The 141706-nt window shown below is 38.1% G+C and overlaps 11 protein-coding genes, 2 long non-coding RNA genes and 2 other non-coding genes across 22 annotated transcripts in view; 6 read left to right on the top strand and 9 right to left on the bottom strand.

The window, feature by feature from the left end:
• The window catches only part of LOC145224984 (transient receptor potential cation channel subfamily A member 1 homolog), a 20255-nt gene extending 1806 nt beyond the window's left edge, over positions 1-18449 (top strand). Inside the window, exons 3-22 of one of the 2 annotated variants that reach the window (XM_080091624.1) lie at positions 1855-1910; positions 2048-2099; positions 3759-3930; positions 4065-4288; positions 4762-4918; positions 5267-5370; positions 5768-5877; positions 6272-6426; positions 14486-14610; positions 14731-14805; positions 15043-15123; positions 15213-15384; positions 15566-15708; positions 16043-16183; positions 16242-16442; positions 16731-16871; positions 16952-17029; positions 17191-17259; positions 17470-17649; positions 17789-18449. In XM_080091624.1, the coding sequence (XP_079947750.1) occupies positions 1873-1910; positions 2048-2099; positions 3759-3930; positions 4065-4288; positions 4762-4918; positions 5267-5370; positions 5768-5877; positions 6272-6426; positions 14486-14610; positions 14731-14805; positions 15043-15123; positions 15213-15384; positions 15566-15708; positions 16043-16183; positions 16242-16442; positions 16731-16871; positions 16952-17029; positions 17191-17259; positions 17470-17649; positions 17789-17980 (2610 nt within the window). In that variant the 5' untranslated portion in view covers positions 1855-1872 and the 3' untranslated portion in view covers positions 17981-18449. Of the gene's footprint in view, positions 1-1844; positions 1911-2047; positions 2100-3758; positions 3931-4064; positions 4289-4761; positions 4919-5266; positions 5371-5767; positions 5878-6271; positions 6427-14485; positions 14611-14730; positions 14806-15042; positions 15124-15212; positions 15385-15565; positions 15709-16042; positions 16184-16241; positions 16443-16730; positions 16872-16951; positions 17030-17190; positions 17260-17469; positions 17650-17788 lie in introns of those variants that run through there. The other variant, XM_080091625.1, reaches the window with a different exon arrangement.
• LOC145222279 (uncharacterized) lies at positions 6515-14248 on the top strand. The gene is made up of 3 exons (XM_080088376.1): positions 6515-6733; positions 6899-14097; positions 14160-14248. The coding sequence occupies exon 2, from the start codon at positions 7572-7574 to the stop codon at positions 13422-13424; it is 5853 nt and encodes a 1950-aa protein (XP_079944502.1). The 5' UTR covers positions 6515-6733; positions 6899-7571; the 3' UTR covers positions 13425-14097; positions 14160-14248.
• On the bottom strand, positions 18391-18464 carry Trnas-gga (transfer RNA serine (anticodon GGA)). Its single transcript has one exon. It is a non-coding gene; the product is annotated as a tRNA-Ser (tRNA).
• Positions 18465-18581: 117 nt separating this feature from the next.
• Trnas-gga (transfer RNA serine (anticodon GGA)) lies at positions 18582-18655 on the top strand. The gene has a single exon. It is a non-coding gene; the product is annotated as a tRNA-Ser (tRNA).
• Positions 18656-24938: 6283 nt separating this feature from the next.
• On the bottom strand, positions 24939-27478 carry LOC145222674 (uncharacterized). Its single transcript, XM_080088851.1, has 3 exons — positions 27459-27478; positions 26819-27367; positions 24939-25934 (listed from the first exon to the last, which is right to left on the bottom strand). The coding sequence occupies exons 1-3, from the start codon at positions 27476-27478 to the stop codon at positions 25145-25147; spliced, it is 1359 nt and encodes a 452-aa protein (XP_079944977.1). The 3' UTR covers positions 24939-25144.
• A 5691-nt stretch (positions 27479-33169) lies between these two features.
• On the bottom strand, positions 33170-33974 carry LOC145224603 (uncharacterized). The gene is made up of 2 exons (XR_013859703.1): positions 33722-33974; positions 33170-33357 (listed from the first exon to the last, which is right to left on the bottom strand). It is a non-coding gene; the product is annotated as an uncharacterized LOC145224603 (long non-coding RNA).
• Positions 33975-34710: 736 nt separating this feature from the next.
• LOC145223193 (uncharacterized) lies at positions 34711-50817 on the bottom strand. Its single transcript, XM_080089565.1, has 3 exons — positions 50302-50817; positions 36665-37098; positions 34711-35779 (listed from the first exon to the last, which is right to left on the bottom strand). The coding sequence occupies exons 1-3, from the start codon at positions 50725-50727 to the stop codon at positions 34990-34992; spliced, it is 1650 nt and encodes a 549-aa protein (XP_079945691.1). The 5' UTR covers positions 50728-50817; the 3' UTR covers positions 34711-34989.
• Positions 50818-58249: 7432 nt separating this feature from the next.
• On the bottom strand, positions 58250-76509 carry LOC145224371 (sushi, von Willebrand factor type A, EGF and pentraxin domain-containing protein 1-like). Of its 4 annotated transcripts, none has more exons than XM_080090859.1 (38): positions 76409-76509; positions 75957-76009; positions 75716-75838; positions 75179-75358; positions 74534-74761; positions 73666-73794; positions 73207-73380; positions 72646-72846; positions 71666-71890; positions 71347-71475; positions 70927-71100; positions 70505-70705; positions 69929-70129; positions 69569-69757; positions 69107-69340; positions 68549-68740; positions 68061-68291; positions 67476-67667; positions 67134-67367; positions 66567-66785; positions 65915-66094; positions 65505-65655; positions 65089-65232; positions 64699-64817; positions 64150-64294; positions 63794-63891; positions 63177-63353; positions 62450-62752; positions 61945-62109; positions 61637-61798; positions 61324-61443; positions 60940-61099; positions 60464-60575; positions 60211-60323; positions 59615-59914; positions 59045-59177; positions 58667-58796; positions 58250-58473 (listed from the first exon to the last, which is right to left on the bottom strand). In XM_080090859.1, exons 1-38 carry the CDS (start codon positions 76420-76422, stop codon positions 58316-58318), a joined length of 6393 nt encoding a protein of 2130 aa, XP_079946985.1. In that variant the 5' UTR covers positions 76423-76509; the 3' UTR covers positions 58250-58315. The 4 variants fall into 4 exon arrangements, with proteins under 4 accessions (XP_079946985.1, XP_079946986.1, XP_079946987.1 ...); XM_080090860.1 differs by having other exon boundaries at positions 58676-58796; XM_080090861.1 differs by having other exon boundaries at positions 61945-62043.
• A 697-nt stretch (positions 76510-77206) lies between these two features.
• Positions 77207-79228, top strand: LOC145224375 (integumentary mucin A.1-like). Its single transcript, XM_080090868.1, has 5 exons — positions 77207-77387; positions 77827-77982; positions 78523-78681; positions 78872-78986; positions 79060-79228. The coding sequence occupies exons 1-5, from the start codon at positions 77282-77284 to the stop codon at positions 79136-79138; spliced, it is 615 nt and encodes a 204-aa protein (XP_079946994.1). The 5' UTR covers positions 77207-77281; the 3' UTR covers positions 79139-79228.
• Positions 79229-79473: 245 nt separating this feature from the next.
• Positions 79474-106553, bottom strand: LOC145224373 (polypyrimidine tract-binding protein 1-like). Of its 2 annotated transcripts, XM_080090866.1 has the most exons (17): positions 106403-106553; positions 105911-105955; positions 91454-91513; positions 90940-91077; positions 87341-87499; positions 85887-86058; positions 85755-85813; positions 85123-85300; positions 84250-84339; positions 83737-83864; positions 82917-82950; positions 82524-82616; positions 82160-82275; positions 81827-81927; positions 81541-81615; positions 81247-81310; positions 79474-80960 (listed from the first exon to the last, which is right to left on the bottom strand). In XM_080090866.1, exons 2-17 carry the CDS (start codon positions 105950-105952, stop codon positions 80892-80894), a joined length of 1578 nt encoding a protein of 525 aa, XP_079946992.1. In that variant the 5' UTR covers positions 105953-105955; positions 106403-106553; the 3' UTR covers positions 79474-80891. The 2 variants fall into 2 exon arrangements, with proteins under 2 accessions (XP_079946992.1, XP_079946991.1); XM_080090865.1 differs by lacking the exons at positions 105911-105955; positions 106403-106553 and adding an exon at positions 91642-91919.
• A 190-nt stretch (positions 106554-106743) lies between these two features.
• LOC145224374 (serine/threonine-protein phosphatase 2A 56 kDa regulatory subunit alpha isoform-like) lies at positions 106744-108845 on the top strand. Its single transcript, XM_080090867.1, has 2 exons — positions 106744-107783; positions 108150-108845. The coding sequence occupies exons 1-2, from the start codon at positions 106800-106802 to the stop codon at positions 108498-108500; spliced, it is 1335 nt and encodes a 444-aa protein (XP_079946993.1). The 5' UTR covers positions 106744-106799; the 3' UTR covers positions 108501-108845.
• Positions 108846-108848: 3 nt separating this feature from the next.
• Positions 108849-125601, bottom strand: LOC145224372 (lysine-specific demethylase 4C-like). Its single transcript, XM_080090864.1, has 19 exons — positions 125347-125601; positions 120710-120823; positions 119576-119752; positions 118997-119190; positions 118364-118517; positions 117152-117349; positions 116244-116371; positions 115816-115890; positions 115219-115748; positions 114533-114655; positions 114080-114234; positions 113573-113744; positions 112935-113071; positions 112169-112336; positions 111394-111591; positions 110823-110987; positions 110244-110363; positions 110070-110162; positions 108849-109471 (listed from the first exon to the last, which is right to left on the bottom strand). The coding sequence occupies exons 1-19, from the start codon at positions 125476-125478 to the stop codon at positions 109418-109420; spliced, it is 3087 nt and encodes a 1028-aa protein (XP_079946990.1). The 5' UTR covers positions 125479-125601; the 3' UTR covers positions 108849-109417.
• Positions 125602-127521: 1920 nt separating this feature from the next.
• Positions 127522-134627, bottom strand: LOC145224478 (uncharacterized). Of its 3 annotated transcripts, XM_080090985.1 has the most exons (7): positions 133882-133948; positions 133348-133452; positions 132747-132852; positions 131201-131368; positions 130440-130575; positions 129956-130070; positions 127522-129091 (listed from the first exon to the last, which is right to left on the bottom strand). In XM_080090985.1, exons 2-7 carry the CDS (start codon positions 133408-133410, stop codon positions 128618-128620), a joined length of 1062 nt encoding a protein of 353 aa, XP_079947111.1. In that variant the 5' UTR covers positions 133411-133452; positions 133882-133948; the 3' UTR covers positions 127522-128617. The 3 variants fall into 3 exon arrangements, with proteins under 3 accessions (XP_079947111.1, XP_079947110.1, XP_079947112.1); XM_080090984.1 differs by lacking the exon at positions 133348-133452 and having other exon boundaries at positions 133882-134627; XM_080090986.1 differs by lacking the exon at positions 133882-133948 and having other exon boundaries at positions 133348-133865.
• Positions 134628-134674: 47 nt separating this feature from the next.
• Positions 134675-136777, top strand: LOC145224479 (uncharacterized). Its single transcript, XR_013859664.1, has 2 exons — positions 134675-135786; positions 136003-136777. It is a non-coding gene; the product is annotated as an uncharacterized LOC145224479 (long non-coding RNA).
• Positions 136778-137793: 1016 nt separating this feature from the next.
• LOC145223116 (signal peptidase complex catalytic subunit SEC11A-like) lies at positions 137794-141099 on the bottom strand. The gene is made up of 6 exons (XM_080089454.1): positions 141019-141099; positions 140746-140812; positions 140555-140664; positions 140289-140438; positions 139965-140142; positions 137794-139598 (listed from the first exon to the last, which is right to left on the bottom strand). The coding sequence occupies exons 2-6, from the start codon at positions 140785-140787 to the stop codon at positions 139548-139550; spliced, it is 531 nt and encodes a 176-aa protein (XP_079945580.1). The 5' UTR covers positions 140788-140812; positions 141019-141099; the 3' UTR covers positions 137794-139547.
• Positions 141100-141706: the final 607 nt, after the last annotated feature.

Genomic DNA, 141706 nt, shown 5'->3' with positions numbered 1-141706 from the left:
AGAAAAGAAGCGATCATAAAAACGAGAGCAAAGCAATCATAATAGTGTACAACAAATAAGTGAATAGTGCGCAGTAAAAACACGTATATGGCCAAAAAGTGAAAATATGAGTGACAAAAAAAATAAATACAACAATTACAAAGTGAAAATGTCGTAGGTAAAGATACATAACATTACAAACAAAACAATGAACGCGGTAAGATTATAAGTGCACGTAGGTGTGTGAAATCAAAGTAATCGAATAATGCATAATTAACAAAAGGTCAACGTGCTTACAATTCGCCACAGCAGCATACCAGGCAACGCGATTTATGCTTCGTCGTACTGGCATAACACAACCACAATATATGCTCCCAAACGACTTGACCATCCAGCCATGTCAGAAAAATCGACTGGAGGCTAGTCTGCAAGAGCAAGTAAACAATTCCTCATTACAATACAAAACGTCATCGCAATTAAACCCAACTCATACCAAAGTTTGCAATAACAAATTATTTCAGATTGTCTTTCTAATTTTTAATTAAAAAAAAGTTCATCCAATTCCACACTAAATACAATATAGCATTGACAAATATTTTATGCATACCCGTTTAGGAAAGATTTTAGTTGACAGATAATTTCAAGCAGTGGATTCAAGCAAATAGATAAACCAACATCTATTTATAAACACGCGATATAAGTAGGAAAGTTGTTTTCAATTGCGGGAAAGTTTTAATCAGTCACGTGTATCCCAGGTAACAATGTAATCCCACCCAGATTATGAGCGCGCTTCGGCTTTAGTAGTTGGCATAACAAATTTACATTTCACTTAACCGGCCCATAAACGCACACTGACAAAGATACTCTAAGTCCACTTGGCAAGTAATGTTAAAGTCATGTAGCTTGTTTGACCAAATAAGTCACTTCATACCAGTTTCTAAAACCAGCAAAGTGGCTATCAATTCATCTCCAGTAAGTAGGTATGTCGCTGCACAAATTAGTGTTCGCCATCGCCTTATGACTGCAGGATGTCCACCTCTTACAGTTGTGTGTTTTCGCAATTATAAAGAGCTTAATAAAAGTAAAGCTTGTAGAGAATGTGGTTTTCGCTGATCTATGGTTTGTGCATTACCCTGTAATGCATCACGTTTGTGCCCAATCTTCGTTTTTGCAGTGCTAGACATTATTAGCTACGTTACAAAAAGGCAAACCGCACTTAAGAGCATAAAACATAAACAGACGGTCGCGCGATATTCTGCCATGTGTATTGTGCGTATCAGTACGCTTCCTGAGTAAGTGAGTCATTCATGTACGCAGGTACGATTAGGAAAAGCATTACAGTTACTGTTTGTTTTGAAAAGGATTAAAAGATATCCACTATTCACTTTATTTACATTAAGACATCAAAACATAAAGCTCGTGTTTAATCCCAGACCTCTGATTGTGTTCGAGTGCGTTTAGTCGCCAAGTGTTTGGAAAACCATGAATAGCTGTAATGCGAGACAGGAAGATATTGAAAGTATGGTAGTTCAATTGGAAACTTATGAAGACCCACATAGTTCGAACCATGTGAGTTTCTTTGCGTTAAGCCCAAGCTGTTTGGATGTTAATTGCACAGTTATAATGTACCATACAAGGCAATATGACAGAACCAGAAGTTATTGAACATGAGGATATTGCAGTAACTAACAAATTTGCGTGTGCTCATCTGGGTTAACAACATACTTTTAACCACATTGCCTCATTACAATTTCGTATGTAACTTAGTAACCATCATGACATATTTTCTCTCAGGACCTTTCGGAACTCATGTTCTAACTTATGAAAGGGAACTTTAAAGAAGCCGCGTATGTTGTAATACAAATATATTTTTAGGCTCAAGGTAAAGCTGAAATGATATCGCTTGACGGCATTTCACCTTCGCCAAGTAGGTGTGTAAACCTGTGAAGCTTAGCGATAAAGCAAAACAAACTTAAATATGGTAAACATATACTCGTAGATGTGTTATTTTCCTATTTCTACCTGGTGTTGACTGAATTCTTTTCATGTGCTTTGATATCTGTTTCAGATCAATTGACACAACGTCCAGTGATAATGCTGATATTGCTGACCTCAATGAAGTAAGTTTTACATTGTTGTACTTGATTCAAACAACTTTCACGTTGTATAAAACAGAGTTGTAAGAGGAAAATTTGGGCACGCACCCAAACGTACAAATCCGAAACCCGACATGAACCCACTTTTAATTAAAGTTTACAAATAATGTGATGCGATGCACAAGTTTCAACCCGACCCGAAACGCCATACGTATATTGTAAAATGCGTTTCAAAAATGCGAGTGTCATAAATAAGCTAATCTACATTAATAACAAAAAGCTCAGTCTAAAACAGCTATTAAAAAGGGGAATTTAGGCCTGATTTGGACTTCCGGCCGAATACTAGGTTTCGGTCCAATCCTTTTGAGGTCGGGTTCGGCAGACTTTAGCGGGCCCGGAATTTTAGCCGGAACCCAGCCCGAAGCCCAATTCATATCCGAATCGTTACTGATAAAATTTATGCCCGAAAGTATGATTGATACATGAAAGCCTACAAAATGACTGCTGTATATAAAATAATACAGAATGAATATACATAATATGAAACATACAGAATATAAAAGACAGACAACATGGACAATAACAGACCATGGCCTAAACAAGTTTTACGGTGTTGGACAGTAGGTTAGACCAGAGACTAGCTGTTTGACTGGGTAATTACGCCTAAAATAATACGGTCACAGGATGTAAAATCAGGCCCGAATCAAGCCCGGCTCGACTTGGGTTCGTTGCATCACTATGAAATACTTTGGATTCAGGAGTACAACGTTTCTAGCTAGTCTGTTAAATCTATAGTAATTATTTGAGTTATAATATAACGACACTTCATTTAAGTATAATATTACGTTTAATGTAGATTATGTTATCTATCTTATTATACTATTGTGTGTGTTCACGATTATTGCATTTTGTGTAAGAGCTAACTTTCAGCTAAAGTTAAATTACATTAAGAAGATAACACTTGTCTACAAACAAAACCTAATTCCACCCCACCATTAATTCCACCAAGTGATTTTAATAAAAGTAACACACAAACAATTCTGACACACAAAACACAATGCTAAAACATTCAACTGCCAAAACAACAGTAATCTGGCACTCAGATCATAACTGCATTCAATAAGCTTACTTTACAACTGCGCGGTAATTAACACTCAGCCTAGCATATCAGCCTAGCATACACACTGGACGACTGCCCAGAGGATAACACTCTCCCCTTTTGTGACGAAACGGAACCGTATAAATACTATGTCGTAGGTATGCGAACGCAAGAATGGGCGATTACGTGTAAAACGCCAATACAAGTAAAAAAATAAGAAATTAGTGGGCAATCGTTCATTTGAGACACGACAGTTTGTAGCTTACTTTGGTAATGTTTACGTCACAGAGATCTCTTTTCCAAATACTGCGTTGGTCGGTGAATTGACCTGTCCTGAGAGCAAATGCATGACGTCTTGTTTCAGATTGTTAAGAAACCGATTACAGTTTGTTATGAACAAACATGTTGGTTTAAAGGCAACAAGGAGTCTATATCTGACATGCCAATTTGATACCTCTACGTTTGTCATTACAACAGTATAACAGATGACAAGTCATGTTTTGCCCCCTATGACACAAACCCTTATATCGGTGGAAGATTTTGCACTGTTGCTGCATTATTGGATTGACTGATTCTTTGTGCAGATAGCATGGAGTGAAGACGTAGAAATGATGCGATCAGCAATTAGCCGACTTGATGCCTCACTCGTTAAAGAACATCTAAACATGCAAGATGATGATGGGTATACACCCTTGCACTGGGCGGCTCGATTTGAAAAACTTGAAATGTGCCAATTTCTCGTAGATCAAGGAGCTGGTGAGAAGATGTCGCAATTTAAGGGGTTGTAAGTTCGAAATACAATTTGTGGGGCAAAAAAGCACTTTTTGTGACAAGGAGTAAGAAGGGAACCAAAACAAAACTCATAAAAATTGAAGTGTTATCGTTTACAGATGTCAACTTTCAGAGCGAGATTGGCCAAACCGCCCTCAACCTCGTGTTGAATGATAGTTATACTCCTTGGTTATATGACCCAAACATCAAAATTTTGAAATTGTTGTTGGACAAAGGGGCTCTCGTTAATATAACGGATGCAGAAGGTTGTACACCACTTTACTATGCATCGCGTGATGGTTTTGTCGAATGTATGGAACTTTTGCTTAAGGCATCAATTGGTGTAAGTATTGTTATATTGTAGCAAACATGACGTTACATTATTTGAACTGAATCTGTATATGTAGGCAAACAAATTGTGGTAGGGTTAGTGATAGTTCAAACACCAAGGTCCAGAAATATCAGGTTGGTCGTAATAATCAGGGGTTTAGCCACAGAAAAAAAATATACTATTTAGAGATGTTCTAGAATGCTTGTTTCATAATGTTCGTTCACTTAAATGTCCTTTGTTGGTCTTTATGTTCGGGGCAATTGTTTTAAACTTAGCATTATTTTGATGTGTGACATACTGCAAGTTCTATACTAATGTCATTACCGAGTATTTAAGACCTGGTTAACCATCGTGTTTGAGGTTGAGTGCTTGCTGGTAGAGTAAGTTTATTTTGCCCTTAACACATTTTTACAGAAAATAAATTGTAATTATCTAACTTTACTTTGCATATTTCACTTATCAAACGTATTAAACACTTTTTTCAGCTTGTTGGTGCTGCAGAAACCACTTTCGACAAGTTTGATATGTTGCTTGTTAACGAACAATTCTGCATACATGACAAGAATGGCTTAACTTTCCTATACTACGCGGCAGCGCACAAAGATATTGAGATGTTCAAATTAATTGTGGAGAAAGTAGAAAGTGAGACCTTGTCGCGTTATAAATTTAATCCCGACTTACTCGGTGCAAAAACATTTATGACAAGTACTCTGGAAGGCAAGTAGACCAAAAAAAGAACGATGAAAAGGACTTTTCATCCCCAAAAAATACAAAATGCTTTTCAGATAAAGATTTACCCAAATGTTGATGCATATCTGATCAAACATACATAAATCTTAATTTAAATTAATCTAAATCGGTCTTCAGTTGTATGGTAAATTTAATATCATTCTACCCGGGGGCAATAATTGGATAGACATTACAGCAACCTAGATGTGCAAGTACAGCAACTTTGGAGAATATAGTTTATAATTTATTTATTTGTAACAGATATTAACGTTCGTGATGACAACTACAGATCTGCTCTCTACTTTGTGGTTAGTTGGTCATTCCGAAAGAGCAAAGACATCGATTTTTTGAAAAAACTTTTGGAAGTAAGTAACTGGTTCCAATTTGCATAGCAACATAGTGAGCAAATGCGTACACGATTCTAATGATAGATGTTGATCAAGTTTGTGCTATACTTGTTTTTAACATTTTTAAGGTATTCACACTAAAGAAAACACACTAAAGAATAATAAAAGCATTATCTGGGAAACAAGTTAGAAACATATGTTTTTTTATTAAATGAAAGTGAAGACAGTTTACAATGAAAATCTTGCAAAAACGCTCATACACAGGAATCGAATTATAACCCAACCGTTGTGTTTTTGTTTTAAACCATAAAAAATCTTTCAACGATTTGTCTGATACTGATAACATATTATTAGGCATAAGAAATTTGGGACACCTAATTTGTGATGTATTATTTGCATTGATCGTGTTCTGCAGGTAATGTTAGATTCGGGAGCTAATGTCGATGCGAAAGAAACATGGGTCGCCAATCCACTCCATTTAGCTTGTGAGGCTGGTCACCCTGAGATAGTTCAAGTTCTTCTACAGTGAGTGTAGTACAAATTAAAGGCACAAAATTAAGTTTTTAAGATGCATGGTACACCATGTTTGGTATTTCATGTGGGGAAAATTGTCAACTGACATTAATGAACTGATGGCTTCTCAACAGGCGAAAAATTTCGTAAGGGGGAAAATAAGAACTATGTAGCTATAAGTGGTTCACGCATCCAATGACTAAAATAAGCTTATCTTTTTACAAAAAAACATATTTACTCATCTATGGGCTACAATTAATTTTGCAATCACAAAACTTTTTTAGCCACAAACTGGTGACTGAAGAAGACATTGACCGTATAACCTAGTCTGACCAAAACATTGTGTTTTTGCTCAACGACTTTAAAACAAAGAGTCATTGCTCAAGTCCATGATTGTTTTTAACAGATGGAAAGCTGATGTATCTCTTCGTTCCGGGCGCAAAGGATGGAATGCGTTGGATTTTGCGATTGAGTTTAGAAATGAATCATGTGCTCGTCTGATAATAGAGAAAGAAAAACAAAAAGCTTTAAGAAACAGAAGTAGCAAAGATAAATATAATTGTAGGTGAACGTTTTCGTCGGTGTATATAGAGAAGTAATTTCTTCATTGTTTTCAGTAACGTCCCAGGTTGGCAAACAATGCCTGTTACATCTTATTTGCCAGTAATTGCAGATTTCTATTGATTCCCGCATTTCCTCAGTACAACTTGTGTTGTAATCTATGGCGTTGTGTGACGTAATAATCGGCTGCCAGTTTTGTGTGATAACGCAACGTGGTTCAGTTCTTTTCGTTGCTGACTTCCGTGGAGCACGGTGCTGCGTCGGTTGAATTAGAAAAGGCTATTTATTGTCGTGTTGACGATTATTGGTGAGTCACTTTGTACATATGTGTTTAATGACTCCAAAATGTGAATTATTGTAATGAATGTAATCTTAACCGCAATGACCTAATATGTCATTCGCTTTGTAATAGTTGTACTGTACGTGTAATTGGGTTTAGACAAGGTGCTTAAGTTGCATTTTGTTTACGCAGTATTTCTGTTTTATCTTCACGTGAAGCGTGACTTATTCTGTACTGTCGCCCAACATAGCTTGGTAAGAACTGTGTGTGACGTCATAAAGGCGCAGTGTGGTGATATATGTTATTGTACGTTTAGGTGTGTACCAGTAATTGATGCGAGTTGAATACCCGTGCTATTTACTCTCTCCGGTTACCACAACAGTTGGTAAGATTTGTGCTATATTTCTGCATTTAAAGCGCAGTGTGTTAATGTCATGCTTTATGCAGAAACCGTTTCCTATACGTTTCCTATTCGTTTTCATCGTCCTACATTCAAAGAATTCGCCTAATAAGATCAGCAAAACATCTATCTGTGTGGACTGGTTGTTGGAGGCTATTAGGAATCGCGTTTCAATTCTCTCCTCGTGTGACGTTCCGCGCTATAACCGGGGCGCGTTCACGGGACGTTACATGAAAGTTTCAACTGTGTGTTGAAGACAATTGCAGTTGAAATCAAGTTTCAACTGCTTCCTGAAAGAAAGTTTCAACTGTTAGTTGAACAGAACAATACAGTTGAAATCAAGTTTCAACTGGGTGTTGAACACAATCTGCAGTTGAAATCAAGTTTCAACTGCTTTTTGAAATAAGCTTCAACTGTGTGTTGAAGACAAGTTTAACCGTTTGTTGAATATTTAAGCCGTCCAAGATGAGCCAATCAAACGTTACAACTCCTGAAGCGGTCGCTGATTGTCGTCGACGCCTAAGTGAACAATACCTAGTCGCCGAGTGTCTGATGAAGGACCACCGCAACAAGCAGGTGCTCGAGACGGTTTTGGTTGCGCTTGAACATCTTTTTATCGATGCTGTTGCTGCCTACGAGGCGCATCCCGATCTTGCCGACGAACTAGCAAGCATAAGGAAAAACAAGGCCGAATTCGATGACCGAGTCTCTCACTGGGTTCTCGAGGTAAATTCTCCATCTACCAGTGTTTTACCTGTTAACATGGCTAGTCCGAGTGGAAGCGGTGATAAGAGTCCAAAGGACAACGACTCGTTCTGCGGACGAAGTAGGCGCTCTAGTTCTTCGACTAATAGTAGAACTAGAGTTAAAGTAACGACACAGCTCGCGCGTCTTGCCATTCAGCAGACTGCGCAGAAGCAGGAGCTGGCCAGACAGCAGCAAGAAATGAAAAGGCGACGTGCCGAGGAAGAAATCCGTCGTGCTGAAGAAGAACAGCGCCAAAAGGACAGCATGGAAATGCTAGAACTGCAGCACCAGCTACAAGCCGCAGAGGTCGAGGAGAAAGTTTGGGATGAGATGTCAGGAAACACGGAGTACGTGACGGTGAAGGAAGGTTCTGGTGAATCGACCACGCCTCCCCTGGAGGAGCCGCTCGGGGATCAACGCCGCGTATTGTTCACGTCACCGCCTGTCACGTCGCAGCGAAGCCCTCCTGATCAGCGGTATGTGGTTGACTATGTTGCTCCGTCAGAGCCCCTGTCCCAATATGTGCCCAAAATTAAATCTTCGTTTGACGAAAGAGGTTCGTTCACAGCAACAAACCCAATTGTAAATAGTATTTGTACATATGATTCGGTCAAGCCAACTGGCGTGCATGACAATGAGATTGCATCACTTGTAAAGCACATAAACAGACCGAAGCCTAAAGTTCTCGTTTTTGATGGCAATCCAATGGACTATTGGAAGTTTGTCCGCAATTTTGATTCTCGTATCGACGACAAGGTCGACGACGATGGTGCCAAATTGTCGTATTTGGCGCAGCATTGTGATGGCAAGGCCCGTAAATTGATTGAACACTGCTTTAGACTAAAGGAAAACGGGTACCAACAAGCGAGGCAGTTACTGTACGACCACTTTGGCAAGTCACATATAATCGCTCATGCATGTGTAAGGTGTGTTGTCAACGGTCCAGAATTGCGACCGAACGATGCTGCTGGTTTAAGCGAGCTTGCGCAGTCGCTGCGCGATTGTTTACTTACGCTTTCAGACATTGACGAGCATTCCGAGATGAATAATTACCCTACGTTGATTGCTGTTGTGAATCGTCTACCGTTCAAGATGCAAGAGGCTTGGAAACGGCGTGTTGAGAAAATTCTCAGAGATACTGGCCGTGAACCTTTGTTTGAGCATCTTGTCGACTTTGTGGAAACTGAGGATCGGATTGCAAATTCGTTGTTCAGCCGCATGCTCGATGAGCATCGCAACGAAGCTAAGAAGGCGAAAGGTAAAAGTGGTCATGTAAAGGCTTCCAGTCATGTTGTTGTAAGCGAACAAGAATCTAGACCTAAGGCTCGTGCCGGACCTTCTCATTTTCCCACTGCCCCGCTCTGTCAGTGCTGTTCGGGAAATCACGTGCTTGCTAAATGCGAGGAATTTAAATCCCGGTGTTACCGTGATCGTCTGCGCGTCACCCGGCGCCGCAGACTCTGTGATAATTGTTTCAGATTTGGGCACTTTGCTACTAAGTGCAACAGCCCCAAAGCGTGTACCGTCAGGGACTGCAATGAAGCCCATCACACCTTATTGCATCCGCCAGAGAAGAGAGAGGACGAGTCTCCTGTCAAAGGACCTGCGCCGGAACGGACAGTTTGTTCGGTTGTGTCGGCGATTGGAAAGGACTGTCATGCTTCCTCTGGTAGACAGAGCGTCAACTTGATGATGGTTGCGGTCAAAGTCCGTGCTAACGGTAGGACTGTAGATACTTACGCTCTTTTAGATACTGGCTCGGGCATTACTTTGTGCGACAAAAAACTGACAGACAAGCTTGGTCTACGAGGTGAAGCGAGCAACGTGACGCTTAAAACGGTCAACGGGGACAGTCGCAGGCGCAAGGGCAAAAGAGTAAATTTATCTGTTGCTTCGCTTGATGGCTCCACAACTGTTGAACTCCCCGAGGTGTTCGCTGTTGATTGTCTGCCTATTACCGCCAACAAGTTTCCGAGAAACGCGGAATTAGATGCGCTTCCACATATCAGAGACCTGTCATTCCCACAGGTAGATTGCAGTGAAGCTTTGCTGCTCATCGGGCTGGACGTTCCAGAGGCCTTTCTCGTGCAAGAGGTACGAAAGGGAAAACCGAAGCAACCTGTTGCATTTAAAGTTCCACTGGGATGGGCATTGGCAGGACCTGTCTCTAACAAGTCAACTGGTTTGTTTTCCGTCAACTTTACTCAAGTTGCCAATGATTCGCTGCACGAGAAGTTAGAGCGAATGTGGAAGACCGACTTTCAAGATACTAACGCCGACGCGATGCCTATGTCGCGTGAAGACCGGTACGTCTTAGATAAAATGAAAACCAGTGTGCAATTCAAGCAAGGTCATTACGAGTTGCCGTTGCCATGGCGCCCGAACGCACAACCGCTTCGGTGCAACCGGGACATGGCGCTAAATCGTTTGGGTTCTTTGGAACGTCGCATGAGACGCGACGCCGTGCTACGCGATGCGTATACAAAGACGGTACAGGGTTACATAGCTAAGGGCTATGCCGAAGAAGTTCCAGATGAGAAACAGTCTGCAGAGGTAGTATGGTACCTGCCGCATCACCCTGTTACAAATCCACACAAGCCCGGGAAAGTACGGGTAGTTTTTGACTGTGCTGCCAAATACCGCGACCAGTCGTTGAATGATGCTTTACTCCAGGGTCCGGATCTGACCAATTCCTTAGTAGGAGTTCTTTCAAGATTTCGGATGGAAAAGGTAGCTCTTGTCGCCGACGTCGAGGCCATGTTTCATCAGATACGTGTGAAGCCGACAGACTGCGATGCGCTTCGGTTCTTGTGGTGGCCTGATGGCGATGTGTCGAAGAAGCCCACCGCGCACAGGATGCTCGTTCATTTGTTTGGAGCAACTTCTTCCCCTTCCTGCGCGAGTTTTTGTCTTAAACAAGCCGCTAATGATTTGCGAAGCGAATTTCCAAAGGAAGTCGTCGAGACGGTAGAAAGGAATTTCTACGTTGACGACTGTTTAAAATCCGTGTCGACTGAAGCAGAAGCAGTTCAGTTGGTCAAAGGTATTTGTGCACTTCTCAAGAAGAAGGGATTTCGGCTAACCAAGTGGCTTAGCAACAGCGAGCGAGTTCTCGCGTCTATTGATGAAGAGGAACGGGCTAAATCGGTGAAGGAGCTGGACGTGGATGGTTCCTCCTGCGAGAGGGTACTTGGTGTTCGATGGAACGTTTCGTCGGACGAGTTCGGTTTCAATGTCGATGTAAAGCAGCCTACAGCCTACACCAGAAGGACAATCCTGTCGGTGGTAAGTTCCTTATACGATCCTCTTGGCTTTGCAGCGCCTGTGATCGTGGTGGCCAAGACTATGCAAAGAGATCTCTGCAGAAAGCAGCTGGGATGGGATGACGTTCTTTCCGATGAAGACTCCGAATCGTGGGCAAAATGGTTGCAGCAACTACCGCGGTTAGGAGACGTCGTTCTACCAAGATGCGTGAAGCCCCACGATTTTGGTAAGGTGCGAAAAACGGAATTGCACCATTTTGCAGATGCGTCATCTACAGCTTACGGTGCGGTGACCTATCTGAGGCTGGTAGACGAGCGAGGACGCATTCACTGCTCGTTTGTAATAGGCAAGGCACGCGTTGCCCCCCTGAAGACATGTTCGATTCCCCGCTTGGAGTTGACGGCGGCCGTTGTTGCAGCGAAGTTGGATCAACTTGTAAGAAAGGAGCTGCAACTAGACGAATGCCAATCCGTGTTCTGGACGGATTCGACTGCGGTTCTTCAAAGTATTCGCAACTGCAATAAGCGCTTTCCAGTGTTTGTTGCAAATCGCTTGGCCAAAATCGAGGATGTTTCCCGGCCTAGTCAATGGAGACACGTCAGCACCAAGGTAAATCCAGCGGACGAGGCGTCTCGTGGACTCAGTGTGAATAAATTCCTTAGGTCCAGCCGATGGCTTACTGGACCCCAGTTTCTCTGGGAGCAAGAAGATGGATGGCCTACCTGTCCGGACTTGTCGTCATTGCCAATCGAATTTCTTTTGTTAAAGAAAGAAACTCAAACCGTTTGTCTGGTCGCCAGCGAATCCGCTACGGATCGACTCATTGCCAGATATTCATCACTCAATCGGCTGAAAAGGGCTGTAAGCTGGTTGCTCAGATTCAAATCGATGTTGATGTCAAGGAGGTTTCCTGCCAAGTATCAAGCACCTACTGGGCAACTGACCGTTGTTGAACTCAAGGCTGCCGAGCTTGAGATTGTAAAGTATGTGCAGAGACGAAGTTTCCCAGACGTTATGGCTGCGATGTCAAAGGCCAAAGGCGAACCTGTTCGTTTACCAAAGAAAAAGAGGGTTCTTGGAAAGCTTAACCCAATTCTTGTCAATGGAGTTATGAGAGTTGGTGGAAGGCTCGAGCGTGCATGTGTCGAGTTTGATGTGAAGCATCCGATGATTCTTCCATACGACCATCGATTTACAGACCTGGTGATTATGCAGCAGCATGACGAGGTTGGCCATTCTGGAATGGGACACACATGGTCGTCTCTCAGGCAACGCTACTGGATCATCAAAGGAGGGGTAGCGGTTCGTCGTGTTCTCGGCAAGTGTGTTTCCTGTCGACGAAGAAATGGCTCTCTGGGCAAACAGATGATGGCAGACCTTCCTGCTGCGAGACTGCAGGCCAATAAGCCGCCGTTCTCAGTGGTCGGTGTCGACTACTTTGGACCTTTCCTTGTGAAGCAAGGACGAAGTGAGGTAAAGAGGTACGGGTGCATCTTTAGCTGTTTCTCCACCAGGGCCGCGCACATCGAGATAGCGCATTCACTGTCTACGGACTCCTTTATCGGAGCTCTCCGACGTTTCATCGGTCGTCGAGGACGACCAGACCAGATCTACAGCGACAACGGCACAAACTTCGTTGGAGCTGAGCGCATCCTGCGCGAAGAGCTGAACAGGTGGAATCAAAGGCAGATCTACAAATATCTGCAACAACGTGATATTGCGTGGAGCTTCAATCCTCCCACTGCCAGCCACATGGGTGGGGTTTGGGAGCGAATGATACGCTCTGTGCGCAAAATTCTCAACGCTCTGCTTTCGGAGCAGACATTGTCCGATGAGAAATTGATGACGCTGATGGTGGAGGTCGAGGCCATCCTGAACTCTCGTCCCTTGGTTCCGGTGACGTTCGATTCGAAGGATGAGGAGCCCCTTACACCAAATCACCTACTGCTGCAACGTGCAGCGCCGAATATGTCCCCTGGACTGTTTACGGGGAAGGACTGTTTCCATCGTAACCGTTGGCGCCAAGTACAATACTTGGCCGACCAATTTTGGCGGCGATGGTCGCGCGAGTACCTGCCGACGCTAATGCCCAGATCGAAGTGGGCAAATGGACATTCTAATTTCACGGTCGGCGACATTGTGCTTGTAGCGGATGATAATCAGCCTAGGAGCAAATGGCTTCTGGGTCGCGTGACCGATGTGCTTCCTGATCGGAAGGGAGTAGTGCGTCAGGTGATCGTCAAGACTCACACTGGAGCACTCAGACGCCCAATTGCAAAATTGTGCTTGCTATGCCGCGATGCGTGATTAGTTGTGTGTTTATTGTGTTCGCAATTACTGCCGATGTTTGTGTTGTGTTGTAAATGTACTCCTTGGATTCGTACATTGTGGGGGGGTATGTTACATCTTATTTGCCAGTAATTGCAGATTTCTATTGATTCCCGCATTTCCTCAGTACAACTTGTGTTGTAATCTATGGCGTTGTGTGACGTAATAATCGGCTGCCAGTTTTGTGTGATAACGCAACGTGGTTCAGTTCTTTTCGTTGCTGACTTCCGTGGAGCACGGTGCTGCGTCGGTTGAATTAGAAAAGGCTATTTATTGTCGTGTTGACGATTATTGGTGAGTCACTTTGTACATATGTGTTTAATGACTCCAAAATGTGAATTATTGTAATGAATGTAATCTTAACCGCAATGACCTAATATGTCATTCGCTTTGTAATAGTTGTACTGTACGTGTAATTGGGTTTAGACAAGGTGCTTAAGTTGCATTTTGTTTACGCAGTATTTCTGTTTTATCTTCACGTGAAGCGTGACTTATTCTGTACTGTCGCCCAACATAGCTTGGTAAGAACTGTGTGTGACGTCATAAAGGCGCAGTGTGGTGATATATGTTATTGTACGTTTAGGTGTGTACCAGTAATTGATGCGAGTTGAATACCCGTGCTATTTACTCTCTCCGGTTACCACAACAGTTGGTAAGATTTGTGCTATATTTCTGCATTTAAAGCGCAGTGTGTTAATGTCATGCTTTATGCAGAAACCGTTTCCTATACGTTTCCTATACGTTTCCTATTCGTTTTCATCGTCCTACATTCAAAGAATTCGCCTAATAAGATCAGCAAAACATCTATCTGTGTGGACTGGTTGTTGGAGGCTATTAGGAATCGCGTTTCAATTCTCTCCTCGTGTGACGTTCCGCGCTATAACCGGGGCGCGTTCACGGGACGTTACAATGCCATTATAGATGATAAAACACTTGCTTTAAAGAGCTAACTTTGCTAATATTTTGTATCATCTGTGTTCCTGTTTATGTACCTGGGCAAACATACTTTCTCTGCAATCATTTTCATTATTTTTTGACAGTTGATGATGAGTTTAATGACACCCCAATGAGAAAGTTGATCAGGAAGATGCCGATGATTGCTGAAGAAGTTTTTGCAAAATTCATTAAAATTGAAGATATTCCTGTTGAAGATGAATTATACGAGGTAAAAACAAATATTTCGGTCTTAGTTTCAAAATTTTAAGTTTTAATTTTAAGTTGCCGAAAATTACTGCTTGCGTTTATTCTCTTATGGGTTGTCTCTTGAATTTGTTTATCTATACAGGTTACATTTGATTACGAATTTTTGGATGATGAATTTTTCAGTACGAGTTGGTCTGGAGACAATGAAGATGACAAGGTTCTAGTTTAATTTTCAAACAAATTCACAGCAACATTTTACTTTTTATTTAAACCCATATTTTTTTCTGACATTTAAAATTTTACTATACAGTTGCCCTTTGACATGATTTTCGAGGTTGAGCTGTTCCGGTTAAACTTCTCCTGTGGTGCTTCAAATTTGTATCTTTTAAATACTCGAAATTGAATTTACTAGTAACATATATAGGAAACACTAAAAAATATATTGTTTTAACAGGAAGATGTGAACGACAAAGGTGCAGTTCCATACTCTAATGATTCAAACTTTCTCAAGAAAAACCATCCATTAAACATTATGGTAAATATAATTTGATGCGCTAGTTATGACCTACAGCTTCTTGCTGATTTTAAGTTATGTAAGACATGTATGGTAATTTCTGTACACAGGTTGAAGCAAAACGAAAGAATCTCTTGCGCCACCCACTGGTTGTCAGTATGTTAAATTACAAGTGGAAAAAGTTTGTGAGGCTTGTGTATTGTCTCAATTTGTCGCTCTACTTGATGTTCATGGTATTTTTTAACATGTACATGTTGTCGATGCCTCCCCCATATTCTATTGGTAAGTTTAGTGTCTCGACACACACAAAGTTGCGTTGACGCATAACTTTATTCAAATAACTATAAACCCTTAAACTATAACCATATTGAGGCAGTTGCAGGGCTGCTAGCAATTTTAACGAAAGTTTTTTGCACTCTAAGAATAAACGCGATCCAAAAAAGAACAGCTAATTTCCACACAGATTCGGGCAACGTGACATCATCATGCGTGGCAATAATCACTGAAGCGCAACCGACATTTGGACATTGTTATGACTACAACTCATTTGGAATTGTTGCCAAATATTTTGTCATTGTCCTTTCAGCAATTAGTTTATTAAAAGAGGTGATAAAATGTATATGTTAATCTATGGACAATTAACATTACATATTACATAACACAACAATGATCTCAACCAACAACCGTTTAAATTCACAATCGAGTTAAACAGATAGTATATACTGTGCTCCATATACCTGGTAATATTGTCATATTTAAAACAGTAACTTTTTTAAAAATCTTGACATAAATAACAAAAAAATGACATATTCCTTACATCAACCAGATGTGTTATCCAACTAAGTTTTATATGATAAGTATGCTCCTTTTGCTTGTTTGGAATCATAAGCCTAATAACCTATGGATTTCTGTAATTAAAAAACATAAACATCTTTTTCAGTTATATCAGGTTTACTCGCAAAGGATTACTTATTTTCAAAACTTCACAAACCTTCTCGAAGTTTCGCTTTACGTTCTTGCGATTCTCACTGTTTATTCAGACACAAGTTCAGCTGGACCAAACTACTTAGGTGTCAGAGAGGTGGGTTATAAATATCTGCAAGCTAGACGTTCACCTTTAAATCTTTTGTTGCTGACAGGATTGGCAGTGGCAGGTTGGAGCAGTCAGCATTTTACTATCGTGGATGGTTTTGATCATGTTTATACGAAATCTGCCAACGTTTGGTATTTATGTTCTTATGTTTACCGAAGTTCTTCAGACATTTACGAAATTTTTTGTCGTCTTCCTTCTGTTCATAGTGGGCTTTGCGTTCAGTTTTCATTGTTTGCTACAAAACCAGGTGAGTCACATGCCATTTTTGCATATCGTTCCAGTTTAGTTTGATTGAAAACAAACTTCCAAACCTAAAGACAATGTTGTAGACTGAAACGCAGACATTTTGTTGCACAACGTTTCCTCAGAGGCCTTTTCTCATGTAAATGTTCTGGTGTTTCGAAATTCGGAAGTAATAAAATGTCTACTTTATTTCAACATCATTCGTAATTTTGTAAAGCTACTGGTAAATAAATCTATACTTAGAGTTTAGTGCCTCTTTTAATTTTTTGGAAAAATTTTGTTTGTGGCATAGTATGCGTTTCGAGAATGGTGGAACGCGTTGATCAAGACTTCACTCATGATGACCGGGGATCTTGGATTTGAAGACATTTTTGTGGCTGAAGCTGAGGCGATTGAGACTGGAGCAGACAGTCACACAATAAGTGTTTCCACTGTAAGTTTGCAAAAGCCGTCCTTGCGTCGTAGGTTGTTGTTGTTGTTTTATTATTTACAACTTTACATTTTATTCCACAGGTGAAATACCGACCTGTATCTTATATTCTCTTCGTGGTCTTTGTCATTATAATGAGCATCATTCTTATGAACTTGCTGGTAAACGCGTAGGCACAAAGCTGTTGTACAGTAACTAACTAATAGGCTACACGATAACCTGTTTAGGTTAAGTAGTGTGAAAAATTTTAAGTGCAAACTTTGCATTCGATTAGTACAAGTCAATTCCAGAGAACGATACATGAATGTTATGGTGTTTACAGGTCGGTCTTGCAGTCGACGATATTCAAGGCGTGCAAGAAAATGCAGAACTTGAAGGTTTGACAATGCAGGTAAGTGGTGTGATAACATAAGTCTACACTTTCCACAGGCTAGTAATACTTCTCCAAACGTATTATCCAATTTGTTCAGCCGAAACAAAGATAAGGTAACATAATGATAAGGATGTTTATTACTCGTCTAATTTTTACTTCAGTATGTGCGTTTACCCGAAAGTGACTTTTGGTCGTTGCTATGGTATATCTTGACGATGTGTTTTGCAGGTAAAATTAACCCTGGATGTCCAGTACTCATTGCCTCTGTTTATTCGACGTATGGTTTTACATGAGTATCGACGATATTACCCAAATTATTACCGCAAAATGCCTGCTTTTATACATTGGTGGCATTCGGAGAAAAATTTGAACCACTTAACCATCAAAGAAGCTCTTAACCCTGAAAAGGTGGAAAACAACTTTTCTGAAAAGTGTAGCTAAATACAAAGGCCTTATTATATGTTGGAACTCATTTTTAATGTATTGATGAGTTTTGGGGACTGCACATGATTTTTATTCAGTTTTTTTGTATTGTCCAAATTTCCAGAACGAGCGCGACAAGCTCGAAGATCAAGATGTCTCCCTTAAAGAGAAAGTGGGATCTCTGGATGAAAAAGTCGAGTCCTTAATGGTAGCCCTTGACAACCGTTTAAGGTCAATGGAAGGTATAATGTCAACGATCATGTCACATTTTGATGTCGGTGGGAACAAACTTGACGACAATGACGCCACCAACTAGTGACGTCATTATCTGTTTACTAAATGCGTACATTTAAACCTTGATATCAGTTCACTTTGTTTTATGATACCCTGAATATTGTAACAAATACCTTAGTTTTGACTTAAAACGTTTTAATTTTATTTGTGCACATGTGTGTGTTTTTACTTGTATCTGTCGAAGCGTATGAAGTGTAATTCTTTCCTATGTATCCATTGTATTACTCCCTAACGATATTTTGTAAGTAGTGATTATCACAAAACTCTGTTTATGTACAAAGCAAATTATGGGAAAAAGTGAAGATTGTGTTTCAATAAATGTTACAAAGTTCCAACAATCACAGTACGCCAGGCCCATTGAAGGCGCTATACCGAATCAGCCGGTCACCAAGCATTCACCACCATATGGCAAGGCGTAGGCTAGAAAAATCTAGCCTGCGGTGGGATTCGAACCCACGACAGGAGTCTTTCCGGGACTCGCGCTCTACCAACTGAGCTACACATGCCCAGTGGAGAATCCGCCGAAAGTCGAATCACAAGATCCCTACTACGAAGCTGACATGTGCAGCATACGAGGCAGGCAACGGTGCTTGTGATTCGACTTTCGGCGGATTCCCCACTGGGCCTGTGTAGCTCAGTTGGTAGAGCGCGAGTCCCGGAAAGACTCCTGTCGTGGGTTCGAATCCCACCGCAGGCTAGATTTTTCTAGCCTACGCCTTGCCATATGGTGGTGAATGCTTGGTGACCGGCTGATTCGGTATAGCGCCTTCAATGGGCCTGACGTACTGTGATTTATATATGAGTGTGCCGTGATCGCTGGTCTGCATAGACGCTTCAGGGCTGATCCCAGTTATGAATTTATGTTCATCTTAAAAGTTCCAACAAGTTACAATTTAATTCGACAATTACACAACTGCACAAGTCCACTGTGACACAGCGACAACATGTCACCACAATCAGCCCGAAGATCAAGCTAGGACTATCGGCCGAAAACGTGAATATCGTACAATATTCACCTGCCACACACGCTGTGTTAACATCAAAACAAAGCCGTATTTACATGCATAGAAAATAAAAGGAAATGTACAACAATTACAAAACATTTTTGGGGTATAAGGCAGAGTTGTATGTGGACCCGAAGTTAAAGTATCAACCCGAAAGTAGAAGCCCAAAGCCAGACCCGGACCCGAATCGCTTTTGAACAGACGATTTTGGCCGGAAACTTTGATTGACCATAGCCCAGTGGTTCTCAACCTTTTTTCTTTCGTGGCCCATTTTCATTGCACAAAAATTCTGTGGCCCAGTAAATTTTTATGAAAGAAAGAAACAACTAAAAAGTAGATTCAGAACAAAAAAAACTGCAGGCCATATTTCAAACAGATAATATAGTTCGAAATAAATTCATGCAAAAAATCATAAAACAGCACTTCCCTTGTTCAAGCATTTTCAGTTATGACCGAATAATTGGACAATTGATATGCTGCTATTATCTGGCTTTATTGTAATCACAAAGTAGTTTATTACATCATAAACATACGCCGTTGCAGAAAGTCAAAGTAACTTTATACCGTAAATAGAATAATTCAAATTAATTCACATTCCTTCTCAATTCCTCCCCAAGCCATTATTCTTGTAAAATTGAGTGTAGTGACACAAATGAAAATTCTTAAAAAAAGCTTTCTATTTGATTGGTCGGCGGCCTAGTCAAAATGCTTCCATGGCCCACCAGTTCCATGGCCCACCAAAGACAATGACTTAAACAAGGCACTTAAGGGCTGTTCGCATAAGGTTAAGTTTAACAACTAACTACTTAGCTAGACAATTTACTTGACTTAAATTTTAGCATGTTAAAAGATTGGTGATAAATTTTGTCATCGCATATTTCAATGAAAATAAAAGTCGTGACAATTAAACAATCTTGAATATGATTTAGTTGCATTACATTCTTTGAATTTGAAACCAACAAACAGTTTTGGAAAAGCGTACATAAAATGTACAATAATGTGCAACATGCAAAAATAAAAAAATAGTGGGTCACAAACAAACAAATTAAACCAACGCTTTTCGACAAAGACATTTTGTTACATAATGAAAAACACGAAAGTATTCTATTTAAAAAGTCGCACAAAAAACGTTTTTAGCAAAAACAGGTTTCAAAAATTTTTTGTGCACGTGTAAGGCACATTAGCAAAAGAAGGTGCATCAGCCGCATATTTGAGGCCAAGCAGGGCGACTAACATATCCACGATAACGTCGGATTGCTTCAAATAAACCGGCTAAGTCGTTGCTGAGTTGCATGAGACGAATCACTTCAAGTTGCTCCACAACCGCGGGTCTCCAACGGGGGTCTATGTAACGCAGAAAGAAGCTATCCCGTCCGATACGTAAGTATTCTTTAAAAAGGTGTCCGACCTGTTGAATTTAATCTTTTGCTGGTTATCTTTACAAATTTAAGTTTTACAAGAATGAACAACAATATTTCCTAATATTTGTGGCACTTTTTAATATCAAAGAACAACATGTAGATTAGGCCCTAATTTAGAAGCATGATTGCTATTATACCATTCTTGTTTCTACCATTCGTCCTTATTTTAACAGACGGCGTCTTAGACACATTCTTTCACTGGTTGATTAGACCAATCTATATTTTAACTTAGCGCTCTTTCTTTCTTTTTTTCTTAGTTTTAACAACTTTAGTAGTTTTACTTTAACCCAAACGTTCGCCAGCACGATTTGTAACGCAAACAAGGAAAGGCCATAGAATAAATTTTAGTACGACATTTAGTTTGTACAACTAATTTTATTGAGAAGATTTTGGATTTCTTTTAGTGTAAGTCTTTAACCCGGGTATGTTTAGATTGAAGACATCAAAAAACATTTTAAATCGTAACGCTGTTTAGTAGAATATACTATGCAGCAGTTGTTGTATTTACTTGCCTTAGAGTTCTTTCACCGATGTCTCAATCAGTAAATACTGTTACAATCACAGCAAAATGCGTTAGAAGATTTAAAATTTTCCACAAATTGGTCAAATCTAAATCAAATGCATTTAACATTTATTTTTGAACACAAAACAACCAAAATACAAAAAGCAAAACGATTTATTCCTCTTATTCTTCATAACACATCATTTATTAGTTTTTTTTTTAGTTTTTTTTTAATGTTCGAAATTTCCAGATTGTTTTATGAAACGATAAACAAATTAATTTGTAGCCGCCAGGCACAGCAACAAGGTTCAAAAGAAAAACTTCATTTCCGGAAAATATTTTAAAAATCTTCAATACATCTCCGCGCCATGAACCATGTTGCAACATTGTTCAATATTTGCAGTGTGGGCGAGTCAGCGCTTAAATATTGCGCACTGAGAAACGGAAGAGAAACAAATTGTTACTCATTGACGCTAAAAAACAGATTTGCGGAGCTTGATTTGTACTACATCGCCACATTTCACAAACAAAGCATAAGTTTTGCTTGGACCTCAGCAAACACCAATAAGCTACGAAGGCAAACACAATATATGAGCATGATGAAAAGTAAATGACCACGTCGGTAAAGTTTTACTTTTATTTTTGACAAGAGGACGCAACCCTTAAAATATAATTGCTGTTGTAGTGGGTTTCCCACACTCAAATGGAAACATAGAAAATGCAGTTCAAAAACCTGATTGTGCAAACTTGATTTTCTGTTGTCTTTTGCGAAGTGATCAGGTCGATCATGCACAACGCGAATGGACAAAAAAAAATTAAATCCTTTGTTTGGGTGAAATGTTGATGTTACACTGAATACTATGTTCTACGTGGTCGCAAAATAGCTTTTTATCCGTCAAGAATGTTTCAAGAAACGGTAAACAACTGCACTTTTAATCGCAAGACACAGTAACAATGTTTAAAGTTTCTTCGAGCAAAGTCACCACTCACCATGAGAAAGAACAAAATATCAATCATTTATGGGCAAATAGAGGACATTATGGATCTCGGTTTAAATTGCACCACTGCTCTAAAAAACAAGTCTTATTCGTCCCTCAATGAATACCAAATTCATCAGATAAATATTTTTGTTTTTAGCCGTTTTATTCCAACCAAATTTTAAACTGTTGCGCGCTATGTTGATTGTTGGAAATATTTTTTTTTTCTGTTGCAAATTATTTCGGCAGTTTAAACGAATTTTCAGCGAGATCGTTTACCCTACTCGCCTCCCATAAACCTATAGCTTTTTATTTTACCAAAACTACATCCCTAACCGAAAAAGAACCTAACTGCACAAAAAGCGGTTAACCTCGAAAGCCAAAGAGAGGCCACAAGCTGGTTTTAATAAAAGGCGTCTTGTTTGACCAAACAGATATAAAATACACAAACCAACTGCACCTTACAATTCAACCAAAAGCTACACACAACAGGACACGATTTACCATAGGACACCCAGAGAAGGCTAACTGTACTTTCCATCCAACGAAACTGGTTAATGTGTATCAACGAATGGTGTAACGACAAACAATGTACATCCGGGTTATTACGTGGGCAATCAGGCATGGCCAACTCGATACAAAACTTGCCATAGGGGAATAAATAATGAATACAGCATAGCGAAAAAAGAAAACAACAATTAGACAGATAACACTGAGTAAGTGACTCGTAAGTGTACAAAGATAAAACTAAATTTAAATTAATCGACAAAAAAGTTCAAATTAGTAAACATAGTTTAAAAATATCAAAACATTACCCATTAAACATAACTAGTTAGATAAATCACAGTACGCCAGGCCTTTGTCTAGCCTACGCTTTGCCATATGGTGGTGCATGCCGGCTGGTTCGGTATGGCGCCTTCAAAGGGCCTGGCGTACTGTGATTTGTATATGAGTGTGCCGTGATCGCTGGTCTGCATAGACGCTTCAGGGCTCATCCCAGTTATGAATTAATGTTCATCCTAACTAGTTAGGTAACGTTTTAGTGTTTTTGAACTATGTTTACTTAAAATTTTCACTTTATCATCTTTTAGTTTTATAATCCAAATTGATTGCCGGTTTAACACCGAAAAACGGGGATATGGATGGACATGACACATTTTATTCCTATGCAACTCTTTCCTTTCGTGTGCCCAGCTGAATATTGCATCAAGCTGCGAAAGGCGCAATCCCCAAATCAGGAACCTCACATTTTGGTGCAGTTTAAACCACATCCCGATTACAAATCTGAATTTTTGTAAATACGACACACCCGAAAATGGATAAAGTCATCTTATCTAACAGACGTCAAAAAGCTTTCAAAAATTTTAGGTAACTTCATTTTGCGTCATGTGTTCCTAGAGTTCGGCTTAACAAATCATATTCAGGTGTTCGTACAATATAAATGGAAGCTTTCACTTGTAAATTTACAATTTAATCAAAAAAAGTTCTGATAATTATTTGTCTAACTTTTTTGACAGCCGTCTTTCGTAAGTGATAGTTGATAACGAGAGGTTATACATTTAAATCTAATGAAGTTTTTTTGTTTGTAATGGTATTTGTAGACACCTCAAAGAGTGGTAGCAAATAAAAACCAGAAACATATATTATTGGTGTCCTAGTTTTAAAACCCTGAGGTTAGATTTATGTTCTTTTATTGGTGAAAACCCGATCCATGAATTTTTTTTCGCAAATGCTAACGTTCCTTTAACAGAACCACGCAGTTGAGTACAAATAATGTAACATTCCGGACAATGCTTTCAAAGGTTCATCGTCATGATACTATAGAAACATCAAATTAGTGTTGTTTAAATCAACACTTGACTCGACTCGACTCGACTTGACTCTACAAAGGCTATACTGTTATATAAGTGTATTTAGGCAGTTTATTGATCCTGGGCAAATAATGTATGCAAATTATACTCCCGGAATAGAGTATTTAATTTTGGAAGTTTAAAAATGTAGGTATTACACAGCAACTATGCTTGTTTATTCTCTCATGTCACGGTTTTGGCACTCTACATTAAGATAAGAATTGCATTACATTTAGATCAGTGGTAGGATTCAGTTGGTTCGCACCGGTTCTATAGAACCGTTTCACGAAATTTTATGAGATCTGCGAACCGGTTAGCATTATTGGTTACTGTCAAAAACAGAAATAGCAAATAATGGCCTTCTGACTGCAACTGATCTTTGTGTATATTTGAAACATTGACTTTTATGAACAGCAATGACATCCCCTCAGCTGTGTTACTCTTTCCATCTTTAATCTTTTTCAACCATGCTATATGACATAACCAATACTCAGAAATCTAGCCTATAAGGGTTATTTTGTGTTTTAGTCTTGTGCTAAATATTCTACTTGAAACATTTTACCTCCGTTATTTATAAAACACTCTTTATTTTCGACATTATTCCCTTTTTAGATTCTTTTGCATCAAAAATCGTAGAAAATCTGGCTTTGGGTTCAGTCTATTTTGCCGTAGATCCCATATTTAGATTGTAGCATAATTTACATCTGGTCCTAGAAAATCTTTGTAGTATATATAATTGCTTTCGGAGAGAAACGCATGGGCAACAGATGCAAAGCTTTTGAACGTGTTTCTGTTGTGAGGGGAGACAAAACAAGCTGTATGGTGGAAAGTCCAAATAATAGGGCCAAATAATTGGGCGTTGGTGACGAATTATAAGCTGATTTTTACAGGAGATTGTTGGGGTAATTGGAGTAGATTCCTAGTCCTACGTAGCAAGTCATTACCTGCAATATGAAGTGTCCAAATGGTATGCAATTTGGACAAAAGTATTTTACAACTATAGCCAGCCGAAAAAGTATCATTAAGATACATTAAACTATTTCACCAGGTGCATAAGCTACGACGGAGAAAAAACACAGGGCAAAATAGGTCATATTCAGAATGGGCCCCTAGTGACTATTCCACACACTTATATACAACCGGACCTATAACACTCAAATATGTCAAGATTTATTCCTTACATAAAAGACAAGGAGAAAATACAATGCATTGGTAGATGTTATGTATATTATATGGCGGTACGGTACTTGGATGTGCTTGCATTGCGCGGTGCCAAGCAAGATTAAGAACAATGACAATGATGACATAAAGACGATAAATAAGCCGAGCACTGGCAAACGAAAAAAAAACGAACGAAGTGACAATAACAAAAGAAGGCTTAATTCGTGGATACGCGTAAACGTGGAGGCAAAAAAGTGACAGTGACGTCATGTTACAAATACGTGACGTCATCTTGACTCTGGATCCAACTATAGACAGAGTCGTTTGCGGTCGTGCGCTTATATGACACCGTGATGACGTTTTGGTCACGTGGAATCATAACGTCATTACCGCGCCGCGAGAGACTTGTCCTCTTCTGCTGTTGTGTGACAAGACTTTGTGGCGGCGCCATAGGCTTGGCTTCAACTACAGGCTGTGGCGCTTTACTAGCCTTGCCCAAGCCAAAGCGCGCCCACTTGTGGCTGCTGCTACGCGCCACAGAGGGCCGCGTGGGAGAGCGAAGTGATGACGCAGATGAGTTGGACGAAGCAGATGACGCAATAGATGACGTAGAGGTTCGCGAACCTGGCACATTCATCTGAGGTCTTTGCGGCTGCTGATGCTGCGGATGACCACCACCTGATTGGTTCGATCCTCTGACACGTGACAAGTCAATCAGATTCTGGTAATCTCGTTGCTTTTGAAAGTCCGACACTCGCCTGACGAGAACACGGTCGCCCCTCGGGTTTGAGTCACGTGATGTCGTGGCCGAATCACGTGACTGCTGATTGCTTCTGATTGGTCGAAACGCCGAGTCTCGGCCAGATGATTGGAACGATACAGCGCGAGTGGCGTATTTCTTGTTAGCGTTGGACGCCGAGGCTGGCCGCTGGTTTGGAACAACACGCTGGTGCTGGTGATAGGGCTGGTAGTTAGTCTGCTGCACTGGATGTTGCTGTTGCTGTTTTTGGTAGGTGGTGTAGGCCACCTGGCTTGCAGAGGTCGGCCTGAGTGGTTTGGTTCTACAAGTAAAAAACATTGGGAAAATGTTACTATGTGCTGCACAGATTTTAAAACTTGACATTTAGGCTAAGCCCAACATCGCATGTAGCTGCGTTTATCCATGCAAAAACAATAGCAACCAAGAAGCTACTATTTCGAAAACAGTTAAAGTTTGGAAGACTGTCAAGTATATCAAAAGCTTTAGTTGTTTTTCAGAAAACATAGCATGACACCAAACACATGGTCCAAATGCTACAAGCTGCATAATGAAACAGAAAGTTTCCTCTAAGGGCTACACAATATGATACATTTCGTGAAATGGAAGTAGCGTGCGAAACGTCATTTACTCAACCTGGCTCACTACGAGCTGTACATTACAAGGCCTGTGTAAGATTCCCACAACTGTCACTTCAACAAGAGTTTTAAACCACCAGCGCCATATTAAGGCACACCTTCTCACGAACCGCAAAAAGCAGAGCGAAGTTCGTCACGCTCAATTGACTTTACCAACGTCACGTGGTGTGGATAACAGTGGGCTGAACATACAAGCGAGCCTAGTTTACAAGGTTTTGTCTTAACTTACGTTGCGTTCAGTTGCATGAAAAAAGTCTAAAAGGCGAAATATGAAATCCTTGTGTGCACATGCAATGCACGGTTGTAAATATTCTGAGCAAATCAGTTGAAACCTAGTCATGTTTAACACGCAAATACTGGCTTTGATTTTTTTGCTTAAAATAGTCCACTACCAAAAGACAAAACAAAACTGCTCACAGACGCGTATTTTAACTTTGAAATGTGGTGATTGTGGCCTTGCGACACATTTTGGTCAGTTTGCTCTTATACTTTATCAAGATTTAATTCTGCAACTGCCTTAAACCAAATTGTCAAGAAGAGTTAAACTTACCTATAAAAATCTTGCCGACTGTGTTCCTGTTGATCTTTCGATCTGTCTGTAGTCATTGTTCCTTTTTCATCCACATGCCCATACGTGGGTTTGGCATACGACTTATTCGTCACGCCTGGCTTGCTGCTACGAACTGACGTCAACGTGGCGTATGACGTGGTTGCCTTGGTAACCGGAGCTACAAACTTCATGTCGTCATCCTCTTCGATGTTGTCGTTTTCGTCTTCGGACAACCGTTTTAAATCCTCCTCCCATGGATTTGGACGTCCCGCATCGTTCATGACGTCATCCTGGATGGTGATGACGTCATCTTGTTCCATGCTGCGTTTAAGATCAGCTTCACGCTGCTCGAGTTGCCAGCGCATGTCGTCGATGCAGTCGTTCAGGCGCACGAATTTTCGCAAGATGTCGCTATCGAGCTCACAAAGTTGTTTCTGCAAAGAAAAATTACAGTCGTGAATTCCATTGTTGTCGAGGTCGATTAAAGTCAACTCTCGCCGTGGCACTTGTCCCGTTTGTGTAGGCGCCGTTACTGTAATTACGGCGTAGCTGTAATTACCAAGTTCTAGTGATTATATTTTTTGATCGACCAGACAGAATCAAGTCGATAACGTATAATTATATTTCACATCGGAAATACATTGTCTGTAGCATTACCATTTTGGAATGCTTTAGTTACACATGGTGGTATGTCCAAGTACAATTTGCGAAGCTAGTTTAAAATGCTAATATTTGAAGGAGATTTGTAATCTGAACCACATAACAAGGCAAGGCAATTATTAAGTCAATTGCAGTAAAACATAAAATGTTTGCTAAAATGTATCGCAATAAAAACTTTGGTAATGCCCCACGTTGCAACTTATACAGAAACATCCTCAACAAGGCTATTGTCCAATACAAAAAGAAAAACTTCTGGCTAATAACAATAACAACTCTGGTAGGACATGGCAAATGATTAATGACTTGATAAATATCAAACGACGAAAACACAACACCATTTCATGTATCGAAACTGACAGAAACAAAAACTCAAGACTCGAAAGAAATTGTGGAAACTTTTAATGATTTTTTTTCCAACTTTGGCCAGAAGCTTGCGGAGAAAATACCAACAGCAAATATCCTACACACTTTGCATTTTAAAAGCATTTTCCAGTCTCTGTTCATAACACCTTCCACACCACATGAAAGTTTATCAATTATTGCCTCATTAGACTGAAAAAAGCTTTACGCCACAATGGCATTTCAGTCAAATTTATTAAAATGTCAAAGGAAGTCACCGCGTATCCTTTAAGCAGTGTTTCATACCGGAACGTAACGGAACGTTATACCGGAACGAAATAAATAATTTTTGGCTCAAATACCGGAACGAAATACCGAAATAAAAAATTCAAAATACCGAAACGGAACGAAATACCGTTATTTTTCATTCCGGTATTTCGTTCTGAACACTTGACATCAAACAATTGCTGAAAATTTTGCGCCGTTAAGCTCTTACAATTTACATTCGTTTGACCATCATTGACAAATGTTATGTGACGTAACAACTCCCGACAATAATTTTTGTGTGTTGTAACTTTCTTCTTTTCTCGCTTAATAGCTGTAAAGACCATAAAGAAATGTTCTTTTGTTAAGGCCGAATTACAAAAAAATACCGTTATAAATTTATTTCGGTCAGACCGGAAAAAAATGAAAATATCGGTCCAGAACGAAATAACAAAATAAATAATTTGCTCAGAACGAATAACGTTATTTCGTTTCGTTCCGTTCCGGTATGAAACACTGCCTTTAAGCACCATCTTTAACAACTGCGTGCAACAGGGAATCTATCCAGATACGTTAAACATTGCTGAACTAATCCCAATTTAGAAATCAGGACCATACCAATAAATGCACAAACTACAGGCCAATATCACTCCTATCCACATTCAGCAAAATATTTGAACATATAATACATTGCCGACTTTATCTATACCTCGAAAAATATAAATTATTGTATGAACAACAGTTTCATTTAGAAGAGATCACTCCGCTATGCTAGCCCTCCATGTTATACATGACCAACTTATGCATAATGCTGATAAGGGGACTCGCATCATGCTGCATCTCACTAGATTTAACCAAGGCATTCGACACCATAAACCACAAAATTTTACTGTCCAAAATGCAACGTTTTTTGCTATACGTGGCGTAGTTTTAAATTTATTTGAGTCACATTTAACCAACCGGTACCAATACACATGGATCAATGGGGTTCCACAAGCCTCGAAGCTTGGTTTTCTTCTATTGTTAATGTATAAAAATGACCTCCCACTTGCGAGCAACCTGCAAACTACGCTGTTCGCACATGACAATAATCTCATTATGACTGATAGGAGTTTAAGCAATCTGCAAATCAAAACAAACCACCAAATAGTCCTTTGGTCGAGAGTAAACAAACTGACCCTAAACATTAGCAAAACATCCTACATGCTTGTGACAAAATGCCCACAAAACATTAACTTTACTTCATCTCGGCAACAACTAAAAATGAAATATTTAGGTGTTATAATGGATGACAAATTAAACTGATCACAGCATATAACTCAACTTCAAACACAACTTGCTAAATATTCTGGTCTAATGTATAAGCTAAGAAAATATGTCGATTTAAAAACCCACAAAAGTTTAGATCATAGCCCTGTATACTCAAAACTGCAATATGCCATCAGCTTCTGGGGTAGTGGGAGTGCACCTGTACTTCACCAATTAAAAGGGCTGCAAAATAATATCTTGCGAATCATAACCTATAACAAAAGAAACTGCCACATGACACTCATTCACACAAAACTAAACCATTAAAACTAGCCGATATTAACAAACTTTAAATAGCTCAAATTATGCACAAATTCCACCACCATCAACTCCCCTCAACATTCGATGAGTTTTTTGCCAAAATTTCACAGGTTCATTTTCCCACTCCACGAGACATACTGATGGCGAAAACCTCTTCATCCCTAGATTTCAGACAACCCTCGGCCAAAAGTCTTTACATTACTGTGGTCCAGTAATTTGGAACGATATTTCTACTAAAATTAGAAACCTTGTTTTACACTCATTCAAAGTGCAATTTAAAGCCACCTTATTGCAGCCTACAACTATAAATGTTGACGGTCAAACCACTTTTGTTTACAAATGCGTGTATCCTCGCATCCCTTGTTGGTAATTGTATGCACGACGGTTCGTGTTTACTAAGTTTATGAGTTTCATAGTGTGGTGCATAGTTTAGATTTTTTGTCTCGTGTTTATTATTTATATATATATTTTTCATTTTTATCTTTTGTTATACATTTGCTTCTTGTTGTTGTCATTGTTTAATCAACTCTACGTCTCTAATGTTGTGTTACTTTGCGGTTCCATTGTTTAACACCAAACTTTAAATTCTACTGTTTTGTCTTGCATTTGTTGTCTTCTTCAGTTTATTTCCATTATTTTAACCAAAAGTTTAATCGATGTCTTCTACCATCACTTTTCTGTTCAATTTAATATTCGCAGGTAAAAATAAACGATTGAATAATGGCTGATTGGAAAAGTGTGTTAGTCAGTGGACATTGTCATAACCTTTCTGGTTTTTTCTCTTTCCGATCTTCTTTTTTAATCAATGTTTTTCTTCATTATTTTTGTTTCGCGTATTTGCAACCGCTACTACGTTTCGAGGCTGTGTGGCGTGTGTTTTCGTGCTACATTATCACTTCGTGTTGATATATAATGATAACGTCACATTGGATGAAAATAGAATAACAAGTTGCCACCTAGGAAGTTGGCTTTTCTAGGTATTGGCAGTTTTTGTTTTATTAAGGCAAAAACTAGGATCAGCACCCCCAGTATTTTTAAACACTAGCCATCACCGAAGGGACGTCAAGGAAATATGCAGAATTGTTACCTTAATCATTGTCATCGTTTCAAACTATCAACACTAAACCAATGTAAATTATTTTTCAATAAAGTCATAATGCTTTGTTAAAACGTTAGAGCGCCAATGTTCAAATTTTTGCACAAAAGTCTTGTCCGAATTGTAACTAGTGCTTTGAAGGCAACTAAATGTTAACATTTTTAGCACTGTTTTCATATTATTTGCGCTTGAACAAGAACGGTAAAAATGCACATATCCATCTGGAGAAGAAGATGATAAAAATGATTTTTACAGAAAACAATAACGACCACCAAACGCGTAACCACATCCTCTTCTCTGATTGAATTGTTGGGCAGCTTGGAACAAATGTTAGCAAGAAAGATGTGCACATTTCCTGATTAGGTTAGCACGAAAAAATTTTAATCACAACAATTTGCTGTTTCCCTGGATAAAAAATTATAGACAACAATGAATGTTTTGTGCATATGGTGGGACCAAAACCTTCAGACTTAAAAAACGGAGCAAATTAGTCGTAAAACATGTAATTTGTTTTTAGGTAGTGATGTGAGTGGAAGTAAACCAACAGGTTTGTTTTGCGCCTATTTGGAAATTTAAATACTTTTTGTCTGAATTTCGAATAATACACTTTGCAGGCCCTTGCTTGTTGGGATTAAACAGTGGTGCCATACTAGACAAAGCCATTACTGCTTCGTCGTACTTCAATTCTCACAGCTTTTATGCTCCTCAAAACGCACGACTCGGTAGTCTAGGAGGGTGGTCTAGCGGAAAAGGTAATTCTTAATTGCAAAACATTTTCGTATTTAACTTCAACTCATGCTAAACTTTGAAACAAAAGATTTTAAATCGTCTCTCAAATCTTTTTGTGATTGTTTTAAAAAGATTTGCAGTCCTGTAAGACAGAGGATAGGCTTTTTGTGGTTGGTCTGGGTGTGTGCGTTTTTTGTATTTTTTGCTTTTATCCCGCTTTTTATTTTGTTTTTAGACACTGATGATGCTTTTTATAGCGAAATGCATTTGTTTTGATAAAACAAATAAAACATAGCGACAGATTTAGTGGTTTTTCACACTGAATTTTCTTGTTTTAAAAAGATTCAACAAATTCCACCCCAAACATAATAAAAGTTGTGAAATAGCATTTGACTGTTATACCTTAGGTTTAAGAGATTCGTCTGTTGTCAGCTGAAGTGGGTCAATGGATTCAAGTAAGTTTGGAAAAGGCAACATCTATCTTCGGAGTGGTAACACAAGGACGGCTTGACAAAAGTGCAGCCCAACGGGTGACAGGAAAGCGGTGGTGTGTTTTGACTGAGGCTGCAATGTTTACAGTAGATTGTTTTTTATCGTTAGCTCGTAACAGCACACGTAAGTATTGTGAACGAAAATATTGCTATAATTACTACGTTTACAGATGTCAACATTCAGAACGAGAAAGGACAAACTGCCCTCAACCTTGTAATGTTTGATTCTTGGTTTCCTGGGCTGAGTGACTCAGACATGGACTCTGGGTAATATCAAAGAAGATTGTATACGTACCTCTTTACTATGCATCACTTGATGGTTTAGTTCAGGGGTCACCAAACTACGGCCCGCGAGGTCATTTCATCCGCCACGCGACCACATTTTTTGGTTCGTCAAATCGTATTGATAACTTTGTAACATTCAAAAATTAATCTACTCCTTACGAAAGTTTTTCTGTCGCGATATGTAGAATTGATATTACCTAGTTTCATAGGATTACAACGCTCAAGATTGATCCAAAGCCAGTTTGTTACGTCACAAACAAGACTACAATTGTTAATTGTGTGCAAAAATTGCCTTATTTTGTTGCTTGTGACATTGTATACAAGCATTGTTCGTACAGTTTAACAGTCGCATTACCAGATTTTGAATGGGATTGTGGAAAGACCATATCTTTGGGTCCCTATAAAAATCCCCTCGAGGGCTAAGATTTGAAAGACGGCGCTGGGGCATGTGAACTATGCGGCCCGCGCGAATCATTATTCAACTTATCCGGCCCGCAGTGAAAAAAGTTTGGTGACCCCTGGTTTAATTGAAGACATGGAACTATTGTTTGACGCATCAATACATGTGAGTATAGTTATATTGTAGCAAACATGACGTTACATTATTTAAGCTGAATGTGTACCTGTAGGCAAACAAATTGTGGCAGAAATATCAGGTTGACCGTAGCAAGGGTTTAGCCACAGAAAATATAATCTAAAAAAAATGAGCGAAATTTGAGCGAAAAATTCTGCGAGTGAAACAAAAGCTCACTTTAAACGAGCGAACAACTTCACTCACTGATTTGAGTGAATAAAAGACTAAATTTGCAGGGTTTTTGGTCTTTATTTCACTCATTGGTTTGAGCTATTGAAAGAAGCAGGTGCTGTGTGTTTGGTTCTTGTTTTGCTCACCTTTCAATCAAAATACACATTAAAACATCACAATATGTTCACTGGTTTATTTTTCTGGGCACAAATGAACACACCAACACAGTTGTTACATCACAGCACTAAGAGAATGGAAACTGGTCTGGATCTTATTATATTCGTCCAACGGCGACCAAAAGTTGCTGACTGAGATTGACTTTTGACTTGTTCAGGGCATATTCAGCAATGTTGTTGCCGGCCTGTAAAAACATCAGAGCTAGTGGGGATGTTTTATACTGTACAACTATATTTTAACCACAGCAAATGATAATCCAGAAAATATCAGGGTTTGGGAACTTACTGAAAAATAAACTTTGAACAAGATTTGGTTTTGCTTAAAAACAATTATACTTGCATCACGGGCTAATCTTTACCACTTACAGTCTTTGCAAGTAAATCCACATTTGAAAGGACAATTAGAACTGTCAATGTTCATTAACTTTATTGTTTTGTTTTATGAATATTGTACATTTATGCAGGAAATTTTTGAATGAAAACAAGACCACAAAATAAATAAAAAAAAACATACACAATATATAAGTACAAGATAATAAAATGACTTACTTCTCATTTTCTCCTCAATACTATCGTCAATTAACTGTTTATCCTTTAGAAACGCGGCTCTTCAATGCCAAACTGTGAAATATCTGCTTTGGACACTTTGCATGCAACGCAGCCAACGCTAGCCGATGGTAATATCTAAGCCCAACTTGGCCTCGTTTGGTAATTCGCGCCATCCAAACCCTATCCCGCAGTTTTGCGCAATAGATGTGACTGTGGCGTAATTCAATTTCATTCCTCTCGCTTGCGCCAGCCAATCACGTTGTCCACTGCGGAACGCGCGATTTCGAAAATAGAGAAAGGTTCTCTCGTTTCGCCGCGAAAAAAGGTTTGAGCGAAAATTTCACTTCTCTCCAGACGAAAGACGGGAATTTCGCTCGCCGTCTCCCGCCGGGGAGAAGAAATGAGCGAAGTTTTTTTAGAGTGTACGTATTTTACTATCATGGATGGTTTTGATCATGTTCATACGAAAATTGCCAACATTTGGAATTTATGTTCTAATGTTTACCGAAGTTCTTCAAACATTTACGAAATTTTTTGTCGTCTTCCTTCTCTTCATATTGGGCTTTGCGTTCAGTTTTCATTGTTTGCTGCAAAATCAGGTGAGTCGCATGCCATTTTGCATATCGTTCCAGTTTAGCTTAATTATAAACAAAATAAGAATAACTAAAAAAACGATGTTGTAGAGTTGTTTTTGTATTTAGAAAATTATCATAAAGCTGTTATGTCATTGGGACGTTGGTGGCGTAATATAATCTGACTCTTTACAAAAAACTGTTCAGGCAGTTGCAGTGAATCTATAGTCTGACAGTCTTACCCCCAACATGAAGTTCCCAAGCGTTATATAATTTTGACAAAGTTATTTTGCAACCACATCTGAAGAGGTTTCATCAAACGTATCAACCAGATGAGTAATCACAGAGCAAGACGTGCCCCCTTCATAATGGTGCCCCAGTGACGTTTCCTTACACATCCAAACTGACTCGCAACACTCGAGTATGACAAGATTTATTCCTTACATAAAAGACAAGGAGAAAGGACAATGCATCGGTAGATGTTATGTATATTATATGGCGGTACGGTACTTGGATGTGCTTGCATTGCGCGGTGCCAAGCAAGAATAAGAACAATGACAATGATGACATAAAGACGATAAATAAGCTGAGCACTGGCAAACGAAAAAAAAACGAACGAAAGTGACAATAGCAAAAGAAGGCTTAATTCGTGGATACGCGTAAACGTGGAGGCAAAAAAGTGACAGTGACGTCATGTTACAAATACGTGACGTCATCTTGACTCTGGATCCAACTATAGACAGAGTCGTTTGCGGTCGTGCGCTTATATGACACCGTGATCACGTTTTGGTCACGTGGAATCATAACGTCATTACCGCGCCGCGAGAGACTTGTCCTCTTCTGCTGTTGTGTGACAAGACTTTGTGGCGGCGCCATAGGCTTGGCTTCAACTACAGGCTGTGGCGCTTTACTAGACTTGCCCAAGCCAAAGCGCGCCCACTTGTGGCTGCTGCTACGCGCCACAGAGGGCCGCGTGGGAGAGCGAAGTGATGACGCAGATGAGTTGGACGAAGCAGATGACGCAATAGATGACGTAGAGGTTCGCGAACCTGGCACATTCATCTGAGGTCTTTGCGGCTGCTGATGCTGCGGATGACCACCACCTGATTGGTTCGATCCTCTGACACGTGACAAGTCAATCAGATTCTGGTAATCTCGTTGCTTTTGAAAGTCCGACACTCGTCTGACGAGAACACGGTCGCCCCTCGGGTTTGAGTCACGTGATGTCGTGGCCGAATCACGTGACTGCTGATTGCTTCTGATTGGTCGAAACGCCGAGTCTCGGCCAGATGATTGGAACGATACAGCGCGAGTGGCGTATTTCTTGTTAGCGTTGGACGCCGAGGCTGGCCGCTGGTTTGGAACAACACGCTGGTGCTGGTGATAGGGCTGGTAGTTAGTCTGCTGCACTGGATGTTGCTGTTGCTGTTTTTGGTAGGTGGTGTAGGCCACCTGGCTTGCAGAGGTCGGCCTGAGTGGTTTGGTTCTACAAGTAAAAGACATTGGGAAAATGTTACTATGTGCTGCACAGATTTTAAAACTTGACATTTAGGCTAAGCCGGACATCGCATGTAGCTGCGTTTATCCATGCAAAAACAATAGCAACCAAGAAGCTACTATTTCGAAAACAGTTAAAGTTTGGAAGACTGTCAAGTATAAAAAAAGCTTTAGTTGTTTTTTAGAAAACATAGCATGACACCAAACATATGGTCCAAATGCTACAAGCTGCATAATGAAACAGAAAGTTTCCTCTAAGGGCTACACAATATGATACATTTCGTGAAATGGAAGTAGCGTGCGAAACGTCATTTACTCAACCTGGCTCACTACGAGCTGTATATTACAAGGCCTGTGTGAGATTCCCACAACTGTCACTTCAACAAGAGTTTTAAACCACCAGCGCCATATTAAGGCACACCTTCTCACGAACCGCAAAAAGCAGAGCGAAGTTCGTCACGCTCAATTGACTTTACCAACGTCACGTGGTGTGGATAACAGTGGGCTGAACATACAAGCGAGCCTAGTTTACAAGGTTTTGTCTTATCTTACGTTGCGTTCAGTTGCATGTAAAAAGTCTAAAAGGCGAAATATAACATCCTTGTGTGCACATGCAATGCACGGTTGTAAATATTCTGAGCAAATCAGTTGAAACCTAGTCATGTTTAACACGCAAATACAGGCTATGATTTTTTTGCTTAAAATATTCCAGTTACCAAAAGACAAAACAAAACTGCTCACAGACGCGTATTTTAACTTTGAAATGTGGTGATTGTGGCCTTGCGACACATTTTGGTCAGTTTGCTCTTATACTTTATCAAGGTTTAATTCTGCAACTGCCTTAAACCAAATTGTCAAGAAGAGTTAAACTTACCTATAAAAATCTTGCCGACTGTGTTCCTGTTGATCTTTCGTTCTGTCTGCAGTCATTGTTCCTTTTTCATCCACATGCCCATGCGTGGGATTGGCATACGACTTATTCGTCACGCCTGGCTTGCTGCTACGAACTGACGTCAACGTGGCGTATGACGTGGTTGCCTTGGTAACCGGAGCTACAAACTTCATGTCGTCATCCTCTTCGATGTTGTCGTTTTCGTCTTCGGACAACCGTTTTAAATCCTCCTCCCATGGATTTGGACGTCCCGCATCGTTCATGACGTCATCCTGGATGGTGATGACGTCATCTTGTTCCATGCTGCGTTTAAGATCAGCTTCACGCTGCTCGAGTTGCCAGCGCATGTCGTCGATGCAGTCATTCAGACGCACGAATTTTCGCAAGATGTCGCTGTCGAGCTCACGTAGTTGTTTCTGCAAAGAAAAATTGCGGTTGTGAATTCCATTGTTGCCGAGGTCGATTAAAGCCAAATCTCGCCGTAGCGATTGTCTCGTTTGTGTATGCGCCGTTACTGTAATTACGGCGTGGCTGTAATTACCAACTTCTACTGATACTATTTTTTGATCGACCAGACAGAATCAAGTCGATAATGTATAATTATAATCCACATTGGAAATACATTGTCTGTAGCATTACCATTTTTGGAACGCTTTAGTTACACATGATGGTATGTCCAAGTTCATTTTGCGAAGCTAGTTTAAAATGCTAATTTTTGAAGGAGATTTGTAATCTGAACCACACAACACCAGATGTAAGCTTTAAAGCAGTGGTTTTCAACCTTGTAAGAATCGTGTGTCACGGGTTGAGGACCACTGCTTCAAAAGGGTGAAAAAATACAATAGGTGCAAAAATGCACCCATGCTAAACATAATAGAATAACTGTAATCCAACAAAAACGCCTCTTGGTACATCAAGAATCACTGTCAACACATTAACTTGGCACACCTACGTAAATTGACGCCCACCACAAACTTATTCTTCAATTTGCAGAGGCCTATGCCTCAGCGGTGTACCTTATCTCCCTATGCGACCTTATATGACGAACGATGCATGAATAATTTAGCACATCTACTTGCAGAGGCTGGATAAGTTGAGCCAGGTTTGCGACTAGCCTTTAGGTTATGTAGGTTTGCTATGTTTGGTGTTTAGCCAGAAACCTGATTATGGCTCTGCTGGCATAGCGATGAAATTTGTTTTTAGTCTGTAGTTGGCTATTCAATTTCTTGGTCGGCGAACACTATTCAATGTTAAATGAAAGTTTGAAACGCACTTTACTTAAGAATTTTTTTGTATTAGAGCCTTATCCGAAAATAACCTTAATGCTCTAATATTAAAACGAAACAAATTTCTCATATATCCCATTCATTCGTTTTGCCGTTGACCATCAGCTACATCATTCTTTATCATTAATCATTGACAGTAGCAAACATGCCATAAAAGGCTTTTACAGATCAAATACACCATTCTCAGTGAGGTATGCAACCAATCCGTCCTTCATACGTTTGTGCAAAAAATATATTAAAAACATGTAACAAGGTAACAATTATGCAATCTTATTGTGAAAGTTTGGAACCAGTGAAGCTGTACCTTACAAAGCAGGTTCTGATAAAAAGCATAAAATATTAAGTATTTTTATATTAAAGAAACAAAGGCGTAGTAGTTGGAAGGTGAAAGGCATATTTTAAAGTGTAAGCATGTGTAATAGAAAAAGATAAAACATTGTAAATGGCGAGTATTTTGAGGGTTAATTGAATTGCAACAACAAAGAATTTGAACCAAACCAAGCAACGTACCGTAAGGACGGCTGTTTTACAAAACAAAAAAGAGAGAAAAATTAACCCGAACTACATTTATGGGTGTAAGTCATAAGAAAGTTAACAATTATACATTTTAACGTACAAATTGTTGATTACCGTATCCCAGTGTGAACATAGATCATAAAACAAACCACTATTTCATACAAAAGCTGAAGCAAGCTTGCTGCATTGAAAGTAAAGGGGCCAGCAGTATTTGCATACAAGCCCAACACAATCCAACTCTTCCGGCTTAAGCACTTGCGATTCTGTGCAGCGCAATTGGAGCAGCGAAGGATTAGGTTCAGAGCCAATTATGTGCGTTGACTTTGATTGAAACTAGCAAGTGGGACGAGTTTAATTGCGACTTGCCTGACGATTACCATGCAAACCGTGAAAGGCAATGAATGTAAGTAGTAATTTGCCTCACCAAGGGCCGATGCGTGCAGCATTGAGGTAAAGACAAATCACGGACTTGATTGCACACATCAAAGACGGTTTTGTGGTGCAACAAAAACGAAATATTAGGTCACATACAAAATTTCAAAATCAAAAAACCTTGGTGCAAATGCTAACGCCTGTCCAGCCGTTCTGAAGTGTGTAACTTCAGTTGGACTGTGTTTAATTCGAAAAATATCATTACCTACAATCCACTCTGCAGTATTCATAGCAAAAGCAAATACTTTAGCAAGGAATAAAGTTGTTCTGGAATTAATTCTGCAATGTATTGGCATCTGTATAACCACATAAAATAGGATGTCAATATTCATGTAAAATCCCATATACCGTAATTCATTACCAAACGCTTGAAACTAAAATTATTGAATAGAGCCTATACCGAAACACATTTTGCCAGTCAATAAACTGCATTCATGGTGGGCTTTCGATTCGTTTCAAGGGTTTTAGAAAGTCCACAAAGCGTGACAAGGGATCGATAGACCGCATCAAAGGCACACCGGAAGCCTGGCGTTACGTTTTTATGACGCCACAATGCAAAAGAATAGAAGTTTTATGACGATTTGACTTCGTCGAGAGCTATTCGCGAAAGTGCTCCGTATCATGGCGCCAAGATAACGGGTAAAATTCCGAAAGAAAACAGACGCTTTTCTGGTGTATGGTGATTTGAATTCAATTTTGTGGGTAGACTCTAAAACTGCAAACCGATGTTGCAAAATCGGTAAATTGGCAGCGTGGTTTAAAGTTGTCAACAAACCTATTTCACACCTCTAGAGTAAATAGTAAGGTCAACGTAGATGTAGGTGTAATATGCATTGCCTACGTCTGGTACCGTTCGTTGTTGTTACAGTAATGCTAATGTCATGTAAACGCAGCAAAAGTACATAGCTTCCAACCTTGTACGTTTCATTAAATAAAGACCAAAACCATGGATTTTGTGGCACTTGTCAATCCATTACATCCCTGTATGCTGCAACATACAATGCAGCAATACTAGATAAGGGGATGCTACCGGGTTTTTGTGTGACCAAAGACGCGGCGAAAGTAAAACATCACAAAATGCGGTTGTTGACAGCCAACTTTGTTGATCAGCTAAAGCGGAAAAAGGAATGAACAGTTTTCGGTGGGATATTGATTAGGAATATGTGATATATCTCGTATAAACCCCGCAAAGCAGAAAATGTTTCAAGAGTGAAAAAACAAGACTACTGAATCATCTCGCAAGAATGGCAATAAAGACTTATAGCCACCCCAAGTGGTCTGACAACAGAAAGCTTTAAACACAGCAAACGAAGCCTGACACACTTCGCGACAACGCGTTTTACTGTTCAAACGAACTGGTAGTGGGTGGGGTCTTGTATACAGGAATGAGGTGATGTCTCTAACTCGGGTGGGCGAAAGTGGCCTTTCTCTGACGCCGCTTGCGTCACAATTATGTGTTTGTTTACACTAAGGGAGTCCGGACAGTGGGAGTGCACTTAACGGTCCACTCGGGCAGGATGAGCGCGAAAAATATCTACGTTTACGGTACGAGGGCGGGAACTTCGACAGTTTAAAGAAGAAAACTTGATTGATTATGTTGAGAGGGATTTTAACACATTTTTTTAACTGAAGTACTCGGATTTACCAAGACTGGACAACCAAATTTGGGGGCAATTTACGTTCAGGCGGTGCTTCCCACGTTACATTAGGTAACCAACGCACATTTTACATTACAGTCAGATGATTGTCTTTGCATGTATCTGTGTAAGTTTTTGTTTTGTATAAAGCACAGTAAACAACGTGACTTGTGGAAAAAGTAGATTACTGCAAAACCACTGCCATAAAGATGCGATTAATTAGACAGTAAAGTTGTGATATATGGCAATTAGTTTATTGGTAAACAACGCACTTTTCATTCACCCATCAATGATGGAGATTCTTATACAAACCTGAAAAGCGCATAAACCTATACATACCAAACCAATGAAGAAATACTTAAAAATTTGCAATTGGGTTAATTGAGAGGACAAACATTACAGCGCACAACTTAAGGTATAAATCCTATCCCCCAATACAAAAAACTTTGAACCAACGTTTTAACATAGCGTGGGAACAAAATCATCTTGACAGTGAATATATGTTTACTGATCCAAATTTACGCTGCGTGGCAGACGGTCACTGTTTTTTTCGAAACTGAAATGTATCTTTTCGCCTAGTTTAGAACAGTGTGGTCCAACTTTATTTTGTTGCGGGCCATTTAAAATCGTTAACTGACTACGCGGGCCAAGGTTTACATTTTTGCAGGAAAAACTTTTTTCTGAATCAAACTCTAGGGTAACTATACACCTTTTTTACCTATAGATAAGTTTATTTTTATACTTTATAGTTATTTACTTAGTAGAAGCTGTCAAAAACATTCAGTTTCCACTCTAGCGCAGAAATGCCCCTGAACGGTTTGGAGAAGCAGAACCCTTTCTTACATAACAATGCCTTGTCAGGCGTCACAATAGGAGATTTTACAGTATTTAGTGTGCGTTAATCCTCACATATTAAAAACATTGAATTATTGAAGACAAAACTTATAGTTGTCATTAAAATGTTGGGACTTTCGCGGGCCAACAAAATTATCTCGCGGGCCACAATTGGCCCGCGGGCCTGCAGTTGGACCACGCTGGTTTAGAAGATATCGTCAGTTTCTGGCTGATTCATATAGAATCTTGAATAATTTTGGATATAGGCAATTAACAAATAAGTAGGTCAGCATCTTGTTACACAGGCTGATTCCTGTATTCTGTTTTGACATTCAACTTATACGTGCCCCGTTTAGAAAAGTGTTTGTTAATTACCAAATGAACGACATTTAAACCAAATGTTACAATGTCGTCCAACGGTAACAAAATATCATCAAACGGTAGTGAACTATATTAATCGGACACAAATTCGCCACATTTCAGAAACAATTGGTACCGAGAGCAGAAAACCACTAGAGTGGAGGAAATTGGCATTTTAATAGGCCGGCTGAGAAATGCAAGGAGTCTGAATTTGACATGTGTGGCCTGTTTTTGCTGTCTGACACGCGTGGTGTCCAGACAACTTGGAAACCAAAAAGACGCAAGTAATCATTATGTCGTCCTGGCCAAATTGCGCTTCCAGATTTAATTCAAAATCACGCTTTGGATAATTTTACTAATCCTTGACTTCTGCAATGTCAAACTCCTGACGTTTAAAAGTTTGTAAATATTAGTTTCAAAAAGCGGAAACATAGTTAAATCTGTGGATTTAGCGGGGTCAAATGAAATAGTTTAGGGCCAAAGCTATAAAGGGGATTCAATTCTTCTAGTTTACGGTCAAAACATGTATACCGACACGCATTCGTTTGTAACAAGCTTCTGAAACAACCATTAAAATTCAACACATTAATCGATTCAATACCCTTGTGTTAAAAGCTTCAAAAAAATCTTTGTCATTATGTTAAAAACCGGGCCACATGCTAAAGGTCTGTTTAAAGAATCAGATCAACACACATACTAGTTGCTTAGTATCAGCTGTTCTTAAATAATCAAGTCGCTTATTTGTTTGGTACACTCTCAATGTTACACCATGCATACAATACAATGTGCAAAGGTTTATGGGTGAACTGCAGCATGTTTGACTTCCAAGAACAGCGATGCAGACACGATACTGGTTTAGTGCTTTATGAGCGTGATAGATTGCCCCAATATACTTGTCGATCGTGGAATTGCCTCGTGACCCGTCAAAACGGGGTGAAAATTGTAAAGGCTGTCTGGGATTTCGAACAATTCGCAACATAAGTCAACACACTCAACACATAACACGTTCGCTAGACAGAACATCATTAGAGCAAAGTATAACTATAATATAATTTGTAGACTAAATTCGAAAAAGACAATACTTAAAGAATTGTTATCTTGAGAAACCTCGTTTGGATTGTAATCGGAGACATAAAGCGAGTTATAATGGAGATTCGACAACGTTGTAAGTATTAAGCTCAACGCCATTAAACCACGACCAAATAAAAACCAGTCTCATTGATACTAGAAAAGGGATGATTAATTATGCCTAAAAAAATAAATTTTGTTCGTTAAAGCCTTTTGGAGTAAAACGCACTACATTCACAACAAGGTAGAATTCCAAAATGCTGAAAATCACTGTGCGTTGTTGAAACAAGCACATATTACATTACAAAACCTTTATTGCAATGGCTATCCACCATTTCGTTGTTGCCCACATTGTAGGCAATTTGTTACAAGGTGTTAAGTTAACACTCATGTTAACAGCAATATCAGATACATTTCAGCAATCAATCAATCTCAATCACCGAATCCAATACCTCAGGGGGGAAAGGGGCAGTCGATAGGTCAACTGAGTGAACCTCACAAAACCAACCCAAAAGAACAAATACCCAAGGCTTGAAAACGTCCGTAATTGACAAATTGATTTTATCACCAAAAGTAAACACGCAAGTCCAATAATCCCAGTTTAAACTGAAAAGGGTCCGTGCCTTATCAGTTTTCACATCCATAAAGCTGTGATAATTGGCCCTGGTTAAGTTTGAGGCTATCACTGGATTGGCCAGATAAACATCACATGGTAAATGTACCTGGGCCCGCCTGGGAAGTCCATGGACTAATGATAGGCGTTGTGAGGAACGGACAAAGTTTGAAACTAAAGTCAATATTGATTCAGGCGACACGCAAGGACTTCAGCGTATAGTTGCAAATCGATTAACAATCAGGTGCTTTTTGATTAATGTAGTTGGAATTTAACTATCGCGTGTTTTTGATTAATGCTGTTGGAATTTATATCGCTGGATGCAGTCTATTTCTTCCTCGCCATAAATCGTGTGTGGTATTTTATAGCTGTTTTGGAATTTATTACCCGAAAGTCATTTGTCACTGCCAACCTGAATAATACTTCGGACTGTTGTAAATAATTGACGGTAATTCGAGCCTAAAGCTTCTTTTCTTGTTTGTTCGTTGTTGTTGTTTTTGAAAAATAGGTGCAGCTTAGATACAAACTACACTCATTACAACCAAAGGTAGAAGAGCTTTTCAAATGTGAGCCAAAACCCATTTCACTTTGCGATATTGAATTGCAACCTAAAATTTTCATATGCCAGTAACATTTGTATAATTTGCCTAATGATAATTAATCACGGCATGATAGTAAGATAATCCGCACAAATTCCAGTACACTTGTTGAGTTCGAAACCAAGGAGCACACAAAAACTCAGATACGGATAAGACCACACCACAGTCGGCCTGGCGACGTTCAAAAAACCCCATCACATCGACAAAACGAGACCTGCTAGTCAACAGCCCGAAGGAAGGCACAACACCGACGTTGTTGAGAGCTCTTCAAGCACAGCTCTGGGCCGAGTCGTGTTGGAGTCTCAGTCGAGGATCCTCTTCTGCAGCCACTTCCAACACCAGACCGGGACGCCAGTGCTTGTGGTTGCCTTGCGCCGGAATTATACCGAGTCAACACCAATGTACATATTAGCAGCGCGGTCTGGGAGGGTTGTTCAACGGTCTCGGTTCTTGTGAGACAAGGTATGTTTTGCAAGGCATAATGCGGCCTGTATCACTGCGTGTTGTATATCAGAAATCACATATCATGGTACATGTTTTCTATAGGAGCAATGCTCAATAAACATTGTTTTGCAAATGGTACAAAAACCTCACGTTCTTGTAACACTTCTAGTTGTTGCAGTTCGAAAAGTCCGTCAATCGTTTTTTTCCTTCATTGGTGTATTGTCTGCGATTTGACCATGATTTGCCAATTCGTACAAACTTACACTTGTAGATAGCTAAAACTTTAAAAGTTCTTTGCAACAAAAATGGTAATAAGTATTTCCATCACGACTTACAGTCCCAAATACAGCGCAGCAAATTGAAGTCAAAGCGCTTCGACCTTTTCTTGGAACGGAAACAACGCAAATGTCGAAGTGGCCTTCTCTGAGAATAGGGCACGGGTCATTATAACAACGAGCCACCCAATTGGCTGCATTCGGACCAGTGTATGGGAGAAAATGTCTCACATTTGAAACTTAATGACTCTTCGAAACGGATAATTTAAAAGATATTGATGGCGGTTTGATACGTGGAAGTTTGAGGGTTAAAGGGAAAGAGGAGCCACGTTCAAGTTGAATGTTGAATGGTGCTTAATAAGCGTGGTAATTGAGAACAATCGATGGTAGAGCTGGCGGTTTGTTATAACAGTTCAATAGTGCAGAGCGTGGTAACCGAATATAAAACCGCACACTTGATTTTTTGTTGCCTTGGGCAGGATAAACGGAACAATACATAACTAAAACACGGCTATACAGATAACCGACACATTTTAGAGGTCCTTCTACATCTGTGCATGCGGAAATCAAAATTAACATGTTGTTTTGTCATCCCTCGTCATCAAGTGACAAATATCAGCTTTGATGGAGGAAATACCAAGTAGTAGTAACGTGTGTGGTTTGTTTATATTCCTGTAGGGAAGGGTGTAACGTTTTCGACTTGGTACGACACAAGTAATCTGCCTGCAAGGTCATGCGTCTGACGTGGATGCATGACGCCAAATCAATATTGCACCAAGCCAGGCAAACCACTTTATAAAGATTCTGTCGGATTAGATACAGCAAGGACTTGAGAAATATTTCTTGATCCGTGGGTTTATATCGGCTTATTTTATGATTCGTTTTCGGAACCATTGCAATATTTGGATGTTATATGACCAGGAACGCGCCTATACTATGTTTGTAGCCGGGCAACTGCTCTGGTAAAGGTCTCTTTAGTTAATCATTGCACTGGACCAAGTCACAAGCGTGTTTAAAGTTCATTTTATGACACGTTCATTGCAGGATAACTTCACAAAACCTTTGCACCGCAATACGAATTACTTGGGACTGATAAAGTTTCTTTTACAAACGTTCAACGCTTTGACATCCATCGCTCTATACAGGACAACAGGGCTGTTAAAAACACCACATCAACAACATCAAAGAGCCACAACAAGAGTACAGTATGGACAGAGAGGTTCACTGAAACAAAAGTTTCTACATACAATATTAAAGGTGATTGGAACAACCAGGTGCAATACATTTCCCCAGTAACCAAGTATCTCATTCGAAGTGGTTATCCTGGAACGCAAAATCTTATCAATGTAGAGTTTACCCAGCTGATAATACTTGATTACCGCCCACTCCTTGTATGCATTTTAGGGGCATTCCTCTGTGTGGTATATACATATGACAGAAGGCCAGACAAATAGAAACAATGTGCCGTTCACACAAGAGGATTTGTTTCTGGACTGAGATTCTTTGAATTGTGTTTTCGACGAAAAATTGACGAAAGCAAATAACAGGTTTCATATGGTGACGTCAGTGCTTGGGGTAAGGCGAAATTGTGAAAGGAAATGACAGGTTTTTATGTATTATACGATGTGGTTTTAGAGACAGAGAGATAGTAATAAGCTCTGGGTGGGAACACCACACCTCAACATATACAGGACAATTAGGGCAAGTCACATGTATTTTGAAAATACTACCCTTTAATTCAAAAACTCCGACTGAGCTATACGTTTAACCTAATGGATTTACACGAGCAAAACTAATAGTACTTTTACTGATACTAAAACAAAACAATATTAATTTTATAAACACAAAAAACTCTGTATTCAAACAGCAATAAGATCGAGGACTAACAAATAGTCGCACCTAAGATTTACCAACACAGACACAAAACTGTTTATCTTTAGTTTCTGAAGTTTGTTTAGTGTGAGCGACGTGAACTTGTAGATTTTAAAACATTCGCGCTTACATTTTAAAGGTAGAAATCAAAGGTTGTTCGAATGTTTTTACAAGCAGTAAAGCCCGGGTAGAATAATTAAGTAAAGGTTGGAATGTTGCTTGATTACGTAATCCCTAAATCTCGACCCAGTTTACAATCGACCAGAACGACTCAGGTCGGTCATAAAAAGCTCGAGTCGCGCCGTGTGTCGTAACGTATTCATTCCAGCACGTCTGGGCAAACCTGTTTGCATTGCACAACTACACGGACTTTTCGTCAGTGAATTGACGGGAATGTTATGATAGGACAGATATTAGGACGATAGTGCACAGAACAGCTTGCCTCGGTAATCCAGTTTACCAGGTCAAGGGTAAAATTGCGTGGGGACGGTCTATCGCAATGGTGCTGAAAAAAAAAAACTCTTGTAATACCCAGCGCAACAACTGCGGATCAATTTACACACAAAGCTGTGCAAATATAACAGATGTCATGAAACTCTTTCTGTCCGGTTGTGGGTTTAATTCGAATGGGACGCTGTCGATGTGGTATAGTTTCGTATCTGCTGTATCAAGTAACAAGCCAATATAAAAAGACAAAGTGAATGGTATCATTTCAAGCTTTTAAAGATTTGTGTGCGTGCTTCCAAAAGAGGACAAACGGCTCAATTTAGAAATCAAGTTGTACAATACAAGTTTCTTGTGACCAGTTTGTAAACCACACACAGTCAAAAGGCTGGGCATTAAACATAAAACTTACAACTCGTGCAATCGGTGACTAAGCAGTGGTGATGCAAGACCACAAAAACTGCACGAATGCCTATCACAGCTTCAGTTGCAGTCGATTTCTCAATGAACCTTTGCTTATTGTTTTAAGCAGATGAGGAACGGCGCCACAGAGACGCCACTTTAGGGGGTGACAAGCTATTTTCCAGGCTTGTGTGTAGTTCCATGTCACCAGCGCAAGGCGTAGGAACGATTACCTTCGCTGGTACATTGAAAGTGCGTTGCGACGTATTAGTGGTCCTTGCACTAAGGGATTACAAAACGCTGGATGTAAAAACGATTAGAGAAGCGTAAACATGCGGACATGGCCTGTGACATGGAAAGTCACTTCGGTGAGGGTTAGTGACTCAATTACATCGCCATGTCAAGGACCTTTGGTGGTCCATGTACCATTTTTTGTCTTACACGTATTTAAGTACAATGGAAATGCAGAACTTTTTTGTCACAAGTTCACGATACCCTTAGGGTAAGAGCCAAAAATACATTGCAACATCCTGATTTCTGTGATTAAGTTCATCTGTTACAACACACACAATCTTCTTCGAAATTTGTTTGGTACACAGTTAACACCCATTTCGTGCAAAGGCTTATGCGTACCCGGTAAAACTATGGTCGGAGTGCGACGTTTGGGCTGCCACAGCAAATAATTGCTTTTACATTGCCGAGACTACATCAACACACAAGTGTGCTGTTCTGAACATCAGACAGATACCAAGAAACGCCAGACGCCGTAGCTCCTGTTACCAGTTCAATATGGTTCAGGTTATTGCCCTAACTGATGACAAACGTTCCTTTAGTGTGGGATTGTATGTTTTGCCCAGGTGTGGCTGGGGCAAAACCGCGTCCCTGAAACACCGCGTCCGCACGCAAGCGTCGCGGTTCGAATTCAGGCCGGATTGCGTTTCCATTGTGACGTCACAGACAAGCGGTTCCAAATCAACGATTCGGCGCCTTTTAAACGTTAAACAGCGTGAAACCGATCGGGACGGTTTTGTAAGCGACTGGCCATGGGCACTCGGTCGTGACGACAGATTTTTTTATCACAGAAGGCCTGTGGGGGCGTTGGGAGATTTTATGGGCGTTTTGCGTTCAGGAAATTGGGTTCGTTTTGAGATGTATGAACAATCATGAAGTCATTTGCAACGTCATTCAATATAGTTAAATATAGATTGATTCCGAAGATATGTAAACTATCTGTCACAAACTGTGTTTTAGTCCGCTGCTTTTTTTTCACCTACTTGAGTCTTTTGTTTATCAGAAGTGAAATATTATGATTTCGCAAAACATATGATTTATTATAACCTTATAGAATTTAAAATTTAGCATTTTTTGTACAATGCTGAAATAAATGTATCCAAGCATCATGGTTAATATATCAAAGGACACCACAAATTAATTCAAACATATTATTATAGAAAACCTTCCTGTGTTTAAAATTGCCAGTGTTATATGAAGCCCCACAAGTCATTTATAGGTACATGACCTCACTGAGTATACTTCCAACAATGACTGGCACTCCAACAAAACCAAAGAATGTTGTCAACCAGATCACAACTATTGTAAGGAACAATGATTGCAGGAAGACCAATGGATACATAACATTACAGTTCAGGAAAGGTGCTTCAACAGGTAACAATGCCATCTGTTTGATTCCCTCAAAAGCTCATTGTTTTGATTTGGGTAGGGTTACCAATTATTGCCAATAGGTTGCATATTCTTAGTATAAAGGCAATATAGACTAATCCTTTTATATCTTACATAGATATGCTTTTGTATTGATATATGAGCAAATGCATTGAGTAAAAAATAGAAATGCTCTATACGATTAAGTTAACAAGAAATCACTAAATCTATTCCATCGTTATCTGTAGTTAGAAGTAATGTTTTCTATCCAAGCACTTTTAATATCATTCTGTAAAATGAAAAGCCCATCTGACTCTTTTTTGGTGAGAGTTTCATTGTATAAAGCTAATGACACTTTGTTGGATGTAGAGATAAAAATGTGAAAAAAAACTTGTAATCAATTTATAACATATCTAAAACTACTGGGCAAAAGATAAGCTTCAAATCAACTACATCATGACTCTGAGACAACTCCAGTCAAAGACACCACATATTTCATCCCCAACGTTGTGTATATTAAGCCTTTGTATAGTTTTTGATGTAGGCTTCACCCTTATATCTTCAACAAATTAAAGAAGTGGGTCAAACAAGGAACAGATTGACAGATCGATTAATCATGTTAACAGCCAAAGAAAGCAAATAAGAGTAAGGCCCTTATCGGGCGACGACCCCGCAAAAGAGTGTTCGACGTTCCTTTTCACAACAGTTCGTCAAGAACGGCACCGGCGCATTGCCATGGTTTCAAGCTTGTAGCCCGGCGTCTTAACTTCAATTATTCAAAACCAGTACACGAGAAAGCCTTTGTTTGCAGAAATCCAATGAAACCAATGTGCAAATGTGTTACATGACCTGTCCAATACAGACGGGTGCAATATTGATCTTAGGGACACCAAACAAGCGAATAAGAATACGTGGGCCACACGAAGTGTGAAAAGCGTGGCCAAACACTAAAGCACACTTTATAAAACTGGTAAATTGCCTGCTTATACACAACAAGATAGGATCAAACGACATCCTCGAACTAAAACGAACGATTACGCAATCATATTAATGGGCAAGCGCTGGCCCATCCAAGACAAAAGGTTTTCGAATTTCGACAACAACGTTTTTATCAAATCTTTGTTTTGTAGCTAAGCTAGATAGGTATATATGACTTAAAAATATCTTGAAACACTTACCATCTCAAACAACAAGTGATGTAGCTTGGCTTGAAAAACTTCGGTTCCTGAGTTACTATCCATGCTAGGTGACTTTTTCGTCCTTGCTGCTTGTTTTTCCAAATCCGTTTTCGGGGCTAGTACAGCGTTTGCTGGTAGCACTTTTATAACTCTCTTTGCTTTTGTACTTTTTGTTGGTGTAATCCCATTGACTGACTTGCAGCGCTCAGGGCTTTCTTCAGCGTTGCGTAGCAGGCACGAAGGCACTTTAATACCAAGCTTTTGATTCAAGTTGTTAAAGGCTAAGTCGCGTTCGTCCTCCAGATCGTCGGACGTCGACGATTTTCGGCGGGAATTAATGCTTTCCTCGCCGGCAGAGTTGTTTGGCGAATCTCCGATAGCACTATCGTCGTCGCGTTTTGAGCTAAACTCGCTCTCTTTCCACATTTTGAAAACAAAACAAGCTTCACTAGCACACACTGTTTGGCTAAAATTGGTCTAGATCTGAATAAAGTAATAGTAAAAAACAACCCATTAGGCAAAATCCACTTGGTAACTTCGCCTTATATCTTATGCACAATACACATAGTTTTCCTAACGTGTACAACCTAAAACAAACCAAACCTATCCGTTTTGTAATGAACAACCTTTAGAGCACCTGCAAATGCAAAATTGATTAAAAACAACTTTCAAACAAAATCTCTACACTTCTTCTGGTGGGTGGCTTGCTGATGAATGCTCGTTCAATCGTCACTTCAGGCACCAGTCACGCACCGCTGCCCACGCCTTTTTCCTTTTTCTTGCAACTTGCTAATGGGCACGAGAGAAGACGGACAAAAAGAGAAGGCTCGAGTGCAAACGTTGGCAAGCAGCAGACGGGCCTTCGACAATTTAATTAAAGCGACGCCAAATTAATGGATCTGTCCTAATCTTCTAGTATGGAAGTTTAAAACAAAACTTTTCACACTTGCTTTGTAGTTTAAAACCTACGTTCCTCCTAATCAACGTTTGACAACGTGTTTTCTTGGCTGCAAGTAAAACTTTACAGAATTCGATTTTTTCTACATCACATGTCTATGCTTTTTTGTTGTATCAACCAGATGAAACTAGTTTTTGTAGTTTTGTTTTATATCTGACTCTCAAATTTAAGAGATACAATCAAATGTTTTAAAACTGACTAGTTGCCTGAAGCATCTAAAACTTTTACTGTCAGACAGAAAAGAGACCAACCCGAAACGTTTCGCGATTAATGTTCAGTACACACGTTTCAAAGTTCGTCAATCATTTATTTGTGAAAGATTATGACGTCACTGCGCGTGTGCCAAGTTATTGCGTGGGACACAAGGCATCATTTCCTGGCCGTCGTTGCGTGACTGAGAATACGTTACACCTGACTGCGCCTTAAACAGAAGCTGGTGAGGTCACTGTAGTTCAAGTGCCTTTCTCCCATTGTTGATGGGAAAGGTTCATGGGAGAACTATTTGTTGCACAAGATTAGGCGGAATTTCAGTCAATTGTTTCGCCGAATCTTTAGTTCATTTTCCACAATTCTATCTCGGTCTCACTCAATGCAAATTTATACGCTTCGGGTTCTTGCCTATTTTGAGAATGATTTACACAATAAGAATATGTAAATAGGTAGGCTAAATCAAGTAAAATGGGTTTAAGTATTATGTGGTATCTTAGTAAAGTTATTATTCCGGTGTAACTATGAATTTCTTTGATGACCTTTCAAGAGTATTAAAATATGTTTATGAGTAGGAAATTATAGATCAGTGATTCTTAACCGGTGGGAAATTTCCCACTAGTGGGAAATTCGTTGCATTCAGAGGGAAATTTTGTAAGTCGGGAGTAATCACACTCCGGCCCGCCAGTCGAATCCGGCCTTGAATTAATATTAAAAGTTAATTTACAACAGTTTTTTTGCAACAACATGTAAGATTAGTTTCACCTAGTGTAAAAAGGCTGTTTGTTACATCACAGACATGTCTAAAATATCAATGCTTTTGTTATTGTGCGCGAATAAATGCCTTCCCTTTGTTGATTGTGATCAAAAAATGAGTAATGCAACAGAAAGGACATTTCAATATTCCACACACTTTTACTCTCTCACGGTAGCACTATTCAAACTAAATAACATTGCAGTAAGCCTATATGGTCCAGACCAAACCGCTTCACAAAAGTATTTCAATCAAAAAATAAAAATGTTTGTTAACGTCGAGCACAAAACATCTTTATAAAAATAACAGAGGGGGAAATTCAAACTTGGTGATCGACTTTAGTGGGAAACCTTCCCAAAAAGGTTAAGAACCACTGTTATAGATACTGGAACCACGACAAATGCTGTCTGTATTTGGTAAGACGGTGTTTCTAGGTGATATTTTAGCCCGACTGGCGGTCCAATTTCCGCTTTTCTGATATGAATCATTTGGAATTAGGACCAAGTTACCGAAATTGACTGGGGGACAGATTGCGTAACGTTATTGGGCGCTGACTTTTACCGCTTACTGAAAATTTCGATCACGCCTACACAGACGGATGGGAGAAATAGTACTCTTATCAATAAAATCATACAAACAATGAAATAAGTGCCTCATTTTAGTTAATATCCAGTTGTCCTATATTGCTGTTTATTAAAACATCACGTTACCAATAAAATATTTACACGGTGTATACACATGGAAGTATAGATTTTTTTGGCTGATTTTCGATAGTAGACATGTCATTAATTCGTGATATATAAAGGGGTAGCCCACGTGGTATAAATTTTACCCTGTGTAACACTAGAATATGTAGTCTTAATGAAAACCTAATAGCCTTTGTCGTGTCAATTTAGTCTCTACCACCTTATATGTCGTACCAATTTAGTATTTTACAGACCACCATACATAACCAGCGCCAGCAATAGATCGTTTTCAAGTGTCGATAAAGTCGAAATAAAGGACAGTCTGACAGCCAGGCGCCCAACTCTCCCTACGATAGGCCCAGAAAAGTTGTCTACCCTGTAAACAGAGGTTTTGCTGAAAAGGGTCTGATGTGACCAGGTGCCATTGCAACCTTTTGATCTGAAACTTTTGTCCGAGTTTTTTGTTGCGTTTTTTTGGCTAAGGAACGTTGCGCCTTTCAGGTATCTAGGCTTCTTTGTGTCTCGATTAGTCACCGATACGTAATAGTGGTTAGATTTCAAAGCGGTTCGTTTAAGTTGGGTTTTTATTCAACAACAGTTGTTTTTAGATGGAATAGGCGTTAGCTCAAATGATACAGATAACGGGGATAACCGCCAATAACTTTGGGATTTAAAACATTACAAAGGAATTTCTATTCTATTGTGGTTTGGGGGCAACAAAAATAACAACAAATTTTATATTTGGAAGCATAAATTTAGCTAGAGTTAGAAAAATTTCTTCCACCTATAATGTCTGAAGTTAGAATGACTCAACACCACACAATCTTTTAATTCATACATTAAATGCACCTGCTTTTCAAACGTTCTATACCGTCACCAACGTCACCTTTGGTGTGATGAATTTCTCATATTACCACAAACAAAAGGTTAGCATTTTACCACGGGCGTCAGTTCAGGCATTTCGGAATCGCGATAGAAGTTTGAATGCGCAGCAGTGTCCGATTACTGGACGCAATCACACCGAACTCCTGTACCGTTGTTACTGATGATAACAACTCCATTCACCAAACACTGTACAGCACCCTGCTGGTGGCCCCACACGTGATATAATGAATGACAAAATTAGTTCGACCTATAGTTAAGAGTTCAAGGGCATGCTAAACGGTGTCGTAAGATCTATGTTTTTTGTTTTATTTTTGAAAAAAAACTGTACCGTCCATTGCGAAAAACTTCCATCTCACCGAAATTCCAAAAAATTTTGATAGTAAGCCTGACAAAATCGAAAAAACAACTGATTGCATATCTGTGATAACAATATGGTTTAGCTCTATTCGTGTTGCGAAATCAACCTTGACCATTATTATCCTTTATTTAAAGTATTTACCTCTAATCAAAGCAAGTTTTTCTCTGTTTTACAGCCATTGTGTTTTAAACAAGGATGCATTGTCAGCATTGTTCCATTACAGATTACAGCAGACGAACGAACAACAGAAGTTGGACTAATTGCCTTGCATCTAATTTCCTGGTCTTGCTTTGTCTGGGCGTTAACGGACTTGGCAAGACCTGTGAGAACGTGTTGTGATTGTTTACTGCTTGCAAGGGTTAATTCATCGCCACTGGCGCGTTAAAGTTTTGCTAGCAAGTCTGCTGCTTTTGGTTTAGTTGTCAACTGAAAAAAGATAACTTTACCCAACCCTCAGGTGAGTAAACAAAAATGACTTAATGATGATGTCTGGAGTCTGGTTTGGAGTATTCTTTATTTAAAGTGGACCATTAAATACGGTCTTTGTTTACAGAATTGTTTTCCAAAATGCCATTATCATTTCGAAAACATTACACACAGTTTGATTTTACTTTTCGATGTGTACGTTAGTAGAAAATAGGTTTCAGAATGTTAATATTGAGCGTTTCTGAACAACTTTGGGACCTCTTAAAACTTTGACAACCTGATTTCAATGTACATGCCTTTGTTTGGGCTAGACAAATTAACTTAGCAATTTGGACCACTTTACCAATGCATAGCGGCCATTACCGAACTGCTGGACTGCATTTACGATGGGCAAACTGCTGCGCAAATGTTTGCACTTGTAGGCAATTCAAACTCAATTCGGGACGCATGCCAAGTGCATTAGTCGCCACATGTTTTAGATAAGTTCTGTTAAATCCGTCCTAAGAATTACGCAGTAAGGTAAATCAATGTAGTGAATGTGATGAAACAATGGTTGTTTAACAAAAGAAGTTCAATGAGAAAAAACACCCTAAATAAGACTGTGTTTCCCAAACTGTGGGCCATGGCCCAGTACTAGGCCACCAAGACATTTTCAATGGGCCACAGAGCCATTTGAACAGATTCTACTGTTTTGTTATACTGTAGATATTATGCGCTTTGTTTTGAAAAAGATAATATTTGCAAAGAATTTCGAATCTTTTAACCAAATTTCAGGACCATGCATCTCATTAAAAATAAATTGTTAGAAACCATTTCGCCCTTTTTTGAGTTTTTTTTTTGTTTGTGTCCAAATTCACCGCACGCAGTGAGCCGCGAATCGCTATTAAATAGACATTTGGGCCACAGACCAAAAAAGTTTGGGAACCCCTGAAATAAGACCTTTCACTTTACTGATTAGATATTTTTAAGGGGTTTTGCTGTATTTTTATTTTAAAAAAGTTTAATGTTAACAAATAATATGCATTTTGACCTTTTTCGAGTTTATTTTATCATTTGTGTAGCACCACTGTGGTTCAATAGTTCACCTTTTTACAAAGGCTAACTTCTTCAACAGGGCCGGTGCCATGCCGGGAGACAACTGGGTTAATCCTACTGCCAATACGGGGTTACGGGGAGGTCACTTGCTGTAGAGCGTAGTCGCCAATCGCTCAGTCAAACTATCATTTTTTATATTAAAAATCTCCACATGAAAATATTAAAGTCTTGTCAAAAAACAAATGTCATTTAACGTCAATTTGAAAAATTCCTTAAGTGCCATATAGTGAAACGGGTATTTTCGCAAAAGGATGTTGTAAGATAACATCGTATTGATTCTTAGTTAGAAAGAAACATATTTTATTTCGCTGGTTAGTTACTCAATGTAGGTTGTCATGTAAATATTTTATTTACGCACAGTTTACGACTAACAACATTAAAATTAGCCAAATCGGAACCTGAAAATGTGCCTATTAAAATTACCGTAGCAAAGTTTTAAAGCTGTACAACCTGACCACAATATAGCGTAAGCGTTTAATGAAGCGTCATATGACGTGACAACCATATTATCTCCAAGTAGTAACCGCAAATTTCACACAAAATGCGCTATTACAAGAATTAACTGCAAAACTACGACATCTTTGTTCTCTCGCCCAAAACCTGTTTATTTCCCACGTCGATCTTAAGCCACGTTTCAAGTAGCTTAATCCGCTAAGCTTATTAGCAGTAAATATCGATGCACAGGTGTTATCGAATAACAGTGAGTGTAAGTGGGAAACAAGCGTGATTGGCATTTCAAGTGATCTAGTAATCACAGCCACCAGCGAAGCATACGCAGCCAAATTGATGCTCTCGGAATGATACAAAATGTAAATGATAACGTTTCCGGCAGTCAACAGACATACGTATGGGCAAAACACGAAGTGTCAAAGGAAAACGAAATTCTTTGTTTGAATTGTAGCTTAAGTAATGTAACAATTTACCTACACTATCAAACGCAAACTTTAAGAATGGCTAAATCAGATATATGTTAGCATGTTGTGAATACATGTATTGGGGATAACTTTTTTCAAACTGATGCAACAAAAGTTTACTTATAGTTAAGAAATTCGTATTTAAGCCTAATACCTATGTTCAGCTATAAATGCTTACTAAAGCACGCCTTTGCTGTTCAACCTTGAAATATTTGATTTATTCACTTTTAAACCTAACGCCGCCGAGTGAAGAAGCGTGAGAAAGCTTGGTGTGTCGCGACGTGGTCTCAAGCCTCTCAAAGGCGACGTAAAGCTTGTTTTCACATAAATAGACTCGTGACCTCCAACGCGTTAACTGAGCCGAATTTATCAAAGGTTATCAAGCGTGACTATCAGATTGACGGTTCTGCGAACGTCACCTGCTAGAGTTTTTTGCAGATCTGACCGAGATGCTCTGTCGCTTGGTATAGAGCAGTGGTTCACAAACTTTTTCATTATTTTGTCAAAACGGTCCCTTGCCATTATTTCGAGGGCTCGCGGTCCTTATGCTGGAATGTGTATTTCAGAAAAACGAAAGTTGATTGCAGGATTTTCGCTAGTTATGCAAAATTGCGCATAATAATGATCTAAACTCTAAATACAGCTTGTGACATTACAGACAAGACACAATGCAGTACGATTGTGCGCGAACAATTGCATTTTTGATAGTTGTCATTCAATAAAGGCTATTGTTTAATGGAGACAGTCGATTTCTCAATTCTCTTGATTTAAACTTATTCAGTGGCACAAACTGACGCCTAATAAGATTATAGAATTACTTTACCCGCTTCGCGGTCCCCCCCAAAATTGCCTCACGGACCCCTGAAGGACCGCGGACCCCAGTTTGGGAACCGCTGGTATAGAGCAATATGAGCAATATTATAGTTAAGGCTGTATGAAAGAAAAGTGATATGGAATCGAACTTCCCGAAACCACAAATAAATAAATCGATATTTAACTTAACATCGTTTAATTTAGATTCGGTAACGACCTCGCCAAGCCTACAACATTTAAACATTAAAACAGATGAAAAAGATAAATTAAACTATAACTTACATAAACAATCACTGTCAAGTATAATATTTAAACTAAATGGCGCTCTTCTAGAAAAGGACTTGTTTTTACGGACGTTCCAAGCGGATACACTAGTATAGGCTACTTCAGATAAACTGAAAGGTCACTTATAGCTCGAAAGAAACACGAACAGGATGTTACCAACAGCGATGCACAAAAGTCTTGCACTTGCTACTCATGCAACACCACACAGACACAAAATATATATTGACGCAGCGTTGACGGTGGTTCCTTGAATACCATGGATTAAAAGTCTTTAGCTTTGTGTTTAGTGTCGATATAGGGTATGCATTTTCCCCGACTTTGCGTTTTGTTCATTTCTGCACGACTGGAGTGTTATTACCCGTATGAAGGCGGCCAAAATGGGAAGTTAAAACTTCGGTTGAAAACAACACATTTATATATTTTAACTAAGTGCTACACATGAATAAGATTCTTTATTCCCTTTACATAGACTTCGCCTACAGAATACTATTTGGACGTTTTTCCATTTTAAAACGAAACAAGTCCTTTTGCAAAATAGAATTTGTATTGTTTCTTAATCACATAGCATAAATGAAAACATATGAAACTGTACGAAAATAAGTCAAAGCAAAAAAGAAAACAAAAAAATCCGTCCTAGTTGAAATCCAAAGTCCCGCTGCTGCCATCCTGCGGATCTCTGTGGCATGTGCAAAGTTCCAATCTTGCAATGACCACCATAGCAACCACAAATGCAAGAAACAAAATTACGAACGCAATCAGAAGAGGCGTGAAAAGGGAACCGGTGCTTGCCTCTGTGAAAAACAAAACTTAAATATACTATTGTTTTTTTCCTAAACTAACATTTCTTCGTACGCTATTGACCTTTTTTGCAAACGATTTTACATTTCAAGTTTTAATTTCCACGAATTGTTTCACCACAACCAAGAAGTCCACAAAAACTATTTTTTATAGATCCAACAACATAAGTTAATGTGTCCCACAAACTTTTCGCACTTTCGTTGTCCGCACTTGGTGGCGCCATATCCCCGTAAGGGGTCACAATTCGAAATGGACCTTTCACTACAATTTCGCTGTATTCGACATTGTCGTCAGTAGATCGCTTTGCTCGATCCATCTAAAAGCGGGAAAATACATTGCTTGTTTGATAGATAATAATCACATCTTAATTTTGGACAGCCATAGAGGCGAGACACATCACATAATGACGTAAGTGATGACGTCATGCAAAAGGTGATAAATAGTCGAAACTTTATTTCTGCATCCGGAATCAAACCACTGATAGTGGTTAAAAGAACAGGAATATAACAGGCAGAACAGAGTGCCGATAAGCGGTTTCAAGGGGTTCAATAGCTTCAAATTTACCGTGTAAACTTGCAACATGCAGTGAATGTACACGAACTTCAGATCAGGATTCGTCCACCGAATTACTTCGAAGCCAATATCAGCCACGTTTAAATTGTTATCTGGACCCCAAACGTCGAACGCTGGCTTGTCGCTGCCACACAAGAAAAACTCAATTTACGTCACACTTGAAAAATACTGTTCATGTAAAGGTCGGAGCAATGCTTCTCGATCAATGTACAAGATTCAGTTTTAAATCTAGGACCGAATCGAAATGTGTCCTGAACCAGATGAGTCTTGGTTTATTCATGTTATGGAATTATCTTAGTCGATAATATACCACGTTTGTGATCAGTTTGCGAGTCAAGAATATTAGTTGCGAATTGTAATTTGTATGCTTCTAAAACGCTTTACCATGTAACTTTTTGGACATAGGCTATGTCAAAGCTAGAAATTGATTGGGTCGGCGGAATGACTTGTTTTTACTTTGGTTTATTAAAGCCTACATAACAAAGGGCAAATAAAAGCCTCACAAAATAAAGATATATTTAACATCAACCTGCGGGAAACTTGTAATGAAACTCTACATACTTGGGATAAATGATAAGACTATCATCGGGCTGTCCTTCATCTAATCCTGGCGATAACCAACACATAGTGAATCTTGGAAACAAAATTCGTGTTTCATCGTCCGAATAAACCGCCATCCTTGGTCCGAGATCAAGAGTAACAGTCAGGTAAATCATCTCTCCTACTGTGTACGTTGCAATACCACGCTGATCCGGATTAACAGGTATTCTCTTTTTTCCACTTCCAGGTGGATTTTTGTGAAGAGCAGATCGCAAGAGAAAGGTTCCAAAGTCCGTTTTGCGCGGCACTGGATCACAGCAACTGTAAAGCATCGAAAGGCAGAGTCTTAAGGTTTGTACCATTTAATAAAATGTGCTTTAGATGCAGTTACATTTTGTAGATACCTTGACAATTTTGAGAAATTTTGATACAATGCACATTTATGTCGTGTTTTCAAAAAGAAATGGGATGAGTTTTTTCACATTTAAAGGTCAAATTATTTCTGTCCAAAAGCAAAAGGTAGTGGACCTGTCTAACTCGCTGTGATCCCAGCGAGTGGCCAAAAGTAACAAAACGTTGTTGCTGTTAAAGACAAAGGATATAACCTATTGACTTACAATGGCTTGATTGCTGACTGTACGTGGTACACTGTAGGATAGGTGCAGGATACTTCTGCCACAGGTTTTGTAAAACTTAATCGTCCGTTCTCAGTCAAACGATCCCACCAAATCTATTGATAAAAAAAAAGCTTTCTGGTCAAAAGAATCACTTTCACCACTTCACAAATCAAGGCAACGTTCTCACACAAAATTGATGTTAGCTTATAGAATGGATTATATTGAAGTAGAACAAAAATAAGATTTCACTTACTCTGTTCATGTAAATGATCGTCGGTCCGGTATAAAGTTGCTCTGTGCCGCACGATTGTAGATTCAACAGGATCGTGAAGCTATCTTGCGTTTCTGCTTCCAACAGCTGACAACTATTGTATTAAGGTTTGTAAACATTAAGGTTAGTGAATATATTCACTTTTTGTTATCTTTCAATGGGCAAAAATGCATTTGACCGGACAAAATGTTTACGGTTAGTAACTGTTAACATAATAAATACCAAGATCCGATGAACAAAGTTTTGGGCACATTGGTACAGTGTGGTAATATAAGTGGTTGCATACAACCACATAGATTAAACTCATGTGTGTTTGTCTTCTTATGCAACATGTACGTTTGGTTTTTAAATTTGACAACGTTGGTTAAGAGAGCTCAAACGTTAGGTCTTTTTTAAACGGTATTTTGTACCAATCGCATGTTGTGTTCGAAATATAACAAACACAAATTTAGTTTTACCTTCCGTTGACCTTCGAAACAGGCAAGGGATTGTTTGCGGGACCTGAAGAATCGACGTAGAAAACCCCATTCGAGATTTCCATGTCGTATTCACGCATGAGTGATTTGCTTACTTTCAAAACCATCACAGAGTCGTTTCTACATTCAACGTAAGGTGGCGCTGCAAACAAAATGCACTTTTGTGTAAACATTGGTGAGTTATGCTTAGTTTGCAAACTATCCAATTATTTGTAGGCTACTTCCATACTTACACAACAACAACAGTTACTGTTTTTTAGAACCATTTCTTTCCATTAGAAACCTGTTTGCCCATAATGCTTTTTTTATTCTTACACGATACATTTAAGTCTTTGGTATAGTACTTCAAATATTATGGGCACTTACGATGGGAACAATTTCTGCCAAGGAATGCCTCATCTCCGCTTGGTTTGCAAAAGTAACCGTTTGTATGTTTGCATGATTGAACGCACTCGCAGTTGTTTTCACAAGGTGATGGATTGCAACCTGAAGTAATCCATGAAAAACGGAGTTCATATTTTTTACGCTAAAGCGTTGAGAAGTGGTTGTGTGTTTCATGCTACTTTTTGTGTAACAAAATGCTGTGTTTTTTTCTATATTTTTTTCTATATTTGGTGAGTACTTTAGATTTGGTATTAATGTTGTATGTTTATTATAAGAATAGGTAAAAAATACGCACCATTTCCAGGGGCAACCAATTCCCCCACACCCAATTCAGTAGAAACCTTTATCAAATTTTCAGTGGAAGTCTGAAGCAAATTTAACTGACGGTTAACCGCTGGCACTTCCGTCTGATTTCCAATAGTTTCCATGACAGCTGTGGTTGGCGCTTGGGCAGCATCTTTAAAGCAATTGAGACGCAATAGAAACAAAACCTATACACCCACTTTCTTTCGCAAAATTGCGTTTATGAAGTTTATACATACTACTTTTGATGTTTTTACTCAAATCCAGCCTTTGCTATGACACAAGGGTAAAAATACGCACCACTTTCAATAGTGACCATAGCCTCCACTTCATTCATTTCCGTAAAAGCCATTAAGTCTTCATTGGAAGTTGGAAGCATGTTGAATTGTCGTCCATCAGCTGCAACGTCAGTTTGGTTTGATACTCTTTTCATGACAGCAGCTGTGTTTGGGACTGGGGCAGCATCTTAACCGGAAGCACGTTACTTTTTTGATATTTTAAATCTCTTATTCAAAAATCTGGCACCTGCTGTACACCCTAAACCTAAATCAACAAAACTGTTCGAAAATCGTAATCACCATAAGAAACTTCAGCCTTATTTACTGCTTAAAGTCTGCAACAGAGGAATATAGAGAATTTGCGTGTGATAATTTTGAATTTTGATACCAACACGTACCATATCGTGCTGCTCGTATAGTACATACATCGGTCTTGGGTGAATTATTTTAAATACTTTGCACAGACAAGCAAAACTAACACAAACATTATACACTTGCTTTTAAAGCATTTCGAAAGGTAACCTTACCAGCAACAGTGGTCTGGGCTGGTGAATTCCCGTCTGTCCTTTCATAAAGACTGTAAAAATTCACTCTCCAAGTGCCCCCGGGCAGCGAAGAGGTTTCGATGGCAGAGGAGGTCGTGGTGTTAGCGATTTCCTCAGATGTTTCACTTGACACCAAACTCATTTTTCCTTCTACTCGTCGGAGAGTACATGTCGGTCCGCACTTGCCGTTACAGATACACATATGGCGACGGCTGCAGTCAGAATCGCCGGTGCATGTCCTGGGTCCACCGCATTGTTTACGGGTCCATCTTCTTAGACAACAGGCTGGAAAAGATTTTGAAACCTAGGTTGCACTTCTATGCGAAAGTTTTTGACATGTAGAGTGATATTGAAAAATGGTTTCTAGTTTTTACTGTTTTTATTTCTGCACCATGGTTTCCAAAAGGTAAATTCATGCTAGTTTCAAAACATATTAAATTGCAACTTTATGTGCGAGATTGTTTTTGATCTAAGATATTATATCATACCCGTATTTTGTCATTATTCCCTAAAATACATTGCAGCACAATTCGAAATCTCTTTAGTAGTAACGTAAAATTGTATATCACAGGGGAACATTTAGCAACACGTGGTGTATATGCATAAAAAACTGATTATTTGGAAAATTAAAATAGGTAAAAAACGGGGTAATGGAAAGAGTGTTGTGGTTTCCATGTAAACTTGCTTCTCATAGAAAAAACAAACTTACATTTTTCAGCCTCTTCGAATGATTTGCAAACAAACCCACATTGATCGTCACATGAGCACCTTTGACTTTGAGAACAATTTTTGTTTGTTTCGCACATGTCGCCACACGATGTCGCTTCGCTGCTGTCGTCGTCATTGATGACGTCGTCAGACATGCCAACGCCTGAGTGTTTGGTTTCTGGAGACGTTAACAATCAAAACTAATACTTGACGCAAAGTTATACATATTGTACAGAAGCGCAAAGCGTCATTGGTTGGGCATGTGTGTCTATTATATTTCAACTAGGCGATACTTCTGTGGAAATGTCACTAAAACACACAAGTTTACAAATTAATACGTTATGCTATGCTAAATGCTTGTAAAATCTAATTCTCTGTTTACAAATCACTTTACATATCTGGTAAGAGTGGTCTCTGATATGTAAAGATAAGTGGTGAATGCCTACTTCAAGAAAATTGATTGTTGGCCTGAAATTGGGTCCGCAGCCCGAAACCTGTCTCAGAAACATGGTAACAAGCCTAAAGTAGGCCCAAGGCAAATATTATTTTTTTACATTTACTTTAGCTAATGTAAATATATTGGCACAAATATAATTAATGTACGAATAGCGTTCTAACCTCTCTCGCATACTGGGTCGACGAGAGTAACTTGTCCTGACGATAGATCTTTGCTTGGTTTCTCGTTTTGGTTTTCAACTTCGATCTCATTAGTCATTCTGTTAGGGTTAAGTTTAAATACGTTTAAACATTTTAACTGGAAAAACGCTGCCTTGGAATTTAAACACCAAATAACAATAAAACACAAGCAATATAGGATGCCAAAAAAGGTTTCAAGAAAAACATTAACGTTATATGTGAGATTTGAGGCTTATTAGCAAAACTATGAAGATCAACGGGTTATTAATTCATGAGAGCATCAGATCAAAGTAACATTTGGTTTGCTTAAAGATGAAACAATCAAACTTAAATCCTACCCAGCTAGTATTTTTTCTTGTTCTGATGTAATCAGCCACCCACCGAGACTGCGACATCTTGCCAATGCTTCCAACCACCTTATCTCGCCACTAATGGTCAGCTGTTCGAATCCTGGTCCGGCCGGAACCCAAGTGTCAACTTTGTCTGTACAAAATGACAAAGAATTAATTAAAAAATCTTTTATCAATGTGAACTTCTCCAATATGTTGGCCTCCCAAATGTATCGAAGTTTTGTTGGTTTTGGTGGGCAGACAACGCCCCAATATGTTTGCAAGGCTGTTAAATCATTTTGTTTATTTTTTAATTTAATGCCGTTGGTGAAAATTCAGCCCCTTACATTTTGTGAGTTGGTCTCTTAAATTTCTTGCTCACAGAAACTCAAGCGGTCAGACACGATTAGAGCCCACAACCTTATGAACTACGCGGTCATATTGATTGCGAATATTGAAGAATAAAAGCAGGATTTGCATGACAATTGTATACAATGAGGTTGATAGTAGCCGTCATTAATGAAGAACACCTTTGCTACGGAAGTTTTAAGAGATTACTTTTCTCGCAGATGAAATAGTGGCGCCCATTTCTGCAATGGTCGTCGTTCCATGACCTCATCACATCGTTGGCAATGTAAGCGCAATCAGAATCGTCATCGGGCGCGTTCGTCTTTATACTGAAAGTAAAAATAATTCTGATAAACCCAGCTTTTAAAGAAACAACAGATTGTGTTGACAATCGGTTGTATTTATTTTCAATTTTCATTGATATGTAAAACACAATCGGACTTTCGTCCTAACCAAAGTTTACATCCAATAGAATCCCCATAGTTTTATGAGTTTGTTACAGTTCAACTAAACGTTTTGCAGAAAGTGTTTTACAAGTCGTTTGAAAACAAATTCTAAATATCAAGCCAAATAATGTGGATTTGAAAGTAAAAGCCCAACCTTCCCAGAGCTTCTAATAATGCTGGAAGATACATTTCAGGTCTCAAAAGTTCGCCCTTTTCCCACATCCAGTAAGATTCTCTTGTTTTGTCGGTCAATCCGAACCAGTAGGTTTTTCCAGGTAACATATGAGATTTCAAGATTCTGGAACGAACAACTAAGTATTAAAGGTACTCGTTGAAAGAGTCAGCGCAAATATTGAATTATAATTGATTTTATTTGGTGATTCTTGGTGCTCGCATAAGTTCACTTTAAAAATGATCAGTCCATAAAGTCATGCAAATGTAGTTTAAAAAAATGTTACAAATGTGGGTAAGTATTTGAATCATAGTGACGCAAGGCTGTATTTCATTCCTCAACCTTCAAAAGTAAAATACAGTTAGTTTTGCATGCGCTGGTGGTAGATTTGTACTTACTGGTAGGTTTGGAAGTCTCGGACACCAGATGTCGCCAGCCATCCACCAACGTACGAACAAAACTTCATACTTTCATACCAGGAGGTCAAATCATTAACAAACATATATGACAGAGATTGGATGGTCAACCATTCGTACTTAGTTGTTGTATCTGAACATATCAATCAGTCAAGGTTTGCAGGAAATAGCATACAGTTTTGTTTTCAACTTATCCAGCCGTATGCTGCTTCTATTTCAGAAGATTAATCAAAACTTTAAATTAACACTTAGACATTGTACTTTCTCTGAAAGCGTGAAAATTGGGTCGTCAAGTGTAACAATGTCGTTTATCGTTACATCGCGAACTATCGCTTGTTCAATATGAGGATAAATTATTAAACAAGCCAAACTAAAACGTCTACTTCACTAACCATCAAATGGAACACAGGAAGGTATACTAGCACTCCACTGTCCGTCTCCAACACAATTCACTTGTTGTGATGAACTGAGTCTATATCCCTCCGAACAATGTATATTGAGTTTGCTGCCGGGCAACCACCGGGTCTTTGATACGAAACCGTTTGATATTTGGAAGTTGATGGTGCATCCAGCTAATAAAATACAATTATTAAATTACAATGTTTGTTAAACAATTAGTGAAGTACGTGGAAAAATCAACAGCATTAAACAGGTATGTTACATATATGTTGAACTAATGTCTTAGAGGGTAGTGGCTATGGCTTTATCTGTTTGACTCATAGATAAAGGTACATATTGTTACTGTGACTGTTGTAGGCGTTAATGTGTTGGACTTTATAATCGATGAAATATGTTTTGTTTTGCAATCGTTTTGTTGCTCTCACACCCAAACTACTTTTCTTCAGATGCGTGCTAAAGAAATTACACCAACAGTACGATATATAAGATGCTGCTGCTGCCAGGCACAATATGAACTTTATAGAGCTCTTCTGGCAATTGTATTTTTACCATTTTTACGTCGAAACGTTGGTACAAAAACACAATTGTCAGTAGAGCTGTACAAATGTGACCAATGGTACTAGTTTCAGAATTAAGACAACTTACCGAACTGGCACAAGGGGTCGAGATAACTCCAACGTCTTGTACGAGTTACGCAAACCCGGGTTCTCCTTCCAACCAGAGTATAACCGATCGCGCATTCGTAAGTCAACACGTCTCCAACGGTAATACCAGGAAAGTTGGTGACCGGGCATGACTTGCACAAGGCTATGTAACCGTTCCGGGGTGGACGTGGCATTGGACAAACAGCAGGAGTTGATACAACTAACCGCACAAAATGTGTCGTATGGATTAATTTCGTGTAGTCTTTCAATAAATTTGTTGCAAAAAAAGATAAATTGAAAAATGTTTGTTTCGACCGACGCGTTTTCGTAAGCAAAAAAGATTGCTTATCCCAATGTAATTTTAAAAGTTGTATAACATAAAAGAGCAGAAAACACAAATTATGTGTAAAGAAACATTTTACATTTTTGGGTATTAGAGTTGTTGAAAATTGGTTTCAGTAAAAAAAAATAGTGTTTTCTAATGTACATAGGTTGCCACAGTTGTGCCTTCAACTATAATCGTTAGCAAAAGCGAACAAAAACAAAAAAAGACAATCAGAAGTTTTACCTGGTACGCATTGTAAAGAGCTCCCGGACCAACTTCCATCTCGCAAACAAGTTTTCTTTGTTTCCGCGAAATTCAATTGGAAACCGGACCTACATCCGTATTCCACCATTTGACCTACTCCGTAGCGAGTTAAATCAGCATCACTCGTGTCCGGTTTAGCATTGGATTGATCCGTGTCTTTATACACGAGTTTGTACCAGCCGTTTAGTATAGATGGTGGATTGTTGCAGAAACCTTAAAACAAGTTAAAATGTGGTTAGAAGGTCACTGAAGAGGGAAAGTAATATTAAAGGCCTTCGCGAATTATTTGTGAGCACATCATTTTAGGATTGCTTTACTTACCGACATTTTGAACACACGTGGGTGTTTCCCCTGACCAAGTACCATCACCAAGGCACTGCCTTCTACTATCGCCTGAAAGCTCATAACCTGAATAGCAACTGTAATGAGCAGCATTTCCTGGGTAAACACCAGTCGCCTCCAAAACTCCGTTCTGTATGGGAGGAGGGAGAGGACATTGTGCCACTTTCTTCACTGTTAACAAATATTTTATTTAATTCAAAGGTATGTGTAGGTGCAGCGAATTTAACCTTAATTTACCTACGGAGCCTTTACTAAGTTTTCACCAAATTTTTTGATGACTATGATTTATCACTTTCAAACGGCTTTAGGTCTTTGTGCCGCTCCCTAAGTACAACTACAATAATGTTCAAAGTTGAATTTGAAAAGCCTAACATAGTTTGATGGATTTAATCATAGAGCATTTTCTGTTGTAAATCATTTACAACCTGACACTTTTTTATGGCATTATTTCTTTTCCACAACAAACTAAATGAAATCAAATTAGCGATGCAATTGAGCTTGTGTATGTATAAAGCTTAACACCCTATAGTCATAATTCAAAGTTATGGTAAAGTCTTAGCTTACATATGCATTCCAGGTTACTTCCAGACCAGTTGCCATCTCTCAAACACGTTTTTCTCTTATCAGCAGAATTAAGCTGATAAGTCGATCTGCATCCGTATTCGACCACCGCACCTACTCCATAGCGAGTTAAATCCACGTTACTCGTTTCGGAGTTTGTGTTGGACTCGTCGGGGGAGTCATAAATAATCTTGAACCAGCCGTTAAGTATGGATGGTGGATTGTTGCAAAAACCTGCAGAAAAGTAAACAAAAGATAAGGTGAAAAATTTTCTCGTTTTTACTACTTGATGTATTCTCCATCCAATACAAAATTAGAAATACCATATAACTTTGAATCAAATAAGATATAGGATATGTTTAGTACATGAATACAATCTTGGAAATTAGGGATAGAAAATTAAAAGCATCCAAAAGAAAACACATTAGTCATGAAAAACATAATTTGTTCACAAGCAAAACAAACTTATCTTCACTGGTAATAAGACTTACCGACATTTTGAACACACGTGGGTGCTTGTCCGGACCAGGTACCGTCATCAAGGCACCGTCTTCTCGAATCGCCCGAAATTTCATAACCTGAATTGCAGCTGTACTGAATAGTAGCACCCGGGTGGACACCAGTCGCCTCTACATCACCGTTCTGCAACGGTCTCGGAAACGGACATTGGATCCTTATTCTCACTGTAAATCCAATTCGGGTTTTATCAACTTGTAAGTGAAAACTACTGCATTCAAATACACCAAAATGCCCTGGCTTGTTCAAAGTTTACATACGTTCCATTTTACCACACTTTGTTTGGGGGATAAACAATTTAATTAATATTTGGCTTTTATGATGTAAAAAAATAGATTGACATTGTTTTGAAGATAATTTATGTAACTTAATACGTATGTTGGGGGACAGGCTCAAGATTACAATTTTTGATGCAAGTTTCGAAGCTTGAAATAGGGAATTGAGAGTGTAATCGTGATCGACAAAAAATGATAAATCGTTTTACAGGTTTTCCAAACGATTTTGTTTTTTTAAACCTTTAAATCAAATCTCACATGTGCATTCAAGTGCGCTCCCGGACCAACTTCCATCTCGCAAACAAGTTTTCTTTGTTTCCGCGGAGTTCAGTTGGAAACCGGATCTACACCCGTACTCCACCATCTGACCTACTCCGTAGCGAGTTAAATCGACATCACTCGTGTCCGGTTTAGCATTGGATTGATCACTGGTGTCTTTATACACGAGTTTGTACCAGCCGTTCAGTATAGATGGTGGGTTGTTGCAGAAACCTTACAAAAATTGTACTTGTGTCAAACACGTAAACTCATACCCGGGTTTACCATAGAGCGTTCATGCAGACCAGCGATCACGTCAAATAATAATATCATTTGGTTTATGCTATACACAACGAATAATACCAACTTAGTTGCAGTTGTGTTCCTAAGCCCTGAGAACTTTAGGTCACTAATTACAACTGATTTTCGTCCAATTTTGTTAACGGGTAAAACCTCACTTACCGACGTTTTGAACACACGTGGGTTTCTCCCCTGACCAAGTACCGTCAGTAAGGCACTCTCTTAGCCTATTGCCGTAAAGCTCGTACCCTGGGTTGCAGCTGTATTGAGCACTGCCCGGATTCACACCATTAGTCGAAACAACACCATTCAGTATCAAAGTAGGGATTGGACATCTAGTGATCGCCTTGCCTACAATATAAAAGTATTTTCAAAGGAACATATCTATGTTGGTGCCATGCTAGGTTGTCAAGAATTTTAACCATGTTAGAGAAAAACTACCTCATAACCAATGGGCTTCTTAAAATCACAAAAACAATTGAGTGGAAATTAACCAATTTTGGGCCCTTGCTAGATACATACGAGAGCAGGTTAACGTTGGTCCGGACCATGTGCCGTCTTCCAAACAAGTTTTCCTTGACTCTACGGTGTTTATTTCAAAGCCGACATCGCATGTGTACTGGATAACTTGTCCAACCCGGTAGCCTCGAATACTAGCGCCTCCAGTACCAGGACTCGCTTGGTATCTTCCATGAACCAAGTAGGGTGGCGAGGTACAGAAAACTGTTGAGTGTTGGTTACACAAGATTTGATAACACCCTTTGCCGTTAGTGCTATTTTTCGAAAAACGCACAAGCAAAACACGGTCTAAAACCGACAATAAGAGGTAGAACGTAAGGTATCTAACAAATATTCAACGTAAGCTACGATGAACACAAATTTACTAGCAATCTTTGTTAACTAGATTCGGTATAATGCTCTAACTAGACCTGGCGTACCACAGTTCATCGATGTAATACATATTTGGTGCATCAAGAGTTTTTTTAATTTAATAAACTTTTCTTAAAAATATTTACAACCCATATAATCCCAAACTCCAACGATTCCTTTTGTATTTCAAAAAAGTTACCAAAAACTCTTAATTGGATCCTAACTCACGTATTATTGGCACACATTTGGGTTCTGCGCCACTCCAAACGCCAGTAGCAAGACACGTTCTGGTTCCAGCTCCAACCAATCGGGAAACGCTATTGCAACGATAAGTAGCCTCCGAGCCTTCCAACTGTCCGTCGCTGTAGGTCAAAGAAGCAGCTTTAACGTTTCGCAGAATTGGGCAGCGAACCGGATTGTCCCCTCGTTCTGAAAACATTTTTTGTAAGTTTATGTATTTCAAGTTTGTCTCGTATTTTTTTTCTAAGAGTGTGACTGTTTACATATTGTCCATGTTATCAAGTGCTTTTCTCCTATACGGCAAAAAGTTCACACAAGGAATAAACCTACGATATCATTTTTTTCTGCTAGTAAAGGTACAACAGAAAACTTATTATATAGGCAGTGTTTTTATAGGCTGTTAAACTTACCAATGCAAAACGGTTCTTCACCACTCCATGTTCCATAACGTAAACAGGATCGAGTTGACGATCGTGTGTTCAAGCGATATCCATTGTAGCAGAAGTATGTAATTGTGTCACCAACACGACCCGTTGCAGAACCGGTAATGTACCCGTTTGCTAGGCTATTAGGTTTGGTGCAATCTAAAAAAACGCCACAAAAACAGACTATAGACATCAAGCCTTGTGGCTCCTAATATTTCTTAAGTAGGCATTCAAAAATATTAGCCTTTATAAGTAATTTCGCTTTTGAATAAAGGTTTATTTCATTATTTTTAAAAACACATTTTTGAACAACCAAAATAAGTTTAAATTACTTAAAATACTGCAACAAAGAAGAGTCTTAGTAAGAAAAAAAAATTAAAACAAAAACGTATAGTAGTAACTTACAAGGTTGAATACAGAATCTTCCACCACACTGGCGACTTGAACACGAACAAACTTCATGGCTGAAACAATCCCCCTGCCCGGAACAACGGCGTCTGCCACATTCAGTGCCAGGACGAACTTGAATACACGCTGGGAAAAAAAACACTGCGTGGATTATACGGCCAAAGTTGTCTTACAATGTAGCACAATTGGTCATAACATTTAAAATACACATTGAAATGTATGTTAAAAAGAACCAAATTTGCTTCTATATACAATTCACAGAAAATATTACGCATATTGCTTCGAAAAAGGTATTTTTCCGTTTTACAAAGCTTACCAATGCATGATAGGGACTTTCCAGTCCAGGTGCCGCTTTTTGTGCAAGTCCAAATCGGGTTGCTTGTGTCGTTCAAATAGAAACCCTGATTGCATCGGTACTCCATACGGTCTCCCACTTTCCAATCCACGTCTGTTAATGCCAGCTCGGTATTGGATGTGTCAACAGAACTTACAAATACGTATCTGCCATTGGTCAAATCTGGTGGATTTTGGTAGCAAAAATCTGAAGATAAAATTTTAAATTGTTGACATTGCAGCATACAAGACAGGCAAAGGTGCTTGCGATTCGACTTTCGGTGGATTCTCCACCGAGCCTGTGTTGCTCAGTTGGTAGAGCGAGAGTCCCGAAAAGACTCCTGTCGTGGGTTCGAATCCCACCGCAGGCTAGATTTGTCTAATCTTTGCCTTGCTATGTGGGAATGCGTGAGAGACCGGGTGATTCGGTACAAAGCCTTTTAATAGGTCTGGCGTACTACGACTTTTATAAATGAGTGTGCTGTGATCGCTGGTCTGCATCGACGCTTCAGGGCTAAACCCAGTATGAATACATTCATCTTTGTTGACATTTATTAGAATATATTAAAACATATGTACTGCCAGGAGATTTTATGTACGCTGGATACCACTCCTTTCAATTCCGTTTGGCATACATAATCTGCTGAGCCATTCGCGTTTTTTTCAGTAAAAACACTAAATGCTTTTTGGGCGGCACGTAGCATGCAAAAATGCCTACTAGTTAATAGAACAAAATTTGATACTTTTCGATTTTCCGATGTTAAGCAACGCAATTTAACTATAACCCAGAAAAAGTACCGTTCCAATACGTTTCAAAACAGTCAAAATTAAATGACACAAACAAATGAAAGTAGGTACTATGCAAATTTGCCGGTTTCAAGGCACGGGCTTTTAATTTCTAACCACTCTAATCTTTCACTTGTATTCAGTGAAGTAATTTTAGCACAAAAATCTGCGTCTTACCAGCGCTACAGTGTGGTTCTTCACCACTCCATTTTCCACCAGGCAAGCAAGTTCGACTTGATGTTCCGGTCAACACGTAAGCGTTGAAGCAGATGTAAATAGCTACTGAACCAACTGACTGAGCATTCTGGTTCTCGTAAAGGATATACCCGTTGACGATTCCTGGTAGTGTTGGGCAGTCGGTTGGATCATCTCCCCGCTCTGTGTATGGAGGTTTACTTACATCATATACTAGTGAAGCAAACAGCACAAACCGGAATAGGCTAATCCCATAAGCTTAAAAATTGTTTATTCTTATTGCAGAGCAAAATAATATTTAATAAACCTTGCCAACAAAAGATTGATCAAACTCCTACAGGTTGTTAAATCAACAAACGATAGGGTAAAATTGTTAAAAAACTGTCGTGTGTTGCCCATCAGACTAAAACATATAAGCTGTTGTTGCCAGGCACAAAATAAATTTCATAAAGTTGCTAAGACTAAAACTTTACCACGCAATAATTCTCTAAAAGAGCGTTTGTTGCAAAATGTTGCCGAGAAATTTTAACATTGGTAACATACTTATGCATTTTAGGTCAGGTAAGGACCACTGTCCATTTGTAAGGCATGTCCTTGTGGCATCAGCATTGTCCAGTCTGTAGCCTTCGTGACACGAATAGGTGATCACGTCACTAGGGAAGTTGTGCACGTGACCGGTAATGTAACCGTTTTCAATATTTTCGGGTCTGGTGCAATCTGTAACCAGTTTAACAAATAAAGTATAAATACTCCCAAGAAAAACTAAACGATAATTTAGAGACTTTGGGACATCTATATGTAAGATGAAAATGAATTCCCTACTATGGACAAGTCGAATTTACTTGCACAACCATTTATGTTGTAAGTTTCTATTGGGCAATAAATAAATAAACGTTGTGTTACCAAATACCATTTAATGGAGGGGTATTATTACCTTTATATCCTACAAAAAAGTTAACGTGCTAACTTTTTGTTTTAATTTAGGAGCAGTCCTCAACTTACAAGGCTGAATACAGAATCTTCCTCCACATTGCCGACTCGAACACGAACAAACCTCATTCCTCAAACAATCCCGCTGCCCGGAACAACGACGTCTGCCACATACAGAATCGGGGGGAACCTTTACACACGCTGAAAAAAAAACATGTTTTCAGGGTCTGCTGAGAAAAAGCGAAGACGCAACAGGGAAAATTAATCGTTCATTGACACAAATTGCACTTCATCTTTTTTTCGAGTGCAGGACTTTGTAGTTGTAAATACTCTACCGTCCACTTTGACCCAACTTAATTGCATATCAGTCCACATACATAAGATGATAAATTGTATAAAGAGGTGTTTTTCAATCTTTTTTGAGTCACGGAACACTTGATGCATTGAAATAATCTTGCGGAACAGCGAACAAATGTTGCCATAAAATAAAAAGCTGACATTTAACTACTTTAGTAGCAACTAAAGCCCACGCAGTTACATTTTTTTATTACACAGCGGGTCTTATTCTTACACAACAATAAATGAAGCAAATACTGTTGGAACATTCAAACTGGTGATATAGTGGATATTGTGATGTTGTGTTTATGCCCATTGTGTTAAACGAGTGATGGATGATATTGTATGGAACACTAGTCAAACTATTAATCTTTTTGCGGAACACCTGGCGATCTTTCATGGAACACCGGTTGAAAATCACTGGTATAAAGTACCTATAGGCTCTATAGAGCTCACCCAACGCTGTTTAATTGGGCGCTATCACCAATGTCAAGTCAAGTGAGTGTGTCATCAATTAACTCATTTGTATGGCAGTCCGAGCAAAACGACGACAGGGACGTTAGAGTTGGTAATTTATACATATTTTTAAGGTTTCTTTACTTACGTATGCAAGATAGAGGTTTCCCCATCCAGTCTCCGGTTTCAGTGCAAGTCCAGACAGGATTGGTTGTATCATTGAGAAAATAGCCATTATTGCATCTGTATTCCATTCGATCACCCACCGACCAATCCACTTCACCGGCAACTACGTCACTGCCAACAGGTTTACCAGCAGATGCCACATACACATATCTGCCATTGGTCAGCGCCGGTGGTTGCTCGTAGCAAATCTCTGCAAAAAAAATGGAAATCACATTTTTGAAAGCAGTTGTGCTAATTAGAATATGATGGTATCAGAAGCGCATACAAATTAAAAATGCTGCGAATTACTAAGCTTTTCGTAACCTCATTGAGCTAAAAATTTATAGAAATGACAAAATAGCTTGTTATTTATTCATTGTGAAGTTACCTATGGCATTAAAAGAACATCACATTGTTTAGATCGTTCTAGACCGCTTATGTTATGGCTCATAATGGCGTTATTCTTTTTTAAGTATATATAAGTAATACTATTTAAACTTAGTAAGAAGCCAGGTTAGACCAAGAACCATCCATATGCCTATCTATTGTCATCCTTAAAAGTCACCCTTAAATATTATGAAATTTTACGGAACTGCTTAGTACAGTGTTGTTTGTCAAACAACCCTACCGGCTGTTTGGATGCACAAGGGGTCATCGCCACTCCAACTAAGGTCGATCTGACAAATTCTCGTGGTGCTTCCCCTCAGCTGATAATCATCTCTACAGTAGTAATTAGCCGAGCTTCCCACAGTAAGTGACGCGTATGTCGCGAACCCGAATTCAATGTCAGGTGCCAGGCACTTGCGAACTGGAAACGAATGTATAAGTTAAAATTTCGATCACTTGCGAATATTTATGGTAACCATTGCTTTAATTCAGCGGTCCTTAACTGGTTGATAAACTTCGCGTCAAAATGATTTTTGTTGTTTAATTGGGCTGCTGGTTCATGGCCTGAAACTAGTGGAGAACCACTGCTTTGAATAAACCGGTTTTACTTTCCGTAATATGAAAAGACGACCGATTAATAATGCTAATCGTATTTGGCCCGTAACTAACAACGGTTGTTGCACACAATTTAGTACCGGATTAAGGTGGCTTTTTTATGTCAAGTAGGGAATGAAGAAGCAGCATGTCTGATTAATTAGATAAACAAAAAAATTATCACCTGGCGGAAAGTTACAATTCTTGCCACACTGTATGTTGCAAATACATCTCTGCGGAAGCTGACAAGATAAATTGGATGAGCAGGATCTACCACATCTACCACCAGGAGGAAATGCAGGACATGCTGATAAATAAATAGGTATTGTCAGAACAAAATTGGCCGAAACACAATAAAAACAGGTATATTCTTTTTAAACTAGGTTAATATAATCTTTAATTGTTAAAATCGAAAGTAAACTTACGATTTTGTCCGAAAGTGTTGTGTAGAGCAGCAGTGGTAACGAAAAGAAAAAACCTACAACAAATAGATTATACTGGTCAGCAATTTATGTAGCTTATAATTTCTAGAGCCACCAACGTAAATTTAACTGCTACGAGAAACTAGGATACGAACGAGTATTGCTCTAGTAGCAGTTTTACAATAAATAACCGACGTTTCGACGTCCCATACGAGACGCCCTCATCGGAAAGACACAAACGTATTGGTTAAAAAAGCCTTATGCGTGTTTAAGATTTTCTTAGCAATAAGACACAGTCCTGGGTAGGTGCACTATTTCATGATAACATTCACATTAAATCAGGTATTTGTACTTCTGCTTGTATATTTATGCTTATTTTTGTAATTTAAGTCACTACATGTTTTGCGTCAAAATAAAATATAAGTTACTATACTTTCAACAGCTTTTAAACTTACCAAAAAGTGACCATGGTGCTTTGAAAGTCAATATAACAAAACCGAAAAGTAACACAAAAAGTAACAACCACCTGCTGCCAGGGAAAAGAAAACTTAAATGAACAAACTTTGGTCACTCGTGCAAGTTTCCGAATCAGGTTACCCTGAAGCATTACGTTGATTGCAATTAAACGCGTGCTTTGAAACAACGCGGAATTTAGATTGGAATCACGCGTAAAACACGCACCACGCTTGTTGGAATTCCAATTTTAAGTGATTTCGCAACACTATATAAATTAATAATGAATTTTAATCCATATACAGAAAGATTGTAAAACGCGTTTTTTTATGTTTTTAACAGAAAATACACCTAATAATCAGATTTGACATATAAATTTAGTATCAATAGAGCTGTACATCAAGTTTTTTATGCTCAAATGTGCGGTAGGTTGCGATCTATGGCAGAGCATGCTCAGTACACTTTAACAATAACAAGTTCGACAAACGCAATCTGTTTTGACATTAAACAACATTTAAATTTCAATGCATGACATTAAATTTCCGGAAACATAAAAGAGAGAGAGAGAGACGTACATGCTTTTGTCCACAATAGCGAGGACAAATTACAGAACATCTGTATTATCAGTCCTTTGTGTAGTAACAAGGGATCACAAATGGCAGTAATTTGTTGGCATTGCGAAAACCTATCAGGCAGTCGATCAGTGGCGCTCTCAAAACAAAACAAAAGACAAGAATAGATTAGAAAGTGCCTTTTAAGTATTGTTTGTGCCCATAAAACGCAGGGCATGAACCGGCAGTTATAAGCCCATAATTGGAAACCGATCTGTTAGTTGATATTAGCTCGTGAAAAGGTATGGGTGACATTTTGCAGTCATGAAGTCAGTGCATTCAGACAATATGTTGCAGTTGATTTTTTGTGTTTTGTTGATAGCGCATTGGGCCAATGCAGACTGTGGTGAAAGTTTGAAGCATGACAGAGGTAAATGAACTGTTGATTGTCTTTTTATACACATTAGCTTCTTATGTAGTCATAATTGACGCAGCTATTTGTTTAAAGAAACCGAATTTATTTTGTCGAAACAAACTCACAGATCAACTTAAGTTGTTCTAAGATTTTTAGCTCTGGTTTTTTAGATTCCAAGAGATTAGTTAGTACTGCTTATATATAGTCAAACAGTTAAAAAATAATATTTTAGCGTAGTTGTTGTAACTAAAGCAAAAATGTAAAAAACAACAGTACAAACCATTTCAATGACAAAATATATGACCTCATGCACTTTGTTGGCGACATCTTTTTAAGGTCATTAAGCGTTAATTTTACTTCAACGTGCGGGATTTGTGTTTAAAGTGTATTGTTTTATAGCCAAATTTACTCTAATTGATCATCATCTCTATAAAATACCTTGCTTGTTTTGCAGATTGTGAAGCATACCGTTGTACAGTACCAGTTGAAAGGCGGTTGGATTGTGCCCCTGGCGAGATTTCAAGGGAAAACTGCCTTGCTCGTGGCTGCTGCTTCGACAATTCAAAATTTAACACTACTTGGTGTTTCAAGGCACTAAAGTTACCACAAGGTAAATTTTAGATGTGGTTGATTTTGTTTATTGTGCAGCGAATATTGAATTAATCATGTAGACCTATGCTTTATGTCAGTGGTTCCCAACCGGGGAGGAATTTCATAAAAACTGTAAAAAACATTTACATTGGAAATGATACATTATATTTTTTTCTACATTATTATGTCCATTATAATTTGAAACCGGTTGTAAAGGATTCTGAAATGGACATCCCGTATCATAAGGTCTATTCCAAATTGCTATAATTTTTTGTGTTATATTTGTTTTTCGTCTTATGGGGAGGAATGAATAACTTAGTTCGAAAATGGGCAAAGGGAGAAATGTAACAAAAAAGGTTGGGAACCACTGCTTTATGTAGTTATTTAGTCACCTGTCACAAACAGTGAATGTCATAAGATCCAACCCCACTAAATCTGATTTAGGTGTATATTCACTTTTAACGACAAGATTTTAACGACTTAATGGAGTTTAAGCTTGTACTAAAGCTAGACTGTGTAATCCATCAAACTTCAATAAAAAAATGCCCATGTTCTCAAGGTATTTGTCCTCACGCTGAATGCCAAGTTATGCCAGAAAGAAGACAACCTTGTCCGCTATTGGAGGAACGAAAACACGTGACTCCTGGGCAGTGTGAGGCTGCAGGTTGTTGCTATGACGACGACACTTATGGAATGCCAGTGTGTTTTAAAAGAAAGGGTGGGTTTAAACTGCATAGGTTTACTTTTAGAAATTTTGATTTTAGGCAATTAAAACACCAATCCGGCTTATTACAAAAATTTAATGCACAATTTAGAGGCTTTGGAGACCTGGTTTGTTTTATTAACATTAGTAGAAATGATCAGGTACTGTTGACCTAAAAATAAAAAATGTTGTTGTTTTTTTTCAGTTTACCCAGTTGCCTTTCCGGGCATGCACCTACTCTATTCACACTGGTTGATGCGAGGCTGCAACCGCGTCAACCCTTTTTGTCGCGACAACTGCGGACAAAAGCGCGTCACCAGGTAAGTACACTGTGATGACGTCATGCGGACCGCCCAGGACGTCATATTTATTTGAATACGTCATGTTTTGCAGGGATCAGTGCCTGCGGTGGAGATGTTGTTGGCTGCCGATTGTGTTGGAGGGGCCCCAGTGTTTTAGCCCCTCTACATGAAACGTTGTGTGTTTGAAATGTTTTCAACTTTTCAATGGAAAAAAAGTCTTACTCAAAAACAAAGATGAATACATTCTCACTGGGATCGGCCCGGAAGTGTCCATGCATACCAGAGATCACAGACTATGCTACTCATATATGATCATAGAACACCAGGTCCTTCAAGGCGAACCTTTAAATAACGCCTTCGATGGACCTTGCGTACTATGATCAATGGTAAATATATATAGGCACGAAGATCATAATGTAGAATTAACACAAGTGATGAATTGTTTAAATCAATAATAAGCAAAGTTTTTTTTTGCCTTACCTCTCGATGCAAAACAAGACACACGTGTTTTACAACCGTTTTATTGACGGTTTATCACATTACGTGGAGATGGGGAATGTACACAAGCAAACTGGAACAAAACACGTAAAAGTAAAAAAAAAGTAACAGGGCATAAAGTTCAAAAACCTTCAGTACCAGAGTTCTTAAATTTTGGGAACCGTTTTAGAAAAACACATCATTTGCTACATTTAGAAAAAAAATCGTTTGAAATTGGATAAAGTAAATTTGGTTGTTAGATTCATGGAAAATGTAGAAAGTTTACAGTAACATAGTGAACTTAATATTATATTAGTTTAAGACAGTTAAATTGTCAAATAAAAGAAATTGCGCTCTAGCGGCGCCCAGCGGAAAAGTTGGAACCAAAATGGTTTACAGCCATTTTTACCCAAATTCTTGGGTGTATGTGCAAACGGACAACAAAACATACAAAAACAACACAGAAACTGTTAAGAAAAATCGAATTGGAACATACGATTTTCTACATTTAAAGCCAAAAAAGTAACAAAAAACACACTAAAACAATGTGTAAGCCCAACAAAATGGAGGCACCCTATGTATAGATTCTAGAATCACCAAAAACAGCTCTACAAATGAGACCGAACTTCACCAAAAGCAATTTCCTTAAAATAAAAACCCCTGCTTCAAATAGGAAATGCTTCATACGAAAAAAAAGCTTATAATTGAGTCATAAAGAAAAATGATTGCATACCATAAGACATAAGAGGCAAATTCGGGGGCCTTTGAAGCACCTCTTAACCAGTTATACCGGTGCTTAAGCAATGTATCGACTTATAGTTACAGCATTTGTGACGCAGCAGTGATGTCACAGAAAAGGTGTGTTTTCAGATCAAACTTAAAATTTTCAAGTATAGGAATTAAAAATACACCCAATATTTAAAAGTTGTTTTTAACGTTGTTAGCAAAAATCCAGAAAAAAACGCCACATTTTACAGATAAGGACTAAAGCTTTATCACCTAATGCAAAACGAAATGAAGGCACTTACGGCCAGAAAACAATGTACACCACACGAATGTTTGTTTTATCCCAAACATACCTACATCAGTGTTAGGGAGCAAAAACCTACGCTCTAGGAAAACTACACACGAAAAATTGCTTACATTGCACTGTTGCTACAAAGGGAATGGACATACAGCTGGCAACTTTGGCGAAACAGAATGACGTAACTGATGACGTCACCACGAAAGAGTGACGTAGCAATACGCGACGAAACGTTTGCACAAAAAGCCCCGTTTATGTATAATAACCAAAAATCGCTATGTGACGTCACGATTACGAACGCATGACGTCATGAACATAAAGAGACAGCATGTTGAAGGCAGACCTAGTCAAGAGTATTGTGGGGAGCTTTTGCAGGGACGAATGAACATTGCGTAGTGAAGGGCGACGCATAGAGTGAACATTTATATGTGACCTTTAGAGAAGGAGACACGAAGATGGTTTGTTTCGCTCAGTTTTGCGTTGTGTAGGAGCTGCAATATACAATTGTTTAATTTTCCCGCAAGGGTATTGGGCACAAGTAAATGCAAAATTTACGTTACAAATTAGACACAGTAAAACGTGTAAATCGCATGAAACCTATGTTCATGTTACGCAACATTAATTGGTCACACATAATACACCGATATTTTGTGGCCATTTTAGTTGAAACCGTTCCTATTTCAGAAAAGGTTTTTACAAAATTTCGACTTGTAACAGCAAAAGAAAAGCATGTAGCCATTACCGAGGCGCAAGAACTAAAAAGTCAATGAAACTTACCACCAAACATTTCACAGCTTCATCGATAGAGGCAAGTTTCACCAGCGCCATTCTCCTATCCTTGCTATAACAAATAAACAGTGGGTTAAGTTTATACTGTATATTTCCAAACGCACGCAAAAAATGCATATAATGTGGCAAAATACTCAAAAAGAGTTGAAGACAATCAGCGTCAGTGCAATTTTTGGTTTGCAGAAATCTAAATTTCGCCTGTTTATAAGGCATCATAAGTTTCTGTCGTATCTATTTAAAACCTTAAACTCCTTTTTTCAGAACAAAACAGCAGCAACTTACGCGAAAAATTTGAAAGCTTGAACAGTGGAATTTTGAGAGAAAAGTTCAGTGAGAAATTCTTCCGTGGTTTCAGGCCTGAAAACAAAATTTGGTTTGTTTTAAAATAAAAGTGTTCCAAAAACCGAGCATTGCGTCACAGGTGACGTCATCGCTTAGTAATTTTTCAAAAATAAACACTCATGGTGGGTTCCACGCTGGCAACGTTAAAAACTGGCAAATTTGCCTTTTTTCAAAAAAAACAAGCAGTGAGGTCATCAATTCATGACGTCATATTGCGGTAACTTACGGAATGTTGGAGAGATGAAGGACCTCAGACGGAGGGAAAATGTTCTGGAAATTTTTCGAACCTGGCTTTTTGAATCTGTGCAGAGGCGAGTTGGTGTAATCCTGAATAATAAAAACGCCGAGTCAGCTTACGTCACAGGAGACATAAATGTTGGCTTTCAAATTTTGAAAAGTTTGGCTATTTTCAAGGTGTCCTGATAAAACGGTTCTAAATATGCAGAAAACCAATATATAGTGTTGTGATAAAGAAAATCTAAAACTAATTATCTTATTGATTTCACACACAAAAAATGTTGTATAGTTGTCTCATACATGTCACAAATGCAGCACGAACCTGTGTTAATTTTGACATTTCCTGGCCTTCTTTGGGCATTTGAACTTGACTGTGTTTGGACATGACGATTTTCAAACCACGACCAAACAACTTCACTCCATGCAAGAATCTGATCACTAAAAAATAAAAAAAATCATTACATTAAATTCGAATTGTAGCTATTTATTTGTCAAGAAAATATTCCGATTAATAGGAAATTCTGTTTAATTGCACATTGAATCCAAATTGTAACCACACGATTTGGTAATATCACATTCTAAATAATAATCGCAAGAAAAAGCTCGGCAAAAGTTGCATTCTGCCAGAATTGACAAACAGAAATATTAAAGCGTTAAAATATTTCAAAACACTTATATTTTCTTACCTAGCTGGGCTTGTGTATAGTCATTCATCTGCACCAAGGCACTGTTTTGGTTTTGAAAGAGGATTTTCACGCGAATGACGTCACCGTATACACCTGTGACGTCACAGATAGAGGTTAGGTTTTCGTGAACTTCCAACAATGCACTCGGTTTGAATGTAAATGTTGCGTTTTAAGGATAAAAATTTCGAACTATGGTGGGTTTGAATTTTTAAAAGAGAAAGTACAATTAATTTTGGGCCTGACGTTAAAACAAAAAAAAATGTTTAAGAAAAGGTGTGTTTAATAATAGAGTGCTATCCTGTTGGCAAAAAAGTCATTCACAAACTTTTAAAAACACGCAAACCGCCAGGTGGCACAAGAGGACAGGCTAATGAAATAAAAGAAGGAACGTACCAAAAAGTACAAAGAGAGCCTGCGGTGTCACCATCTGGATGAGAGAGCAGAAACCGGAGCAGCGCGAAGTAAAGTGACGAACCGTGGCGATAAAGGTACGGGGTGAAAGGTGAAATTTGTTTATTTACCATTTAGGGGTAAAATATTCAAGAATTTTACAGTTGTTAAAAGGCGGTTAGTAAAGTGTATTAGTGGCAATTTTATTTACAAAAAAATTAGGTGTAAATCCATAGATTGGGGTTAGAATGTAGGATGAAATTGTGGGGTAGGAGGTGGGTGATTAGGGGGGTAAGGGAAACCACCAGGTTCGCCGAACGTCCAGCAGAGCGGAGTCAAAGGGGTAGCATTCGACAGTAGATGTGAGTTGACGGTTCAGGAGAGAGAAACAAAAAACAACAACGCGTGAGATTGTGACAGGCGATTTCAACAGTAAACTTACAAATATAAGTGACAATAACACACAAAGCACTCACACTGACACACACGCAAACAAAAAAGGGTGAATGTTTGTTTTTAGAAACCTACACACACACTTCTGACACACACACGAAAATATTTGCTGCACACATCTTATACAGCTACAAACACACAGTGATCATATACACAGAAAAAATGTACAATTCCAATGTATACATTAAACACGCATAACATTTTATTACACATACACACACACACACACACCATAAAACAAGTACACAACAAATATCCAATTACCACAAACAAACATATACAAGAAACCCACATAACATCACCCACAAAACCCACATAATGTACACATACATAAACACAGGCTACCCACACAGCAACAAAACGTACATACCTCTTCGTTAAGGTTTGAAACGTGCAAAACAGCATTGTTGACACCAACAAAAGCAGCAAGTTGAGCAGCAACTGCAGTGTTACCCAATGATGAGGTGCTAGCTGCACCACTGTTCATGCCAATCACATCTGTAGCAAAAACCGTGGTTTTAATTCAATCAAACCTAAGTCTTTGTCGAGTGAAGTTACAAAAACAAGTGTCTTCTGGACAAATACACCCATATTAACTATGCCACTCTAGCATTTGTATACTCAAAGTAAGTGTTACCAACAAGTTTTTCCCCAACTCAATTTAATAGTTTTGTTTTATTGTTATGCCTGACTGAGTTTTATGCATGACTAATTTTTGCCCATGTGACAAATGGCAATTTAGTCAGTTCAGTTGTAGTAGAGTTCTAGTTGTTTTTAGAGACATTTTGTGCCTAGGAACTTAAATAGAAACACAAGGTAAGAGATGACTGCATAAATAGTCGTGTATGTTAGATGAAATCAGAAATAATAATACAAAACTGACTTGAAGTGACAAGTGATGCAAGTGGGTTTTGCTGCAGAGCGGCTATAGCTGCTTGACTTGTGTAAGGTGAAGGCATCAAACCGGCTGCACCTTCGATATAAAGCATACAGTAAAACTTGTTGGACGCTTGTTATATGGTAATAGATATAAGCCGGAATTATTATGGTAGATTTGTTGTGAATATGATCAACGTTAGAGTTTTCATTAGTAATTTTGAAAATTTGACATTATTTATATTTATGACCATAAATGATTAAGTACCCAGATAAGGAAATATAGATAAAACTAACAATTAGTACAGTTAATTTATAGGTAGGTGACCTTTTTGTGACGAAACCGAAGAAAAAGAACAGATTAGGGTTAGCTTTTTTGTGAAAAAATTCAAGAAACACTTCGGCATTTTATACATGCTTATGGATGGCGTATAAGGTTTCGTTCTGTATACAGTATTTTCTACAAAACAGAAACTGATAATGGCCGCATTTTACATGTATGAACGAGCATACAGTAAAATGGCGCTTAGACGTCGTTAACCCGAGAGGGATAAAGCAACAACATCCGGCAGAAACGAAACTAAATTAAATCAATCAACAAGAAACAATAGAAAACGATTTTTCGTCTATTCGTATTAGACAAAAGAGCGTTAAATTGAACGGTGTCGTTTTTTTACCACCATAGAACACTGTAGCAAGCATTAAACTATGAATATATTTTTTGTATCATTTTTTCTCCGTGACAGTTTATTTTTAAAAGTAAAGAAACCTGGTTTATTCTAGGTACAAAATGCATCTCATGAAAACCATTAAAACATAAAAAACATGGCCTAGGTTGGGCAGGTCACCCTATAAAAAGAATTAAAAAGCGTTTGTTTACCTGTAAGCACGTTCGAAAGGGCGTTTTGTCCAAGAATAGAAGATTCGCCAGATGGCAGATCGTTCCTTGTGTAATCACGACTTTTGTCGTTGTTATACTTGACATTGAGTGACGTCAGTTTGCTATATTCGATCCTCAGTGTACAGCATGAGTTGTATATGTTTTGACCGTCCAACGACTGTAATGTGAAAATTGTTAGTTTATTTCATGCTAAACTTAGCAAAATCGTCACAAACAGTTCAAAATAGAGCACTAATTGTACAGATGGAGTTTTTAGTGTAATATAAATCATGTTGCTGTATACAAATTTATAATTGTCTATATATCCAAACTTGGCTAGCAATCAGCCTGTGTAACAAGGTGGTGACCGACGAATCTTTTTGTTACAGTTTTAGGGTAAAACATTACAGTCCCTAATGAAAGCAGTATTACTTCCAACAGGCATGTTTACCCTACACGAGCATACCACTTTAATTAGAGACATTGCAAATCGCCAACTCTTTTTTAAAAAATACCTGAACAATTACAAAAACGTTAATTAGTGATATTTGATACTTAATGCGATATTTTCCGGACTATGTTATTACAAAGAATGTATAATAAACTCACGGCCAATATTTTACTCAACTTACCAGTTTAGCTGTTTGAGACTGTATTGCGTCTCCCATCTGAAGCAAAGCTTGGAATTGATCTACAAAAAAAATCAAAAGTCTGCTTAAGATTTGAACCACTAACCTAAACATCACGCCTCTTTCAAAACTCACTATTTTTATTGAATGTGATGATTTTAAGGACCACACCAAATTTGGAGAAGATTGTGTGTAGGATGTCAATTGTAATAGGATAAAGCATGTTTTCCACCACAATGCGAAGTACATGGTTTTGCCCTCCGCCAGCGTCTCCTTGTTGCATAGCTTGCAAAGCGGCCTGTGCTTTCTGGAAGATAAAATTGAACGAGTTGTTGAAAATATTGATACAGAAGAAACGTTGTGATTGTGGAAGGCATGGATAAAGTGAGGCTTTAGAAGTTTAAATATGTACAGTATGATTAAGTCGTAACATTTTAAACCTATTTAGTAAGAAACCCATTTGTTGAGCAAGATGGTCCACAAGTTCAGGAACAATACTGGCGTAATCCGGCATTTTGTTCGTATAAGGCAATAAAGAAAATACTTCACAATTAAAGGTTTAAAATCTTCTCAGAAGAATATATAGCAGAATATGGACATAATGTAATAACAAAAGAATATATAGAAATATACACTTACACTTATTCAACAAAATATACATAAATATGCATGTAAAACTGTATAACTTTTTTCTTTTTTAAATATTTTCTCCGTAACAAATGACAAAAGCGTTTTGGCGTAAAAACACGCTTTTCATTAAAACCAAAAATGAAACTAGTTTTGACCAAGAAGGTGATGAAAACACCATTTGAAAATCCAATTTATTGAGTCTTGTCACAAATTGGGATCCACTAAGCTAGTTTCAGGGGCAATCACGATGTAATTGACAACCACAGGTGCAGAAAAGGGTCAAATAATGATGGTAACTGAGACAACACAGATAAGACAGTCGTCTCTATCGATCAACTGGCAGGTCAAACTGAAAACACGCCTAAATCACTTGCAGTATAATTACAAAACGTTTAACATCGAAGTGCTGTGGTATAATTCGAATATATATCCGAGGCGTCCTGTCTTGGTCAAATTAAATAATTTAATTGAGAGATTATTAGATGTTACGGTAACTTATCGATGTTACGTTTCATAAAATGGTCGCTGTTATAACTGATTTGGCATTTCCTTAAGTTCACGCTTAGACTTAATTTAGTACTGTATAAGCTTACAATCATGTTTATCTCCACATCCTAAGCAAATTAGAGAATTTAAGAAAAGGCGAAGGGAGGTTTTGTATGGAAACTTTACCCCTAGGAGCATAAGATACGGACAAAATAGCTAAAAAATAACAAAAAAATGCTTTTTAAGGATTGTAACATAAAACATAAATCACATAAGATTTGAGGTTTGGTAGTATAATGGCAGATTTGTTCCTACATAGGGCTTACCTTGTGTCGTTCAAGCATTGCAAAACCAGTAAAAGTGCAAACAATTACGTGAACAAATCCAATCCTTCAAAACTTATTGTGCCTATTGCACACCTATCGTACATTTGTGAAATATCAACAACAAAAATTGCACGACTTTGTACTGACCAGCTGATTTGGGGAGTTGTCTGTCTTCAGTTCCTTGTGGTTTGAGAACTGGACGAAGATGAGACGATCCCTGATGCTAGGAGGAGTCACTTCACTCCCTGTCACCATCATTGTTGCTGCTTCTTCGTCTTCCATTTCCAGAAATGCTTGATTTTTGCCCTGGAACAAAAAAATACGTTTGATGTAGGATTTGGCTTACTATAATCTAGGGTTGGCAAGCCGGTCAATTGACCGGTCAAATACGGTCAATTGACCGGTCAATTGACAGCGCTTTATTTAACCGGTCAAATACTATTTTTAATTTCAAAAATAAAATGTGGTAAATTTTCTTGGACTTGCTTTTTGGTTGTTGAAAAGGATAATTTATTTCTAATAACCCTCGGGTAGAACAGTTTAGGGCATACTCTTGTATTAATAAGTGATTTTTAAGCTAATGTAGATGTGTTTTGTTCATTTGAAAAAAATCCCATAACAATTAGGATATATTTTTCATTTGAAATTAAGATCTGATTTACGTTATGGCAAACTTTGCAAGGTTTCCAATGCAATTAAAAAACATGGATCACTTCCAGCACCGTTTTATCTTAATAAATTTGAGTGTGATAGGTCCATGAGGGGAAGTTAGTTCATTGGTATTTACTTAGGCATTTTGCAAATGTTGCACATTATTACTGACAGATAAAAAATCTAAGTAATTTAAACCATCTGTGTAAACTTGTAGGCCCACAGTCCTTTTTTCTATAGTTGATCCAAAAATTGTTTGTAGCTATATATTTAGCTTATAATTGCCCAGAATAGATTTTTGTAGATAAGTTACTGTTCAGTACTTATTGGGATAAAGTACGTACATATCAAGCTTTTGTATATTCCTTTTTTGTCATGAATGGACAACAGCTTAACAGCATAAATTACGATTTTAAGCAGGATAAGCGAGTTTTGCAGTTAAATCTCAGTCAAAATTAGACTTTAATCTGATGTATATAGAATATTATGAGAATCCAGTTCACAAATGTGATTACTGAATGAAAATTACAGACACACAGATGGGGCCATTGATGAAATGAAGCATGCAATGCAGTCGGAAAAGTCTGTAATATAATATAAACTGAACATTTCCTATTTCACAAACAAATTTACATGAGTTGAAACCTTCATTTCCATTACTTATGGTTTAGAAGAAGATTAAACTTCCAACTTTTAAATAAAATTGCAATTTAATAATGCGTATAGTATTTGACCGATATTTGACCTATTTGACAAGTATTTGACCGGTCAATTGACCAGATTTTATTTGACCGGTCAAATGCCCAACCCTACTATAATCTATTGGCTGCACAAATTCGTGATTCGAATCTTGGATAGTAAACTTAAAAGTATTCGAATCCAATGTTGTGTTTTTTATCGAATAATAGGTTAAATAAATTATTTTTGTGTTACACAGGGCAAAAGTGAAACCACTATAGTATGATGAACGTTAAAACAGAAGTTCTAATGCCGATAAATATTATCGCCGGCTTTACACTATTGAACTATGTTTTATCACTCTGTTGGTGCCAGTTTGTAGCCGCACAAGCTTGTTTTTGTGTGATTTTTGATGCTTTTGTCGCTTAACAAGAAATTTGGCTTGCAAAATATGCCATTATCCTTAAAAAGGCGTCTTGTATGGGACGTCGAAACGTCGGTTATTTATAATGAAACTGCTGGAAGGGAAATACTCGTTTGTCCATTATGCCTGGCAGCAAAAGCTTATTTATTGTATGTTTCATTAGCTTGAACAAGAACTAAAGGCAAAATATGCGATTTAAACTCAATTAAAAAGGTTAGGTAAGATATGTTATTTTATTTGTGTAACATTGAACAGAATATTATCATCCGTCAAGGATTTAGAACAGTGGTTCTTAACCTTTTTTCCTTGCTGCACCCCTTTCAAATCACTAACCAATTCTCGCACCCCCTTTCAAATCACTAACCAATTTTCTCTCCCCCTTCTGTAATTGCTTAAATAGAATAGACCTAACCAACCTTAATGATTCAGCATCCCCGCACCCCCTAGGAACAGTTCTCGCACCCCTTGGGGGTGCGTGCACCCCAGGTTAAGAACCCCTGATTTAGAAGGATGAGAATCTTTTAAGTATAATTTTCTTTGGTCTCCGAAATGTTAAAAGGGTGTCAACGTTTTCAAAACGCAATAATCACATGTGCACACCAAAGTAATTTTTACGGTTTTTGGCATTTTTTAAGGTTTGCAATTCGTAGAACAGCGGTGAAACTCTTGGGTCAAAGGAAATGTAAAGTGTTTTAATTAAAATAATTGCAACACCGTTCACCAAAAAAATTCCAAAGCAAAAAATTCCATCCGAAATATAAAATCTATATTGTTAACCCGGACCTGCCGACGCGTTCACTGTCGAGCGGCAAAGACGATAGCCGGTATATTTCATGCGAAAATGTGAAACAAGCGGTAATTATCATCCGCTAATGACCGGTTTGTTTCTGTGCACTTTGGGTTACAGAGGAAAAGCGAGTGAAATTGGTCTTGGTAAAACTCAGACATTACTGTGGCAATATAGCAGTTGGGTATGTTGTTTTGAAGCAGGTATTTCGTGCAACGTTGTCGCGAGAAAAGTTATTTTTAACTGGTATTGTTAAACCAAATCCTTATTATTTAAAGATGATCGAGTAGCAAAATTTATTTAATCTTTTAAACAAAAAGTCATGAGAAATACAAACTCTAAGTAGACTCTTCAGTAGAGACAAAAAGACACATTGATTTTCACAAAAAAGACAAGCCGTTACACAAGGACAAATATAGCTCTATTTAGGATTAAACAAGCGTATATGCATTCGATTTGGATTAATGACACGGTTAAGAAACAAAGTCCACTAAAAACGCTTTAATTGTGCCGTTTTTTAAATAGAATATTGCGTAATTTTGCTGGAATTTTTTCCACACCTTTAAACGGAACAAGCCTACGACATTAAATATACGATAGTCCTGACAACAAACAACATCGCCATGGTAACCAACCACAACACACCTTTTCCATGGCACACCAAATATACGTAATCCACCACAAGTCAACATGCGGTTAAAAACATAAATGCAACCTTTTCGGTTTAGCTGGAAAGTTTGCCTTAATTCGTTATTAGTTTGTTTTGCGCGATTTTGATCAATAGTTATGTTCACAATGGGACCACTGTGTAGTAGTTGCATATACAATTGCAGTTTAGTTATTCAACACAATTTTTGTTTTAAAATAGCGACTTAAATTTTGGAAACCCAAAAGCAATACTAATGTTACGGCCTTTGACCTCAACCTTTGACCTTACGACAGCAAAACCCTTTTTACAAACCTTTACATCTTATTGCTGACCTCAGTATGCCATCAGGGCCATAAATATGTCACACAAACAAGCCATATGGGCCGGTATCATTGTTTCACCGCTAAAGGTTAAGTATATACAAGCGTAAACACATAAACAGCTGCTGTTCAATCTGCCCTAAGGACCTTGTACCCATTGACAGTAATATCAGGGCTACAACACAAGTAAAAGTGGGGCCATGACGTCTTCAACGCGGTGACGTAAGAGAGGCTCACCTTTAACATGAGTATGTTGGTGACGCGACCGAAGGACATTCCAAGTTGGATGACTTCGGTTTCTGACACGTCGCTTGGGAGACTGCGAAGGTGAACTACACGGGACACTACGCTTGGGTCTAATCGTTCTGTCTTGATCTGTGCATAGTAGAAGGGTTAAATTAGTTCACTGCTATTACTGAGCCATTATAGAGGGGGGGCAAGTTTTTTTCCAACCTTTTTATGTGAAAACACTTAATTAGAAATCATATTTGCCTTAGTTATTGTAAAATAACAAGCTCACATATTGAAATTGACAATACTTGGCTTTTATAACACACACAGTGTGCGTATGGAGATGGAAAAGATTATTAAATCAAAAGTCTGCCTAAATACAGTAAACCTCGGTTAATTCGGGTCTTCGCCTAATCCGGACATTTTTTGGTCCAAACGGGTCCAGATCAACCGAGGTTTACTGCATAACTGCACATCGTCGTATAAGTGCAGTCAGGAAGTAAAAGAAAATAACACTTACTTTCTTTGCACCGTTATCTACAGATCCTGCAAGCAAATGGGAAGTATCTTCGTTGTTTCTCTGAAAAAAGACGCAACGAATTACAACAAAACCTAACAGTAAGAATATTTTTTTAGAAGTCTTCACCAAAAAATAAAACCTTCAATTAAAGAATGCTACATCTTCTTTAGCTGGAAAGTTTCAATTACCTTTGTCGCTTGATGCAATATAGGCCGCTCAAAAGCTGGGGCCGGTGCACTAAAAACGAACTGTTGGGACATTGGCGGTTGTGCCCCTGCAATACACACAGTGCCTTGGCCTGGTAGAGGCTGCATTGCTATCTGTTGCATTGCAGGACCACCAGTAACAGGCAGAAAGACTAGAGACATGATGTTTTGTGTTGGTAGTTTCTACACGTCGCTATTTTTGTATTACTGTATATTCATATCAGTAAAAAAAAGTTGTATAATAAACAGCCTTATAACCTGCAAAAAAAGTTTTTTGTAAATTTCGGTTTTGTAATAGTTAAAAATGGTTTATTTTGCTTTGGTCTAAAAAAAAATTCTGACAAATGAATGCTGTATGAACTATATTTGATATGCAATGCACACAGCAACCAGACTTATGCAAAAATTTTGCCTAGATTTCGAACTAATATCAATCAAAGTTGCCAAATCAGACAAAATATTTTATGAGAAAAAATATCATTAACATATCAATACCAAAACCAAGTCCCAAAATCTGATTCCTTGCTGATTTAAAGAATCTTTTTCATTTAAAACCTAAAGCACTGGCTCAATTAGCGACAATCTCACAATTTTGCAATCGAACGAACGCATTACACATAGTTATATTGATTTATCTTTGCGCCGTTCATCACAAAGTGAAGACAAAACGAACAGGTATCCCTTTTTAAACAAGATTCGATGGGTACAACTCAGGAAAAAACGCAACACTTTCTTGACATGATAACTAAAACGAACCGCTTTAAATCGTAACCTTACCCATTTGCCGTGATCAAAATACATGCACTATATATAATTCCATATAAAATGGTCAAACACACCCGGCAAAATTGGGACGGACAAAAAAAAAACATACCTTAGGCTAAGAAAACTAAATATAGTTTGAGTAGACTGTAGAGTACAATCAATTGACACTCGGGAGTTCCCCTACCAAGCGGCATAAGTCCTAATTCAATGCATTCGATTCAAGTTGGGAGAAATAACTTTCTTGGTGTAGCAATAGCAGTAATTTTCAACACTGCGAGATAGTTATTTTTACTTTCACGCGTAAGTTTTTTATGTGCCTTTGTGCGATTAATTAGCTTGTTATAGATGGCTGGTGGATTTTTAACATAGCATTACACCAAAGTGGGTAAAAAAATCCAAAACCAAAATCGAAAATCCCAGGCTAAAATTGAAACAACGTCCTGTCGAAGAATTGAGATAAATAAATAGTGATGACATAGTTTGAACGCCATTCCTTTCTGTTTACAAAAATTCCGTTTGTTCCCGTTTTAGAAAATAAAGATAGATGAAAAATGTAATTTTGAAAAGCTTGAAAATTTAGCTAAAAAGCTTGAATATTTCAGTATTAAATTTTGAGATATACATATTTCGCCTTAATATAGGTAATCGGATCTCGAAGCAATGTTTTCCATTAGTTTATCAATATGTATTTAATATTGACTTCGCATCCACCAAGCAAGGAGTTAGGTGATTCATTTTTTTAAGTTTGAAGTACAGACATTGTTTGTTTGGGGAATAGAAAAAAAACGGAATTAAAAATCATCAAACTTGATAAGGAGTGTGCATTTAAAACTCTTGCCACATTACGAACATTTTTGCTCGCTTTACTGAAATTTGTAACCGTTTTTAAAGGGTGGTATGTAACCAAGATCATTTATAATAGTTGACGAGTAATTTCTCAAAGAAAATTTATAATAGTTGACGAGTAATTTCTCAAAGAAAATTTACGGGGACCTTAATTCTGTCAACAACTGCATGAATTCGAAACTTTAACTTTAACGCAACAACCTACACCCGGTAAACCTGTCCATCAATTGTTAATGAAGTGTTAATCACCACATGGAAAAGACCGATAATTTGATTTAACAATCTACGGATAAAGTCAAGTAGAGTATTTTTAATTGATACGAATCACTATCCAGGGGACAATAAGGAGATGCATTTTAAGCGACTTAGCTAATCGATATAATAGACCTGCCCGCAGTAATCAATGGAAGTTGGAATTGATTACATTTTTACAGTAATCTCGTGTTTTTAGGTTGTTACAGTTATATTGCGTGTCTATTTTTTTAAATATTCGTTTTGTGTAGGGCAGTGGTTCCCAACCTTTTTCCACGAATTCCTCCCTCAACTATGTAGAACATTTTCATTCCTTCCTAAAATACTACATAGTAGATGCTAAACCATTTAAAGATCGTTTACAATTGGGTCTTGATTATCAACTTCGCCGGCTGTATTAGCTTAAGTGTCCATTTAAAAACCACATGTAAAATTAAAGTAAATTCCTCCCCACAAGTTTTAAAATTCCTCCCTGGTTGGGAACCACTGATGTATGGTTTTGATGGTGGCACATAGTTTCAAAATCAAACAATTGGTAAATGTCCTGAAAAAATATCTTTTATTAAGTCAGTTCATTGGGGCTGATAAGTTTCCGTAATACAACGTAGCACACAGTTTTTGGAAAATAACACCTTGAAAATTTAATCATTACATAACAAAAAGGGAAGTCCCCCAAATAAACGGACAATTTACAACACAAATGACAAGCACCATTTTCCAGGTAATGACAGAGACAATTCTCCGTCGCATATTTTACGACGTCTTCTGTCGTTTTGAGCCAAGCTACGGTCGCCTGACATATGGCGGGAAGGATAGATGTTGCCACAAATATTGACACAGAATGCCTGAGTGAACCACGCCTATACTGAAACCAGTTTAGCAAACATTACAGGAAAGCGGATCTTCTGTTTGTTGGCTGAGCTTAGGGCTTGACGTTGGATTCAGTGGCCTAATCTGTCGGTTTTTGTCGCAACTGACCAACGGAATGATAAAATCTTAAAGGGGGACCAAAGGGCATAGAAAATGTATTTTGTTACAGTTTCCCCTTTAATCAATATTTATTTAGTTTTTAGTCTCTTTTGACAGATTAACGTTTAATTGTGGCACAATTCACCCATTATAAGTTTTTTTAATTACCACATTCATGTAAATTCACAATAAAAAAGTGCATAATTTCGTTTCAAACACTTTTGACGAAGTATAATGCAAATGCAATTTAGGGCTTATTTCCTATTCAACTTCACAACGTTGGTCCAAACACACGATCAAGTATCGGTTACCACCGCAATTTCCTGTTTGAATTGAGAAAAAACGTGCTGCAATACTGCCTGGCAAAACACACCAGCAATGTCATGGCTGACTACAAAGCAAAAACTATGTTCATTTTGTGTAGCATCTGTTCTTGGCGTCGAGAAATAAATTTGTTCACGTGTTCTTACAAACATTCAGTAATTTTCACACAAAAACATAGACTAGCCATTGGGCTTTTATGTACAATTTATGCACAGAACGAAGCAAGCATCCACAAGAAATGCCAAAACGTACGCCTACCTAACGGTCACTTTACGAAAGTATAACACATAACAACAACGCTTGCACAAACCCTGGGTCTTTGCTATTCTTTTCACTTGTTTACAAACATCACAAACACAGCACACACTTTGTAACAGAAAAGTGTCTAACTTCATTAGATTCTAGTTATCTCAAGGGTTATCCGCTAATAGACACCCTTGTTGCTAAGCGGGTTGGCAATAGCCTGCTCCACATGGAAAGCTAAACTGCACGCCTAAGATCAGAAACTCAAGTCTTATCTTACATACAGCCTTGGACCATGGTAAGTTTCAACCCCAAAACTGCTGTAAAAGGCCATGCCCCAAGATAAAATGATTGATTTAAGCTTGCACCACGTTAACAATAGAGTATTTTTTCCCGCTCGATGTGTACACTTTCGAAAGGCGCGTGTGGAAAGTACCTCCCTTAAAACGCCATTCTCCAAACTGCACCGAAAAACGGGAACAATCAACTTGATGTGAAACCAGTAAGGAAGTTTGCTATACAGGCATCCAGTAACAAATTGTTAGTTCGTCTATAAAACTGCACTAGGACAATATAGTTCAAACTTAAACACTTTTGAACAGTATATCATACAATACCAGGAAATTCTGCCGAAAAAACGGTAAAAACAATGCCATTGTCTTTAACGTGCTAAACAACAAATGTACTGACAACCATAGCTTACTGAGGTAACACAACTGACAATCTCAAGGGCTAGCATCAATTTTCCAATTATAACCTTTACCAGAACATGGAACGCTAATGACTTGCTTCTTGAAAGTTGAATACCTCTTAATTTCCACAACTGAATAATTGCCAGATATACAGCTAAATCTGAACTTAATTACACGAACGGCTTCGGGACTTTTTTGCAAAGCGGGTTTTGCAACGAGCTTTGTGAAGCCAATAGCACTTGTAATACACCTGATAGTTTAAACTACAAATTCGCAATGGTTTCAAGCATCAAAACCAACTAAAGTACCACCAACAACAGTAACTACGATAGCAAACAAAATCGACCATTTTAAACCAGCACAAAGTGACAAACATCCACGCTACACTTGCCACAGTGTTTTTTGGTTAACATTCGCAAAACACGTGCATATGGCAACAGCGACAAGGTCTACCGAAAGAAAACTGTTGCCCAAAGCGACGAACGCCTCACAGCGTTCCGCAATGTTAAGTATGGCGCTCATTATAATTGGCGGCTCGGCAAGACGTTGCGTTACTCGTATAAAATTAAAGCGTTTGATTGCTCGTTGACGGACAAATAGTAAATTCCCATAAGCGTTTGTCCAGGCCAAAAAGTGTAGGGGACCTGAGGCCATCGTATGTGGCCAGGTACAAGAAAACGCCTGTTTCTTTGCGCTGTAACTAGCAATTAAGCGTCCATTGTGCGTCATTTATTGATAAGTGATGGTAAACGCAAGAAAAGAAGTCGTTTCCACCGGAAACTTGACCTTGTAATTAGTATGCAGAGTTTTTCTTTTAATTTGATTCTTGATTAGGTTTTGTAAGTTGTGCTTTCTCGCCTCTTAAACAGTTGCAATAATTCTGAATTTGTTACATTATCTAGTTTAAACTGCTTTGAAGTCTAGGAAACCTTCAACTTTCCTAGTTTGGCACATTTTTCAAGCTTCCTAATCAACATCAATTCTAAATAGATCTTGCCAAAGTCGGTTCAAAATGACCAGAAAGGTGCTTAAAATTGATTCAGTTCATTTTGGACAAAAAAAACAGACAAAGAGAAACATTTTTCCCCATAAAGGTATCGTCTATGAACATATCCCTTACTGAGCTCTGAAAACTGCTGCTAAGTACGTCATGCGCTTTCGTCTAACACTACATTAGCTGAAATACTGCTGCTTTGCTGTTAGATGTAAATAGAACACGGAGAATCACCGGTGCCGCACATATGACAAATTTCAGTAACAAGCAATGTAATGTAACCCAAGCCCTGTCTGCAAACAGTGTCCTCTTCAACAGGCCGTCGTGGGGGCAGCTGGAATACTTGACCCAAGCTACGTGTAAGTACCGCTTCAGTGTACAGTAAACTCCCAGGTGCGGGCAAAAGAATCGGCCAGCGATACGCCTTACAGCTACTGTATCGGAAAAACACACGCGAAAAAAGGGAAGGCATAAACGGGAAGGCGTTACGGTGAGTTACCGTCAAAGGTCCGTGATATAACGGGATACCTGGCGACTGAGGAACGCGGCACGCAATGGCAGTGAGGCGGAAATTAAGGCGCCTGGTTACGTTAAAAGACCAAGGAATGATATCTTTTTATACAGTGGCCGTTGCTAAAGTAACCTCTTTGGTGGGTATTGAAGTGACATTTGTTTTACATGGGCAAAATTGTTATTAATTAAAACTTCCTCGTGTTGGTTTAGCTGTTGGTGACAAAACTAGCCTAAAATGTACAAAAAAACGTTTTGTAGTGTTTTTTGTGCCAAAGAAAGAATTAAAGAGCCTGCCAAGTCTTTTTCTTGTCATTTTGAACAGACGAACAGGTGGTGCTTGTACTAATATTTCGTCAAACAATGTTATGTTAGTAAATTTCCCTCAAACAAATTGTTTGCAGTTTTCTTTTTCATGCTAAACCAAGAAAACTTTAACAGCACTCCTTTCATTCGGTTTAAAGTTACCTTTGCCTACATTTACCCATTTAATGCAAAAAACAGTTACAAAAGTATTATTCTTTAGCTTATAATATGAACAGCACTTGAAAGTCGCATCTACACATGCAAAATATTTTATTCTAATTTTACAACGCAATTCAAACAGATTTTTTTGGGGAAAAAGTTAGTTTCTCCCTACTCTTTTACTTGATACGACCCCTACTATAAAACTATAACAGCCAGTTACGATCAAATATATTTCAACAGCAACGTATTAAGCCAACTGTGGCGCAATACAGAATTCCACAATAAATGGTTCGGGAAATAGTAGTTTAGTAAGATTTGCGCTCGATTGACTGAACTACCACTCTTGGCAGGTTATTTTTCACCACATAAAAGCATATTTTAAGACACCTGGACGAACAAAATCGTTTACACATTGCTATTAGGTACAATTTTATGTAGCAACTTACTATATTAGCAGTGTTGCCAAGGTGGCGGTTTTTCCGCCCAATTTGGCTGGTTTCCGATATCAAGTTGCGGGTTGCGTTTTATGGGCGGATTGTTAAAAAGGCGACGTTTTTGCTATTTTACATGCATTTTGTTTAAAGGATCGAAGCATTGGGATTCGTGTTTGGCTTGTTTTCACTTAACTTAACAGTTGCTGTTTTGGGGAGTGTTTTACAAGCAGAGTGGCGGATTTTGAAAATTTCAACTGGCGACACTGTCTGTTGGTTATGTAAATAGTTGCACGAAAAAACTTCGGTCCTTCGAATTAAAAAAATATATGGCGGCGTAAAAACCCTAAGTTACGACAAAAAAAGAAATGGAAGGAAAGCAGTTTGAATGGCCGGAAGCAAAGCTCAAAAACAGACAATGAAAAAAAAGAACCACAATAGCATGCAAAACCCTTTCCATGTTGCTGCATATATCGGCTAATCAGGCCCATACGTTACTCGTATCAAAAATTAAACTGTTAACATCGACCATGCTTTACATGTACTTCAAATCCCACTTAGAACTTGACAATTTTTCGTAATTCACATCAAAACAGATCCTTAAAACACCACACAAGCCATTGAACAAAGAAAACAGGTAATTTTAAAGGAAATTTAATTACCTGGGTACTTCCACAATCACGTACCATCCTGCGATATTATCCTATTTAGTACAACTCAAAATTGATGTTTCTTGTGGTTGGAAATCAGTTTACCCAACCACAAGAAAAACACAAATTCAGCATTCGGGACATCTCCACGTTTCAAACTATGTTTAGACAAAATTTCGCACGAACAACATAAATGTCAACATGAATGCCGTTGATTTGACGTTAGTTTTGGCAGTTACAAGGTAAAGTAAAGGTCGTATCTTTAACAAAAGCTCAAACACTTGAAGCGAGTTTCCTAAATACTGGATGCTGATTGGTGACGCCTTGAATTGTCAACAACAACAAACAGACAGATTTCAAAACAAACCGTGTATTTGTAGTAGCATGCTCTTTGATGAGCACACTAAGCTTATTTCTAAGCCATTCAAAGAACAACAGAAAATGAAAATGGGGTGGATTGAACTAACAGTTTAAAAACGTTTTTAAATACTATGCAATACATTAGTCACTAAAGTCAGCATTTATTCGTTTATTTTGGGATGAATAGTCGTTTGTTTACAAACCGCTAGGTCAATCAGAGTCAAAATTGACACTGCCTTACTTCAAATCCCTCTAAATGGGCAACTTTTCTAGTAGGCCTGTTTCAATAGTGATGTGGCCAATCGTCTTCTCGTCGCGCAAGAGATACTATACTGTAAATATTTCGTGATTAATGTTTAGCCCGTTCTGTCAAATCTGTGTTGGGCTTTAGTTCGTCCACCTTTTTCATTTACAAACGCAAGAACTGCAATGAAAAACTCAGTGAAAATTCAACATGTAGCAAACCAGGAGCGCGAAATGCGGTTGTGACTCGCATGAATCTACTTTTCTTTTTCCAAAAACAACGGGAAATTTTGGGAAACTCATGCAGGCCAAAAAAAAAGTGACCGAAAAAATTTCAGAATTCGGGAGACTGAGCGGTCATGCGCGGTATAAGCCTTCCCTACCGTTGCTATGTCAACCACAGAATTAACAAAAAGAAATAGGAACAAAACGCAAGCAAAATGTTATCCAGAAATTCATGGCTGCTTTACGGGATGTTTTGGGGGAAATGAACACAGGAAGTACACAATCAAAGTGGGTAACGGTTTCTGCTTTAACAACAGGATAAAGATATCCCAATATTTTTGGTGTAAATTTCCGTAATAAAGTCTTGCCCTTTAAAAACAGATTAAGTGGTTGGTATCATGGTACTTCAGGTAAACAGGTTTGATAATAGAGTCTGAAACATCTTCCAATAATCTCCAATTTTCATATTCAATACATCCTTCACTTTTCCAAAAAGTGGACTTCCAACTGATCAGCCCTGGTTTGCGACGAAACTCGTGTTTTTGACATTCTTTTAAAATTGCCAACCTTGCTGGTTTTAGAGATATGCTAGCCTGGTCGAGAAAACGGGCCCATTTCTTAGTCTACCTATTCAAACAGCACTTTGATGGCACGTAGCGATCGAAAAAATCGTCAGGTGGTACGCGATTCGTATAAAGTCGAGAACCACTGCTATACACGGATCTGTTCATAAGTTTAATGACGAAAATAACGGCCCAAACAGACGTAAAATCCGACATGATATCAGTGATGATGTCATGAGCATTTGCCGAAACGTTTAAATAATAAAGCATGTTGCTTTTTAGGTCTATTCGGGGCTTTAATTCGCTATTGAACTTAGGTTACTTATGTAATGAAATCAGAATATGACACTTGTACCTAGCAAATAATAAAACTCCATATCTATCCTACGCTATATTCAATATTTTGCTACATACATGGCAAAAAATATACCTCAACTAATTCGCTTGTTTCCTAACAACCTGACAAACCTCACTACAAGCTCGATTGGGATATTACACGCAGATCGATATTTAAACACACACTGGTCCTAATTTTACGGTAGAACACCTTTACGGCGTATAAAGCAAGCGAGCTAAGGGCTTGGAAAACCAATTATCGATTGGCGTGCATTCCCGCAAGACTTCATCACTCCCAGACGCTGTGGATTAATTTGTTAGCTGTAACAAGCTTCTGACAGCGTGACGTAGGGATCACGACCCTGTGGCGTCACTGTGATGGATCACTGAAGGGGAACCGTGAAAATAAAATCGTGACAAAAAATCTTGTTGGTCGGGTTGTGTGTGTGATCAGAAAAAATGATTATTTGATGTATTTTTGACGGCTTTCCAGACGTATATGTCCTTTTTGGTACAGGAGTAAGGTTATAAGAGGACGTATAGCAAGAAACGGCGAATGAAAATAAGTGGAAATTTTGGATTTGGTCAAATTTGAGCCACTCGTCAAAAGACAGCCCAAGCGCTAAATATGACATTTCCTATTATGATTAGTCAAAACCAGACAGAAATTGAATAAGTACAAATAATTTTTTGTCACCACATACCAATAAAATACCCACTATAAACCTTGTAGGCTTGGTTTGAAATTTGACAAACACATAAACGCACACTAATGTAGTTTACTTGTCAGGTATGAAAGTACTTGCATGTCATACCAAGGCAGCGACACAAACATGTTTTCCACACACTTTCGTAAAAAAATCATACCAGTATATATCCTATACGCCTCACACCTGTCACGCAGCAGCAACACATTAATCAATAGCGAATTGTCTGCAAATTCTTTACCACATTCTCTCACAATCAACTATTTAAACGTTTACTGCAGAGATTAACAACACTTCAAAATTGAAATTTGTCATATTTTGTATCCTAGCGTCGCTATTATCGAAACAAACCATTGCCGCTTTAGTTTTTATTTTACCTTTTGCTCGAAACAATTGTTTGTGAACACAACGCAACAGAAATGAAAACACTTGATTCGACCATCGCCAATTCAGTTTAAACATATAAACCTATAACCAATAATTTAACAAGTTTGCACACGATAATTTTGTGCATTGATTACGGTATTTACATGTTTTTGGTATTAAAACACAAGATTTACAGCACACAGCTGCGATATCTTCATGCATATTATTAGCACAAAAAATATCGAAAATTTTTATTCAACAATTCAGAAACTACAAACAACATTTTCTCATCGTAAAATGTTGCTTACCAAAGCTTAAGAAGCTTAAAAGGGAAAAAACAACCAAATTTCTAATGTCCTGAATATAGACACCAACGCAGTACACGCCATACTGGTGTGCCATGTTTCAAAGTTTGCATATAAGTCATTTCCAAATAGTAAAAAGACTTCGGCTGTCAAAATCATTTCCGAAGAATAACTCATGCTTCAAAATCTACCCCAAAAGCCTTGAAACCTAACTCGCAGCACGTAGGGCTTTTGCCACCGTGACTGCGTTTGACTTGTCTTCCAGTCTAGCACTTAGCTACATCTGCGGCAGGTGTACACACCGTTCAAAAGGGGGGAAGGCGTTTTCGGTTCACTGACACCAAAGTTTCACCGAACATTCACGCATGGAGGCACAAACTACCAGACTCAATCGTCCGCGAACACAAACGCTGACAAAACTACCATCCAAAGACCTGGCATTATTGTACACCTTAAATGACAAGGCGTAGCGCCCTGTACGCAAGAAGAACGCCTTGATGCAGACTTCCTACATTAATTCCATGTAAATGAAAGGCATGAGCATGTATTGATGTGTTTCGCTGGCTGCAGAAACCGCACCAATATCCGCTGTCTGTTTGTATCCAACATATAACCTTGCTTATGAAGCAGCACCGTCCAAAACAATGGTATCAAGGCATAATACGCGCTCTTTCAGTATATCACCAGACGTCTTTGTACTTGAATGATATTGAAAGAGGTTTTCCCGAGCAAAAAAACTTCGATACGGTTGGTCGCCCCGGTTAACCTGCGCACGAGGGCTTCACAGGTATTGGGTCGTAAATACCAAAGCCTTGACAGAACCAGTCATATGTGACTGTTACATTTTTTTCATAGCAGCGAGTGTAATATGTACGTCCAAATACGCTTTTGGATGTTATATTTAGTTTTTAGGTAACGCCCAAAACAACTTAAACCAATTCCTTGCCGTTACACCAAACAAGTTAGTAGAACGCATAAATCACACAAAAGTAACATACTTGCTTGTTTTTACGTTTTAAGAAAACAGCAAAATTAAATATTTAATATCTTGTTAAATTTGATCTATATAAGTAAAGACCATGCAAGTATCTATACCACGCCTCACAACGCACATTTAAAAACAAGTCTTCCATCCAGTTAAGCACCAATATGTAATCTACCTTGTTATAATTCCTTTTGTACTTATTTATCTGTTGTCTTATCGACAGCGTTTCGTTTTACATTACACAAAAGCAGTTACATTGACAAAAAAGTTTACGATAAGAGAAAAAACGTTTTCACGTGACAAAATTGTTCTTTTTATTTCGTTTTGTTGAATTAGACTGAGAGATGTGCGATTTTTTGTTCGTAAAACTACTAAATTGCAACGGAAAGGAAACGCCGACTTAACCGTGCTCCTATTCAGTATAGCTATCACGAAATAGCGTTGAATAATTGAACACGTCTTAAGATATAAATAAAGACCGGCCATATTGTTGTATACATCATCTTAACAAAAGAGGGACAGCCGGCTACTAGGGATCAACGTAAGCTACTTGTGTTTCCTAGAAAGATCACCATTGCAAACTTGATGCAGTCAACTGATATACCGCATTCAGACTGCTTATGGAAAAGCTTCATACAATTGTACAGAGGAAAGGGGGAAAAAAACCTATTCTATGAGTTTTATACGGAAAGAATGCCGAAAAACATTTGCATAAAATTAGCTACAATCAATTAAAATCGTAGGAACGTCTTTGCAGCATTCACAGCCAAGCAGAAATGTTTTTACGTTTCTTTTTTTATTTTAGACATTGGATACCGTTTAGTCCAGCGTTTCTGGAGGAATCCGCCTACCCTTGGGCATTTCGTTAAATTACGTGGGCGGAAGGCTTTATTTCTGCAATACTTTTGTGGGTAGTGGAAATTTATTAAAAATAAGTACCAAAGTGGGTGGTGGATAAAAAAGATAAGGTGGCCTAAACAATTGCATAAGACTGAACTAAAGACATTTGGAATAATATATCGCTAACCCACACAAAACGGCGTAATATGTGATTTCAGGAAATCGAATTGTTGGAAGCTTTCACTCTCTAAGAAAACTTCGCAGTGAGCGTTATTGTAAACAGCATTACCAAAATTGTTTGGAAACTTGTGCACCCATCGCACAATAAACTCCTACCGTTAAAACTACATATTACGGTGTCTAACATAAAAACAAAAAAAACCTGATCAAAAACTTTAAAACAAAAAAATCACCACAAATCTGTTTTTCAAAAGTTCAGCATCCGTGGTTTCAGGGGCCGCTGCAACCCCAGTGAGGCAAGGTGGGTGCTTCTCACGAACTTATGGGGATTTGTTGATGTCGAATATTCGGGGGTAAGAGGCGCGACAACCGATAGCCGTGGCAAACTTCACGGCTAATCGAACATCTTTTGACGGCGACGTAAATTTGAGATCTACCAACTTCAGGAGCAGTGAGGGGTAAAAATATCTTTTGTTGAAGGATTTATTTAGGATTCGGCAAAGTCAAGGCTAGCGTGATGTTTTGGCTGGTTTATGCTAAATAGATTTGATCGCGTGAGATTGACCACGAATGCGGCGTTTGCTGTTTGGGGTTATTGAATGGTTGGATGCAACGCATGTGACAGGAAAGAAACACAAAGGCTCAACCACAGTCTTTCTCTTTGATCCTTTGCCCTAGGCTTATTTAAAGATTCGCAAATAGCTGCACATAATACAGCAAAACAGCTAAACGGGGTTTGTCTTTTTCAAGGTTCAAAAATAACTGCACAAGAAATCTGCCTTATGTTTCATTCCATAAACAACATTCCAACTATGTAAACCTGGTTTGGATGTCTAACAACAATACACAATGACCTCATGCATCTTGATGCTTGTATAAATATATATATATAACAATACATTGTATTAAAAATATATATAATAACAATAATTGAGAAGCATTTATAAACAACAGGAGTAAATGAAACTGAAAACACATTGTATGTTTGGTGTATAAACTAATCAAACTGATTCTGCCCTTTCATTACGTTACCATGAACACAAATAATTCGAATGAAACCTATTATTATACATAGTAGTTTTAACAACATATGACCAACTTAAAAAAAGTCGGCAAATTTGCAACTCACTGTTTATTATTTTAGGTTTATCATGTTGTCAACAATTGACATAATTAACCACATATTTATTCAACATGTGAAAACAAAATGGGAGGAATATTTCCACAAGCAATGCAACAATACAGGATATTGTACTGGCGCCTGATATTCCAGTCTATCTTATTTCCTCTTAGCATGGTTATTGTTTAGTCAAACAAAAGTCTGTTGAAAATATTTGTAGATTTGCTTACACTTCTAACTAAATGTTTGTCATGAAACAAAAATAATATGTTTAAGTGCAAATCATTTTACATACAATCAGTCAGTATAGTCTCTTTCTACATCATAACTGTCACATTAACTTTTAGGACTCCAAGAAAGTGTCACAGTCAACGGCAAAGCAGCAGTCTTGAATACATTTTAAAGGTAATAACACATCACCCATATATTACAGTATAAAGTTGGAGTGCACTGTAATGAACCATTTCAACCCAAAGAATAAACAATATGCAACCCACTTTTCTAGGCTGCATCAAGTATGAAGTATACATTATGTATTTTGTAATAAGCAGTATGATTATGCCTTATGTGTTGTTTAGGCATTTCTTCATGCCTTAATTTGTGTGCAACATAAACATTTCACACTCATGGTGCTTGCAGACATCTTGTGGTCATGATTTTTATCAGTAATTCATCCAGCAAATCACATAACTGCTTTTGTATTTGGATGTGTGATAATTTATCACCCTTTAATTAGCAATTGTTTCGATGGTATTTTTGGCTTAAATGTTAATGTTGCAGATACTGCGTGTGTATGTGCGAAAATTAGATATGAATTGATAATCATCTTGTTTAATCATATAGTTTATAAACAGCAAAGTTTATTAACTTTCATTACCTTTGTTCCATTGGCAGGACGATATAAATCCATATCTCGCATTATCTGAAACAACAACAATGTTTACTATCACTTATCAATTGTTGCACATTTTATTCTAGTTGCCTCATTTAATAAAACCTTTCGGGTCCCAACTTCATCTAACATAACAAATATTTATTTGTCTAAATCTCATTGATTGAAGTTCAACAAAAAATACCGTAATAAAGCTCTATGCATTTCCTAATAGTCAAGAGTATTGGATTGTACTGGCTGGTTTTAAACTAGGTTTGTTCCTTTGTATTACTTGTTTGTGGAAGTCTCAGGTATTTTCCCTCATTTTTCTATCAACTAAGTTTTAATACCACTTTGTGTTAAATTTTTCTAGCGTCTTTTTTGTGTTTTAGGGGTCTTTATTATCAATAATGTTGACATTTGAGCCACAACTTAGTTTGTGGTTTGTTCCTTAAAATCAAAATAAATCAGTATTAGAAAAGGATTTATGCAAAATACCTTTGAAATAACGTTGATTTCGTCATGGAAGTGGGGGTTTCAAACAAATTTGACGGAACTTCGTGAAAGTTTAGACAAAACAAAAACTTTCCAAACTTGGTAATAGCAAAACTGTTAAAATTCTTCAGCAAAACTTACCTCTAAAAATTACCACAATCTGCTGCAAGTCATAGAAATCCTCAACAACAAAAAATATATTTTACGAATAAAAATGTTTGATTTTTTACTTTGAAGATAAAAATCTTTTAAGCAATAAAATAAGAAAATGTCAACACAAACAAGTTTCAATTATTGACGTGAATTATGTGTTGATAGTTTTGATTGTTGCGTCATAAAACAATCTTACATAAAAGTTTTGATAACTTATCCTGTGACATTTATTTGTACTTCCATCATCATGCCAAGTAAAAAACACCCGCCTGAGGAAGTTGTTGCCAAGATAACCGCCCCTTTACCGCTGTTGACAAATGCCAAACCAGCGGCAAGAATAGACCTGTTTGCCAAGAAGCTGCGATTTTGCTGTTATACTTTTGATTTTCAAGACCCTACTTCTCAAGTCAAAGAAAAGGACCTCAAGACAATTTACCTCAAAGAAGTAGTTGAATTTATGGAAGAAAGTCGTGGCGTTTTGATTGAACCAATTTATGCCATGTGTTTCACTATGATTGCCCACAATCTGTTTCAGGCAGTGCATCCCAATAACCCAAATTATGACCCTGACGAAGATGACCCGATTGTGGTTCCGGAATGGCCGCATTTGCAATTGGTTTATACGTTTTTCTTCCGTGTGTTGGAATCTCCAGACTTTCAACCAAGCGAGGCAAAGAAATATATAGACCATCATTTTGTTACAGACCTTATAAATCGCTTCGCTAGTGAAGATATAAATGAGCGAGAGTGCCTAAAGACGGCAGTGCACCGGATTTACGGAAAATTCCTAGGCCTACGGGCGTTTATACGCAACGTAGTGAATAACAAATTTCTAGAAATGATGTACGAAGATCTATACTTTCCTGGTGTTACTGAAATACTAGAAGTTTTGGGGAGCATCATAAATGGCTATGCTTGCCCACTAAAACGTGAACACAAACAGTTTCTCTTTCAAATCTTGCTGCCTCTGCATTCTACACCAAACCTCCAGCACTACCAAGCACAACTAGTTTATTGTGTGGTCCAGTACTTGGAAAAGGATCCAACTTTAACTGAAGAATATGTAACAAAGTTTCTAAAAAGATGGCCTCGGACAGTTGCAGCGAAAGAGGTGATGTTTCTCGGCGAGCTGGAAGAAATTATCGACGTCCTACAGCCTTCCGAGTTTATTAAAGTCCAACGAGTTGTGTTTCTTCAACTTGCTAAATGCATAAAAAGTGAACATTTTCAGGTAAGGTATAGGCTATCATTGTATATTGGCATGAAACTGTTAAATTTCTCAAACTTCGTCTAAAATGTTGTCCGTTTTACCATATATATATTTTTGACAAAAATTAGCCTACTTACGATACAGTTGTCTGGGTTAAATACATCCTTCCTACTTTCCCAAGAAAGCAGATGAAAAACTTATGCTATTTTTTGTCGCAGTTTTGCTCAAAAATGGATGATTTTTGGCACAATAACTTTAAGTTACAAAACGTTATACTTATTTAGATACACTTATCTTTACATACTTGTGTATATATCGTAGGCTATGGGACATTCCCTGGTGCTTATTGGCTGTTGAGAACATAACAGCATTGGCCTATTTGCATAGGTGGCAGAGCGGGCGTTATACTTCTGGGACAACGAGTACATCGTTAGTCTAATGGAAGTCAGCTCCACACAAATATTTCCAATCGTGCTGCCCGGCCTCTTACAAGTCTCCAACTTCCACTGGAACAGCACAATCATCACCATGGCAACCAACGTGATCAAGAACTTCATGACTGTCGATCAAAAGGTTTTCGCCACTATTTTAAGCAATATCAAGCAGAAGAAAAAACAGGAAAAGAAACACCGCGCCGAACTAACTGCAAAATGGGTAAAACTTAACGCCATTGCAAGCCAAAGCGAAGTGACTTTAACGTTAAAGACTTCTAGTGCCAATGCGGAAAATAAAAGGTGACCCTTATAAATTCCAAACGTTTTTAAGTATATACTAATCAGGAGTAATTTGAATCGATGACGCGTTTTTGCTTAAGCAGTTGACGTTGTGCGTTTTATGACGTCACACGAAGACGAAAATCAATATACACCTTTTTGCTGCATTTTTTGCAGTATTTTGACAGAATGACGTTCCTGCTAAATAGGTGACGTCGTAAGGCTTGTGACGTTACACGATGACGCAAGTAAGCACGTCACGCCTAAAAGGTGCAAAACTGTTTAAAGTAAGCAAGCAAATTGCTGATGTATTACTATTGCGGCTTTTAACTTTACTTGCAATTGTGTTTTATGTAAGATTTCATACATGGCGCTGCTTGTAATTTGTTTTAATGACGACAAATCGATGGACACGCATTTGAGGTGCTTGTGCGCATGCGCAACAAGAGCCTATGGCGCAAAATTTAAGTTAAAAAATAACAGAAAAAAACGTCTATAAACTATTTGCGCTAATCACACAAACGCGTGACAACCAACAGCAAGCAAAAAACAAACACAATCTACACAAGGTGGATATCATGTCATTTTACCGCAGGAGGGCGAAAGAGATTAAACTAGATGACAAATAATATTTCATAACATACAACCAGTATAAAAACTTGATTTCAGAGCAATTTAAATTGAAAATTTTAGCAAATTTAAACACTCAAGTTACACTTATATGGAACTTATTAATCCAAATTAACTCTACAACCAATCGTTTAAAAAATACAGGTTTTGTCCGAAGTATGTAAATGTCATAGATAAGATCAATTGTATTCTGTCATTCGCAAATAATATTTCCTCACATCGCAAACTTCGTTTTACGATAAGTTGCTAAGCTTTCAAAACGTCTGTAAAGGCCTGGTACGTTTTCATCTGACATCACACGACGCCATGACGTCACGATGGGCATGCTGCTGACGTAGAAGCGACTGCGGAGGGAGGGTGTTTGGCCTGCAATGTTGAAGAAATGTAAATTGTGCCCGTTATTAACGTCCGCGATTTTTACGATAGCGGTTAAGGACAAAAAATGACTCAACCTTGAACTGACAGCCATTTTACTAATCAGCGTTTTGATATCTCATTTTTTAATCCTATTTTTTGACATTATCAGTCATTGGGTGGAAAAACTCACTGCTAAACACTATGTTTTAAGTGAACCTTTGTTCAAATACAGCTTTACCCATAGTGATAGCAAAATAATATATGGAAACATTGGCAGTTGGCATCAGCAAAGATGCAAAACAATTGAATGTTTCAAAACTCCTCACAATATTTCCAAGAATGTTGGTGAAAATCAGATTCTTTAGAAACCAGACTTTACGATTGGCGAGTAATAACAGAAGTGGATAATGGAGAGTTTTCGGAGGTCGGTTAGGTCACAACCAAATTAATAGTGGTTAACTGAATACGGGCAGTTACATAATTGTTTTATTGCATAGAGAATCCCATAACTACCTACCATTATCCAAAAAAATATTTATATTTATTCGCAAAAAAAGTTTGTCAAATTCGAGCTGCTAACATTTGTCATACAGTTCGACCTCTTTACCATTTTTCTGCGTATGCGCTGGGGAATCCCCTCGGCTTGCGTGAACACGTGACTTCGTTCCAGCTCATTGACCGTGCCGTCGTCAAATCGCACCTATGTCAAAAAAATAAAAAAAATTAGATCGTCTCGTAAGGCTTTATCGAATATAAGAGCGTATCAGTAGTATAACCTTACTTTAATAATCTGCTGCACAGAGTAGCCCCTGTATTCCGCTTCGTACAGATCACCATCCGTCCACCGAACTTGCACTGAACTTCCAACCTCGGGAAATCCCTCTTTTTCCCAGTCGTGGTCCTACGTAAAAAAAGGAACAAAATGGGTTCACTGGAGCCAGCACTTTTAATTTATATTTACGGCCTTGTCTGGGAATCAATGACTCTTTGTGATGCTCGTTCCGTAAAATAATTACAAGTATATAATTTCATAACCTAACATTTTGCAAAAGTATAGTTTCGTAGCCAAAATTGTACAAATGTATAGTTTTATTTCCAAAAACGCAACGTTAAAAGTAAAATAAGTATTTGATTTGTTAAAGACAAGCTGAAAGTGCTGTTTAAAAAAACAAATTAAACGATTCGTTTTTTTTGGTCCTAAAATAAATTGGCCCTAATTTAAAGAATTGAGAATTCAGTTTATAAGTTGAAATCAAAAACCTCCACATGCGCTCTTCCATAACTACGTCAAATTTGTGTGATGTGGTAATCACTCAAGCATGGTCGAACACAGCAAACAATTTGAGACAACCCTACAAACCAGTATATCTTGTTGGTAGAGGTTGTCGCTCCACGAGTTGTCCTTGAAATTGACCTTGAAGAAGTTTTGCGAGGTCACCTGATGAACGTGACCTCTGTGATATTTCCCGCTTGTATGTTTGGCAACAACTGATTCGCCAATCTTAACAGGCGGCCCTTGTTCACCCTGAAGTCAAAACAAATTCTGATGCTTTTTTGGATTAACATGCATGTAAATTTGAAAAAATTTAAAGCACTCTTTCTTGACCAAACGCATGAACAGTCTAGCGTCAGACAAAAAAAGAAAAAAATACGACAAAAACAATATGTGTCCCTTTCAGGAAAGGGGGCCCATAATTACAAAAGAAGCCAAAGTGTTGCAATTAAAGGTTTGTACCCAAAACACTATGCTTGCAGTAACATTGTATCCTACGATGGAACTTAAAACTGGTATCTAGTCCTTTAAATCAATTATAAGACGTGGTTGAAGTTATGTTGCAGGGGTAAAACCATTCACAATTTCTTAACACAAACCACGAAAAAAAGTATTTTAGTTAAGTTTGCATTACAGTTTGCTACAGCAACGGACCTACCTCTAGACCGGTGATTTTCATCATGGCATGTTCCCTACAGTGAATATAAACGGGAAAAGGCCAATTGCCGGGTTCTATAGGAATACCAGCAGCGTGTGCACATGTTGTGTGAAAGGACACAGCACATTTTACAGCACAACATTGTAGACAAACTCCGCTGGTTTGTTTAAACTTGTTGTCTTTGCAGTAGGAACATTTCTGCGCAACAAACGGTAGAAAAGAGTGAGAAATATAGAATCGACTTTCAACGTACAATGTGCTATAAATTTATTGACGAAAACGCTTACCCAAGAATCACTAAATCTTGCAAAACAACGAGCTAATATGTTTTATTTATTATTTGTTTTTCTGTTTCCTTATTTCACACACATTACGATAAAAATTTGGACAAAAAACTGAATGTAAGTAGACAATGTTACAGTTAACATTTTTTTTCTGTTTGAACTTCACGAAAACGATCTGTAACAATAGCATTTTGCGCTGTTTTAGAAAAAATACATTCAAATACAGACTATGTGCAAAATAAAGGCTACTTGCTTCATTAAAACAAACAAACAAAATTGAACAGCAAAAAAATCATTTAAAATGCAACACTATCGGCATAAATGCAAATCGTTGTATAACCGCCGTCACGTAATTATTGCCCTAAATGAAAAATGTCCAGCACACACAAAAATAAGTAAAATTTTCGAAAATCGAATATTATGTGTTAAATGTCCAAATAATCACAAATGTTAGGATAAATTGAAACCAAAAACAAAGCATATTGACTCACCAGTTTCAAACGGGACAACGTAACCTTCGAAACGTTAATATTGCTTCGTTGTGGTGTGTTATCGAAGAAAACTTCGGGAATAGCGATGGCACATACGATGTGGGCCCAGCCCTGACCACCACTAATACGTTTCAATGCGCCGCCTTTGAAGCAGCAAAGTGTACATTGCTACACAAAAAGAAGATAACTGTGATACTTGTTATTTTGGGTTTTAATACTCCAGGCCTATTAAAGGCGTAATACTGAATTAGTTGGTCACCAAACATTCTCATATGGCAAGGCATAGAAAAATCTAGCCTGCGGTGGGATTTAAACCCATGACAGGAGATTTTCCTAGGCTAATGCTTTCCCAACTGAGCTACAAAGGCTCATGGTCAGCCCTTTGAAAGTTGAATCACAAGCACCGTTTTCTGCATTGTATGCTACACATGCCAGTTTAAAGGATCGCTAGGTAGACCATTGATCAGCTGATATGCAGATATATTCGGAACTGGGATCAGCTCTGAACCGTTCATGTCAACCAGCGATCACGGCATTCTTGTGCAAGGCTTCTGCCGTGGGTTCGAATCCCACCTTATGTTAGCTTTTTCCGGCCAATGTCTTGTCATGCGGGATTGCTAGGTCAAAAGGAAAAAATATCATATAAAATGGCCATAACCTCGTAGAGATAGGAGCTACTTTGACCCACAGCCGAAAAACAATGGCGTAAGGTTTAAGATCCCCAATGTAATCGGTTTGGAAACCACGATAAAAAACACAAACTTACCGTGTTCCATTCTCTCTTCATGCAACGGTCGCAAGTCCACGGTGTTTTCTTGGAAACCCGTTCCACCCCGTAACATGACGCGTGAACTTGCAGTAGACACACACAACACTGTATCAGCCGCGATTTGCCATCGTGACCTGTAGAGGCAAATACACACAAGGTTCCGGTTAAACGCAAGTCCAATCCGCCAAGCTCATGTATGCGATTAACTGGAATTTTACATCCACTGAAAGCATTTCACATAATAACGATAAATCATAGTACGTCAGGCCCATTAAATGCCGGTCTCCCAAATATTCACATATGTAAGGAACAGACTGGAAAAATCTAGCCTGCGGTGGGATTCGAACCCATGACATGAGTTTTTCCAGTATGTGAGTATGTTAACTTTTAGCTACATAACACTGGGCTAAGATTCAGAGCGCAAACAGATTTGCAATTGTAGCTTGCCGAAAAATTAACAGACGAATAAATTTTTTGACGTCATGGCCATTACGCAATATCAATATTTTTCAGTTCGGAACAGCAAAAATAACGATTTCAGCAATATTGTACATGACAACTTTTAAAAAAGTGTTTATGACGTGCAGAAATATTATGACGTCACAGATTTGGTTTATGACGTAACAGTCGCTTACCTAGCAGCTGACAAACGGCCAGAGGGGAGGGATGGTTGACACTTGAAGCAAAGCTGACTTCAGGAATTAGGGGGCACGTTTTGTCCCCCTGAACTGCCCCAGGTTTCCCAGGTGGGGCTGTGGGTACTGAAGAGGGTAAACCCCTTGTGGTGGAGATTTCTTCAAGAGGGGCCTATTTATAAAAAATATCATTTTTTATTGAGAAAATGAGAAAAATTAAGCTTAGATGAAGGTGATATTTTTACACCAACAATGTCACTGTAATTTAAACCTAAGTAAAGAGTTTGAACTACAGCAAACCTCGAGAAAACTGGATTCAGTTACTCCAGATCTACACCTAATTCAGACAAAACTCAAGGTACAAATGATTTGTAATGTGGTAAGGCTTGAAGTAATCGACATCTGTTAATTCAGATCTTTGCCTGATCTGGACAATTTTTTTGCCACCAAACAGGTCAGGATTAACCAAGGTTTACTGTAGTAAAAATATAGGCTATATTTTATTACTTTGTAATAGGGTTTGAAAAGAGAGCAAATGGAACAGTAAGGTTCTAGCTTTGCAACATTGCCGTTGTATTCCCTTTCTTCTTTGAAGCTTACTCTGGTGTCAGGAGATAATGGGACTGATGACGTGGTGGGTGATTTTGAGATTGGGTTATTCTCTGCAACAAAAATTTTTTGGAATTTAAAAACACTGAATGACGAAAGTTACTATCATCTTCATGGCTAAAACAGTGGTTCTCAAACATTTTTGGAAATTCTGGAAAGCAACGGAGCTTCTCAAAAATTTAATTGTAATGAAAACCACTGTGCCACTTATTCGGTCTTTAACATGGTCCTTTTTTCAAGTCAAAAAAACACTGTATTTACCCTAACACGAGCCTAAGCTACTTGCTCTTGGAACATGCTTTTGCAAAATGGGCTTTTTTGGCATGTAAACTGAAACATAATAATGCTTACCTGCAGTGTCTTCTTTTTGTAGAAGAACCTTGGAGCAAACTTTTTTGGGTGTGCTTTTCTTGCTCACTGGATGGCGCCGTTTCATGCCTTGGTTTGCAAACTCCTTTCGTAAAAGTTTAGGGTCTGTAAAAAAGGAAAACTTTGTAACAACTACCTTTATTTATTTTAATGTCAACTAAATCGGAGGTTAACATTTTCCTGACCAATTTACCAAGTTTTGTGCGCAATCAATGGTTTTCCTAATATTATACATGAATAGATGGTATAAATTAATAGTAATGGGACAATTACCAGATACTCAGCATCAATGGTATCGAATGATTTCAGTGGTATCGATACTCGTACTCGGTATCCAAATATTTTGCCTCAGTTTTCGATACCAAAGGCCGGTAAAAAAGTTCCGCCAGGTTAAGTACATTTTTTGCTATTGTGTAGAAATCACATGTTTCTACATGCTTCTGCATGTGTGTGTGTGTGCGTATGTACCCCACCATGGCAGATAAATTAGCTAGTGATATACAACTAAATACAACACTAGATTTAAGTACCTGGTACTAGTACATCGGTATCGAAGGTATATACACATCGTACTCATACTCGTTATCGGTACTTGCTTCAAAATCAGGTATCGTCCCCATCACCAGCCGTTAATGAGAATAGTCAATACATCTACAAGCAGTACTTACTTTTTTTCAAAATATAAGTTTCCTGGCTGACAGCTTCAAGAGGTAAGTTGGAAAGTGGTTCACATTTTACAGTACACTTTAATTTATTTCCGCTTTGAGCTTGGAACTTGGCATCACTCATGCTGGCAGCAGCAATAGCATCTTCACCTGATGGTGTCTTTTTATGTGACTTCACTTTAGAACTGTTTTTGGTATGGCTGGTGTCAAACTCCAACGCTCTTGCAGATGACATTCGCCTAGCTCCGCTTTTCACTAAGTCAAAAACTGATTGGTGTTCTTGGATGAGAGAATAATCCATGTCATGACTCGTGGAGGCTGAAGTATCAGATGCAGAGTCATCTTTAGAGTCTGAGTTGTCGCTGTTTTGAGGCATGATCAGGCTTTCGTCGAGACATAAATTTCCATTTGAGTTATCCAGTTGAGTGGTTGAGCTTGAAGTGGACCCATGAGAAGATTTCTTTTCACAAGATTTAGGACTTTTCACTTTGACTTTTTGTGGGGATTTGGTGGGTGTAGCTGTCGAGCAGTTGCTATAAATAAATTCACAAAAGCATTAAGTTTATTTTAAGAGACACTGTAAAATGCATTTTGGCTGACCTTTTAGGTTTATTCGGTGATTTCCTTGGCAAATTGGCCCTCTTTTTGGCAAAGTCAATCACTCCATATACTTTTCTATGAAAACAATGAACAAATTTAAAAGAAACAGCCAAAAAATGATAAGCTGCAGACAGCGTGCAATGTTTCGACCTGTAAGGTCTATGCATTGCAGTTGGATGGCTACACTAGCCAAACATGCCGTTGGATGGCTACACTAGCCAATACGGCTATCTCTCATCACCAGCTGCACTGCTGAAACCTTACATGTCAAAACAGTGTGCATTGTCTGCAGCCTAATAAACAAATTGAAATATAAATCCTTCTGAGACAGATTTTAACCACTTTGATGTAATTTCAGCCCCAGAAAGACAATTCTAATTCACAGTTTGGTTTATCTTGTGAAACTAAATTTTGATTTTGTTTTTAACCTGTATTCCTCAACAATACTTCTCCAACTGGAGTATGGCTGTGCCATGTCAGGAACTGCTGGAATTTCATTGTAATTCACTCGTGTAACTTCGTGTTTCTTTGACTTCCAATTGTCATATTCTTCAGGCTAAAAATACAAATTTATTACACAGGAATAAAATCCAAAAATTTTTAGGCGTGAAATTCTAAAATAAAGTCTGCATTGACCTAATTACCATAAAGTGGATGTATTCTTAGAATAACATCAATTGAACTTGCCAATATGTTAAGCATGATTGTTTGTTTGTTTGTTTCATTTAATCCAACCATAAAGCCAAGTTGTTACTGATTTTAGAAAAGCTATTCATATGTGCAGACAAAAATACAACCAAAATAGTAAGAATGCATGTCCATGGGTCACAAAAAAAACACAAAACAAAACAAAAAAACAGCAATGCCCAATGTAGGGATGTGCCAAAACTGCAAATGTTCTGTTTGGTCGAGCACCGAGCATCTCACTTTAATGCTTGGTGCTCGGCCGAGCACGCTCGGTGCATTATGACATCACAAAAAATCCCCTTTCTACGTTTTAGCTCTGCAAGGCCTGTTACGTCACCGGCGGTGTTTTATTAAGCTGTACATACCAACAAAATACGCGTTTTTCCACCATCTAGTGCATTTGAAAAATCTTCATTCGTTTTTGTTCATTGACACCGTTTAGAACACTAGTTACATATGTTAGCAGGGCATGAATATGCAAATTGAACGCTCGGGTCAGTTTGTGCAACTGCTCAGCCGAGCACCGAGCATTAAAAACAGCGATGCTCGGTACCGAGTACTCGGGTTCTGGCTCGGCTCGGCCCATCCCTAGCCCAATGTCAAGTTTACCATAGCAAGACACTGAATGTAATACAAAAACTTAGTTGACCTGGAAAATGTGAACAAAGACATCCATATCAATAGTGACAGTGTCATTGCGACAAACACACTTCTCAGCAATCCTTCCATAGTTAATCCACCTCTTGGAGGCAAAGTTAGTGGATTCTGCACAGTTGTACCCATGGTTGAAACCAGAATGGTAACCATATGGAAAAGTGATCATAAATTCACCAGCCTCCTGAGTGACCTGGTAAAAATATTGGTAATAAAGAGCGTAACATAAATGTTCATTTAGTGTATTTTTATTCTAGAAGAGCAAAGTAATGAATGGCCGCAAATTGCTTTGTTGTCATTCCACATTTTATTTTTTAGGGCTGTGGTGCTACGATATATGCTTTTATCGTAACATGATATTTATTTTAAATTTTAACATATTTAGAGCATTTGGTTTGCACCATAAGACTTTGATCACTTATAAAGCCACATATGCAGGGTTGCCATACCGTCCTTATTTCTAAGATTTGTCCTTATTTTGAAGGGCTATGTCTTAGAAAACTTCATTGTCCTTATTTCTAAGAAATGTCCTTATTTTTGACTGTAGTCCTTATTTTGTCTTATTTTCAACAATTACTATAGTCAAATCCCTGCAAGTAGAAGTGAACCTAGACCTACAAGTAGAAGTAAACCTAGACCCGGCCTGTTGTGAGATGCACTTAGTATTTTCTACGAACAACCAGTTGCTGGAACAGATTGTTTCTTCTCAAAATGTTGCAAATATTATGTCACAACTCGTATAAATGCAAAGATTTGTTTAAAAATGTTTGTTTCGTTTCGCACAAAAATTTAATTTTTCGGTTGTCCTTATTTTTGGTACATATGTCAAAAAGCCATGGGGAGGGTTTGTTTTTACTCCCACTATACACACAGTGCCTGACAAGCAAACAAAGTTCTGAACTAGTCTGATATGATACTTTTTCATTCTCGTATCAAACATGTCCCCAGTATTTTATCTCACCCATGCTTAACCTAAGATAGGTGAAAATGGCATGTTGAAACCCAACATGTCCATGGAGTTAAAACATAATAAAGCAGAAAAAGTCTAAGATGTATGTATGACTTCATGGACTTGTTTTCAAATACAATCACAAGAGTGTTTGGTGGTCAATAAAAAAGGGCTCAATAAGTTCAATTTAAGTCTGTATTGAAAGTGAGTCTTTAATAAAGGATCATGACACCATTTTTAACATGGCATAAGCCATACCTTATTCACAGGGATGCCATACTGCCTTAGTATGTTGGGGGATATCATGGTCATCTTGTGACGAAGAAAGGCACCGCAGTTTGATTTACTGTTTGGGAAAAACCCGGCAGCCAAACGCTCCAGCCTTTTTCCATGTTCTGGGGGAACAGCATACCTGAGGAAAAATGGCATCAATGAACTTAAATGCAGAAGTTTTTCTCTGAATTCTTTGCCAGTAAAAATTCACAGATAAAAATACTTTGTGTAGAAGGTAGGTAAACTATCTGATATTGGAGAAAATATCACATTAAAGGTGGTCTGGGCCACAATACTTGATATGGTTCATCACAGAGATGGGACAGGCTTTTGCAGTAAAAATCAAGTCTTTAGTTACAAAGCGACTCTTTGATCCTAGAATTTTCAAAACATTATGTACATATATGCACAAAATTAGTTTTTGTACCTGAAATGTCTATTCTAGTGCTGAGATTTATTCCAAAGCCTGAGACATGTACAGTTTCCCATTGAGAATTAAATTTACGCTTAGTGGGGAACCTTTGATCAACACTATAAAAACATGTCCATTCTTGTGCTCTTACTTATGCCAACCTTGAGTTGCGACTCTCTGATCTAAGCTTAAAAAACAGTTCTTACCAGGATTTTGGGGCTCCAAAATGCACATAGTTGATGCTGTACAAGTCCATATCTTCTGTATGCCAAGCAAAAGTGGTTTTCCACATGCCAAAGTACAGATAGGCTGTGTTGACCCCCTCAATCTTAACACCACTGTCCATTTCGATCACATCAAGCAAAGTGTTAAGACGTGCAACATTCCAAACGTCCACATCCTGAAAATACATACTTGTTAGTGTTTAGGCTATTTGGTTGCTTTTTAATTGACCTGAATGCTTTCTTACAACTGTATTGGTTATCTACTGCTATAAAATATGTTTGGGCCAAAAGTATGTTAAATAGGTGATTTTTTTTTGATTTTTTGTGTGTTTATGGCATATATATTAGTTGCAACAAGACTTTTAGTGCAAGGATTATAACTGCAAATTCTAATACAGATTATTCTTTACCTGATTAAGCTATACTAGAACTGAAACTTCTGGACAACTATATGACATATCCATTGCTTTTTCACATAGATCATAGAAAGTGATAGAACTCTATTTCTCACATGCCTTTTCACACCAAACTCATTAATTTGAAACAATTGGTTTATCTCACCTTGTCATAAAGGGAACCACTGATGTCGGCCCCATATATGGGAGGGTTAAAGGTGATATTTTTCCAGTACATTCTCTCCAACTCTTCATAGCTTTCATGAAAAGGAGGTTCGAATCGAGATGTGTTGGTCAGGCGACGAAAATCTTTCACTGTCATCGGTTTCTTCTGAATATTGTACTAAAATGGCAAAATTATTTTCTGATTACTTTTCCTGGCTTGAAACAGTTCGAACAGTTTGGTATTTAATGGTTACGGGTCTGAATCACTTTTATTTAAAATTTGCCGCAATTGCCTTTATCACAGCTACCTGGGGTTAATTTGGGGTTCCTAATTCGTAAAGTCAACCACCTTCTTTGTTAACCAATAAAAAGTTAGATGCATGTATACATTGTGTTATGTAGCAATGATCAAGGGAGTCATTGAAGCCAAAGTTGGGGCCTTGCGACAATTAAACTTAGCTAAAGCTTCTTTACAACTGGAATTTGAACCTCAGTATCATGCGTAAGAACTTACACTGCTTCGAATTTTAGTTTTCAGTTCTGTAAAATGTCACATTAGCATCAATGACCAGCTAAACAATGGTATGACCAATTTGACTAGATTTTGAACCTAAAGAAACTAGTTTGTACTTGTATGAATGACATTAACCTTAATACACTATACAATCCTATCAAAACAAAACAACTCAGTACAAAAAATTCAAGCTTATTTACACAAAACAAAACTATTATTCTTCGAGGTATTTGAATACAGATAAACACAAATGCCTACCAAGTAATGCACAAACACATGTACCATATGTTCTGTTGCCTATACTGTACCGTTACACCACAGAAATCTTTCGTTTGTGGTGCGCAGCAACATACAAAAACGTTTCACATTTTGGGGTCTAGCGGGGTAAATACTGGGGTTATTAAGTCAAACGAAGCAGATGGCACATCTACATAACTATATCTACCATCTGTGAAAGTTTCATCCAAATCCACCAAAGATTTCATGCCAAAAGTGCATGGACAAACTTCGGCGGAAAAAAGAAAAAAAAAGAAAAAAAAAAGAAAAAAGAAAAAAACAGAGTGAAATCAAGATGTGTCCCCTTCAGGGAAGGGGACCCATAATAAGAACCATTTACAGTACCTGGGTGAATAGACCTTTTTGTCCAGTGACAACTTGACTTATCGGAGCAGGAATGACAAAGTTGTCAATGTTGTCATAATTCCTCTTTGCCACCCATTCTTTTGGAGGAATCACCTGTCATAAAACACAAATTCAACTTTAACTCAAAGGCAGAACCAAATATGCCATCAAAACATGCCACTGAAATTGCTGCATGACAAATCTTGACAGTACAAAAAGATCTGAACATTTTTTTAACTGATCAGTAACAGCAACAAAAAACAGCCAATGGTATTGCAACAATAATGGGTTGCATTTTTGGTGTTGCATTTTGTCTTCACTGTACAGGGGTACTTTTCACATGACAGCAGACTTTCTTGCAGGTATAAATCAATAGCTATTAATAAAAGGTTTCTTCGCACAATATAATGTCATACATATGAGTTAAGTTCGAGTTGAGACTAATATTTGAAACCAAAATGTGCCATGTAATAAAACAGCTGTCACATCCAAGTTTCTGAAACATGCGTTCTGTGCAAACAGCAAATACATACATAGGGACTGAATTATCTGTTGCATTATTTGTGTAAACTCTGTTACACTTTTTACGTAAACTTGTAGTAAGAAAAATATAAATTGGCATAAGTACAACAATGTTCTTGTGAAATAGTATTTTTGTACGGGGAATGTCAACTTGTATTTGAATGTTTGGAGACAATAAACATACATTGACATGGTAAATGCCAAAAGAGTGTTCTGCACACATTATAAAAATGCTGATCAAATATTAGCTGCCACACTCGAGTCACGTTCACATTGTAGCAAAGCATTTTTCATGTTCCAATGGCACAATAAACTACATATTGATATTTCTTACACAGTCCTTTTTTACGGCCTCCTCTAAAACACTCAATCAAATATAAAGCCCGACAAAACTTTTGAAATTGATGATAGTTATGGCTTATAGCAGTAGTTCTCAAACTTATGCTGATTGCTAGTGATGGGACAGGTACCAGTACTCGGTATTGATGGTATCGAACGATTTTAGTGGTATCGATACTCGTACTCTGGTATCGAAATATTTTGTCTCAGTTTTCGATACCAACGTGCAAGTACCGAAGGCTGGCTTACACCTTAAGAATACGAGCAACTTTATGCCAATATTTGCTTCGGACAGCACAAAATCGGGAAAAAGTTTCGCCAGGTTACGTATATTTTTTTCGCTATCAGGTGGAGATTACATTTTTCTGCATGTGTGTGTGCGCGCGCCTGAACCCCGGACATGGCAGATAAATTAGCCAGTGATACACAACTAAGTACAACACTTTTTTTAGGTACTCGGTAATCGTACTCGGTATCGAAGGTATATTCATGTGGTACTCGTACTCGGTATCGGTACTCGCTTAAAAAAAAATCACTGCCTTATAGGTATAGGGTGAGGGTTTGTGATATACTATAACATTATATTTCAATCTCAGATATATACCCCTTTTGATTTCAAATATTTATGCAAGCAGAAACACACGAGAATAATTCCCATCCAAAGATACTTGCAAAGGTATATAACCAAACAAATAAAAAGTACACACTTCAATCATACAAATTTTTTTGTGGCATATAAAAAAACTTTGTAGGCAGTGATTACGTAAGAACTTGTTCTTAAAAATGAGGTCATTTTGTTGAGCACAGTTTTGGGTCCATTTTGGTGACAAATTATATACCGTATTTTACGGACCATAAGGCGCATTTTAAATCATTTTTTTCCTCATAAATTGGTCTTGCGCCTTATAAGCCGGTGCGCCTAATGTATGGATCAAGTGGTGCTTTATTGCCTACACTCCAGTACCGATACTATTATTATATATATAAACTAGAATAGTGGCTTTCTGATATACTTCCATTTTATATATTCTATACGATATTTACCAATTTACTATACACATCATTTGATCTACACATATGATTGTTTTTGTAAACAAAAACTAATGGGTCCCCACACGCGTGTTTGTGCGGATTTACGGTAAACTAATGTTGCGGTGATTTTTAAATTCTTAAAACAAATTTTTAGAAAGCATTAACCCAACAATGAAAAATTTTGTTGTATTTTTTTGCACTATTATTGTCATATAATTACAAAAACATTAAAAAAGAACGAAACAAATACTTTCAATTTAATCTCTTGCTTAACTTTGTTTCGTAAAACGAGTTTTTCATTTAACTTTGTTTCGCAAAACGAGTACCATTGACATGTAGTAACCTTTTAGGATGCACACACCAAACGACTGTTTGACCTTTTGACACCGTTTTCAATAGCACGCCGTCCTTGGTGTTCAACAACACCGTTTGACCTAATTTATACATGCCTTGGGTATTTGATTCAAAAAAAAAAAAACGCTACGTTATGACGAAAGAAAGTTCTGAACTGTGTTAGTAATACCTACTAATTGACCTTAAGTAACCCGTGGTCATGCAGCGGCCAACCTGACAACGAGCATTTAAAAAAACTTTTATCTTGTAAAAAAGTCAAGTTTATTTTTTTATATTTAGTTTGTTTAACAAAGTTTTGCTTGACATTATACGAAACCGAAGCACGCTTATTAGGTTTAAATCGCGTCATATGTGTGAAACCTTTGCCGAAACTGAAAATGTGAGTGATAACTTAATAAAACGACATAGCATTGCTGTGCAAAACAGCTGATTTCTAATCACCGAAACGACGTCTCGTAAAACGTCTGTCCGACGTCAAGCTGAGCCTTCCCGCTCTGCCCTATTATTCGTAAACGTACTCTCTTGGGACTTCTGCCTACAGTGTCTTTCTTGACCAAACGAGCGTGTGTCGCTGGGTCATTCGGGGCAAACTTCAGGTGGACCAAGTTCAGATTAATATTAAACATATGTCCAAATTTGAATAAATTTGAAGCACTCTTTCTTTACTAAACGAGCGTTACAAACCAGCGTTAAAAATTTTACGTTTCGGGGGCCTGTGGGTGAACCGCTGGGTAACTTGGGGTCAAACTTCTGGTGGACCAAGTTTGGATTAATTTCTAACATATGTCCAAACTTCAATAAATTTAAAGCACGCTTTCTTCACTAAACGAGCGTTACAAACCAGCGTTAAAAATTTTACGTTTCGGGGGCCTGTGGGTGAACCGTTGGGTAATTTGGGGTCAAACTTCAGGTGGACCAAGTTTGGATTAATATCTAACATATGTCCAAATTTGAATAAATTTGAAGCACTCTTTCTTGACCAAACGAGCGTTACAAACCAGCGTTAGACAGAAAAAAGAAAAAAGAAAAAAGAAAAAAGAAAAAAGAAAAAAAGAAAAAAAGAAAAAAAAAATACGGACAAAAACAATATGTGTCCCCTTCAGGGAAGGGGACCCATAATAAACCACCGTCTTACACAATAAACTACGGCAAAAGCAACTAGCAACTGTGATATTCACTAGACTCATTTTTTCTTTTGCTCATTGTACTATTGTGACTTGCTTACATTTATTACGTAACAAGTAAACTTTTATAACCCATACTCCTTAAAATATGTTGCGTTCCATAGCCCGGTGCGCCTTATGTATGAACAAAAAACTAATCAAAGCAATTTATTGACAGTGCGCCTTATAATGGGGTGCGCTTTATGGTCCGTAAAATACGGTATGTCACAAATTATATATATTATATTTCTATACTCTACTAACTGTAACTGTACAAGGTAATAGTAAGATCAACATCGAAACTGTAATACAACAATAAAATGTGGTACTGTACTCCACTTTCATTTGTGTAATTGTGTTGTATATATTACGGTATGAACAGGTTACATTTCTTTTATAAACTGGTCTGGTCTGAAAAAATGTTTCTTGATGAAATTAGGGACCACACTGTTTGTCACCAAGGCTTCATCAGTCAACATGATTGACATATTCAGACACAGATTACATACTTATGCCCTAATTCACCTTTAAGTGTGCTGATCCAGCTGAAATATGCAGTTTTAATAGAATAAGAAACATAGGTACATATTGTCTAGTGATGGGACGAGTACCCGGTACTCGGTATCGATGGTACCAAAGTTCGATACATAAGGCCGGTTCACACTATAAGAATATGGGCAACTTTTTGCCAATATTTGCTTCAGGCAGCACAAAATCGGGAAAAAGTTCTGCCAGGTTACGTATATTTTTCGCTATCAGGTGGAGATTACATTTTTCTGCATGTGTGTGTGTGTGCCTGAATCCCTGCCATGGCAGATAAATTAGCTAGTGATACACAACTAAGTACAACACTATTTTTAAGTACTCGGTATCGAAGGTATATACATATGGTACTCTTACTCGGTATCGGTATTCGCTTCAAAACCTGGTATCGTCCCATCACTAATATTGTCAAGTAAGCACTTTGGAATTTTACAAATGTGCCAACATACGTTGGTTCAATGGTTTTCTCAAGTGAAATCACAAACATTGTTGCCAACCTCAATCCTGAACCTTGACTGCAAACTGTAATTTACACCACAGTACAATAGGCCTATTGCATATACAATAATGATCCATGCTGGTCTACCAGCATATCAATGTAGTAAAGTATAGCTAGATTAAAACTACGGTATGATTCAAAGCCACAAAGGTGCCTGTCCCCTGCTCTTTTCAATAGGAACTCACCTTGGCAATTCCTCCACGATGAGCACCCTGTGATTCCATGTAGTGAATGTATCTTGAGAAGTCTTTAAACTCTTCAAGAGTTGGACGAAACACCATAATCGCACATTCATGATTGGGTTCCTTTAGTGCCATAGTTGAATGCTGGTTTCTACAAGAGTTAGGTGTATCACAATTCACAGTTTCTTTTTTCAACTTACATTTTTGCTGGGATTTTAGGTTTTGCAAAACTGTTGAAAGAAATATCCAACATTAAAGACCATGAAACCTTGGTAACAACAAGAGTGTTTGTTTATGGTGCAGTAGTGGAGTAAAGTCTGCTTGGTAAAAGAAAGTCACAGTGATATATTTGCAGAAGATTTAGAACATGTATTTTTTAACAATGTAAATGTCAATTAAATTGGATGAATGACTGTTGTATCTTAAGAGGCAAGGGTAGGCTAACTAGTGTAGAATTGGCAAAACACATAATAGATTATTTTTTAGTTCTCATGGTTTCTTTTTCAATGTTGCAATGGTAGATTGGACAGCAAATTAACAAATCTAAACTTTGCTTAAAAAATGCAAATCTGTAAGTTGTTAAACCTTTTTATAATTTAATGCTGTCAAAATTAAAATACCACATGACACATGTATACTAGCAAAGTTGCTTAAAGTAAAAAAGATCCAAATTCAAAACAAAAAAAATGCAATTTTGTTCAGGTTGTAAAGTAAGCTAGGCATTGTTATAAATTATATATGTCAGCGCATTTTCTAACGTTTCTTTTCAAGCACAAACATTGCATTTGGGCATTGCAAAGTTGTGGATTAGACATAAAAGACAGTATAAAGTAATAAACGTGTAAGATTATCCTTCTGCAATTTATTAATAGCGATTATGCAACTATTCTTCCTGAAAACATCTAACTTGCCACAACAAATACGTAACATGCCAAATAATGACGTAAAATAGGTCATTTTGTATTTTTGTCAATGCTTGTAAAAAAGTAGGTGATACAAAAAGTCCAGAGCAAAGTATAATGCTGTATTAAAAGAAACATTGCTTAGAAAAATTTCAGAAGATTTAAGGCACAAAAGTGTTGACTTTTGTCACAATAATTTGCATAACTTTATCACGTTCACATTTACAATCACAATAAATGCAGAACTGCAAAAATACTTTTCCTTTTTCCGCACGGTAGCAGTAAGAAACCAATTAAAAATTTATTTTCAAGGGATAAAAAATTTGTTGTGTATTTTGTATTTTCTCTATTTTGTATTATTTGTATGTTAGCTGTAATGAAAACAAAATAAAACTGGCATTTGAGGTTTAAATGAAATTTTGAAGTTAAAACGACCAGTCGGTTTTGCCATTCAAGGGATCGTCAACGTTTGTGAAATTTTTCGCAAATTAGGGGTGATCAAAAACTAAGGCTGTTGCATGTGTGACAACAAGTCAAAAAAGTTAGCTAGCTACGTGTTATCGAAGGAGCAAATATTTACATTACATTAAACTTGACCACGTACGCATTGCATTGCCGTATAGGCTGCATGTTCAGCGGTTGGGCGCCGTAGGCTACTCCTTCCACCCTACAACTTGTCAACATAAGGGCAACATGGTAATGTTTTCACAACATAACAGCATACCTACAACCACTCCCGCTAAGTGTGAAATAGTGCTGGGCTGATGGTGGCATAAAGCATGACCAGCACATGTGTGCAATGCTTTTATCAAAGTAGGTTTCAAAATACTATAGCAGGGGAAACTAGTGTACAAATTTTATGACCGTTCTCTTGCACTCCTCACTTTAAAGATGCATGGCTTCGCAACCGGGTTTTTTAACTGTTTTAAATTAGTCTAGCAGCGTGAAAACTTTTGGAAGTTACGATTTTTTATGAGCGCTCACTTGGATTTTTTTATAATCCATTTTCTTATGTTAACACACACTCAAAGATTTCAGTTTTGGATTTAGAGCCTACAGTTTAAGGACAACTATGTACAAACTCCTTTAAAATTTAGTTTAGTAGACTATATTTTAACCATTATCAGTTTGTCGATCTATTTCAATAGTTCTATTTGAATAGGGAGCGGACAATGCCAATGCATTTTTCGCAAATACTTATTGAATAAAACTTTTTCAAGGGTTTGGCCCTGTGACTGTACTGCGGGTTACCTACAAACTCCATGGGCATTTGAAATAAAATGCAAAAACGAAACTTGTATTTGAATGTCTTAGGAGGGAAAAAGGGGAACAGAAACAGCAATATAGTGGAACACGGCGCGCTGCGAGGAACATGAAACCAAAAAGACGAAAACAGGCGGAGATATTACGAAATGCGAGGAAAAACAGGAACCGAAAAACAGAAATGCGGAAGTCTAAAGCCTGGCTCGCAGAAAGCAGTAGACGAAAACAAACACCGCAAATTAAGCCGTTTTGTTTCGCCACGAAGGCACTTATGTACAGATATTGCCTAGCGCTTTGAGGAGGCAAATTAGATTACCAATAGGTAAAAAAACAGTTACTACGTAAGCTGGTGGCGCAAAGAATCAGCAACAAAAATGTTATTGCCTTAGCAGATAAAAGCGGCGCGCAAAACTAGCCTGTGGGGGTGCTTCAAAAAAATTGCACCACGAAAATATAACTTGATAACTTTTTGGCGGGGTAAAACTTGAACAGCAAAAAGCAGCGCCGCTAAGTGGCGTACTACTATCGCATATTAAACATCATAAAAACGGTGGCGTATATAGGCGCCCTGGGAGGGTACAATACAAAAAAATCGGTGCAGGATGAAACAAAAGAAATGCGCCTAGCTCCACAGCTTTCAGGCCTCAGTCACAGTGATCACAACGCAAACGCGAAAAAAACTACTTTTTTACAGCAAAACCTGACCAGTGGTTTGCTATGCCAATATGTACAAGCGACGTGGCCCAATACTGCGAGGGTTATTAGCAGGAGTTACGAATTTTGCGATGTGTAGCCAGAAATACCAGATGCGCAAAACAACAGGCGTGTGCTTACAATAACACATATAGGCGTGTATAGAAGGACACGTACGTCACATGGAAGGCCACCAACTGCACAGAGAAAAATAACATACTCCCAACTACTGAGTACTACGCAAAGCATGTTGGCAGTAATACAAAGAAAACTGTGCTTGCGTCGCAATGCGCGGAGTCAAAACAATAGACAGACACAAAGAGAGAATCATAGCTTCGGAGAGAACAGCCTTTATAGGCTTATTTTTTCAGTAACCTCACTTATCGGCACCATTGTCAATAGTATGTATGTTTCTATCACGGTGTAAGGTTGAGTACAATGTCACCTACACTGGAAAACGAACTGGCTTCTTGCGAGCAAACATCATCATACGGTCGTAATGCATCGGCTTCGTCGGCACCGATACGCGGCGATTGTCGGCCGGCGATCAACTCCTTAGGGTGCATCATTACTGGCTGGATGTTATTGTTCGGGTCGACACCAAGTAGGTAATCATCTTCATCTTCGTACTCACTGTTGTCGCTGCTTTCCACATCATGGGGCAATTCTTCGGTGATGTACGAGCAGCCCTCGTGCACACTCTGCGGCGATTTGACAACCGAAACCCGGTCGACGTCGGTTAGATCCTTCGAGGTGTTTTCAACCTCTTTCTTGGGCAAGGGTGGGGCGCTTTGCATTTGTTCTGAACTTGTAGGGAAATCTGGCGTGATCGTGTTGTTGTTGTCATCAGTGGCTACTTGATCAGTGGGTGGCATTGAAGTCGGATTGACCTTAAAAGATTACAAAAGATTGTTGCTTTCGGGGGAATATGACATTTTTCTTTTCTTTAAGTAAATCAAAACAAAAACCGTGTTATATACACCACAAATTAAGGGGCTTTTGGCCAGTATAATAAATCATTTTATTTTCTTGGTTCCTTGGTACAATGTCAACTAGGGATGGGCCGAGCCGAGCCGAGCCAGAACCCGAGTACTCGGTACCGAGCGTCGCTGTTTTTAATGCTCGGTGCTCGGCCGAGAAGTTGCACAAACTGACCCGAGCGTTAAATTTGCATATTCATGCCCTGCTAACATATGTAACTAGTGGTCTAAAGGGTGTCTATATGCAAAAACGAAAGATTTTTCAAATGCACTAGAATGGTGGAAGAACGCGTACTTTATGGGCATGTACAGCTACAATAAAACACCGCCGGTGACGTAAGGGGCCTTGTAGAGCTAAAACGTGAAAAGGGGATTTTTTGTGACGTCATAATGCACCGAGCGTGCTCGCCGAGCACCGAGCATATCACTTTAATGCCAAACAGAACATTTGCAGTCAGCTCTTTAAAGGTCAACTCAAAAAAGAGCAGGTAACCAATTCATCTAGCATGCATCCTTCAAAAAATCATATCTGTTACAACCATTATATTGTTGTGTGCCTTTCAAAACAATGGTATATATATGTGTGGAATGTGATATATATAAGTTGAAAACCCCAAACGGTGAGGAATGAGTAAAAGTTCGTAAACTACTGACATAAAACCATTAACTTTCGACATGGACTTTTCAAACAGTTACCAAAACACAAAGGTAGTTTTATGATAAAAACTGAATAGACAGAAAGGTCATTCATTATGTTAACGAAATCAGTCATACCGAAATGTGTATGTTGTTGCTTTGTGAAATGATTCCGGGCACGTAGTGTGACAGAGAGGCAAGTGACAACATAGAACCAGTGATGTGACAAGGCACAATTGTCATCTGCATTTCACTGCAAAAAGAATTTCCCAATATTAAACAACAACAAAAAATGAGTAAACTTAATGGTACAAACATCATGTTAGTATCTACCATAATATTGATGTTTTTTGGTTGGTTGAATAAAAGTACATAATGCAAGCGTTTTATAATGTGACTTGTAAAATTTAGTTAAACCGATAGATAAGAAAAAGGTAGTGCCAAACAAAAATCATAGATTTGGAAGAAAACATGAATTATTTTCATTCAATTCAGGGTGGGTAGTTTATTTGACTGATCAATGGCCCATTTTGTCGAACCCTGCATATAACAGGTTTCAAAATTTTTGGAAATGGATATTTACTATGGTTTCAAGTGCACAAAGTGAAAAAGAAAGACATACCCCGCTTCGTTTGGCTGCAAACATGCAATAGTGTTGATTGATCGTCTTCGAGATGAATACGGAGGAGGTGGAGATGCAGTGGGTGGAATTCGAATAATCTCATCGTACACAGGAAGCTTGCAATACCCAAGTACCTCTGTAAACAATGGGTTAAGTTTAAAACAACGACGTTAGTTTCATTGTTTACATCCCATTCTTTGCAGAACAATACCTGATACTTAACACTAAAAATAGAAATCTTAGTCATATGGCGATTTCACCACTAAGCACTAACCCAGTGGTTCTCAACCGGGCCCTCAGCCCCGCAGGGGGCCTACGAGCTGTTTTCCAGGAGGTCACAGGTGTAGCCTCACCAGAAACACCCACGAAAATCAGTAAGCCATTTTCTTTTATAATACACAGAGTTGAGTGTGTGGTGCAAATATATTTATTCCCTATTGTCAAGATTACAGTTTGTTGTTTATTCTATTCAACTTGTTTAAAGCCAAAATTTGTACACAATTTCAACAAAGTTTGCCATTTACATGTTTTGCAGGGGGCACAGAACTTAAAATGTTATTTGAAGTGTGCCAGAAGGCCCAAATTAAACTTTAAGGGGGCCACAGTCCTTGGCAGGTTAAGAACCACTGCACTAACCTATCACAAATACATTTGCCCCGTTTAAGGTTATGGCATCAGGCATCATATCACAAGAAAAAAAACTGCCGCATTTCTGAGTTAAGCAATAGTAATGTAATGAAGAAAACACTATTTTGACTTACGATTGTCCAGTGGGGGTCCTGGATAGTTACACACCCCGGCATATGGATGTCGTGTACCAGATGTAGTACTGTGGCCACCTCTTGCTCTATCCTCTCGTCGTTTTTGTCTGTGATGATAAGCACAGCAGCAGCTCATCAGGATAATGACACCCCAGATCAACCAAAACCCTGTCAAAAAATAACAAAGTTAACATCAACATGTCTGGATAACCATAAGAACCTGGCCTTACTTGTATATTTAGAAAATACTTGTATATTGAGCAACAGGCTTTCAAACAGAAACAAATTTGGTATGATTTGGGGGTAAATGGACTAAAACGATTTTTTTTGCTAAAAAAAACTGCAGGTATTTTACACTTGAAATCTGCCTAGTAGTAAATAATACACAATATATTTATGACTTGATCATTAAATGGATTGGTAAAAAGGGACTTTAAGGATGCCTTTTTCATCACACAAATTCGATTAATCTTCTGGATTGAACAATTTATTTGGTTTCATAGAACTAAGTAATAAACCAGCATTGAATCAAAGTCATTTAAGACATTTACCAAGCAAGTGAAACTGTTTAGGAGTTAAAAGTTATCTCAAGTTTATTGCCCAAATTAAGTCCAAATCATGACAATTTTTTAGCAATTGCCTATTGTAGTGAATCACAACTCCAGTCCATTTATCAGTAATTACCAACAAATTTGTAAACCTTATTAATTATACTCAAAAATCCCCAATAAGTCCCAATACATATCTAATATACTGGTAGAGACTTAGAGAGTAAAATTAATTATTAGGAGCAGACCTGCAGCTTTTATTGACATAGGCTTGTATGCTGTACTGACCATATAAGAACCTTAATTTATTGATTAGAGAAAGGCAGTCAATTATTCAGAAGGAAGGTTCACCTGGGTTTGCATGCCCTATTAAACAGTAAAGCATATCCATCTGTTGTTTTACCCATTATATTATAAACAAATATAACAACAATATTTTAATGCCAGTTTAGAAGCCTACCAAGTTGAGAATTGTTCTTAATACCTGTAGAGCATTTTGTATATAACCGTTTTAGTCAGAAAAATGGTTTTGCTTACCGTTCTGCACCTATATTGCCTATAGTAAAGCAATGCTTTCAACACAAACAGGAGAAATATACTTCCCGTTTATGTGCACCAGCAGTCTTTTTATTTCAATTAAATTCCTGATCTATCTCAGTATTGTTAGAGTTTGAAACCATTTTACACCAGTAAATGGCCATATACAGTATCTTTTTTAGTTTTAGACAAATAACTTAATGGTTAAAAAAAGCATGTGCATAAGAACTCCATCATGATTGAAGAAACAATAGCTTTCCTATAAAACATGTTTTGAGGGCCTGTGGGTGAACTGCCAGTTCAAACTTTAGGAGGATCAACTTTGGATAACTAACTGACATGTGTGTAAATTTAAATTAAGTTTGAAGCACACTTTCTTGACCAAAAGCTTGGAACAAACCAGCTTTACATAGAAATAAGAAAATAAAAATACATACAAATACAATATGAATGTGACTTACACCAAAGCTCATAGTAGTAGGTGCAGCAACCATCTCCTCCACAGCAATGACCTACAGAGCATACATAGTTGGATCCATCAGGGCTTTCGCAAGTCTCTTGGCTGCCCTGAAAATAAAGAGAAAACTTTAAGCAAACTGGATTGTAAAACTGCACATAACATTAATAGCATCAAATTAAAGTTCTGAACAAAAAAAGCACACAAAAATACAAATTGTTTTGTCTTTCCAATGTTCAACACAAAATAAATATTTTGTTAATACAGGTACTTTTGTTAGACATTTCAAAAATACATTTCATTTGTTTTTGATTTGTTGTTGATCAAATTGACACAGTGTCACCATTAAAAAGCACAGTAGTCGAGGGGAATATTGTTTCAAAATCATGCATAAAAGCAATGCAATTCAAATTATCATCTTTTAGGCCTTTCAAGGTTAAATGTTGGCACAAAAAAAACATCTAGGCAAAAGTACATGATCATGGTGTTTTTAAAATGCACGGTATATACACAAACAAAATTGTACACAACTGACAAGTTTGAAAAATAATGCAGACTTGAACAGTGTGCCATCATGGCGCATACCTTTACTGTCCTTAACTCACCACATGGCCTGATGCTCGGTTTCTACTTGGGAAATCTAACAGTTGGTCGCCCAGTCTCCCCATACTGTTTGGCAGAGAAAGCGAATTGCAACAGCTACACTAGAACTGATCAAAATACAAGAGTCCTAACAGTTTTGTTCTCATGTGCTGGGATTTTTTTGGGAGTTGTTTTGGATGTCGAATTCGATACAAGCACGCAGCACAAAAGTAACAAGATGATACAGCAGTTTTGGTACAACTGATTAGTAAATAAAATATGTGTACATTCGACAACACCATCATGTGATTTTGCTTTCAAATCAATATTTTTTACTTTACAAAACACAAATTCGCATTGTTAGAAATGTTTCCAAATTGTTGTAAGACAAAATTGTTGATTAAAAGTAAGCATGATTTTGAACAGATTAACAGGTTCATTTTTTTTAGGATACACAATGGTGTTGCAAACATAAGCAAATTATACAACAAAGGGAATAAAATAAAATACACAAGCAGATGCAGTGTAAATCAAGAAAATAAAAATGCAATACATACTTTTTTTGGTGTGTCTGAAGAATAGCCAACCCGGCAACTGCCAGGTTTGATTAGAAATGTCAAAACAAGCGGGAACTTTGGAATGATGGAACTTCTCATCAATTCATTGTACATTCTATGGCACAGTGATTCACAAGGCCTGTGTTAGTGCTTTAACAGTGCAGCAAGATAACTACTTTTTGCGGGAATGTCAATGCATTCATGTCTAAAAATCAAAAGCAGGGTTGATGTTTAATATTATTTGGTTAATCATTGGCCACATTTAACGTTCCATATCGCAGTTCAAAAGGCTTGTGACCTAGTGCTGCTAACTGCCTTTAGCGTGAATTTAAACGGTATTTTAACCTCCCTAAACTTTTACGTACGTACAGGAAACGCTACGTTCTGCAATAACGTTGCATAAGCTGTTCATCAAATTTAGGTGAAAGCGTTTTAAACAAATACACAGTAGCCGTTTTCAAAGACTTGTACTGTTTACTGTACAAACAAACAAATGGACGGCTGCTGCACGCTGCGAGCTGACACTGGACAAAGTTCAACACGCCAGACAATTGCCGACTTATAAAACTTCTGCAAACAACAGTTTAAGACTTGAAGCCTCAGAAGTAAATACGGCTGACCACGCGAACATGCCTGGTTAATCAGTGATTACCGGTCTTACAAAACAGCATGCTAACCTTCTTTGCAACATTACCAAAAAACGCACTTAACTAGTGTTCTATAACATGATCGCGCAGACCCGCACTCAAAGCTGTTGCACGTTAAAGCGTCGGCTCGCAAACGCCGGCGCTGGCTCAGGGCTCGGTCGCTTAAAACCAGCTGGCACTGGTTCTAGCTCGGTTCAAAACAAGTCTGCGGCAGCCGACTCATCCACTACGCAACGGTTGAGTTATAGCCTTTGACCTAGCATCACTATTCAATAACAACGCTGTTTTAGAAATAAAAAAAATATATCCACACAATTAGTTTAATATTACCATGCTAATTTTCACATATTTGTTTGGTATTTGGCCCTTCTGTATTTTTTCATATTTAATTCTACCCATAGCGTAGCAGTACTTAAAAACCGTTGTACCGTGACGCGCTTCAAAAGTGGTGGTTTCCTGGCAAAGGCCTGACTTGCCAGCGGACAATACGGCTTCAGGTCGCTGTGCTGTGGCGTAATGTTTACATTGCACCAGACTTGTTCCACACAGCGAGGTTCGCGGCGTCAAACCGAATCCGAACAGGTTGTCAGCTGTTTTGACACGTGACCTGCTCTTTGTCCTGAATCCACGGCCAATTTTGCAAGTGACATCATTTGTGGCATGGAAAGGTTACGTTTGCCGCGTAGATTTTTTAAGTTCACGCTACTGTTTTGTACATGTGATTTAAGGTTATGCTAATTGCGTTAAAAATGTTAAATAATTGATTTGCTGTGGATTTTGAATACAAATTTACGGCATTTGAGCGAATGTAGGTTATAGGCCTAGGGCCCTAGGCTATACGTGGTACTGCAGGTCGTTTTTTTAACATGCTGACTGAAACAATTTTGTTTATAAACTGTTTTTGACTGGAGTTTGATAAATATTGGCATTGTATGGTGCAAAAGTGTGCAGATTTTATGTTGTTAACATATTTTTTACAAACGGAGGCCATAAAAAGCAAAATACTGCAGTTTGTGATAATGTGACTGCAATTTACAATTTACTAGTTTTGTTTTTCATGTAATAGCGATATATCTTGACGCTGTTTTGTTAATATTTTGCACGGATATATTATATAGGATAACGTATGTGGCATTTGAATTGGGCAAATCACACAAGGACGAACATGTGATAAAATATTGAGCTCAATTTAGATAGGCTACTCAAACTCTTAAGATATTCATATTAATTTTCATTAACCTACTGCCAACAGAAAATGGTAAGTCATGTGTGCATAAGCCTGTATAAGTGCAGATTCGTGTTTTTCGGTCGGAACGTTTTGTACAAATGTCGCAGCATTTATTACCAAGTTTTATTATGTTGTTGTATTGCTTGTTCGTTAATTGTGTTGCTAACCGTTTGTGTTTCATAACCGCTAGAAATCACGAACATTATTGTCGAAAGTACAAGCAATTTCAAATGACCTTTTTTGCAGGACCAACGCACAGGAAAATATATTATTTAAAGGTTAGAGCGTCACCGAAATGTGGCCATCACGTGATACGAAGCCGCTGCAAAACAAATGACGCAACTGGTCGGAACGACGCCGCCGCGGCCGCAAGTATTCACACACGTTGCAAAACGTTGTGCAAAGTGTGTGGGTTGTTATGCTGAAAAGATTGCTGACATTTGACAAGGAAATCAATTTAAATTTAATATTCAGATGCAATTGTTAGGCTAAGTTCTCTTGACGTGTAGGCTATAACTTAAGTCAAAAAATATAGCCTTATATTTCAACACAATCTACTATAATGCGTTCTGTAATACGTGCTTGTACCTTATGGAATTACATGATGCAAAATATTGTTCGTTTTTTATATATTTAGATATAACGTAGGTGTCTACCATTATTTAGTACGTGCTATCCGCATGCAAACATTTGCTTTAGGCTGTTTCGAACACTCACATTTGTGGAAAAAAGCCTTTTGTCGCGGCAAAGGAAAACACCTGCTGTAAGACCGAGACCAGCATACGTTTGTTCTCTATGGGGAATTCTTTGTGGTGAAATTTGTTGTTTGCTGACGTTGACTGTACGTCTGTAGGCTACCTGCTATACTGCTACGTTCATAAACTAATAAAATTTATATAGCCTACCCCGTGGGATGTGGAGATACTGTTTTTACAGTGGTTGTTAAAGAGTGTGCCAAGGTCGGGCCTCATTATACCATTATAACCTTTTTGCCCCAAGCTGTGCGCTTGAATTCTTAGCGTAGGTACAGTAATAAAAAATCAAATAAGTTACAACACGTGTACATATGCGTAAAACATTACTGGGAACATATAGCATGTGTTTTTGATCTCCTTTTCATGGTAAAAGGGTCGTGTTTAACTATATTTTTGTAACGGCTGACATTAACAGCAAATTCAACTTTTCACCACAAAGCGTTTATAAAATGTGAACTAAAACGAAAGCAGCCATAAAACCGCGCTAAACTGATTTTTACTGTGCTGAAAATGAAAAATATACTAAACACTGACATCCCACTAAAATTTGCAATACTAACCGGGTAAACAAGTTTCTTGTTTCTCATATTGTTGACAAACATCCTTGCTAGTTGCTACGTGTATGTCTTACCTCACATGAGTGTGCGGCCAAATACATGTTTCAAACTCAGGCTAAGTTAATAAAGGCACCTCTGGGACCCCACGGACGCCTCTTTCTGACACTGGCAAACTATTTCGACCGAAGTCGGCAATAAACAAGTCGCGACAACCTTTCCCAGGGAGTTTTCTGTGGTGTCTGATGACAATCTAGGATCACGTGATCTTAAAGGTGCGCTGGGGGCGAACTTTCTGGACCTTCAAAAACACTGTTACTGCCGGTGTTCGATTTCGCTCGGCTCAGGGCCACAAAAGGTTGACTCAAGGGCTATTTTTGGATCGTTCTTATACAGAGCGACCTAATTGAGGCCGTGTTCTGCGGCAGTGCGGCAATGCCAGTAGACACGCTCCACTAGCATACAGACTGTGTTTTTCCCGTTACCCTTAGCAACTACCAACAACACACCCATGTAACAGGGGACTTCTATTTATTTTCCTAATCTTGGTTGTGTCCCCGGATGATTGGTCAACAGCAATGGTAAAGCTTATGTATAATGAGGTTTCTGTAGAAAATGGATCCCCGGGACATTATAGCTTGGTTTTTAGGTTCGCAAACGAGCCTGGTTATTTTGACAGTTTTTTTTTTTTGACAATTTTCACTTCAGCTGTTACATAAACACCAGAAGCATTTCCTATCCTTTGTATTCCATTGCACACTGAAAACAGAAAACACCGACTCTTTAGCTCCCCGTTGTGCACAAAAAATAACGGGATCAAAAAGCAGTAATAGGCATTCAGAATCGAAAACACATATAATCAATCCCTTTCCCCACACAAATGTTAATGAAACCTCGGAAACAAACTTCAGAAATGACGTTTTCTTGTGAGCTTGTGCAGTCAACGCAGCTATGACTTTGAACAATGATCAATATGAACTTGATATATTAATCAAGCTTTAGAACATTTTTTTTGCCGTGAACAGTGTTGCCAGGTCCATTTCTCAAAAACCGCAACTACGCTAGACAAAACTAGCTTAAAAATTTAAAGTAAAATAAAAACAAGCCAAATTTTGCCGTCATTTAACTGCTTGCAAAGACGAATGTATATCAGAAAGCATGTAAATTAACAAAAATTGTCTTTTGACAACCTCCAATCAGTGAGATTACCCCTCAACTTGAGGTCAGAAAAGGTGGAAAATCGCCACCTTGGCAGTGAATTAGTTTCTAGAATCATTGACACAGTTGACTGCACCAAGCTCATGTACAAGTAAATAGTTAAGACAGCAAATAAGTCAGAAACAAACATTTTCAAAACAAGGAGTTAAGTATGTGATACCATACAATCATTTGACCGTACAGTACAGTGGCACCACACATGCTGAACATTTGCGATCAAAAAAGTTCTAATGTAGTTTCAACATACATTACTGCCATATTACACAGAAATAGACTTGAAACAATATTATTTAGGCCCACAATTCAAAATGGGTCCACTGGTTCACTTATAAATTTAGTTTTTATATTTCGGTTTGGAAAAAAAGCCTGTTACTGTAGTGTCAAAAATCAGTATAGGACTGCAATAAGAACAATATAATGAGCATGGTGCAGTGTCAAAAGTTTTCTCAGTACAGAACATGCTGTATTGCAATAATTTATCAGTCAAATTTACCAACGCTGCACAAATGACATGTCAACAAGATTCACTATAAAAACATCTTTTTGGCCATCTAAACAAATTGGTTTGTTTAGATTGTTATTTGTAATGAAATATGTTCAGCTTTTTGTGAAACAAAACTAGTCTACATAGCACAGCAGCACAATTTCATCTACTTTCAGACACATTCATCATAAATTTGGGGTAGCTGATTATGTGAGATCAGATACAGTTGATTCTGGTAAATAGCAAGTCCAATTTGCTGTTTCAACAAGCTTTTTCTTGGTGATTTTCAGGATTATTTTTTTAACATTCGACTATAGTGTGGAAATCAGTATGCAACAAACTAGAATTTGCAATTAACCTAAATTCTCTGCAAGAAAAAAATGCAAAGGCAAAAGCTGACAAATGTGAAGTTTTAAATCTAATTTAGTTTTCAAAAAAATGAACGAGACAAAGACAGTACAAAAGGCACAAGTCAAAACTACATATATATTATAGTGGTTTATTATACAACCCATTCATTTTTTTCCCCAAAACAAAGCATCCCATGATAATAGTAACCAAATTTTTGTGTTGGGCAATGGGGATGACACAGCCCCATGGTAAAATCTACCACTCTTGAAAGTTTCCTCAAAATAGGTCAAGTATTACTGGCGAATACGGGTAACCAAACATCACAAACAATAAATAGAAATGTTGACTATCACTTAAGTGATCTCCAATAATCCTAAACAGTCACTGCACCAAACAGAGATCCAACATTGCATCGAAAGACAAGAACAATCATTCCCTGTGTACCAGCACAAAGATACCAAGAAGTCCAAGTACTGCATACTGAAAACAAAAAAAGATCAATTTAATGTAGCAGTACTTGTCTACTTCAAATTTTCAGATTTGTAAGGTCTTTGTTTGACAGATCTGTGATAAAATACAGTAAACCTTGGTAAATTAAAATTTGTCGAAAATTGGGGGTGGTCTGAATTAACAGATGTCAACTAGTTAAGCCTTACCACATTACAAATCATTGTACCTCAAGTTTTGTCCGAATTAGGCGAAGATCTGGATTAACCGAATACGGTTTAAGTGAGGTTTACTGTAGTGTTAAAAATGTATTTTGCAATGAACATATTTTTCTCAGAGAATTTATTCACAAAATTTTGGGACAATTTCTGTAAGAAAGTGAAAACAAAAATTTCTAACCTTTAATTTGGGGTAATCGTTCATAAGAATGGTTACCATGCCAACATATGGAACAAAGCCTCTCGCACGACCAACTACATGATTGCGTTCCACCCACAACTGTCCTGGTTTGTACAGGCCACGGTCATCAACCTCATTGTTATCACCCTTGGTAAGAAACTTAATCTTGCCGTCCGGCCTATCAATTAAAAGAAAGCTTTATCGATATAAACATACCTTTCAATCAGATTTATTTAACTTTGTACTATAAAACCAAAAAGGAATTCCTGTTTAAAAGACTGTTAACAAGTACAGTTTAATTTCGAAGAAACATTGGTGGCTTACTTTTCATGTACTTTTATAACCCGATGCACTATTGGTATGTCTCTACCCTCTATTTTGAAAACAACTATCTCTCCAGCTCTGATTTCATCTTCTTGGTAGTTTGTTAGAAAAAGAAGATCGCCTCGGAAAAATGCAGGTTCCATACTTCCACTGCAAACAACAGACAATGTATTTTGATTGAAAAATAACCAATAAAAAGAACAGTTCAAACCATCGCTGTAAAAACTGTGCTATACCTACAGTTTCATCTAAACACAACTTCCCACCTGAGAACAACTACAATTGGACTCTCACTTCCTGTGACAACCATTAAACCTTTCCATATCATCAAGGCAGAGGCAACAATCATTGCAAAGTTGAGAAATTGAAAATAGACCTGGTTTTAAAATAATTTAAACATTTGAGTTGGGTTTAAATTAAAAATGTGTAGAAAGTTTACAGGTCCGTTCAAAATCACCTGTCTCTTGTTCATCCGACGCAGGTCGTCGAACATCTCCATCTTTGATTTTATAGACGAAACTGCCCTAAATAAAGCGATCAATGTTAAAAGCAAGAAACCTTTGTTACGAAACAATACCGTAGATCATTGTTAAATGCATCGGGCGCTACTTTGCATATACGATCACAAGTTAAAACAATACAATCGCAAAACACAGAATATTTGACAAATAACAACTTAAAACGTCTTTATCATAACTTGTGATGTAAAAACATTGGACTTAGTATTTACCGAAACGTATTCTTCAGTCCACGGCTCCACGCTGCGATTCTTTAAAATAGCAAATGTTTTAATTTGAGAGATATTGATCCGAACCACCACAGTCAGTTTTCTTGAACAAATTATATTCGATCACCATGTGTAAACTTGTTTATCGTTTATCCAGGTTATACATAAAATAATTATTACATGTCCATGACTGCAATTTTAAACAAATTTTGAACTAGTTTGTTGACTATTTCTAAGTGATATTTGTTTGGCGAGGATTTTTGTGCCAAAAGGACACGCTTCGATAAGGTTTTTTCCATTCCTTTCAAAGTCCTACCAAACTACCGCATTCTGGAGATACACCAAACAGCAACAGCATTTTATATATTAAACGAATAGAACTGGTTTGACTTGCTTTGTACACGTAATACAAGCTGACCAAAGTTGTGCCAAATATGCGACCTGGTGGACAAAAAGTTTGTTTAGCATCGTATATCAGAGCGGCATTCTGATTCCAAAATTGCAAAGCTAACTAAACAATGATTTGTTTAATCCTCCAGCAATGAACTTTACTGCAAGCAATCCTATAACGGTTGACCAAACTGTTATTGCTCCCTGAAAAAAAATCAATGCAAATAAAACGCCTTTCAACAGCAATGTGCACTGGTGTAGGCTAGAGTAGCCTACGGGGGTGATGAGCACATCCGGCATT

The sequence above is a fragment of the Phallusia mammillata genome, chromosome 4 (genome assembly GCF_965637545.1).
Source record: "Phallusia mammillata chromosome 4, kaPhaMamm4.hap1.1, whole genome shotgun sequence".
Lineage (NCBI taxonomy): Eukaryota > Metazoa > Chordata > Ascidiacea > Phlebobranchia > Ascidiidae > Phallusia > Phallusia mammillata.
This window is presented reverse-complemented; position numbering and strand designations above follow the sequence as displayed.

Coding starts and splice junctions, on each gene's coding strand:
- LOC145222279 (XM_080088376.1), top strand. CDS start 7,572: ATGAGCCAATCAAACGTTACAACTCCTGAAGCGGTCGCTGATTGTCGT.
- LOC145222674 (XM_080088851.1), bottom strand. CDS start 27,478: ATGGTAATGCTACAGACAAT. Junction 27,368..27,458: donor ATGGTAATGCTACAGACAAT/GTATTTCCGATG, acceptor TGGTAATTACAG/CTACGCCGTAATTACAGTAA. Junction 25,935..26,818: donor AGTCGGCAAGATTTTTATAG/GTAAGTTTAACT, acceptor TTTTACTTGTAG/AACCAAACCACTCAGGCCGA.
- LOC145223193 (XM_080089565.1), bottom strand. CDS start 50,727: ATGTGGAAAGAGAGCGAGTTTAGCTCAAAACGCGACGACGATAGTGCT. Junction 37,099..50,301: donor ATCACTTGTTGTTTGAGATG/GTAAGTGTTTCA, acceptor TTTTCTTTGCAG/AAACAACTACGTGAGCTCGA. Junction 35,780..36,664: donor AGTCGGCAAGATTTTTATAG/GTAAGTTTAACT, acceptor TTTTACTTGTAG/AACCAAACCACTCAGGCCGA.
- LOC145224371 (XM_080090859.1), bottom strand. Junction 75,839..75,956: donor CAACACTTTCGGACAAAATC/GTAAGTTTACTT, acceptor TTTATTTATCAG/CATGTCCTGCATTTCCTCCT. Junction 58,797..59,044: donor GCATGTTGCAAGTTTACACG/GTAAATTTGAAG, acceptor TCCCGCTTTTAG/ATGGATCGAGCAAAGCGATC.
- LOC145224375 (XM_080090868.1), top strand. CDS start 77,282: ATGAAGTCAGTGCATTCAGACAATATGTTGCAGTTGATTTTTTGTGTT. Junction 77,388..77,826: donor AAGTTTGAAGCATGACAGAG/GTAAATGAACTG, acceptor CTTGTTTTGCAG/ATTGTGAAGCATACCGTTGT. Junction 78,682..78,871: donor AGTGTGTTTTAAAAGAAAGG/GTGGGTTTAAAC, acceptor GTTTTTTTTCAG/TTTACCCAGTTGCCTTTCCG.
- LOC145224373 (XM_080090865.1), bottom strand. CDS start 91,821: ATGTCTCTAGTCTTTCTGCCTGTTACTGGTGGTCCTGCAATGCAACAG. Junction 82,276..82,523: donor CTATACACAAGCCCAGCTAG/GTAAGAAAATAT, acceptor TTTATTTTTTAG/TGATCAGATTCTTGCATGGA. Junction 81,928..82,159: donor AAATGTCAAAATTAACACAG/GTTCGTGCTGCA, acceptor TTTATTATTCAG/GATTACACCAACTCGCCTCT.
- LOC145224374 (XM_080090867.1), top strand. CDS start 106,800: ATGCCAAGTAAAAAACACCCGCCTGAGGAAGTTGTTGCCAAGATAACC. Junction 107,784..108,149: donor TAAAAAGTGAACATTTTCAG/GTAAGGTATAGG, acceptor CTATTTGCATAG/GTGGCAGAGCGGGCGTTATA.
- LOC145224372 (XM_080090864.1), bottom strand. CDS start 125,478: ATGGCACTAAAGGAACCCAATCATGAATGTGCGATTATGGTGTTTCGT. Junction 115,749..115,815: donor TCACCGAATAAACCTAAAAG/GTCAGCCAAAAT, acceptor ATTTATTTATAG/CAACTGCTCGACAGCTACAC. Junction 113,072..113,572: donor GGCCGTTTGTCAGCTGCTAG/GTAAGCGACTGT, acceptor TTGCCTCTACAG/GTCACGATGGCAAATCGCGG.
- LOC145224478 (XM_080090984.1), bottom strand. CDS start 133,995: ATGTACAATGAATTGATGAGAAGTTCCATCATTCCAAAGTTCCCGCTT. Junction 132,853..133,881: donor CTTCAGACACACCAAAAAAA/GTATGTATTGCA, acceptor CTTTATTTTCAG/GGCAGCCAAGAGACTTGCGA. Junction 130,576..131,200: donor AGGACCCCCACTGGACAATC/GTAAGTCAAAAT, acceptor CATTGTTTACAG/AGGTACTTGGGTATTGCAAG.
- LOC145223116 (XM_080089454.1), bottom strand. CDS start 140,787: ATGGAGATGTTCGACGACCTGCGTCGGATGAACAAGAGACAG. Junction 140,665..140,745: donor GTCGGATGAACAAGAGACAG/GTGATTTTGAAC, acceptor TTTTAAAACCAG/GTCTATTTTCAATTTCTCAA. Junction 140,143..140,288: donor GTTATAAAAGTACATGAAAA/GTAAGCCACCAA, acceptor TTTAATTGATAG/GCCGGACGGCAAGATTAAGT.